The following is a 144179-nucleotide window of genomic DNA, read 5'->3' as shown; positions in this document are numbered from 1 at the left end:
TTGCTGTGAAGAGACACCATGACCAAGGCAATACTTATTAAAGAAGATTTAATTCAGGGTTTGCTTACAATGTGTCTCTGAGGATTAGTTCATTATAATGGCAGGAGCATGGCCACATTTAGCATTGGAGCAGTAGATGAGAGCTACATCCCGATTGGCAGGCAAAGAGAGGCTGGGCCTGGAACTGGCTTTTAAAACGTCAAATCCCAGCCCCTAGGGATACACTTCTTCCAACAAGGAATCACTTCCTACTCCTTCTCAAATAATGCCACTCCCTGGTGACTAATACTTCAAATGTATGAGCCTATGGGGGCCAATCTTGTTCAAACCACCACAGCTTTAAAGAAAACAGATGGTATCTGAGCAAGGATAGAACTACTGATAGTGAACTATGCAGATTCTCAGAGAAAGAACATTATAAAACAGAGGGGAAAGTAAGTATAAAGGTTCTGAAACACTTTCTCATGATACAAACAACAAAAATAAAAAAGAGGAGCTGGAGGATGGTTCAGTGGGTAAAGGCACATGCTGGTCTGTTCCCAGCACACATATGGTAGATTACAATCACCCCTAATCCAGTTCCAGGAGATCGAAAGCCCTCTTCTGACCTCAACAAATATCAAGACGTGTACATAGTACATATAAATATATGCAGGCAAAACACTCACATACATAATAATTAGACCTAAAAGAGAAAAACAGGTAACAGGTTCCATTGTGTCCTGGGTATTCTGAGCAGAGGTAACAGCAAGCACAAAAGCACTAAGGCAGAACTGTGGCTGGATATTTGAAGTAGAATAATGAACAAAGCATGGTTGGAGGACAGCGAACAAGGGAAAGACAGGATGTCAAAGAAGTAATGGAGGACATCACATTTTGAACAGAGATGTGCTGTGACCTTTAACTTAGTAGTTAAAGGAATATATGCATGCATACAGATGCATGCGTGTCTGGTTAAGACAAGACCTTACTATGTATCCCAGGCTGGCCTCAACCCCTCAATCCTCCTGTCTCAGCCACCCGAGTGCTGAGATTTTAAGCATGCACCACTATACCCAGACACGTATGATGGAAGAACCAAGAGGATTTTGCTATAATATCAGAAGTATAATTATGGAAAGAAATAAGAAATTACTTTTGCATCTAAGCAGCTGGAAGAATAAAATTACCATTAACTAATAAAACAAGGCTGCTATTTTAAAAACCTGTTTTGGGATTGGGAAGATGACTCAGTTGGTAAAGTGCCAGTCACGCAGGCATGATGTAAGCTGAGCTCAGATCCCCAGCATCCATGTAAAACACTAGGCACAACAGTATATGCCTGTACCTCAGCATAGGGGAGATGAAGACAGCAGGATGATCACTTGGGATCTCTGGCCAGCCAGTCTAGCCAAAGAGGTTAAGTAAGCTCCAGGTTCAGTGAGACCCTGCCTCAAAAAATAATGTGGAGTGGGCAAGGGCACTTTATCAAATGAGCCATGCACCCAGATTGCTAAAATCTGTACTTCTATGTTAACTCCTTAGCCTGCAACTGAAGTAGCAAAACTGAAGATATAAGCTCTGTGTGCATTTATAATTCAGAAAGGGCTTTATCATTCTGAAATCACTGAGTTAGTGCCCAATGGGAGTATTAATACAAGTCTCCAAAAAAAAAAAAAAAGCTCTATTCTGACTGGTTTATAAAGATGGATAAAGTAGAAAAATGCCATTGAAATATCCCTAAAATTCCAAGAAAGTAAAAAAGTTAACTTCTTATAAAGATGAATAAAGTAGAAAAATGTCATTGAAATATCCCTAAAATTCCAAGAAAGTAAAAAAGTTAACTTCTTATAAAGATGAATAAAGTAGAAAAATGTCATTGAAATATCCCTAAAATTCCAAGAAAGTAAAAAAGTTAACTTCCTAACACTTTTCAGGTAAGTTGTGAACATTTTGAGCTAAGTTTTCATAATTAAGTGAAATCTTTCATGAGAATGATTTATTTATTTTGGTTTTTAAAAGTACTGTATTTTTCCTCTTAAACAAGGTTAATATTATATAAACATGTATCAAATAAGATAAAATATTCCTTCATGATTAAGTTATGAACATGTAACTCTTCATTAAGCTACACTGAGTCATTATTGAACAATATTTATAAGTATACTATAATGAAAATCATTCTAAAAAACTTCAAGTAACCTAAAACAGTAGACAGTGCTAGGGAGCATACTATCTCTCAGGGACTACAGGACAGCTCAGTCAAGGTGTTTGGCACTGATTCTGAGAGCTTGAGTCTGATCTGGAATACTGTGGAAGAAGAGAACCAATTCCTACAAGAAGTTTTCTGATCCTCATACATTCTCCATTGCATGTTGTGTAAACACATGTACACACACATATGTAAATAACTATTTAAAAAACATTGCTCATTATTACAACTGACTTCTCATCCCGCTGTCTCAAAACTGACATTCCAGCTGAACAAGAATCATTAAACTAGGAGAATAAGTGTGGAGGGAAAGTGTAGTACATAAACACACTACAAGATGATCATGCCAGTTATTTTCAGTCTCATAACAAAGCTACTTCAAGCAAACACAAAACAAAATTTAAGAACAAAAATAATTTGGAGGAAGACAGAGAAATTATTTTCATGGGTTAAATTATGAAGGACAGAATTTGATTCTCAAGTCCCCTCCAGCCCTGAAACACTTTTAACTTCATGAATATGAGAAGACTCTTTAATGGGCAAGAAATGAGGAACCAGAAACACAAAATCAGCAAGAGTTCACATTGTTTTTTCTTTGAAAACTGGGTCTTGCTATTAGGCCATGGTGGTCTTGAACTCACATACCACCTGCCTGACCTTCATGAAAGCTGGGGTCCCAGAGCTGTTTACATGTACAGACTGAAGAATTAGCTTTCAACATAGTAACAGTGCTAAAAACATGTGTTATGTTACCTTTAAACCTTTCTAGTTTTCTAAAATACACACACACACACACACACACACACTTCTGTTGAAATACTTTTTAGCCAAGTACTGGTAAACTAAGTCTCAAATACCTTCTATATTCAACTTATATGACATAAAGGAATACTTTTATACAATTTATAATACAAACTAAGTCATAGTCATCTATAAAGTATTCACAGAAAAATATTTATTAAAATTATTATACAAAATGGTGATTTTAAAAAATATTTTAAAATTCAAAATCGCAACAAAATAATTATATTAAAATAAGGTACCTATGTTTCGTAGGATCTCAACAAGTTTTTCTCTTTTTGAATACTGGCCAATTTGAAGAATGGTCTGCTGAACATCTCTGCAAGCTCCTCCCACTTGTCCAACAGCAACAAACAAATAATTTGACTTTAAAAACTCCCCAGCCAACCTTAAAAGAGAAAATATTACTCCTTAGCTTATCCTTGTCCATTTGTGCTCATGGTGTTTCAGTCCTGTGAATGTAACTCACAGCAACACAAAGACTGGTAAGATGGTTACTTATGCTACCCAAGTATTATTCTCAAAGACCAGGATAAAATGTTAAGACTTTTAAAATATACAATTACTAACAAAAACATCTGTGCCAAACTATGAACTCAGGAAGTTTCAGTGAACTGTAGAGGACGGGGGATGGATCTCAACTGGTAGAGGGCTCCTTAGCATGTCCAAAGCCCTGGGTTTGATTAGCAGCACCACATATACACCAGGTTGTGGTGGTGCATGCCTGCAATCTCAGCACTCAGGAGGTAGAGGCAACATCATCTCTAGCTACACAGCGAGCTTAAGGCCAGTCTGGGCTATATGAGACCCTGTCTCATGAGACGGAAGCAGGGAGGAAGGAGGAGGGATTGAAACATAAACCTAAAGCACAAATTCGATTCTAATCTCATTTTTTATGAATACTTGCTATTGCTCAGATTTATTTTCTGAAATATTACTTGTTAAGTTACTCTTCTTTAAATAAATGGTTTTAAGTAAACCAGATTACAGGTCAATGTTTTTCATGTCACAATACATATAGAAAAATGAGACCTAAGGGCCATGCAAAACTAGGCTATAAGGTCGCCTCAAAAGTTGACACACAGTAATTTACTATGTGAATGCAGCTGAAAGTCATGCTTTATATCACCCACAAACACAACCCTGTGGAGACACTGCCAATTAAGGCAGCTGAGCTTTTAGGGTTAAGAAGGGAGAGTACAAGTCTTTAGTAAATGCTACCCTTTTGTGTAGGTAAGGTAGCAGTCCAATGTTTTCTAGTTGTTTCCTTGAATGTAACAAAATAGCTCAGACTCAGCATACCCAAAATCTAGAGAAGTTATTGTTTCTTCTTGCTCCTTATTTATTCTCTTGCCATAAAAACACAACTTTTTTTTCTTAGTTTCCAGTTTCTTCCAATTATGTTTTTAAATTTTTTTTGGAATTATAATTACATCATTTCCCCTTTCCTTTTCCTCCCTCAAATCCTCCCATGTACTACCCCCACATTGCTCCCTTTCAAATTTATGGCCTCTTTTTAATCATTGTTACATAATGCATATTCATTCTTTTCTTTTTGGGTTTTTTTTTTTTTTTTTTTGGTTTTTCGAGACAGGGTTTCTCTGTGGTTTTGGAGCCTGTCCTGGAACTAGCTCTTGTAGACCAGGCTGGCTCGAACTCACAGAGATCCGCCTGCCTCTGCCTCCTGAGTGCTGGGATTAAAGGCGTGTGCCACCACCGCCCGGCTTGCATATTCATTCTTAATACAACCTAATCAGTCCGTGTGATGGTACTTGTATACATATGTTTTCAGAAGTTTTTTTTTTTTTATTTTTTTGAGACAGGGTTGCTCTGTAGCTTTGGAGCCTGTGCTGGAACTAACTCTTGTAGACCAGGCTGCCTCTGCCTCCCAAGTGCTGGGATTAAAGGTGTGTGCCACCACTGCCCAGCAGAAGGTTATTTTTTAATATACCTTCTTCAAGAGTTAATTCCCTCTTCTCCCAGGCAATTGAAAATTTTAGTATCTGTTACCCCTTCACTTGCTTAAGCATTCATGACACATGGTATTGGGAACACAAAGATGAATACATTGGTATCAACCTCAAATAGGACAAAGTTCTATCAAATTTTTTTAATTCAGGATTAGAATATTAACATTTACTGCACAGAATATTAAACTCCAAGAAAAGTACAATGCTTTCTATAGTTTCTTCCACAAAAGAAAAGATATGAAATTAAATTCATGTATTAGAGCCTTTAAAACTTTTAGACTTGCTGGGCGGTGGTGGCGCACAGGCAGGTGGATCTCTGGGAGTTCAAGGCCAGCCTGGTCTACAAGAGCTAGTTCCGGGACAGGCACCAAAGCTACAGAGAAACCCTGTCTCGAAACCCCCTCCCCCCCAAAAAAAAACCTTTTAGGCTTGATCCATACGAACAGCAAGTAGGGAAAGTTATATTTGAATAATTTTTAAACAACTGGCAATCCGAATATTTTTCAAAGACTGAAAATTAAAGGAATGTAAAGGAGGTATTACCATGATTCAAAGTAGTTTGGCTTCAAAAGACTAAGGTACATAAGCCCAAATAAGAAAAGACAGACATAAAGGGGAAAAGTAGGTTCAACTTTGGACCTCAACAAGAGTCGCTACTAACTTGTTTCTAAGAAAAAAATACCTCACCAAAATTAAGTATGAAACTCTGTGGTTACATAAAAAATCATGTGTACAAGAATAACTTGAGTTACAGGTAGAAGTGGAAGCCAACGGCTGCTGTTAGGACTAAAGACATATGCCACCATATGCACCTTTAATTGTTTTAAATAAGGAAAATATTTACCTTTGGATTTCTTCTGGAAAAGTTGCACTGAATAAAAGGGTTTGGCGCTGTTCTTTTGATGGCATTCCAGGACAAGAAATTAACTTCTTCATTTCTGGTCCAAAACCCATATCCAACATTCGGTCAGCTTCATCCAATACTAAGTACTTGACTTGTTTGAGACCAATCTTTAAGGATATTTTCAAAGACAAGAACAGAAAATGCATACTAGTTTATATTGAGCTAAAATACACTCCACAATTTCAACTGTTAAAAGTATTCTTAAGGGCTATACTGGCTAGTTTTATCAATTTGACACAAGCTAGAATCATTTGGGAAGGGAACCTCAGTTGACAAAACGCCTGTGAGGCACTTTCTGAATTAATAATGTAAGTGGGAGGGCCCAACTCAGTGTATGGGGCCATCTCTGGTCTGATGGTCCTGGGTTGCTATAAGGAAGCAGGCTGAGTCATGAGGAGCAAGCCAGTAAACAGCATTCCTCTATGGCCTCTGCTTCAGCTTCCTGCCATGCCTTCAGTCGCTGCCCTGACTTCCTTCAATAATAACTATGATGTTGAAACCTTTCCTACCCAGTTTGGTGTGAACACAGTGTTTTATCACAGAAACAGAAACCTTATCTAGTACAGGGAAAATCAAGGCATATAATGATAACTGTTAGGCTCATCATAGATATTAGATAATACTAATATATCTGATATAAACTTTTTTTTTTTCAAGACAGGGTTTTTTGTGTAGCCCTGGCTACCCTGGAACTCATTCTGTAGACAACGCTACACCCAAACTCAGAGAAAAAGACCTGCCTGCTTCTACCTCCCAAGTGCTGGGATTAATGGCACGCACAACCACTGCCCAGTCTGATATAAACTTTTACTACTGATGTATAAAAATATTCCATAAATTAAGTTTAAAAGAATCTAAAGTATCTACAGCAATATTTTACCCTACAACTTCTGCAATTAACTGAATATTCTATTATCTCCAATTTCTAACCTATTAGGCACTATCTATATGTAGTTTGAAATACAAATAATTGTGAAATAATTTTATTATTTTAAAACATAAGTTGCAACATATAGCTAACAGTTACTTATATTGGACATCATGGATCCATATTGTATTATATGGAAAAATCAAAATATTTAATGTAAAAAATAAAATCTAACAACATGAAATACTGAAAATATATTAACTTGAGACAGGGTCTCACTGTGTAGCTCTGGCTGTCCGTGAACTACAAGAGACTTTGATACTACCACAAAGATGGTTTAAGATATGGGTTTTTCTAGTTATCTTTTTTAAAAGTGCCTTTACCAAAAAAGAACATGTTTTAAGTACCCCCTTTAGAGAACACAAAATAATCGATTACAGTTCATTAACATGAACTTAAAGTATTAAGTGATGTAATAACTGGGTATGAGATTCTCAAATGAGTATCTAGCCCTAAAATCTCTTCTTAAAAGACCTGAAAATAAACAGCTCACACTACTACCATTCACATGCTTTAACAGAACACACTACTACCATTCACATGCTTTAACAGAGAACAAACTATTGATGCCCCAAAGAATGTGTCTTAGGAAAAAACTATTTCACCAAAACATGTATGGACTTTGTAAAAATATTCATTGTATTTTCTTCCATATAACAAAATATTGCTGGAAACAGATACAGGATCTGACCCTAATGCTATTGTTTACTAGAGATAACTAAGGGATTTTAAGTAATTAATCTCACTGTTTGTTTTCCCAAGTATAAAATAGAAAATACTATGCCCTGTTGGAATTATCCTGACAATTATGAAAATGAATTCACAGGACCTGATACAAGCAGAAACATAAACAGTGCTCTGGGAAATACACCTTTCATATAACACACCCATCACTGTAACATGTTGTTACCTTCCTGAAGCTTACCTTTTCTTTACCTATGATATCCATCAGCCTCCCTGGTGTAGCACATAGTATGTTACAGCCTTGTACTATCTGTCGGATTGAATGCCCAAACTGGGTTCCCCCATATATGACAACAGCTCTTACACAAGTCCTACAGATAAGAGAAATGCCATTTTCCAGTTATTTGGAAATTATACATTTGTTTCTAACACTTTATGAAATAAGACCAATAAAGGAAAAAACATTCAACTATCTAAAATATATTAAATTTCATTGAGAAAGGAAAGTTTATAATGTCAAAAGGCAAATAAAACAAATCAGGAAGGACTATTTTGCAATCTGTCTGATTAAATGGCTGTTAACAATGAAAAATACCAGCATTCTCCTTCCTCTTCAATCACCCACTCACAAAACAACACAAACAGCCATGGTGAGCTCTCCCTTAGCACCTGTACAGCAGCACTCTCAAGTACTATGTAAGCTGCCAGCAGAGAGGAAGCTTCCTAGCCAGTACCTACTTGATTCCTCTATGGCCTAAGACCATAGTCTGTGGTGTTTTCAGCAATTATCATACATTTTACTGCAATGTAACCAAACCTCTACTGCAGGACATTTAGGTATTTTTCAGTATTTTACTACAGCGATAATAAACATCCAAATAGAAATATTCATCTTTGGGTACAGACATTATCTAAATTTATCAAGTTTATTTTTTGTTTTTGAAAAATGTTTCTTGGGCTGGAGAGATGGCTCAGAGGTTAAGAGCATTGCCTCCTATTCCAAAGGTCCTGAGTTCAATTCCCAGCAACCACATGGTGGCTCACAACCATCTGTAATGGGGTCTGGTGCCCTCTTCTGGCCTGCAGGCATACACACAGACAGAATATTGTACACATAATAAATAAATAAATAGAGTTTCTCTTCTTTTATTCAATTTAAAATCAGATACCAATATAATACACTAAGGATTAGCAAGAAACAAACACTAATCTAGCAATTTACACCTAACTTTTGCAAATGGGCTATGAAGTTTGACATTTAAAGAGATTTTAAAAATCATTTTAAATTTATGAAAATGAAAGGCTAGTGGTTACATAAAAGAAGCACTAAAAAACACTAAATTTCAGTGGATAAACTATAGCTAACAAAAGGATAATTCATGAAAAAGCAAGCGCTCAAAAAGTAGTTCTATTTGATGATATGAACATGTGAAACAGAAGATACCTATGTTAAACACTGGCAAACTTTTCAACGTTCCGTTTTTTCCCCAGCATATTATTTTTATTAATTATTTGGGAATTTAATACACCCCATCACACTTGCTTCCCATTCTTCCCAGGTCCACCCTTCCACCTTTGTATTCTACTTCACCCCTTAAAAAACACACCAAGTCCAACTTATGTTGCCATACCCACTGGAGCATGGTCAAACTCCCAGTGACTCGCCCCTTAAAGATAATGAAGTCCTCCCCCTGCTCCCACCCACCAGAAGCAATCAACTGAGGAGAGCTACATTTTAGCATCTTTATCAGTTTTTAAGGACTCTCTTTATAGCTTCAAGTCTGGATGGTGGTTATCAGAGAAACCTTCAGTGTCTGTCATTCTTTTGTTATGACTCTGCGGTCATCGATACCTCAGCATAAGAAGCTTCCTGGCCCACAGTAGCCAGCAGCATGGGTCATCGACTTCCACGTGGTTTCAAGTGGCAGCATGGATGGTGGACTTCAATAAGGTCTCTGCAGCAGCAAGATCATAGATGCAGGCCACAGAAATCTTTTGAGGAGGTTTAATTCAGAAAACGAACCATTCTTATCTCATACATCTTCTTGTTGTTTAGGGTCAGTATAGTTGGGCAGTATGATCAAGGGCAGGACCTTCTTGAGCTCCAGACTGTTATAGCCTAATTATATAATCAGTTCTGATAATGGACTAGTTAATGATATACTTGCTACAATGTAATAGACTACAGTGTGTGATTTCTGAGACTGCTATTTTATAAAACTACTGCAGCCTCCTATATGCTCTTTCACTGAGAACTTAATCTAGAGTAAATCGCCTGCCATTTCCTAATGAGAAATAAGCATCTCTATGGGCAGCAGCACAACCAGCTCACTGAACCACTACAAACTCAGCTGGTATCCCCTAAGAGACAACACACTAGAAACACACAATGAAACTGCATGACATTATTTTTTATTTTTTTATTCATTTTATTGAGCTTTTCTCTGCTCCCCTCCCCTTCTCTCTCTCTCCTCCCCTTCTACCCTCTCCCACGGTCCCATGCTCCCAATTTACTCAGGAGATCTTTTCTTTTTCTACTTCCCGTGTAGATTAGATCCATCTATGTCTCTTCTTAAGGTCCTTTATGCTATCTAGGTTCTCTGGGATTGTGAATGGTAGGTTGGTTTTTCTTTGCTTTATGTCTAAAAGCCACTTAGGAGTTAGTACATATGAAGTACATATGATATTTGTCTTTCTGGGCTTGGGTTACCTCACTCAATATGATGCTTTCTAGATCCAACTATTTGCCTGCAAATATCAAGATGTCATCATTTTTTTCTGCTGTGTAGTACTCCATTGTATAAATGTACCACATTTTCCTTATCCATTCTTCAGTCAAGGGGCATTTAGGCTGTTTCCAGGTTTTGGCTATGACAAACAATGTTGCTATGAACATAGTTGAACACGTTCTTGTGGTACGATCGAGCATCCTTTGGGTATATACCCAAAGGTGGTATTGCTGGGTCGTGAGGTATGTTGTTTCCTAATTTTCTTGAGTAATCCAAAGGAGCTGTACTAGCTTGCACTCCCACCAGCAATGGAGGAGTGTTCCCTTTACCCCACATCCTCTCCAGCATAAGCTGTTATCAGTGTTTTTGATCTTGGCCATTCTTACAGGTGTAAGATGGAATCTCAGACAGTTGTTTTGATTTGCATTTCTCTGATGGCTAAGGGTGTTGAGAATTTCCTTAAGTCCTTTGGCCATTTTAGATTCATCTATTGAGAGTTCTGTTTAGATCTGTACCCTATTTTTTATTGGATTATTTCTTTTTTTGATGACCAATTTCTTGAGTTCTTTGTATATTTTGGCGATCAGCCCTCTGTCTGATGCAGGGTTGGTGAAAATCTTTTCCTATTCTATAGGCTGCCATTTTGTCTTGTTGACCGTGTCCTTGGCTTTACAGAAGCTTTTCAGTTTCAAGAGGTCTCATTTATTAATTGTTTCTCTCAATGTCTGTGCTACTGGTGTTATATTTAGGAAGTGGTTTCCTGTGCCAATGCGTTCAAGTGTACTTCCCACTTTCTCTTCAATAGGTTCAGTGTGGCTGGCTTTATGTTGAGGTCTTTGATCCATTTGGACTTGAGTTTTGTGCATGGCGATAGATATAGGTCTATTTTCATTCTTCTACATGTTGATATCCGGTTATGCCAGCACCAATTGTTGAACATGCTTTCTTTTTTCCATTTTATATTTTTTGCTTCGTCAAAAATCAGGTGTTCGTTGGTGTGTGGATTGATACCTGGGTCTTTGATTCAGTTCCATTGGTCTTCCTGTCTGTTTTAATGTCAATGCCAAGCTATTTTCAGTACAGTAGCTCTGTAGTAGGTGGCATGACACTTATTAACTATCTAGGCCTTATAGGCATCAAGAGATAACAGAACACCAAATGTCTATAAGAGTAAAGTGAAACTGAACTCATATATGACTGATAAAAACGTATGTTTGTGTGAGCTTTAAAATAAATTCTTGTTAAAATTAAAATTGATAAGTCACTCCACAGATGCTTTAAAGAGAATAAATAACCTGAATAGAGAGGTACACATCCATAGTCCCAGTTACTCAGAAGGTTGAGGGCTGAGGGAGGATGATCATTTCAGCTAGGAATTCAAAGCCAGCTTGAGCAAAAAGCAAACCTTTGTATCACTTGATAAAAATTAAAAACCATTAAAATTACCCCCTCTGCCCCTCCATGTGTATGTGTACGCGCACACATGCACAAGCATGCGTGTGTGTGTGTGTATTCAGAAGCCAGGGGTCAAAGTCAGGTATTTCCCTTAGTCAGAGACTCCTTGTACCTTATTTTTTGAGACTGGATCTCTCACTGATCCCAAAGTTTACCAGTTCAGCTAGACTGGCTGCCAACAAGGCCGTGGGAGTCAGCTGTCTCAAGCCCACCCTCCAGCATTGGCACTAACAGATGCACACTGCTGCACCCACCTTTAACATGAGAGCTAGGAATTTGAACTAAGATCCTCATGCTCACATAAGAAGCACTTTCACCAACTATGTCATATTTCTCCAGTCCCCATAAAATCTTTATACAGCAAGACATTCATTATGCTTTTACTTACAACAATCCAAAGATTGCATATATATACAAACCAACCTAAAGTCATTAAAATATAATTTGATTGTACAAAAGAAATCTTCCACACTGTAAATCTAAAAGTAGGTAATTACCAGGGACATTCAAAGTTCCTTTTGTAAGCCTCTTTAAAGTTTTTAAAAGAGTATATATTTCTATGCATGTGTATTTGCTTATGTATGGACTGCATGGGTGTAGTGCCAGCAGAGGTCAGAAGAAAGATCCCCTAGAGCCGGAATTACAGGTAGTTGTGAGCCACCCTGTGGGTGCTGAGAGCCAAATGTCTTCTGCAAGAGTAATCAGTGCTCTTACCCTCTGAATCATCTCTCCAGCCCCACCCAAATTTATTTTTAAACATACACTATAAACTACCTGAAGGGCCAGTGAGATGGCTCAGTAGGAAAAAGCCTTTGCTCTCAAGCTGAAAGATCTGAATTGATCCCTGGAATCCACGTGGTAAAAAGGGAAGAGAATAGACATTTCCAAGCTGCCCTCTAACCTCCACAACATACACAATAAATATTCATAAATAAATGCAGAAATAACATATTAAAATCTTAACTACCAAAAAAGCCAGGTGTGGTGGCAGATACCTATAATCTGACTACCTGGGAAACAGGGAAAATTTCAATTTAGACTAAGCTTGGTAACTTAGTAAGCTCCCATTTCAAAATTTAAAAAAAGATGTAGCTTAGTGACAGAGTAGTTGCCTAGCATGTGCTAGGTGCTTGATTCAATCCTTAAAATCAGAAAAGACAAGCTACTGAATATCAGTATTTATATTTTCTTATTTTTACATGTTATCTAATTTTACTTCTAAAAATAAAAAGGATTCTATAAACAAGAATTATAAGAAAATATGCTTCACTTAATTATACTAAAAATTACATGAGTATATTATTACTGAGTTCACAAATAATTGAGAAACTTTCTAAGAACTATTTTAAGAGTAGCATTCCAGATGTACTTACCCAAAAGAAAATTTTCTGGCTTCCAAATAAATTTGGTTAATCAGTTCTCGAGTTGGGGCTACAATAATACACTCTGGTTCCTGTAGTTCTTTAAAGCGACTAGCAGTTATTCCATCCCGCATCATATGAGCCAAAATAGGCAAAAGAAAAGCTGCCTAGAAGTTAAATTGATTAATTTACAATATATCATTTTTATCCTGGCCAAAGTTACTCCTATTTTATAGCCTTTAGGGATGTCCTTCCCTCATGCTTGTAGAGTTATGATGAGAGCTTAGCATAACTCTTATTTCAAGGAGTTAACCAGGTCTTCATAGTCATGTTACACAGCATAGCGTGCTTGATAAAATTCATCTAGCTCAACAAAATGTTAGTCGTTTAAGAAAATAAACGTATTAGTCTATCCTAAATAGAGTGATGGTGTGGGAGAAAGGTCTGTATTCTGTCAATTATATTTTAAATAAATGTTGATTAGCCAGTAGCCAGGTAGAAAGTATAGCTGGTATAGGTGGGATAACCAGATAGGAAGTAGAGGCGGGTCAATGAGAACAAGAGGATTCTGGGAAGGAGGAAACCCATTCCTCTGGAGTCACGGCCCAGACACAGAAGAAGCAAGATGTGACTGCCTCACAGAAAAAGGTACCTAGCCATGTGGCTAACATATACTAGAATAATGAGCTAATATAAGTTATAAGAGTTAATAAAAAGCCTGAGCTAATGGGCCAATCAGTTTATATCTAATGTAGACCTCTGTGTGATTTATTTGGGACTTAACAATTGCAGGAACTGGGCAGGACAGGAAAACCCCAACAACAGAGTGACATTAATTATACAGAGGAATGTAGGCATAATCTCATAAATTGCTACATTTAAAAGTTATTCTACATGAGTCTTTGAGAGGGTAGTAATAAATAGTAGTAATAGAGGGTAGGAAACAGTAGTAATATCACAGGTTCTTCAAGCATTGGGTTATATAGACCCATTTTCCTCAGGAGCATACAAACAAATTCTTAATGAGATATTTTCAACTCTAGTTCAAGAATACCTTAAGAGGACACACCATGACCAAGTTCATTTCACTACAAAGGATATAATGTTGGTTCAACATAGAAAATTTGTAAATATCTAAGACCTCTACAATGAAAGCTTTAATATACAGACAACTGTCAAGAGAGTGGCAGAACATTTACAAAATGGCTGTGATTCTAAAGTACCTACAGAGGAAACACAATTCTCATCAAAATTTCAATGACATCTTCAATGACTTAGACAAATAACTTCCTAAAATTTATACTGAAATGTAGCAATATTAAGTAGACAGAACAATGCTTGTGGCAACATAACACATGTTCTCACAGAACCACTGTAACAAAATCCATAAAGTACTGATACAAAAAGCAGACAAGTAGTCATAGTACCAAAATCCATATAGTACTGACACAAAAGCAGACACGTAAACCATGTAGAACAGAAAACACAGAAAAAAATCCACATGACTATAGCTACCTAACGTCCTACAAAGCTATCAAAACATACATTAGAAGACAAGATTATTGAACAAGCAATGTTAGAGAAACTGAATATCCACATGTAGAATATAGGCCCATTATATCTCACACTGCACAAAAATGAGTTAGAAAATGAGTCAAGTCTCTAGTGTAAAACCTGAAACTTTGCAACTGCCTTAAGATCTGATAATATAGAAAACCACTCCAAGAATTCACAACTACATGAAGTTACAAGGTAGTGTGGGAAGTCCTTCTGTATATGTGTTGCTTTTATTAGATAATGAATAAAGAAACTGCTTTGGGCCCTATAGCAGGGCAGAACAGAGATAGGCAGGGAAAACTAAACTGAATGCTGGGAGAAAGAAGGCAGAGTAAGGAGACATCATGTAATCACCGCTGGAGACAGACAAGCTGGAACCTTGCTGGTAAGCCACAGCCACATGGTGATACACAGATTAATAGAAATGGGTTAAATTAAGATGTAAGAGCTAGTCAATTAGAAGTTAAAGCTAATAGGCCAAGCAGTGATTTAATTAATACAGTTTCTGCATGGTTATTTCAGGAGTCTGGGCGACCAGGAAATGAACAAGTGGCCTCCTACAACAACAATGCTTTTGAACAGCCTACAGAATGAAGAAAAAATAAAGAGTCTGACAGATATATACCAATTGAGGGATTATTATCTAGACGATAAAATTTTCAAATGTTAACCCCTACAAGCTTCAAATCAATAAATGGGTAATGAACTGAACAGATCATCCCCCAAAGAATAAAAAATGGCTAAGAAACTTAAAAAGTGTTCAATATCCTTTGCTATCAGATAAATGCAAATTAAAATTACTTTCAAATTTTATCTCATCCAAGTGGAAATGACTATCAAGAGAACAAACGACCCTTACATATTAACTGGTGACAATGTGAGCTGGTGGCACCACTACGGAAATCGGTATAGGTATTTCTCAAAAAAGAAACAAAGGAAAATAGCACAACAATTTAAGCTCTATTACTACTGGGTACATCCTAAGGACTCTAACAAAAGTACTTAAAACATCTATGTTTAATGCTACACTATTCAGAACAGCTAAGAAACAGGACCAGCCTAAATATCCATCAACAGATAAGTGAATCAAGAAAATGTGTTAATATAAGAAATGGTATTTCATTCAATCATAAATAAAATCATGACATTTGTCGAAAGAGAGATTCAATTAGAAATAATTATGTGAGCCGGGCGGTGGTGGCGCACGCTTTTAATCCCAGCACTCGGGAGGCAGAGGCAGGCGGATCTCTGTGAGTTCGAGACCAGCCTGGTCTACAAGAGCTAGTTCCAGGACAGGCTCCAAAACCACAGAGAAACCCTGTCTCGAAAAACCAAAAAAAAAAAAAAAATTATGTGAAATACTCCAGAGTCAGAAAGACAAATAGAACATTTTATCTCAAAACTTAATACAGATCTTGCATGTGAGTATAACATGGAAACTATAACCATTAGAAGGAAGAATGAGATCTTAATGAGAACAAGCAGGAGGTTTGGAAAGGGTAAATGAATATATGACATGAAGGCTTATGTAAGAGAGGACTGAAGGGAAGAAGCGGACCAGCAAGGGGGGAAGAGGGAAGTATGGTGGGCAATCCAGGAAAGCAGTAACAGCAGAGTATAACATATGTATACACACTATAATAAAACACATTACTTTACATGCTAATTTCAATTTTAAAAATCACTTCTTCAAGGCAGCTGTAATTACAAGTATCTGTTCAAGTAGAAGCGGCCCTTTCTGTCCCATGGCCTTGCCTTTCTGCTTTAACGGGATGACTTTTGCCTCTCTGGCTTGCTATGAAGCCTATTGTAAGCATGTATAACTGTAACTGAACATTTAGAACTAGATGATCCTCAATGAGTTATATAGACCCAAGAGCATGATAAAAACAAACCTACATAGACAATATTCAAGCTATATAAAAAAAGGAAGCAAAGTAAACAGAAGTGCATAAACACTAAGAAAATTCCAAATCAGAAGACCATGAATAATCTTCCAGCCAACTGAAGAGATTCGAGCTACTTAGGAAACATCAAATATTTATTTTTCTTTTGTGTGTGTGTGTGTGTGTGTGTGTGTGAGAGAGAGAGAGAGAGAGAGAGAGAGACAGAGAGAGAGAGACAGAGAGAGAGAGACAGAGAGAGAGAGAGACAGAGACACGGGGGGGGGCACGAACACAAAAATTCAATAGAGGGCTGGTTGTATTTGGAAAGATGACTTACAGTCTTCCCAGACCCTGTTTGAGCACAAGCCATCAGATCTCTTCCTGCTAACACAATAGGGATGCTGTATTTCTGCACAGGAGTGAGCTTGGTATAGCCAGCTTTAGCAATGTTGTTATTCAGTGTTTGACAAAGATTAGCTTCTTCAAAAGTCTAAACAGAAAAGACAGCAATGATTAAATGATGAATTGCACACATCATATGCTCACCATTTCGTAAACATATTTCATTTCAGTAAGCTTTAAACTTTGATTCCATTTTACATACAAACCAATATACCCTACTATAAATAATAACCTATTTTCATGACATAATAGAAGTATTTCCCATAGACTTCGCTTACAAATACCATTTTCTGCCCCCTTAAACCCTGTGAAATACAGAAACTCTGATAAGTAACAAAGGCTCATTGTGAGGATAATTATTAACAGGGAATAGAAGACATCTGCTATTCTCCATACAAAATCCACTTCCCAGGGTTGAAGAGATGACTCAGCTGTTAAGAGCACCAGTTGCTCTTTGAAAGGACATGAGTTCAATTCCCAGAATTCACATACAGGTTTACAACCATCTGTAACTCCAGTTCCAGGAGCTCTGATGCCCTCTTCTGGTCATCAGAGCCACCAGGCAGGCATGTAATGCACAGACATGTGCAGTCGAAGCAGTCATACACATAAAATCCACTTCCTCACATACTTAGGATGTGAACATTTTTCACCTCTAGAAAAAGTAGCCTTTTTAGTAAATTTAAACAAAGTTCCTAATATGGTACACAAAGTAGAGATGAATTCTCGCACTTTCTCTTGATAAAGTAATTCTACTGAAAATGATAGTCAATGACTCTAACATTCAATCAAGGGTCCTAGATACTAAAAGGTAACTTTTCTATTGACAGCAATGCAATTATACCATATATTTATATCAATATAAAAATACACTGACCAAAATTGCTGGTGGTGCATCATGTCCAGATACTTCTACAAGTATGGTATCATACTTATCAAAGTTTATTCCTGTCTGATAATGTGCGAAAATGGAGTCCTCATCCTCTGGTGGAGGAGGGGGTATATATGTCACTTTTGGACCTTAAAATAGAAATGGAAAATAAAATTTACGTACTAGAAATACAAACAAGAGAAAATGACAAAAAACAATTAGAAAATACTGTGGAAATCACTACTAAAATTTTCTTGCTCAAATGTTTTAAATTTAACCACACTACTGGCATAGTCAATAGATAACTGCAAACATTGATGTACCCTGAATGTCACTGCTCTCTCCTCCTTCAGCTTCTGACTTCCAAGAATCTTTAAGGGATAAAACCAAAAAGATAAATGTTAATGGAAGAGTAAAATAAACAGTACCCCAAAGATAAAAACTTTTTCCAAAATAAAACTTACTCTTTCCAGAGCCTGTTACTACTTCTTCATTCAAACCTTTGTAACCACCTAGTAAAGAAATTCAGATTGATCGTCAATTAAGACACAAAGCAATGAGTGTCTTTGTTCTCACTATCCTCAAAGAGGGCACATCTTAAAATAGCAAACATCTTTAAAGTGTCTTACAAATGGTGTTTGAGACAGAGACTGTAGGCATAGCTCAGTTCTAACAGTGTTCATTTAATGTGCTCAAGTCCCTGGGTTTGTTGATTCCTGACAGGAAAAGAAAGGAGGAAGAAGAGGGAAGAAATGGGGAGGGAGGTAGCAAGAAAGAATCTAACACATTTTAAGGTTGTCTGGTATTCAACATGATGGTTTTATGTAGATTATAGACTGCACCACTGTTTTTCCATAAGCCATGAGATCTTTTCCCTGGTCAGCAAGGGAATAATTTTCTAAAAGGAACTAAAATGGAAGGTTTGCTAAGAGGACTAAGATTCTAGCCATATTCATGGATATGATACACTGAAATAAGGAACGAATTTAACCAAGAAAAAAGGAACATGGGTCAAGTTTTCCAGAGTTTTCCCCTACTGGTGTTAGGGTTCTGACAGCACAAGTATTTACCAGAGTTGTTCCGAGAATTATTCCAGAATTTTCACTAGGGGGCTAGTAACTTATGTACCTTCTACATAGCAAATACCCTAACAAAATCCAAGAGCCTTACATAAAAAGGCATGTGCTCAGTATAAACCATGTTATACATATACATATTATACAAACATATTATACATATTATACAAACAATTCAGACAAAATGAATTACCTTTTTTTTTTAATTAAAACACTGTTTGGCTGATGGTTCAGGCACATTTCTACCTAGCTCTTACATCTTAAATTAACCCATTTCTATTAATCTATGTATCACCACCAGGCTATGGCCTACCAGTAACGTTCTGGTGTCTTTCTCCTACAATGAATTATTCTTATCAACAGTAAGAAAAGATATCTTTCCCAATTCCAAGTTGTCAGAAGTTAGCTACACTAGCTTAGCAATCAGCCTATCCAGACTGAGGGATGCAGTATCTTGGTTCCTTCTGTATTTATGTGACAAAGACAACTGAAGACAGAGAGGATTTACTTTGGCTCAGAATTCCTAAGTACCATCCATCATGGAAAGAAGCTAAGGCAGTGGGAGCTCGAGGAAGATGTTCACCCTGCATTAGCAATAAAGAGGTAGAGAGCAATGAACCCTAGTACTGTTTTATTGGTCTAGGATCCCAGTCTACCGAACAGTCCTGACACATTCACCCTGAGTCTTGACACTTCAGTTAACCCAGTCTAGAAAATCCTCAGACATACTATGTGTGTGACTCCCGGTAATTATAGATCTTGTCAAGATGACAATTAATATTAACAATAGTAAGTTCATCCCTTGTCAACTTAACATTTAAATGTATCACCTTTGAACAACTACCTTTTATCCTATGTCCCCATAGAGTCATGGCCAACACATAGTGCAAAATCCTTTTAGATCTACTTCAAAAGTAGGCTTCCACAACTCCTAAATATTCCTGAAGCCCCTTTAGACAAGTTATAAACAAATATCTATGGGCAATCTGACTAAACTGGATTTAAGTAAACTTCTTTCTGTATTAGAGAACTAAAAAGCCAGGGGTAGATTGCTACTTTGAATGCTTTCAGAGTATGTGGGGGTCTACAGAAGTGGGTCTGCTCCACCTTGACTGAAGGTCAGAGACCTTAAGCCTACTCTCGCTCTTTCAAAGTTATTGACAAGAAGTCTGACTTAAGAAGTGGCTACAAACAAGATATCTTTACTGAGGGTGTGGTTACCTGGTGTTCTGGATATTAAGATGGCCCACAGAGGTGGGTACACTCCACCTTGACCAGAGGTCAGTGAATTCAAGCCTATTCCTGCTACTTTAAGGACAAGACAGGAGGTGTGACCCAGGGAGTGGCTGCCTATAGGATACTTGGTCTAAGGTGTAGTTACTGCATCTCCTGCCTAAAACATCAGACTTCTTAACTCAAGAAATAGTAGCTTGATGTCTCAAGTATTGAAGCAAGTAACTGTTCTGCTTGTCCTTTGTGTCATGTTAAAGCAGTCTTTTGCCTTCTTTCCCCCTGATTTGGGTATATAAGCTTATGGAAAATAAACACAGGCATATTCAGTATTCACTAGATAGCCCTCCTGGCTCTATCCTACGTCCCTGTGTTTCTTTCATATCTCTGTTCCTCCTACCTAATTTTTCTAATCCACATGCCCCTATCCTTGAATGTACAAACCACATAGAGGCTGGAACCCGCAAGATGTCACCCCAATGTGTGGCTACAACAAGACTAATGATTACAAAAAATCAAGTAAACAATTGATCAACTGATTTGCAAAGTATTTTAAGTTTCATACAATACTTTCATATTTATGCACTAAGGATAAAACTTTTGAGAGCAAAAAAGTCACATTAACTGAACTACTGTTACTTTCCTTTATTCTTAAATCATGAAAGGAAGAGTGTATTTTAATAATTTTTACAAATATCTATCTCATTATTTAGTATCTGCATGATATCCCATTTTATGGTTATATTAAATACTGATGAATTTTAGGTGGTTTTCAGGTTTTAATTAATATAAAGAAAACTTAGTATTCTTATGCATGTGTTTACAAATACTCTTATATAAAAATCTTACAATGAAACTGCTAGATCAGAAAGAAATAGCCTAAAAAATTAAGGAACTCCAATAGGCCATTAAAAATTCATACAGAAACAATGACAATTACCTTCATCTTAAAGAAAATAAACTTAGATTACAATAAATTTAAGCTGATGGAAGCCAGTCAATTAAGAACTTACCTCGTCCACTTCCACTTCTACTTTGATAAGTGTCACCATTACCTGTAAGACATTACATTGCAATACCTTGAGAGAACATGCCTTCCCCTACTTCCCTTCCCCTCAGATACACAAGCAGTTTATTCAGTATAGAGACATTACCTAATTCCTAAACCTGTCAATTTTTTAATTTCATAGAATCCATTTAAACTTTACCCTTTTCCAGGCATTTTGTGTTGTGTATGTGTTGTGTCTTTTCCCTATTTGATCTTAAACCATACACATCATTTTTCCCTACACCTCAGAAACTTATCTTTGAAACCAATGCAAGCCTTATTTTCCTTCTTCAAATTACAAACGATTACTCACATCTCATGCTGTCAGTCAGCAACAATGTACCAATTTCCTAAGGGAGACAAAACTTCCCATGTTTTTTGCCTTCATAACTAAGATTTGGGGGAATGGTCAGTAAGCCTTAGTATACATGCCTTCTTGCTCAAAGCATAGATGAGTATTAGTCCTCAGTAACAATTTTATTTCTCACCTGAATCACTTGCTGCTGGTTTTCTAGAACTAAAAAGGCCACCACCACGCTGTGTCCCCTGATCTTGGTCATATTCACTATCTTTATTTGAAAGAAACAGAATTCTATTGTTACTTTTAATAAAGTTTTACAATCATTTAGCAAATGAGCCCAAGTCATGGTATTGTTGGCTAAAGGATGTGTAAAATAGTATAGCAAGAATTACAATGTATATCCATAGAGGCCAGGCAAATAAAAGAATTACAATGTATTTTTTTCTAAATGTCACAGAAAGGATTTCTTTACAAATTATATACTTCTATTACAAATAACTTCCTCAAAAATTAATGCTATTTATAAATGTTAGTGTCAATGATATACCCAAAAAAGCCTGCCTCCAAAAAACAGCAATTTAATTGTGCCTAGAAACCACATTGTACCATTTTACTACTTGTTCACCAAAATACCACCCCTGCTCCCACCACTGCCAAATCTAATATCAGCCCTGACCTGTACAGACCTTTCAGAGGCCTTTACTTTCCTCTGTTAAGAGACACATGCATGTCAACAGTGACTTCTGAAAACAGTACCTTAGGAATGATGTCTATAAGAATTTAAAGTAGAAAGCCAGATTGGGGAAAGAAAGTATGAAGGAGTGAGCCATATAGAAGACCACTTATTTAAAAAGTCAGCGATAGTTCCTAGGCTCCAAAACATAATGCTTTATCAAGACTTGGTAGCGCAAACTTCTGAAACATGTGTTCCAACTTACTATTTAGTTACCCAGGTTTCTAAAAATGATCCATGATATGGGTAATTAATTTGTGACAGTCATTCTGTAAAAATATTCATATAATCCTGTGGCAACTTTGTGCAATAGGGTTTTTTAAAAATAATTTCCTTCTTAACAAATGAAACACATTTTATACAATCAATCCACTACTAACTTGGTCTTCCTAGACCAAATCCTCCTCGGCAACCTCGGAAACTACCTCTTCCACCTCCTCTTCTGAAGGGTCCTGAAGCTTCTGAATCATTTCCATCTTGATAGCCTATATTAAAACACACACAAGAACAGTACAAAATAACAAAAAAGTCTTGGAGACATAGCAACTGAATTTAACCTTTGTATAATTTAAATGGCTTTAGTGAACACCTTAAGAATTAACTTTTTAAAAGTCACAATTGACTGCTTTACGAACATAGATATTTCTACAACCAGAAAAAAAAAAGAGCATTGTTTGAAGAATCAAAAATGAGCTAAAGAAGCATGTTGCTTGAACAGAGCGCCAAGTGGCAACAACTGCACCATTAGCTGGAATTTTACAATCTTATTACAGAACTAAATAAATCCAAGTTTGTGTTTGTCCCCTATAGAAAAATAATGAACTAGGTGCATGTAGTCTCATTTCCTGTTACAAATTACAACTGAACTGTGACTCCACCTAATGCAAAAGCAGATCACTTCCAAACCAAGGTCAACTACACAGAAAATAAACTAATATTTAATTTATGCATTTACAACTACTTAATAACATAATTATTGCTAAAATCCAAAGTCCTCTATATTTGATGATTGATGGTAGATCATGTATATTTTTAAAATCCTGCTTATAAGAGAATTCAAAATACATTCATGGGCCGAAGATGTGGCTCAGTGGTAGAACACTTGCCTAGCACGTGACAGAAGCTGTGTTTTATCCTCAGCACCACCAAAACCAAAAATTTTAAAAAATCTAAGAAAATTCAAATTTATACACCAGTCAACACATTCCTTAATCTATCAATAATCTTCACGTTACTAGTTAGGCCCACTTAGTACTTCTAAATTACTTGTGCCTCTTTACATTTTAAAAAGCCTATCAATTTTCTTACTTTCCATTTAAAAAGTCCTCTGGACTTCTCTTTTTCTAAGTAGAAATTATTTTCATAAAGGTCATCAAATAAGACATAAAACATGTATCTAGACTTAAAACCTAATTTAAGACTAAGGATTTGCCATCTATCTTAAGACTAAAATGCTAGTACAGCTGCAGCCACGGGTGTCTTCTGTCTTGTCTCCCCCTCACTGACCCAACCAACATCTTGTATTGTTACCCATCTCCCAGCACTTGTATTATCACCTATGGACATACAGCTAAGCAGCATGCTTAACTCTGCTCTACATCTCTTTTACCCAGCTCTCTTCCTGTCTACTGAGAAACAGCACTCTATCATCCATGCTCTACTGTATCTCTATTATCTTCTTTCCACTGAATTGTCTTCCTTAAGGAACTCAGCTTACTAGTTTCCCACAAAATAAACTAGCCGTATCACACACATTATGCTCTATTTTATATTGTTATTAGGCAATAAATACTTCACATTTCCATTTAGACTATCCATAAACTGAGAAAATCAGTTTTCAAACCATAAAGGTTAGACATCCAGTGCTAATTTCTGTTTTTGCAGCTGGGTCGTGGTGGCACACGCCTTTAATCATAGCACTAGGGAGGCAGAGGTAGATGGATCTCTGTGAGTTTAAGGCCAGCCTGGTCTACAAGAGCTAGTTCCAGAACAGGCTCCAAAGACACAGAGAATCACTGTCTCAAAAAATAAAACAAAATCATGGTCTCTTCTTAATTATAATATATACCTGTGTCTAAATATATAAATACAACTTGTAGAGTCTGCTTATTTTACTTTTATGTATATGAAATCCAGTTAGTACTGGATTACCAACTGGGGCATCATCCTTGGAGAAAACTATTTCTCCCTCTCTCTGTATTAGCTCAGGAATATTTAAACTATTTTTAACACAGTCTTATCCCTATTGATTTCTGCCCTCCTACTGATTTTCTCTATTACTAAAGCAGACACTTTATTTTGTCCTTTCTCTGATCATCCTTCACTTTTACTTAAAAGCAACTTTTCGTTTCCTTTCAAGCTGGCAACCATTTTCAATTTTTCCCTTGCTAGTATTTCAGTTCTTTAGTGTTTATCACAGCCCTAATCATTATTGCTACACAGTAATAACTTAAGTTCACCAATCTATTCACCAGTTTCATACTTGTGACTCATCACTGCTTTCTTATTATGCTTTATGTTGTGTGTATGTCACACGTACATGTACATCACAGCACGTGTGCAGGCCTGAGAACAACTTTTCAGTTGATACTCTCTCCTCCACACTGGGTCCCAGGGATTGCTCAGGTCCCCAGCCTTGGCAGCCACCTGCCTTTACACAAGCACTCATCACTAGCACTCATTGTCAATGTCTATCTCCTCCTTCTTGTGTTCAACTGTCTTCTCGCTTCTGTTTTTGATTTTGTAGTTATTTTTGTAGTATTATCTATAATACCTTGGGAGTTTTAAATACTGTTTTTACTTGGTGTAATTTCTCACTGGCATCTAAATACCCGAATACAGTGATTTGGATTCAAAACTATCCCTCCTCAACATTCTGAATACAGTATTCTATACTGTAGCCTAGCTACTTTAATGTAAGAAAATTCTGTTGTCAAGATATTGCTCTTTTAAAAATGAATCTCATCCCCTACCCCTTCTAGTGATTTCAACCTTTGAAACACTTTAATTTCAATATATATATATATATATATATATATATATATATATATATATATATATGAGGGTATGAATTTTTTTATTTAATTTGCTCAGAACTCCATGACTAACTGCAAGCCTTATCTATTCTCTTCTTTTCAGTGTGTCTTTCTCTTGTTTTCTCTTACAAGATATTTAGGAATGTTTTTAGGAATGTGGTGGGCAAGTAGATATTCTACTGTTTCCAATCAGTTAGCTGCATTTTGTTTTCCATGTCCATTATAATTTCTCAGATCTGTTTTTGATTCATTTTTGCTGAACTTATCTGTTATGCTATATGCTCAAGTCAGTGCTGAGGCAAGCTCTACCACTGCTCAGACCTGGTGTAGGAGGTTCTTCTGTCCATGTCTTGCTTTTTTGGTTAATAAATTAACTGCTTTGGCCTAGTTGATAGGGTAGAACTTAAGTAGGTGGGGAAGACAGAACTGAATAGTGGGAGAAAGAAAGGGGGAGGGGGAGAAGAGACGCCATGGATCCGCTGAAGACAAATGCTGGGAATTTTACCTGGTAAGCCACTGCCACATGGTGATACAGATTAATAAAAATGGGTTAAATTAAGATGTAAGAGTTAGTCAGTAAGAAACTAGAGCTAATGGGCCAAACAGTGATTTAATTAATACAGTTTCTGTGTGGTTATTTCAGGACTAAGCTAGCCAGGTAACCGGGAAGAACAAGTGGCCCTCCCCTTACACAGGCCAGGCCTGTGGGTGTGCTCTACCACTGTGCTAGGCACTCAGCCCTGACAGTGACATTCTAGATAAAATGAGTTCTGAAGTCAAAGGTAGGAAGAGATATGGACTGTATTTCATAAGCAGCAATTTCTGATAATGTCTGGTAATAACCTTCAGAAAGGACTACTTGAAAATAGCCCTCCTAGCCGGGCGGTGGTGGCGCACGCCTTTAATCCCAGCACTCAGGAGGCAAAGGCAGGTGGATCTCTGTGAGTTCGAGGCCAGCCTGGTCTACAAGAGCTAGTTCCAGGACAGGAACCAAAAGCTACAGAGAAACCCTGTCTCGAAAATCAAAAAAAAAAAAAAAAAAAAGAAAGAAAGAAAAAAGAAAATAGCCCTCCTATTCAAAGGAGTATTTGAAAATCTCTCCTCCAAAAGAAATTCTGTAGTCATATTAACATGTTCCATGTTCTATAACCAGCCAAAGTTGTCCAAGAGTGAATATACTGAAAGCAACTGGTTAATTTTATAATATATGAAGTGTTAATGCAATGCAAAGTGATATGCATCACCAAATACCAAGAACTCAATGTAGAAAATGTTAAGAAATCCATAATGAAATGAGAAAATGTGACTAGAAAAACCTAGAAGTTTGTGCAGCAAATGTTGTTATCTACTGAGCTCTCTTGTCTGCCTCTGACTCCTACTTTATACACAAAAGTAAATGCAAGCAGCCGGGCGGTGGTGGCGCACGCCTTTAATCCCAGCACTTGGGAGGCAGAGGCAGGCGGATCTCTGTGAGTTCGAGGCCAGCCTGGTCTACAAGAGCTAGTTCCAGGACAGGAACCAAAAAGCTACGGAGAAACCCTGTCTCGAAAATCAAAAAAAAAAAAAAAAAAAAAAAAGAAAGAAAGAAAAAAGAAAATAGCCCTCCTATTCAAAGGAGTATTTGAAAATCTCTCCTCCAAAAGAAATTCTGTAGTCATATTAACATGTTCCATGTTCTATAACCAGCCAAAGTTGTCCAAGAGTGAATATACTGAAAGCAACTGGTTAATTTTATAATATATGAAGTGTTAATGCAATGCAAAGTGATATGCATCACCAAATACCAAGAACTCAATGTAGAAAATGTTAAGAAATCCATAATGAAATGAGAAAATGTGACTAGAAAAACCTAGAAGTTTGTGCAGCAAATGTTGTTATCTACTGAGCTCTCTTGTCTGCCTCTGACTCCTACTTTATACACAAAAGTAAATGCAAGCAGCCGGGCGGTGGTGGCGCACGCCTTTAATCCCAGCACTTGGGAGGCAGAGGCAGGCGGATCTCTGTGAGTTCGAGGCCAGCCTGGTCTACAAGAGCTAGTTCCAGGACAGGAACCAAAAAGCTACGGAGAAACCCTGTCTCGAAAATCAAAAAATAAAAAAAAAAAAAGTAAATGCAAGCTAAAAGTATAACGAGGTTCAATAACAAAAATTCAGTGAACTGTTCAGATGAAAAGGAAAGTGCAAAGCATACAGATGGGAGGATATCTTAGTACTGTAAACTGAGATGTTTCCTATCTCTTAAAGCTAAAACTATAGCCCAATAACTAGCAATTCTACACCTGAACATGCCAATGCTCAAAAATACTACACCATTCACAACACCACTTTCATAGTTGTCCCAGCTGAAAGCAGCCCCAATACCTGCAGACTATTAGAAGAAGACTATTAGCAGGGTTAATGATCTGTAAGAGTAAAATCATAAATGGCTCTCCAAGTACATTAAACAGAAGCCAAAAAACAGCACCTGCTGTATTAGTTCCTTTATATCTAGCAGAAAAACAGACAAAATTGTACATTTAGAAGTCAGAATAAAAATCTTCAGGATGCCATTGTTTATGACTGAACATGTTATGAAAAGAGGGCGTTTCTGAGGTGCTAGTGATTTCTATTTCTTGACCTAGATGTGGCGAATAAACTGAGGTGTTCAGGTTTTTTTTCAGTATTGAGTTACCTAGCAATGGTATATTAGATCATATTACAAAATAAGCACGTGCGCGCGCGCACACACACACACACACACACACACTCACTCACTTAATGGCTATGTGCTAGCTTTCTAGTCTAAAATGTGTGTGTCTACAAGAAACAGGAATCAAGACTGTTCTAGAAAATGGCTATGTCCCAGCTAATCATTCTACTGTTGCTTTAAGTCAGAAATAAGAACAGTCTGCTCCAAATGACTTCTAGTTTCTTCATTTAAACATGAATTAATCTGACTTAAAGGTAACACAGACATCATCATTCTCCAGAAAACAAATGGGGAAGAGAAGCAGGGTTGAGGATGCAGCTCAGTGGTGGAAAACTTAGGGAGCACAAGGCGCCCCGGGTTTGATGACTAGCACTACTATTTTTTCGTTTTGCTTTTTCAATGAGAAATGCTAAAAGATGTACTAAATTTTGCTTTTTCCTTCACTATCACATCTTTGAAAAATTATCATAAGGCTTAATTTAGGAGATCGCCTTTTTTCAATCTGAAACTTACTGATAGCTTCTCTGGCAAGGAGGAGAGCACTAACTATCTTAAGGTAAAATGAAAGATGCTCCCAAGTCATACCATCATGGAGTTCTGTATTATCACAGACACGCATAGGTGAGTACTTGAATGAGTACTCTATTAGAAGCTCACTCCAGTTTTCTGAAGGTACTGCTGCTGCTATTTTAACATGTCTCCCATATATTCAAAACATATAAAAGATAACTGTTATACCATCTCCCCTCCAATTCATTAGAGGCAGAATTAACAAAGAATGATGGACTATCTTGAGATCTGAACAAAAATTAATCTGCAATTTCTTCCCTCTCCCAAATTTCTAATGACATTTTTCAGAAACAAATATATTCTTGGTTCATCTAAATTGTGATTGATCAAGACACTAAAAATTCCTCTTTTGTAAATTATAGCATACTCTTGAGGGCCTAAGGAAAAAAACAAGTATGAAATGGCAGAGAGGAAGAGGTGGACTTACAAAGAACTGATCAAATACTAGGGGCAGGGAGCGTACATCAGCGTATTTTTCTTAAAGGCTTTCATTTCTTTCAGACTTTCTAAAGTTAGTTCTGTCAGTTTAGTTTTGTCTTACAGACAAATTGTTCAAAGCATTGTCCTTACCACCTCTCTTGGAAAACCCCCTGTTCCGAGTTTGATTGTCTTCACAGTCATTACTGGACTCTTGAATAGAAATACAACATGTGAATAACATCTAGGTAACTTTAAAGGCATAACTGCTAAAGAACAGAATAGAACTTAATAGGAATATTTTTTCAAGTTGAAATTGAACATTATGATACTTAAAATATTTCACTAGAAACAAAGACATTGCTTAAATTCCCTATACAGAACATCTATGTATGTCAGTATTTAATGTTAAGTCTACGATTGAGCACCAACTATTTGGTCCCTGTTATGCTAGACAAAAAGAAAAACTTACACAAGTAATCAAATGGTTCTGAAAAGCAATTCATAGGCTATAGAGACATATGACTGTTCCATTTAAAATATTATCATTTCTTTCTCTGTAATTATCATTCTTAACAATGCTAGATAGTGGTGCTTTCTTAAATCCATGCAAACGTTTCCTCATTTTTCCTAATTAAGTATTCAATTACTCAATGGATTTTCTGTTTTAGTGACAACATAAGTACACTTCCAGAGTTTTTCTGGACAGTGGTATAAGAATCAATCACAACACTGAAGAACACCCAAGTGAACAGGGTGAAAACAGATGCTTAAGCTCCACTCTCACAGTTTATTCTCCAAGTACAGAGTGATAAGGAATGAACAATTGTTCAAATTTTAAAAGTTTTATGTTTATTAATATAACTCTAAGATCTTCAAATTCTAGCAAAAGCATATTTGGAAATACACAGAGAATTTCAAGGTATTTTTCCCATGTCATTGACGCCCAGTATTCAAGAACTTTAAACAAATGGCAAAGATGTCAAGCAACCAAACAGTTTACAGGCTATCATCTAAACTCATGCACAAAATTACTCATCTAGTTACTGCTTTGTTTTATACTTTCTAAACATGATTCTGACACCTAGCTGAAGGCCTTTCTTTGACTATTTGGAGCATATGTATGTGTTTGAAGACAAGATTTTTCTGTATTACAACCCTGGCTGTCCTGGGACTCAATTTTTAGACCAGGTTGGCCTTGAACTCACTGAGATCCACCTGCCTCTGCCTCCCAAGTGCTAGGAGTAAAGGCATGTACCACTACACCCAGCAAGCTTATATTCTTTTAAATAGTCACCTGGGACAACTTTCTTGAAAAGAAGATTTAAGAAAAATAAGTGGAAAAGGGCTTTTAAGAATGAAAACTGACTGAGATAATAAGGTGAGAGCTAACATATCTGCCTTGACAAAAATAATCCTATAGATCACTTTAGGACCTGGCAAAGAGAATGGGGTCTTACATTTTCTTTCATCAATTATTCCCTTAAAATCAACCTGCATTTACTTTGATCATTTTAAGAAGTAAAATAGAAGCTAGGTGGTGGTGCATGCCTAGGACTCAGGAGGCAGAGGCAGACAAATCTCTATTAGCTCAAGGGCCAGCTTGGTCTACAAGAGGTACTTCCAGGACAGGTTCCTAAGTTACATAGAAAAACCCTGTCTCAGGGGAAAAAAGAAGTAAATTAAAATAATGGCATTAGAAGAACCTGGATAAAAATGAATTCTATACTATTTTTTCTAATTTCTTGTAAATCTAGCCATTTAGAAATAAGTTTAAAATAAGAAGTGATCTTTGTAGATATAGGAGATAAAGCAAAGCACAAATGAAAATTGAATAAAATTAAACAGTTGTAACCTAATAATTGCATGGTATAAAAATGATGTCATAAACAACTTATGCACCTGGCACTGAATCTCTCTAGCCTGTTTCTGACATTATAGTTTTTAAAGTTTCCAGAAAAACACAACTTACCTTTCCAGAAACCAGAGCTATCTCCTTCTTCAAACTTGTTATTTAAAAAACCTATAAATTAATAAAAGGAAACTTCAAATTTCTGAAAGAATTTCTTTTACCTTTACAGCTTAAAAATGTTTTTCAGGACTGGAGAGAGATGGCTCAGCAGCTAAGAGCGCCTACAGTTGTATTGTAAGAGCAGGGATTCGGACCAAGCACTCACATCAGGTGACTCACAGATGCCTATAATTTCAGCTCCAAGAGATCTAACACCCACTCCATGGCATGTGTACAGAAACACATAAAATCTGTTTAAAAATCTTTCAGGGACAACTAATTATGATAACCCCTCCAAATGAGATAAACTATAATACAGCTACATATATAGCTGCAGTGTAGTGAAATTTCATTTGTATTTTAATAAAGCTTGTCTGAAGATCAGAACACAAAACAGCCACACTAGTCAGCCATACAGGCCCTGCAGTGGTGGCACACACCGTTACTCCCAGCAGCCACACTAGATAGCCATAGTGGTCGGGTGGTGGTGGTGCATGCCTGCAATACCAGCACTAGAGAGGAATATAAGGCAGGATGACACTGGAACTCACTCTCTTTCAGCTGGAGATTTCACAGTGCTAAGAGCTCTCTAGTAGCTTGGCTGCTTTGCTTTTCTGATCCTTAAGTTGAACCCCAGTATCTGTCCCTGGGATTTTATTATTCATGCTACAATTGGCACCCAATGTTCAAGGTATGGATTCACAAAAAAAGCCATTTGTGGCTCGTTAGCCACTGGCACAGGCTGGAGCCGCACACAGGGTTTGAGCCCCACTGGGCTAGGCTTTCTTTTTTCCCCTCAAACCTTTGAGTGAGTTTGGGATTTTTCCTGTTTAACCTCTCTGAAACAGTCCCCAGCTGCCAGCCAAACTCCAGAAGTACCTGGGCTCCAAATGCCACAGGACTCACCCACTCTAGACTGGCTGGTTCTGCCTTCAGGCAGCAACCTTCACACGTGCTTTTTCCCAACAATAATACCCTGGTGTGTTTTTTTTTTTCTTCAGAAAGCCCGAGCTCCTCCCTCCTTCCATCCATCCATCTCTCCCATCTCTCCCCTCTCACTCTCTCTCCCTCCACTATGGGTTGCAGGCTCTCTCTCCCTGAACCCCCTTTTCAGACTGCTGCCAAATTAGGCAGCTGCCTTGAAATCCACTCAGGCCTTTACTGTTCTACGCAGCAGCAATCAGCCTCACATCTTCATCAATATCAGTAGATCTCTTAAGAAAATTGGGAATTCTTAAAGGGAGAAATTAGTTAAAAGAGAGTTTTCCCCCACATTAAAAATATGGGGTTTGCTTTTGTTTACACAGGAGAAGAAAAGCTATGGATACCACCAAAATTGATAAAGATTTGATTTGAACAATACACATCTTAATTAGAAGAGATGACAGTTCATCAAAGAGCATAGCTGTTTAAACTAAACTAACCTATATAACTAACAAATGCTTTCAATATGATCAGATATAACTGGCCAAAGGATAATATCCCCCAAATTAGGGTTGGGGAAGGGTTTTGGTTCTATCTTTTCAAGAGAATAAAGGTATCCAGCTAAGGAATCTGAAGACCACTGACAAATGAGACATCTGAGAAGAAAGGACAAATCATCCAGGAAAAAAAATGTCTCAAGAAAAAGAGTAAATTGGCCTATTGGTATATCACATTTCCAACAGGATAAAATTTTATTTATCTTCCCAAATGTTTCTGCTGTTCTCTAAAGACATATAATGCAAATAGTCTTTTTGTAGTTCCAGTATAATTAAAAAATCAAAGCTGGCTTTGGAGTTGGAATGTGGCTCTCTCTTTCTCTAAATGCAAGCATGTGTATTAAAAGCGAAACCTAAAATCTCTGTTTCATGTAAGAGGAGCCACCTAATATGGGACAGAAGAAAAACAAAAATTTAAGGACTATTATTGCCACTAATCTCACAATCCTTTGGTTTTAAATTGAATCCTTAACTAAGGTATAAATTATATAAATATATATATATATATAATTTATACCTTAGTTAAGGTATTATATATATAGTTTTTGTCATGATATTAATGGTCATATAGAGTATTAACTAATTCTAGAAAAAGGTTTAATTTATCTTCTTGTACATCATTTCGGGTTTGAATATCAGTTTTCTGCAGTGAACCATGACCTTTGAAGTTTCCACAAGGAGGATGGGGCCCTGTAATGATGATTCCTCCAGCATTATGATAACACCACTAAGCTGAAAAATACAATCTAAAGATTGACTTTGGACTACAAACTGCTCAGAACAATTTCAAGGTGGCTAGCACATAAATTGAAAATAAAAACAGTGTAAAACCACATGGTTTTTCTTGTCCTGAGGAAGCAAAAACTCAGGATCCCCAGGGCTTGTTGGCCAGGCAGTCTAGCCAAATCAGTAAGCTCTAGGTTCAGTGAGAGATCTGTCTCTTAAAAAATTGTTGACTCTCACTTAATAAAATGGTCTTTAGTGTAAAAATACTCAAGGACTTAGTTAGGGATGGTGGTGCATGCCTGTAGCCCTAGCTACTTAGAAGCTGATTATAGACTATCACTTGAGTTTATGAGTTAGATACCTAACTGGACAGCATAGTGAGACTATCTCACACACAGAAAAGATACTTGGGGATACATATCTTAAAATTAAATGTCAATATGGATACCTATCGATCATTGTCTTAACTACATTATAAAGTACTCAGTTTATAATTAGGCTTCTTTAACATAAGAAATAAGCAATTATTTAAATAGTTGTTCAATTTATACACATGATATATATGTGTTATCTCAAATCACTTAACATCCTCAGATTTAACCAAATTTAAGGGCTCTTCTAGCAATAAAATGACATGGAACTTTAATATGTAATTCTCCTCTAAAAGCAAATATCCAACAGCTTCACTGTATGATTGACCAAAAATTCTTCAGCAGGTATTTTCTTTCAAAATGTAAATGTAGTCCTTAAAAATTATTATTTCTACAAAAAAACTAAGCTTTAAATTATCAATGTCACATAAATATTTGTAATCTTCAAAGTTGCTATATTCAAAGAATATAGTCAAAGAAATTGGCTGTATTCTACCTCCCTCAGTAGCTGCTTGCTCCTGTCATTCCTGTCCCAAGGAAAAATCAATGTTGAGTTTCTGAAAAAACTGGGACGCTCTCCCACCTAAACATTATTGGTCATCCTGTGCTCAGCTACAGATGAGCACACATTCCCCTACTGAGGTATAAACAAGTCTCCACAGGGAACTTAGATCCCTGAGTAATAAAGAAGGGAAGAATCGGGGCTCATATATAGAGTGAATCAATGATATTAAAGCAAGAGGAAAAAGCAAAATGAAGTACCAAAAATATGGTGCAACAGGGATAAGAGTGCTTGCTGTAAAGCCTGCTGGTCTGAGTTCAATCCCTGGAGTCCACATGGTGGATGGAGAGAAACAATACCTGGAAGTTGTTCTTTGTCCTCCATACATAAACATACAAATAATAATAATAAATGTTTTTAAAAAGACAGAACACTGTATATACCCAAAGCAGCATAAACTGTTGCTTTTATATCTCTAAATGAAAATACTTTCTTGAGAGGCTCATAATTTCTAGCATGACACATACTTTCTGGGGTTTTTTCCTAAAAAATAAACCTGGAAACCTTGGAGCCAACTACAATTGTGGTTGTAAAGTATTACAAGTAATTACCTCTGTTTCCAAAACCCTTTCCTCTCCCGAATCCTCCAGCAGCAGGTGTGTTCTCTCTTTTACTAGACTCGCCAATATCTGAAAAATTTTATAGAAAGTTAAACTTCTTAACATGCAAAATTGTGTCATTAAAAGATAGGGATGAAATGCATCTTTAGGATTAGATGACTTTGACAGATAGTAGGAAAATAGAAAAGGGACTTTAAAATAATATATTTGCAAGTATATTTAATTCTCAAGTTATATTTCCAAAATGTAAATAAATAAAATAATAAATAAATAAATCCACTAGTGGTAAACATGTAAGGTTTACTCATTCTTTTACCTTTAATCAGTAATTCACGTCATGATTTTCTATATACTGAATCCTCACTTCAATAGACTGGGCATTATATTCAGCCCACATGATAACTTCACCATTGAAAATAATAAAATATAGTTCAAAATGTTTTCAGCACCTTACTATCAATTTAGTTACAAAAAAATGAAAGCATTTTGCTCTACTACTATCTACAAACCCAAGTGTTTCTAGCTTTTTGTTTGTTTATTTGTTTTGAGACAGGATTTTAAGTGCAGTCCAGGGTGGCCTTAAACTCAAAATCCTACTGGAATTGCAGGACCCACCACACATGGGAAGTATTGATGGCTCTAAACATACAATTTTAAAATCCAACCTGGTCAGGCACAGTGACGCATGCCTCCAATTGCATCATTTGGGAGATGGAGACAGGAGTTCTAGGCCAGTCTTAGCTACACAGCAAATTCAAGGCCAGTTTGGGCTACAAGAGACCCTATCTCAAGGCCTGGAGGGATGGCTCAGCCGTTAAAGGCTAGGCTCACAACCAAAAATATAATAAGAGACCCTGTCTCAAAAATAAGGAAATAAATTCAACCTTGGTAAAAATAACTTCTTAAATTTAACACTGATAAGCTAACTAAAATATCTCCCATATTGTTTTTGTTAAGAAAACTTAACACTCAAGGAGGCCCTTTTACTCTACCCTCCAAATGTTTTACAACAATGTTCTCACATCAGTTCCTAGAAACAGAAATCTGAAATTAAGCAGCAACTGTGGACAATCTGTCTGTGAAGTCAATTTAACTGTCTTATCATCATCCCAAAGAAGTTAAGACAGCATTGAAGTACATGGGCATCACCTGGTGTGGTAGCACACGCACCTACTACTAGCACTTAGGAGGCTGTGGAAGGAGGATCACAAGTTCAATACATGTCTGTAATATAGTACACAGGAAGAGCTTAGGGCCAGTGTGGGTTTAAGACCAGCATGGATTATATTATATAATGTTTAAAGCCAGCTGGGCATGCATGCCTGTCTTTGTTTCTCTGCCCCTCTCCCACCCCCACATACCACTCACATTAAATAAAATCAACTCATTATATCAACAAAACCTACCATCCGCTCAAGTTATAACAGACTTAACTTTTCTTTAAACAGCCAAAGTCCCTATGCCTTTAGTCAACAATTCAGATTAAAGGAAGACTATACTTACCTCTGTTTCCCAAATTTCTTCCAGAGGGAAATCTCATGAAATGATCTCTTCCAGAAGGTCCATCTTCCATTTCTAAAGCAAATAACATTTCAAAGCAAATCAAATAAAAATACATATCAAATATATAAAATTTAAAGCCTTCTCAATGTGCCACATATAACAGAGGGATTTTATCTATTAACAAAAATAAATAAATAAATAAATAAATAAATAAATAAACCAAGAGCCAAGCTACCTGAGAGGCTAAGGCAGAAGGGTAACAAATTCACAGCTATCTTAACTACAACGTAAGTTCTAGGCCAGTACTAGGAACTTATGAGATACTTTCTCAAAACAAAATTAAATTACAGAGTTAAAATAGGACTGTAGATGCAATTCAATGGTGGAATACTTGTTTAGGATGCATGAGGCTTAGTCAAAGAAGAAAAATAACAAAGAGCCTAACTGAAAAATGAGTTGTCTAAGTAGCTCTTCAGAAGAGTACCCTATGCTCCACTAGCTTCTCGACAGGCCCACTCATCTACCTAGAGACAGCACCAGACACTGTGAGCTGGGGCCTCCTATATTAATTAGCAGTCAAGAAAATGTCCCCCAGACAAGCCCGCAGGCCAATATGATTGAGGCAACTCTTCAATTAAGGATCTCTTCCTAAGCAACTCCAGGCTGTGTCAAGTCACCAATAAAAACTAACCAGGGCACTATATTAAGTAAAAGCAAGAGTATAATATGATCCCATTTCTGAAAAAATGAAAAATAGCCAGATCAAGTAGAATCGTAACAAAATGAAAATAAAGTATAGAAAGCAAGGACAGAGAAGCAAAGAAAAGCAAGTCTATGTCTCAATAAAAATAAAAATGTAATAAGTATGCACCCATAAAATAAAAGTAGAATTTGATACAATTATGTCAGAATATAGACAGAGAGATCTAAAAAGAATCACAGTCACTATCAGTGGAGGCCAAAATTTGGGGCTAATATTTTGATTTAGTTTCTTCCTTTCTAACCATTTAAATTTTTGATAAAAATTATTTAGGTATCAATTTAGTTTACATTCACTAGACAAGAATATGCTGCAATGAGAAAATAAACTTTCTAGGTCCAAAAAGCTCTATTTTTAATCATAAAATAGGACTAACACAATGGATCAAAAAAGGTACTTACAGAAGACAACCTGAGTGCAAGTGCCAGCACCCACAGGGTGGAAGCAGAGACCCTGAATCCTGGAGCTGTCCTCTCATCTCTAATCCTGTGTTGCAGCATGCATATATGCCCCCTAACACAATCAATGTAATATTTTAAAGTACTTTTTTGAAAATTTGAAAACTACAAAAAGGTATTTGTTATCCAGAGAGAAACAATTATTTCTCATTTGATTTCTTTTATTTAGCCTAAGCATCCACAGATTAATGAGCTATGGCATTTAGTTGGTAGTCATTTCAATCTAACTCTTTAAAAATTCTATGACAACAGAGTACTATGTTCTCATATGATATAGGCCTGCCTATTTCATTCCTTTACTGAAACTATCTCTGAGAACCAGGTTTACACTGGGAAAATATCAGGAAGTATACATTTACACATCTGTCTTTTATACTTTTAAAAGATCTCAGCATTAATATGGAGGAAGGAAAATGAGTCTTGTTTTGTTTGTTTCAGGCAGGTAATAATCCCATATGCTTTTGAAAATTGGATTATATATTAAACCAATACATTTAAATGTTTGTTAAAGAAGTGCCTTGACAACAGCAAAGGTTTTCATAAGCTCTAGCCAACAGATTTATTTGAACATATGAACTAAATTTGCTTTAACCTCACAGACTGAGTCTCGTACTCCCCTCACTTTTCTACAAACTACCTTGGCAGTTTTGTTTTCCTTCACTGTATGCCAGGTTCCAGTGAGCAAACAGTTCTCTTGACTATAAAATGTTTTGACCTCACCCTCTAATTTTTAACAGAAGAAATTATAAACTGATTTTCCCCTAGGCCTTGCATTTGTCTGCCTTAAAATGAGCAGTAACTCAAATGCATAGACAACGACTTGGACTCACTGGAAGTACAGTAGTGTGGTTGCCAGGGGCTAGAAACAGGAGGAGTGCGAAGCTATTATTTTAATGGGAGCAGAATTTCAGTTTGCAAAGATGAAACTTATCAAGGTTGATGTAGCAATGCAAGTGTGTTTAATGCCAGTCTACTGCACACTTAAAAATGGTCAGGACAGCCGGGCGATGGTGGCGCACGCCTTTAATCCCAGCACTCGGGAGGCAGAGGCAGGCGGATCTCTGTGAGTTCGAGACCAGCCTGGTCTACAGAGCTAGTTCCAGGACAGGCTCCAAAGCCAGAGAGAAACCCCGTCTCGAAAAAAAAAAAAAAAAGGTCAGGACAAAAAAAATTCAAAATAAAACAAAACAAATCAAAACAAAAAACACTGAGTCTTGGGGTTGGCACAATGGCTCAGCAGTTAAGAGCATTTACTGCTCTTTGCAGAGAAGCCATGTTTGGTTCCTGGCACACACAAGATAGCTAACAACAATCTCTAACTCCAGTTCCAGAGAATCTATCACTTTCTTTTATCCTCTACAGGCACCAGGTATGTCCATGGTGCACTTACACATATGCTGGCAAAACACCCATGTACATAAATAATTAATCTTTTTAATGGCAAATATTAAGGCTGGCAAGATGATTCAACAACTGGAAGTTCTTGCTGTACAGGCCTAATCATCTGTGTTCAATTCCCTCAAGGTTTGAACTCCTAAAAGTGGAGGGATAATCAACTCCACAAAGTTGTCTTTTGGTCTCCACACACATGTCATAGCACATACATTATGTACACAATAATAAAAATATTAATGGTGAAGATAGTCACTGTTATGTACATGTTACCATAATAAAAAATCTTTCACTGTATATCAGCAGTCACATTTTAGCCTGTTTCAATAAAGCAAAAGACTACCGCCACGATTTAATTTCTTACCCAAGTAGTGATGTAGTAAGGGCAGCGGGGCTGCGTCCCCAGCACCCCGGCTGCCTGCTCGGCGGCTAGCTTATGCCCCGAAATAATTACACGGACACTGTATTCTTTTAAACACTGCTTGGCCCATTCTCTTCTAGGCTAATTCTCACATATTAATTTAGCCCATTTCTAATCATCTGTGTGTAGCACCCCAAGGTGCACTTACCGGGAAGATTCTAGCCTATGTCCATCCTGGGTCGGAGCTTCATAGCGTGCATCTGCCCAGGAGCCAGGAGCATGGCGTCTCTCTCAGGCGTCTGAGAGGAGAGCTGTCGAGACTGAGCTCACTTCCTCTTCCTCCCAGCGTCCTGTTCTGCCTACTCCTCCCACCTATCTTTCAACCAATAAAATGGGCCAAGGCAGTTCCTTTATTAGCCAATGACCTTCCTCCATCAAAGTAGTACTCTTTCTACCATGTTACCATACACATTAATTCTAGAGCGTATGGTAGTACACATGCAGGGAAGGTGGGCAGTTCAAATACAAATTCATACAGAGAAAGGAGTTAGGAGTCACAAAATAGGTTTCAATCCTTTTGAAACTTATCTCTCATTCTCTTGGGAACTTCGGTAAATTAGTTTTCTGATGCCAAAGAAACTCATGCTCTTGATGGCATGACAATGTCTGGCTTAAACAGTTGGTTTTTGACCAATCATCAGAATTTGAACCTACTTTAATAATCTTACCATCTATGCTGCCCTCTTATATCAGGAGACCTGACAATGCTTTAGCAACCTGAAGCCAAACATGCAACCCTCAGGCTGAAAAAGTTTTACAGCAATTCACTGAAGTAATATAGTCTCTGACACTGTATTTTCTTTAGATATAAGTTTTCCTATCTAAAATATTAAATTATAATTAATCCTCACTAAAAAATTTAAAAATATTCTATACCTATCAATCTACTACTTATCCTTAAGTATTATACAAAACCCTTAACTTAAAAATAAAAATTGTCTTGCCTTAACACATACCTGATGAAGCCGAAGTCCTGTTAAAAGTGTCTCCATTTGCACCAGAAGAGTATTTGTCCTGTAAGACAGAAAACCAAGTTTTCAATCAACTCTGAATAAGAAGAATGTGCCATCTATTTCACAAATAAAAATTAGAGTCCCTTCTTTTTTCATGAGAAATACATTCTAAGACCCTCAGTGCCTGAAATCATGAGTAGTTTCTCAATTTATTCATATACTGTCTCTTTCTCTCTTCACCTCACTCTCTTCCCCCCTCTCTCATATACACAAAGTACATGAGATACTTTTTCTTGTACATATATACCTATGATAAGGTTTTTGAATTTGGCACAGTAAGAAAATAAATTATGGCAATAGACTGTAAAAAAAATTATTGTTCAGAAGCTAGGTAACAAGGAGGCCCCTGAGAGGAATGCATGGTTCTCCCTAAAGAGGATATAGATGAGATGTCTTGGGTAAACTGGGTGGGGGGAGAGGACAGGGGATGGAGGCAATCAGGATTCTTGGGAGGCTGACAGAGAGACAGAGTAATGAAAGAGATATCTTGATAGAGTGGGCCGTTATGGGGTTAGGGAGAAACCTGGTGCCAGGAAACTCCCAGGAATCCACAAGGGTGACCCCAGCTAAGATTCCTAGCAATAGTGAAGAGGGTGCCTGAACTGGCCTTCCCCTGCAGTTGTAGATTGGTGACTACCCTAATTGTCATCATAGAGCCTTCATCCAGTACCTGATGGAAGCAGATGCAGAGATCCCCAGCCAGTACTGGGCTGAGCTTTGGGAATCCAGTTGAAGAGAGGGAGGAGGGATTATATGAGCAAGGAGGGTTCAAGATCATGAAAGGACAGCTGACCTGAGCTTGTGAGAGCTCATGGACTCTGGACGGACAGCTAGGAATCTGGCATGGGACCAACCTAGGCCCTCTGCACCTGGGTGACAGTTGTGTATCTTGGTCTTTTATGGGGTCCTAGCAGTGGGACCAGGACCTGTCCCTGATGCATGAACTGGCTCTTTGGAACCTATTCCTTGTATCAAGATGCCTTGTTCAGGTCTTGATGCAGGGGGAGGAACTTGATCCTGCCTCATCTTGATGCTCTGCTTATTCCCAAGGGAGACCTTACCCTTTCTGAATGGAGGCGGAGGAAGAGTTGATGGAGGCAGTGAATGGGGTTGGTATGATAAGAAGAAAAAAATCTTATTGCCCTCTATTCGCCACTTGTGCTGTGACATGATTTAATGAGATAGAGTGAGGTGAATGAATTATAATGTAAGATTAAGCTACTAGTGACTTTATGACAATATGTCAGGAGAACGAGCTGCTCCAAGTGATCATGGGTTATAGATCCATAATGTCAGACAGGTAGTGTATACAGCATGGATACACCAGACAAAGGGAGGACTCACTTTCTGGGCAAGACAAAGGGGGATGATGAGAGGTTTTAACATGCTACTGAGGATGACATGCAATTTGAAACACCAATTATTTACTTCTGAAATTTCCCACTTAACATTTTTACACCACAGTTATCTACTGATAACTGAAATCATGAAAAGCAAAACTACAGAAAAAGACACTACTATCAGGTGGTGGTGGCACACTCCTTTAATCCCAGCACTTGGGAGGTAGAGGGAGGTGAATCTCTGTGAGTATGAGGCCAGCCTGGTCTACAGAACGAGTTCCCAAGTTCCCGGCAGGCTCCAAAGTTACACAGAGAAATCCTGTCTCGAAAATTGAAAGGAAGGGGGGGAGGGAAGGAAGGAGGGCAGACAAGAAGACACTATTATATAACTGCATGCAAAACACTGGCTAACATATGAAATTATCACTTAAAATTATTAAATAATAAAGTACAGCCATGGCCAAATCTGATGGGCTACCCATTTCTATAAACGATTTTATTGGAGCACAGTGCTTCACTAATCTATGAATATATCAGCAGCTGCAATAGCCAAGTTGTGGCTGAGACTAAAACCTACAATGTCTAAATCATTCACTGTCTAGCTGCTGACCCACATACCTGCAAAGTATAAGCTGTTATTAAGTAAATAAACCAAAGAAAACACACAATACTGTTTGCAGAGTTCAGTATTTCACACTACACTCACCAATGCTACAGGCTAAAGTAGAACACAGGACACTATCAGAAGGCAGCTTCACAGTAAAGATACATAACTTAAAACTTTTACTGTGACTAGGCATGAATAGCACTCAGGATGCTAAGACAGGAAAATGATGAGATTGAGACCAGCTTGGGCTACATAATAAGATTCTGTCTCAAAAGGTTTTAGAAAGTACTCCATTGTAAATAATTAAACTAAAATAATATATCTACACTTAAAGAGCTGATTTTAAATAATGCTCATATATGCACTGAAAACTGTATGCAGTCTGTGGCTGCATTCCAACAAAGTTGTGAATCACCAGCTAATTGGGTCAGAAATATTCATGAGTAATTTCAGTTAAACTTGAGTAAGCAGTAATTCAAGATTATCAATGCTCTCACTTATTCACTGCTCCGGTTTCTAGTCTAAAAGTTCTGCTACAGATGCATGTACATTACTGTGGCAGTATTATACTAATCAGTGGACTTAGGAGATTCAACTTTTGTTACAAAAATCAATAACTAAATACCAAGTTAATCTTTGAAACTTCCAGTATTTCTTGAGGTTTCTCTGTGTTAATGACAATTTGAGTAACTTTTTCTCACCTCTAACACCTATAATGTCCTTTCATCATTAACCCACTCCTTTATTTCTTATGTAAGCTTCTATAAGAAAAAATTTTCAGACTAAAGCTCTGAAATGCATGTATATGAGCATCCAACATGAATAACTTAAAAATGAAGCGACCTATACTTTTAGGTAGTCAAATGGCTGCGTTAAAGTCACAATCGTCCTTTAAGTAAGTTCTTTTAAGGAAGTGCCTGCCAGTGTTGGAAAGAGAGCAACACCAAGGTGGCTACCCTCAAGTAGCACTTTTCTAAAATTTCTCTCACAAAAGACACTAAAATGACTTTCAAAACTTTTATGTGGCTCAGCAATCATCCAGATATTTTCTAAAGTTGTCATTAAGAGCAAAAGCACAACAGTGTCACTGAAATATCCTAGTAAACTGCTATAATAAAAAGCCCAAATCTATAGTTACCAAATACCAAAGCAAGAATTATCCAACCAGTCTTATCAAAGGACAAGGTGCTATTTGTCAAACAGAGGGGAAAAATACTTACTGGTCTAAAGGGTCTAACCAATAAGCACTAAAATAACTGAACAGTTTTTACAACATGATGCCTCAAGCTAAGGAATTTAATATTTATATGTGTTTAACTTACAAATTCCAATGCAAATTATGAAATAGGTACATGTGTACAGTAGGTAAAAATGACAGACGTCCTTTGTAATACTACGTAAGTTTGATTTTTCAGTTTTTTAAAAGGAAAACTCTTTTAGCTCTCTAATTAGCTTAAATTACCATCCTCATCTTCTCCAGGCAATGCCTCATTTAGGACATTTATCTGCAGCTGCTGCCTCTGCCATATCCTTTATTTCCTTCAAGTTACTCACAACCCAACTTTCACATTGACCTCTGACCTGAAAATGCTTTTTAATAAGAGAATAAGCAATAAAACTACTTTGGGCAGGTAGTGGTGGTACACGCTTTTAATCCCAGCACTTGGGAGGCAGAGGCAGGCAGATCTCTGTGAGTTTGAGGCCAGCTTGGTCTACAGGAGCTAGTTTTAGGACAAATCCCAAAGCTACAGAGAAACCCTGCCTCAAAAAACCAGAACCAAACAAACAAACAAAAAATAAAGTTACTAATTTGTATCTCTACCAAATGTGCAACATAACTTCAGAGGGCTTCTACCTCTGAATAACTTTGGTTTTTTTTAGACAGATCTACATATTATGGCATGTATTGATTATGACCTGGTAGCCCTCCTAACTCAGCTTCCCAGGTGTGTGTAAGCAAGGGCACAGTGAAACCACCAAACTGTATCACTTCCACAATACACCAGGACCAACAGAGCACTGAGGAGAGAGAGAGTCCAAGTCCTATACTCAATGGGCTGCCGAATGCTCTTGGGAACTCAGCCCTGACTGGAGCAGGAACTTGCTAGACTAGGACAGCAAGGTTTATTGTAAACATAAAACTGCTGAGTGGCTTCTCTCTCAGGTGCTAGAGAAAAAATAGCCAGAGGCATTTGGGGCAATCCAAAGTTGTCATGACTACCTCTTAGAAACAGAGAGAATAGCAAAAAGGGGTGAAAGCCTTGACAGTTATAAGGAGAAAAGCTGTAAAGTGGAACAGGCTGGGAGTTTAAGGTAGTGGGGAGGGGATTGTGGGCTCTGAGTGGCTCTGTTATGCATTACAGGTGCTGTTAATAGGTATCTAAAGAGCCAGAAGGTTAGCGTGAGTGCTCTTCCAGAGGACCCAGGTTCAATCCCCACCAACTACACGGAAGCTCATAACTGTCGGTAACTTCAGTTCTAGGTGACCCAACACCCTCACACAGGCACACATGCAGGCAAAACACCAATGTACATTTAAAAAAGTAAATTATTTAAAATAAATAAATAATATAACACACTAAGTCAGGCAGTGTGGCATTCACCTTTAATCCCATCATTTGGGAGGCAGAGGCAGACAGATCTCTGTGATTCTGAGGCTAGCATGGTCTACAGAGCAAGTTCTAGGATAGCCAAGACCTACATATAGAAATCCTATCTCAAAAACTCTCTCTCTCTCTCTGATCTATAATGTATGTACATACATATATATGTAATGTGTATATATATTTATTAAGATACTAGTGCTAAAATAAGTTTCAAGCCAAGAAATTATAAATTCAGATTATTATTTGGGATATTTGAATTCAAAGCCCACATATCAATCCCAACTAAAGCAAAACACCGAGTATTTTATTTTTGTATAAAATAAGTATTTTCACAAAGACAGCACTTCAAATCATAACTGACATACATATAGAATGGAAATGTTAGATGTGAGGGAACTTCTGCAAAGGGTTTCTATGTGTGGGGTTTTTTTTCTGGTTTTTCAAGACAGGGTTTCTCTGTGTAGACCAGGCTGGCTTTGAACTCACAGAGACCCACCTGCCTCTGCCTCCTGAGTGTTGGGATTAAAGGCATGCGCCACCACAGTCGACACCACAGTCTGGTGTCAAAAAACCCAGGATAGCCAAAACAATCCTATACAATAAAGGATCTTCTGGAGGCATTACCATCCCTGACTTCAAACTCTATTACAGAGCTACAATAATGAAAACAGTGTGGTACTGGCATAAAAACAGAGAAGTCGACCAATGGGATCGTATAGAAGACCCGGATTTTATCCCACAAACCTATTTTCGATAAAGGAGCTAAAAGTATACAATGGAAGAAAGAAAGCATCTTCAACAAATGGTGCTGGCACAACTGGATGTCAACCTGTAGAAGAATGAAAATAGACCCATATCTATCACCGTGCACAAAACTCAAGTCCAAAAGGATTAAAGACCTCAATATCAGCCGGAACACACTGAACCTGATAGAAGAGAAAGTGGGAAATACCCTATAACAGATGGGCACAGGAGATCGCTTCCTATGTATAACCCCAGAAGCACAGACATTAAGGGCAACATTGAATAAATGGGACCTACTTAAACTGAGAAGCTTCTGTAAAGCAAAGGACACTGTCACTAAGACACAAAGGCAACCTACTGACTGGGAGAAGATCTTCACCAACCCCGCAACAGAAAAAGGTCTGATCTCCAAAATATATAGAGAACTCAAGAAACTAGACTTTAAAATGCTAATTAACCCAATTAAAAAATGGGGAACTGAACTGAACAGAGAATTCTCAACAGAAGAACTTCAAATGGCCAAAAGACACTTAAGGTCGTACTCAACTTCCTTAGCAATCAGGGAAATGCAAATCAAAACAACTTTGAGATATCATCTTACACCTGTCAGAATGGCTAAAGTCAAAAACACCAAGGATAGCCTTTGCTGGAGGGGCTGTGGAGGAAGGGGTACCCTCATCCATTGCTGGTGGGAATGCAATCTTGTGCAACCACTGTGGAAGTCAGTGTTTCGGTTTCTCAGAAAATTCAGGATCAACCTATCCCTGGACCCAGCAATACCACTCTTGGGAATATACCCAAGAGATGCTCTATCATATGACAAAAGCATTTGTTCAACTATGTTCATAGCAGTATTATTTGTAATAGCCAGAACCTGGAAACAACCTAGATGTCCTTCAATGGAAGAATGGATGAAGAAAGTATGGAATATATACACACTAGAGTACTACGCTGCGGTAAAAAACAATGACTTCTCGAATTTTGCATGCAAATGGATGGAAATAGAAAACACTATCCTGAGTGAGGTGTCCCAGACCCAAAAAGATGAATATGGCATGTACTCACTCATAATTGGTTTCTAGCCATAAATAAGGACCACGGAGTCTACAATAGGTGAGCCTAAAGAAGCTAAGGAAGAAGGTGAACCCAAGGAAAAACATATAGTTGTCCTCTTGGCTAAGGGAAGTAGACCAAATTTCTGGGGAGAAAATGGGATCTTGGGGGGGGTGGGATGGGGGTAAGGGAAGATGGGGAGAGAAAAGGTAGAAGGGAAGGAGGGGGGACCTGGGAAACATGAGAATTGGGATAAAGGAAAGGTGGATAGGGGAGCACGGAACCACAATTCTTAGTTAAGGGAGTCAGTTTAGGGTGGGCAAGAGACTTGACCCTAGAGGGGCTCCCTAGTGCCCAAGATGAGGTTCCCAGTTAGTTCCTTGGGCAGCTGAGGATTGGGAACCTGAAATGACCCTATCCTAGAGCAATACTGACGAATATCTTGCATATCATCATAGAACCTTCATCTGGTGATGGATGGAGATAGAGACAGAGACCCACACTGGAGCACTGGACTGAGCTCCCAAGGTCCCAATGAGGAGCAGAAGGAGGGAGAACATGAGCAAAGAAGTCGGGACCACGAGGGGTGCACCCACCCACTGAGACAGTGGAGCTGATCTACTGGGAGCTCACCAAGGCCAGCTGGACTGTGACTGAAAAAGCATGGGATAAAACTGGACTCTCTGAACATGGCGAACAATGAGGGCTGATGAGACGCCAAGGACAATGGCACGGGGTTTTTGATCCTACTTAATGTGCTGGCTTTGTGGGAGCCTAGCCAGTTTGGATGTTCACCTTCCTAGATATGGACGGAGGGGGGAGGACCTAGGACTTACCACAGGGCAGGGAACCCTGACTGCTCTTTGGACTGGAGAGGGAGGGGGAAAGGAGTGGGGGGAGGGGGAGAAGGGTGGGAGGAGGGGGAGGGAAATGGGAGGCTGGGAGGAGGTGGAAACTTGTTTTTTTTTCTCCTTTTCGCAATAAAAAATTTTGCATGCAAATGGATGGAAATAGAAAACACTATCCTGAGTGAGGTAAGCCAGACCCAAAAAGAGGAACATGGGATGTACTCACTCATATTTGGTTTCTAGCCATAAACCAAGGACAGTGATCCTAGAGAAGCTAAATAAGGAGAACCCAAAGAAAAACATATAAGCATCCTCCTGAATACTAACCTTCAGCAAGCGATGAAAGGAGACAGAGACAGAGACCCACATTGGAGCACAGGACTGAAATCTCAAGGTCCAAATCAGGAGCAGAAGGAGGGAGAGCACGAGCAAGGAACTCAGGACCGCGAGGGGTGCACCCACACACTGAGACAATGGGGATGTTCTACTGGGAACTCACCAAGACCAGCTGGCCTGGGTCTGGAAAAGCCTGGGATAAAACCGGACTCTCTGAACATAGCGGACAATGAGGACTACTGAGAACTCAAGAACAATGGCAATGGGTTTCTGATCCTACTGCACGCACTGGCTTTGTGGGAGCCTAGGCAGTTTGGATGCTCAACTTATTAGACCTGGATGGAGGTGGGGGTTCCTTGGACTTCCCACAGGCAGGGAACCCTGATTGCTATCGGGCTGAGGGGGGAGGGACTTAATTGGGGGAGGGGGAGGGAAATGGGAGGCGGTGGCGGGGAAGAGACAGAAATCTTTAATAAATAAATTAATAAAAAAAATAAAAGACAATACTGAAAAAAATGTATCTTATAAAGTACATGCCAGTTATAATAATAATAAATTATAAATGTGAATACACACACACATAAAACTGACCCCAAAGCGTTTTTGAGTTACAATTTTAACCCCCAATGCCATTCAGAAAAAACAATCTAATATTTTAGTCTAATATATTCCTATTAAGTGCCTTACTTTCCAATCAAATCATTACTTTCAATATTTCTACACAAGTTATCTTTCAAGACTTTCCCACACATTTGTACAAGTTTGTGTTCACCTGAAAGTTCTAAAGCACTAAGATTTGAATGACACTGGCAGTATTACCATACTTTTGTTTGTCATTATCAAATTACTTTATAGATGTTATCCAATTTGAAGACTACCCTGGCTTTCTCTTTCTCCATTAAATAGTTAAGAAAGATTACATGCAGATAAATACTAAACAGACTAGAATAATTTAGAACTTCCTCACCAATTTGATTTTAAACTAATAAAAACCCACGGCATTTAATGACTCTACACTGTAAGTTTTATTACCTTTTCAAATACAGGAACATAGGAAGACACGTTAGGTTTGAGAATTTCTGCTTCCCAATCTTCATCTCCCATGGTAGCTACAGGTTCCTTTAAAAAAAAAAATTTAATGTACTTTTAGCTATGGTCACATCAGAATTGTTAATTTTCAATTATGAGGCTGTGGTTTAGGAATAAGACACAGTAAGTGAAGCACAAGGCAGTGGGGTTGGCCACCACTACTACAAAATAATACATGTAAATTATTTTTTTCTCCTACGCATCTCTTAGAACTACCTGACTAATGTGACCACCCTCCCAGAAAAGCTTTTCTTGCCTATACGTGGTATTTATAGGCAGCATTTTTATCTTTCAAAGCTAGGTGAATCACGCAATTCCCATGTCCCCAGCAATGCCTAGGTTTGGCCAAAATCTTTGTTCTCCCTCAAGGGATTCCCAAAGGGCTTGCTGTAGATGAGGTGGACGGGTAGTGTCTGAGACATTCAAGTTATTTCCCTTTGCGTCCCCTCCGAGATAACTCGGGACACTGAGGCCTTGGACACTAGAAGGGGAGAATGTCGTAAGGTGGCGGCCCGCTCTCTTCGACACAGGGCGTTGAGCTTCCCCAGGGGCGTTCAAACACCGTTTCTTCTGAAAAATGGCCGCCTGGGTACTGAGCAGAAGGTTCCTCAGGCCTCCCCGTCCTGCAGGCCCAGGTCTTCACACCCGCTAGGAGCTCTCAGCAAGGAGCCGCTGGTCCGAAGGGGAAGGCCCCAGAGGCCGGCCTCACAGCCCAGGGAGGCCCTCGTGCCGAGCCCCTGGCTCCAGCCCGGACCTCCACAGCCCCCCTGGGCCCGGCTAGGGCGGCCATGGCCGAGGGCAGAACCAGACGGAGGCCACCAGCTCACTCACCTCTCCGCTCCAGGCTTCCTGAGCTCCTCGCGGCCGCCAACGCGACTTAAACGGCTGCACGTGCGGACGCCTGGACGCCGACTGCGTCAAGTGCGTGGGCCGACAACAAATAGCACCAGGCGACGGGGCCGCCAGCCAATCAGCGCCCGCGCCGCGCGGGTTCCCGCCCCCACCGAGGGGCCCTGCACGTTCTCTGCCTTTGATGAAGCCGAGGCAGGGCTCTGCGGCCTGGTAGGCCTGGAGATGCAGGCTGCCCTAGGGCGTGTACCCCCGCTGCATCCTTCCCGACTCCATCCGCTCCATTTTTATCATAAAGAAAAAAAAACCAAAAAACTAAAAATTGTATCTCCTTGCCCTTTAGGTCTCCTCTTCCTGGCTTGGCCCTCCTGATTCTAAATGTCTGACTTACTCTCTATATTTGACAAATATACGTCCCACTCCTCTACTAAAACCGAGTGGAAGCAATGTTTTTCTTTGTCCTCCCCATTAAAAAAAAAAAAGCGCGAATGAGATTGCGTCTAGAGTTGTAAAGAAAGGCGGTCTGTAGGAAGAAAACAGCCCCTCGGGCAGAAAAGAGGAAGAAATGGCTTGTTTGCCAAAGTCTAGATTTGTGGTTCACCTGTTCACAACCATGAAGGCACTTGCCAGGGGCACTTAGTATTTAAAGCACTCATTAACTACATATTCTAATTCTGTCCATTCCTAACCTCTTTAAAAGGAAAATCTTTCCATGCTTTTCCCAATTCTCCCAGAGAGCCTAACAATGAAATGTATGTAAAACACATTTCGGGGCGGGGGGGGGGGGGTGGTTGGCGGGTGTGTGTGTGTTTTATCATTTTTCTTTCTCTGAAACTTTGAAGAAATTTCTGGATATCTGTCAGGTACAATACAAGATGGTAGATGTAAAAGAGAGGCACTCCAGCTTGAGCTGGCTTTAAAGTTTTCTAGAAACACGTTTGTGTCAGTACCAAACACGTTAGAACCATGCAGGATCCCAAAAGGGAAGTACAAGGGGTACAGCATCTTCCAGAAATCATGTCAGCAAAACATGATAAAGAGTTTGATGGGCAGGCTGTCCTTACAAGCAAGGCTCTAAAAGATAAAATTTCTAGCCATGTGTTAGAATTCCACTGCATGAGAGAGTAAGTTAGGGATTCCTCTAGGCCAAGAGTTATCTGGGCTATGTGGTGAGTTCTAGGTCATCCTGGGCTACGGAGTGTAATGTTTACTAGACTGTGGTATACACCACTAACAAATCATTAGGCAATTCATGGATACTTTTCATTTTGACAGTCATTTTTATGCTTAAACTTGCTATTTGTTGCGTATTTAAAACTATATCTAGCTTTTAGAGATGTAAATGCCTAGAATGAGGCTAAATTAATGTATCCTTTTTAAAACTTCACTCAGCTGAGGAAAAACTTAGCTATATAATAATGTGGGGGAATAGTAAAGCAACATGAAGGTGATATTCAGGTAACTGGAATGTGGGAAACACTGGCACAGATGAAGACTCAGGATCTGAGGGCTGCTCTCTAGCAGAATGTTCTCCACTGTAAAGACATTTCATCAACACCAGTTCCCATCCTGTGCTTACTTAGCAGCTTCCGGATTCCTGATTTTGCTCACCTGTATTTCACATGAACGAGACTTATTGGCACTACCTGTTCCCAGTAATGAATCAATACAGTGGTATTCTAGCTCAGAAATGAGTCTTGTTTGAATTGTGTTCCTGGGAGCTCCTATGTGTAATGGCCCAGGTCCTCCCCTGTGATATTAGTAACCCTAGTACTGTTACAAGTGTACAATGAAAGCTTTGAAGGAAAAAGAAAAGCCACATTCTAGATCAGGACCTCCTGGGCAACTTTCCTCACACGAACAGCCATTTCTGGCCCTTTACCACAAAATGGAGGTTCATCACTGAACTGTGGAATCTGGTGACACAGAACACCAGGGTGTCGGCCTTTCTGTTCCTACTGGATATCACTTGCCTCAAAGAACAAAAAAAAAAAAAAAAAAAAAAAAAACCCGGCTTCCTCTGTGTCCAAAGTAGCAATGGAAAGGGGATTTGTGAATATCACCACTATATGTAATCCTGTACTTTTTTGTTTTTAAGTATTTCACCTTAAAGCAGATTCTGTCTGTGAGCCTGGGCCAGAAATGAATCATTTTGCTGACCCTCTAAGATTGAAGAGTTGCCACTGCTAGGTTCAGTAGCGCATTCCTGTAACCATTACTTGGAAGAATCAGGAACTCAGCTGCAGGACTAGTTCAAGGCCAACCTCTGCAACTTAACAGTCAGCTTCAAAAGCCACAACTAAATACTAAAAAAGCAAAGGCCAGTGAGATGTAATTTGACAACCTGTCGACTTGAGGTTGATCCCTGGGACCCACAGAGGGAAAGGAGAGAACTGACTTCCACAAGCTGTCCTCTGAGCTGTGCCATGGACCGAACACACACACACACACACACACACACACACACACACACACCGGCCCCCATTCTCACACACCCTCCCACATAATAAACAAATGCAATAATAAAATTTTCAAATAAGATAAAGACTAAAAGATTGAAGCTTTTGATTAGAGAGGACATCACCAGCATTTGGCTGATAATGTAGCATTAAAAGAAAATTGGGGGGAAGAACAATAAGTCCCTAAAGTGTATACCATAACATTTTCCCAAATAAAGGAGAAATTAAGAATTAAGCAACGAAAAAAAATTAAGCAATTAGGAATCCTGGCAAACACTATCTTAAGCACATGACCAAAGTCCACAACACTCTTCTTGTTACCCTTTACTATAAAACAAACTACTGCAGAACATGTTGGCTTACAAAAATGCTCTCAGGGTTGTGTCAATTGAGAGGGCCCAGCATACCATCTCATCCGATTATGTTAAAATGCTGAACAGAACCTGGATCATTTTACACTTTAATATCAACTTCTTCCTTTTTGGCATTGCCAGAGTTTGAACCTAGATAATTAAGCATGCCAGGCAAACTCCCTACCACGGAGCTATACCCCCAGCCCCCAATATCAATTTGTTTAAACATCCAAGGTTTTTTTTTTTTTTTTTAGCACTAGTATCTGAGGGCTGGGATAGCCAGAACATATCTCACTACAGGTGGCTGCCCTGAGCTTTCAAGGTTTTTGGGCAATCTGTGAGACTCTATAAGGCTATTGCTCACCTCCAAAGCCAGCATTTCAGCTGGACAGATATGTCATGGACATCACTCCAAGAGACCAGGAGTGTCTTAAGATCCAGCATAAGAAGTTATACAATCATATTCACGATACTCAATTGATTGGTATGAGAAAGTCACAAGGCTGCTCCAGACTCATGGAGATGGGAGCACACAATGTCGTGAAAACTGGAGATACAGTCCTCTGGAAAACCTGGAACCTGACTGGGGTGTGTGGCTGCATCAATCTCAGGTTCCTTTCAGATCCCCAGTAACCTGACTGTTTGCCCTTTTAATGTTGTCTCAAAGTTATCATGAGTGTATTTCATCCTCTTCATTTTTACTCTTCTGTTATTTTCAAATAGCCTGCCTTGGAGTTCACCCATTTTCTCTTCTTTTGGTTTACTCTGTTATCAAGGCTTTCTTAATGCATTTTCATTTTGTTTAGTGCAACTTTAGGATCAAAGATTTCAATTTTTTAAAAATTGTCTCCACATCTTTCTCAATGTTACCTATTAAAGTATTGAATTATCTATTTTCTATTGCAATTCAGTAGGTTTCCTTAAACTTGATTCACTGGTTTGTTTGCTTTTAATTATCTGTGGCAATTTGGATGAGAAATGTTCCCCAGAGACCCAGCTATTTGAACACTTGGAGCCTAGTTAGTTGTGCTGTTTAGGGAGGTTTATGGAATGCAGCCTTACTGGAGGAAGTACGTTAGTCGGGGGTGGACTTTGAGAATGCATAGCTTCACCTGACTCCCAGTTCACACTTTCTGTTTCATGCTTTCCGTTGAGGATGTGAGCTCTCAGCCTCCTGCTCCAGCCATTACACCTGCTGCTTGCCACCATGCTTCCTTACCATGATGGACTCTTATCACTCTGAAACCATAAGCCAAACTAAACTCCTTCTTCCATAAGTCAGCTTTGGGGTCATGGTGTTTTATCGCAGCAACAGAAAAGTAATAATACATTTCTCTGGTTTATCTGGACAGACTCTGACGTTTTATTTTACTGATAGATGAGGCCCACAGTTCCTTGAACATCCTTGATATTGATTGATATATGACATAATCTGAGGAAAGGATTGGGTATTTATCCCAGTCTTCATAATTTGGCCATGTTTTACAGGTTTTGTGTGATTTCAGAAATTCAAGCCAGCATGCTTATTTTTTCAGCCTATAGTTCTATCACTAGATGGCACCAAAGTTCAAGTTGCCTTTTGCAGTACTAGAAAGCAATTCAAGTTTGGGGTTCGCCTAACCTCTCAGCTGGTGAGTTTTTTAAGACTCAGTTAGGGAGCTCTTATAAAAGTAGCTTATCCACATGAATCTCTTCCTGGGGCTTGCATAGGCCTACAATGCATCTTCCAAGGCCATCAGCCTGTGGTCATGAACTGTAGAATTCTGTGAAGCTCTAGAGAGAATCACCAGAGGGACAAGCCCTGGGTTGGTATTCCACTACTGTGCTACCAGGCACAGTACTCCAGAACTGTAGCTATAAATGCCACCATGCTGAGCCCACAATACACCAGGACCAACAGAGCACTGAGGAGAGAGAGAGACTAAGTCCTATACTCAATGGGCTGCCGAATGCTCTTGGGAACTCAGCCCTGACTGGAGCAGGAACTTGCTAGACTAGGACAGCAAGTCTTCCCTGGCGCTGGAACTCTTCAGTAAGCCTGCCTCCATGTAGGACTCGAGATGGGGACTGTTGGGTTCTGCTTGCGCAGTGTTGAGTTTCAGAAGCCCAGCATTAAGTCCTAAGACAAAAATCTGTGTTTTTACCCCACCCCACCCTGATGAATAGAGTCTGAGTACATGTGGTGATACCCAAGCTTTGGACGGTGTTGACGAGAGCAGTCCTTTGGCCATCCAAGATGACATTAACCCATGTCATATCTAGATTTCACAGGTATGGTGTACTACATAGATTCAGCGTATATCCAGGACCATGCCAGACCTGACAGTAAGGCAAGTCTGTGCCAGGAGTCAAGGTCTTGAGCTCCATCTGTGAATATTGGCCCAGGATAGTTGTGCAGCTGAAGGTTGGGATCGGTGGTGGCAACAGTCCCTTAGGGCAGTGGTTCTCAACCTTTCTAATGCTGTGACCCTTTAATACAGCTCTTTACATTGTGGTGCTCCCAACCATGAAAATATTCTCATTGCTACTTCATAATTGTAATTTTGCCATACATCATTATGAACCTGGACTTTGTTTAAAATATGGTTTTAGGGGATTAAATTCAAGTCTCTGCACTTGAAACAGTATGAACCTATCAGTGATCTCAGTGCTGGTGGAACCCTGGGCATCCTGTGATCCAGGCCTGAACCTGAAGATGCTGCTGCTGGACCTGTGATAGTCAGATTGCCAAGACTGCGGTTAGGAGTCTTTCCTCGCAACCTAGGCTTGTAGAATAGAAAACAGGACTCCGCCTATTAGGTAACATGAAAGCAAGCACTCTGCCTTGGAGCTTAGTGCCAGCCTTAATAGTCCCTAAGGCAGGGGTTCTCAATCTGTGTGTTTTGACCCCTGGGGAGGTCAAATGACCATTTCACAAGGGTCACCTAGGACCACTGGAAAACACAGATGCTTACATTACAATTCATAACAGTAGCAAAATTACAAAAATACTAAGATGTGGTTATAGATGAGATGAGACTTGGTTCTGTACTGATTGTTTTTTGGAAGAGAAACACAGAGGTTTACCATACGTCCTACTTCTGTATATAGCTAAAACTTTCTACTACAACAGATGAAAAACTAAGTGTGGTGATTCATGCTGTACCAACATTCATTCGGAAGGCGAACCAAGAGGACCGTGCCATCCTGGGTCACAGAGCAAGTTCTGGGTCAACGTGGGATACAAAGTGAGACCTTTGTAGTTGTTGTGAATTGTGAGGGAACATCGGAGGAAGAAAGACACTAAAGGATGTAACAAGCTCAGCAGCAGGGTGGATCAGCCTCTGATGGACTGACTGCCTAGCAGCTTCGCAAGAGCACTTTTATTGATTGTTACAGAACAAAAGGCCTTTTAGCAAGTCAATCCCTGCAAGCCAAAGTCTCTTCTCTGATCTAGAAGTTGTCCTTATCTAAGCAAACACAGTCATCCTAAGAATTCAGATTTGCCAGGAATGTCTTATGACTGAGGTCATGCTAAGGTTCTGAAATTTCCCAAGAAAGAGCAACCTCATAACTCTCAGGTGACAATCACTGATTATCTGCCAGAGATTACCTCAAGGTCTAAGTGGCTAGCACTCCAGAGTAAACCTTACCTAAAAGACAGATAAATTAAAAACCAAACAGTCCTGTAAAAATGTACTGCGCTCCCTCACTTTTCCTGGCTGTTCTTGTCTGCCTCTATGACCAAATCATTATCAAACTTTTCTTCAGATGTCTCCTTCTCATCCTAGTCATTAAATATTAGTGAGTGTGCTGGTATATGTGGTGAGTAGGGCCTCTTCTTTATTAGTGATTGATGGGGTAGGGCCAGTCCATTGTGGGTGGGGCCAGTCCTGGGCTGGTAGTCCTGGGTTCTATAAGAAAGTAGGTTGAGCAAGTTGGTAAGCAGCACCTCTGCATCAGCTCCTGCCTCCAGATTCCTGTTCTCACTTCTGTAGATGATGAACACAGATATGGAAGTGAAAACCAAATAGATCCTTTTCTTCCCAACTTGATTTTTGGTCATAGTGTTTTGTCACAGCACTAGACTAAGACTATTGCAATTCACGTGTGTCCATTGAAAGAAAGCTCACAGACCCTTGAGAACAAATTTAGCCTTTTGAGGCTACAGGGGTCCTCAGCCTCTATAAACTGAAGCACCTTCACTTTGCCCAGGGCATTTTTATTTTTCCATACTTACAATTATGCTAGTTGATCTTCATATGTTCAAATCACCTAAATGAAGCTTCCAAAAATCCAGTGCCAAGCACAAAGTCTTGATGGAGGGGTGTACAGTGGTTTTCAGGGGTTCCCTCCCAGCTGAGTTTTGCATAGGTTTTGTATTCTTGTGAAACTCTGAGACAATGTCCTGTCAGAGATTCACATAGGGCAATAAAAGGTATCTGTACAATAAAGGATGGATTTGGACTAGGTGCTAACACCAGGGCTAGGCCAGCAGGGGTGGGGGGTAGTGTTAGCGCTAGTTTCTAACTCTTTGGTGCCAGGCCAGGAGGAATTCTGCTACACTAAGACAGTGTGTCTTAGAATTTGTTCATGCTGGGCAGTGGTGGCACATGCCTGTCATCACAGTACTCAGGAGACAGAAGCAGGCGGATCTCTGTGGGTTTGAGGCCATCCTAGTCTACAAAGAGAGTTCCAGGGCAGCCAGGGCTGTTACTCAGAGAAAACCTGTCTCAAAAAAAAAAATTGTTTTCAGTTGCTGGCCTACCTTTATCCTTTTATCCTGAGTAAATTTAAATCTTGCTTCGACTTAGACCTTACTTCTGTAGTTATGGCTACGTGTTCAAACACTTTGGACAGGTCCTGCTCTGGAAGCCAAGATGAGGTCCATGAAGCCAAGGGAAAACTTTGGGCTGAGCCTTTAAGAATCCACTAGGCAGAACACTCAGTTACAATTTCTTCAGAGTAAGGCCTCTGTTGGTCCCTTTGGTGGTGTTAGTGAGCTGTACCAAGAGGATGGGCTGCTATCTTCAAGATCATCCCCACCTGAAAAGTGGGACATGACCAGATGCTTTCTTTTCTTTTCTTTCTTTCTTTTCTTTCTATCCTTCCTTCCTTCCTTTTCTTTTCGGGTTTTTGAAAATAAGGTTTCTCTGTGCAGCCCTGGCCATCCTGGAACTATCTCTGTAGACCAAGCTGGCCTCAAACTCAGAGGTCTGCCTATCTCTGCCTCTGGAGTACTGGGATTAAAGGTGTGTGCCAATACTGCCTGGTATGACCAGAGCTTTCTTACCAATTGCAACTTTTTTTCTGGCCATTGTAAGGTGTTTATTTACTTTTCAACCTTGCCTAAAATTGTTTTCTCATATTGGAATTCGGAGAAAGGAGAAAATGTTCCTGTCAGAGAGGCTCACAAATCAATGCATTGCTCATTTGAAAGTACAGCCAAAGAGTACCTGGTAAGCCTTTAGGAACATGAACACTATAATGAAATAGCTTGTATCCCCCTTAAAGGCAACATTCACCAAGTCACCTACTTGTAATTGTCAAGCCCCCAGCATCAGAATGGGTATTTAGGGCGTTTGAGAGCGGAGTTTGTGTTCCAGATTTTCGCCACTTTAAAGTTTTGGTCTTGCTACGTAAGTCTTGGGGTCTTGATCACATTGCAGTACATTGCTTTCTAACGCTACCTTTCTTTACAGAGCCCTGGCTTGGGGCACGCCATGTGGATTTTAGGGACTCAGCATGAGTTTGACTTCCTTACCAAAATACTTTACGCAGACTGTAGTGTTTATTTGCGTCGGTTTGGGAAAAACTGGGAAGCAGGGAGTCAATATTCTCCGAAAGCTTCTTTGAGTCTACAATCTAGCCACGCCCTCCCCGCTACTCAACCCCACCCCGGCTTCCCTCAGAATCCACAGCGCCCAAGCGCGTGACCTCAGAACATAACAGGAGGCAGGAGAGCCTGAGAAGAAAGTCACCAGGTACGTCAGTCACACCATCTTTTCCTCGCGTGGCCTGTGATGCTGTAAATCTCCTCAGGAGATCGCTTCTACTGTCTTCCTAGGTTCTTCAGGAGAAGAGGACGCAGCCTAACAGAGAAGCACGCACCTGCTCAGCGACCCCGCCTCCGAAGCAAGAGGGCGGGGTTGTGCGGGAGGCTCGCTGCTGCTGCAGAGCCCTCTGGGAGTTGTAGTTCTGGATAGCGGCGCTTTGACAGAGGCCCCGGGCTGTGTGAGCCTAGGACTCCATCCCCCGCCAGCCCCCGCGGCTTAAGTCGTTGCCTCTTCCTGTTTAGGGGACAAGTCGCCCGACGGCCGACAGCTGCGAGGTCTGTGAAGGGATCTTCGCCTCCCGATCGGGTTTTCCAAGGTAGAGGGATTGGCCTGCTGAGGTACGGCACGTTCTCGCTCCTGACAAACTCACCCTGGGACAGTCTGAGAGGGAACCCAGGCGAGGCGGGAAGGGTTGAGCTTGCGGTCAACCGGCTGTCCCTACGGAGGGGTCTTTGGGATGCGGGGAGAGCCAAGCCCTGGGTCAGAGTGACTGTCCCAGAGAGGTTCGTGTCCCTCGAGTGGGTCGAGTGCGGGGAGTCCGCGGGGCTGAGGAAGTCTGAGTCTGCCCGAGTCTCTAGAAAAAGGCAGGGAGGGTGACAGCAGATCAGCACCCGAAGCCGGGATGAGAGGACTGTTGGGATAAGAACAGAAGTGTCCTGTGAGAAAGAGCTAGAGAGAGAGGAATCGAGAGCGGAAGCCTCCTGGTGTCTCGGAATACAGCCACTGGTGTTCCTACCACACCGGTGGTATGGGTATTGCTCACTTGTGTTTGTACACGTTCTGGAGATCCATCCCAGGGCTTGGTAGGTGCAGTGAGATCACTGTTCTGCCAAGCCATTTCCCCAGCCCGTGAACGAGTGCCCTGATAGTGGATGGCATGGTGTGTTGGCTGTCTTGCAATACTGGAGCTGTGGGGCAGCTAGGCTAATGCCTACTCCTCGCCTTACAAATCAGGAAACAGATCCACCGAGTTGGTAACTCCGCTTATCGTCAATCAGTTATTAGCCAGCTTGTCCAAAACCTAACTGTGGTGATCCTTTGGCAGCGCCGTATGTATTGCTAAGTAGATCCGAGTGCCTTTTTCCTTTTCGGTGCCTTCAGATATGACAAAGAACTGGCATGCAGAACAGTAGGCAAAACGATTTTGTTTGTTCATTATTTATTTTGGGTTTTGTTGTTTGTTTTCAACAAAACTTTTCAGTAAGTCATATGACCCTTGTGAATTAAATTTATATGCCTTAGAAACAACTGCTGCCAGATAGACTTGGGGTACACCTGTAATCCCCGGACTCAGGAGAGTGAGGCAGGTGGAGGGATGGTCTCCGGTTAGATACGTAAATAGGCTTTCTCAACCCCGAAAGCCAGAGGTGGAGAGATGACTGGTCCCTAAAGTGCTGATCTTGTGAGCATGAAGACCTGAGTTCTATCTCCAACACCTTTGTAAAACACCAAAACCAGGCACTCTGCCGCAGTAGAGTTCCCAACACTGGGAAGGTAGGAACAGCAGGATCCCCAGGGGCCTTGCTGGCCAACTAGTCCAGTGAGAGACCCTGTCTCAAAAAGTAAGGTAGAGGGAAGATACCTAACTTCAACTGCTGGCCTCTGCATGCGTGTGTGCACACACATGAACATGTGCATACACATACGCTGCACAGACAAGAACAGTCAGCGACTTCCACCTTAACAAAGATGTCACATAATCTAATGCTAAGGAAATAAATTTACCTTGCATTCCCAGTTTTGCCTGCCAAAGCATTGAGAACAATCAGCTTTAAATTTCCTCTCAAAATCGTCAGTAGTGTGTACGTATTGTACACATAAAAATATCCTATTGTGGCTTTATAATACCCTAAGTATTCAACAAGGGTAAACTTTGGAGGACACTACTGCCAACTAATCCCTTGAACTTCAGGACATGGCTCTCTTTATCCAGAACTTAGGAGGAGCTAGTGTTGCTGGTGTGGGAGGAGAGGTTCTTTGGTGCCATAATGTTGCTTTGGGGATTTTTAAAGTGCAGTGTGTCCAGCACTGCCAGGTTTTAACATCCTTCGAAGAACTACTTCATCAGAATAGAAAAAGGTTCTACCAGGGACCTCAGAACTGTAGACTTACGGCTATTAGCTAAAATTATTCATAAGGAAGGAATTTAGGTGAGTGTGTCAGTAGACTCTATAGGAGATTTATAGGGAAAACAGGTGGGCATACAGTAACAGCTTCTACGAGGCCTTTGTAAAATGATGTGATTCCCTTGCTTTATGCTATAGAGGTAGATGAACTCTGACCAAATTTTCCTTGCTAATGACTATATTCTCTCTTATAAAATGTTACTAGAGTCTAGCCATGCACTCCCATTTCCATTTTCTCTATCACACTAAAAGGCGGGGTTGAGTAATTGCAGACATGCAATGGCTGAATAAGCTTAGACAATTTCTTTCTGCCCCTTTTCAGAAAAAAAGAAAGTCACTCTATGGCCTAGTAAACTGAACGTAGAGTATCTGAAATTTTATAACATATATCCATGTATTAGATAATAACTAATATCAACCTCTGAGAAAGAACATACACTCCTTGAATGCTTATGTCCAAAGTAATATTTATCTTACCACAACCCAGACTTTCCGAAAATTGATGTCAGCATCTTAGCATAGATACTACAGATTTGCTTATGGATAGTTATAAGGAGGGTGTTAGAACATCTAGGTCCTGCAGATTGGAAGCAGAGAACACTGAAGGTAAGCAGTCCCAGTCTCTTGTCCATGATGCTACCACCAAGCCCAGCAAGGCCAGCTCCTGCTGCCTGAGGTTGGAGTCAGCTTGAATTATAGTCACACATTAATCAGCCATAGTCTCCTTTCTAGTAACTCTGTGACTTTTACCATACTAAGTCACATATGCAGGTCATAGATTAACTTAAAGCCCCATCCCCTTAAGACGCCGGTAGGAGCAGGAATTTAGTAGCCAGGGCTTTATTGAAAGCCATTCTTACAATTTAGTTTGTTGCAATTAAATGCAAGAAGAGGTAAAAGGGCAACAGTGCCTTGGGTGTGTTCTCAGGGTGGTGGTGGGAGGGGGCTTGGTGGGAGCCAGGTGGAGCCTGCCAAGACCAACTCCGTTGGTTTTTTTCCAGACCCTGTCCCTCCTCTTATCTGGTCAGCTTGGCTATCTCATACCCAGCTGCAAGCCCTTTCATTTCTTATCTCTAGTGTTCCCAACCTCTGCCATTTTAATCATGACATTCATTTTAACTTATTTGTTTTTACCTCAATATCACACAAATTAGGTAAGCTGTCGCTTTCCTTTCAGGACTCATCTTGGTCTTTTCATGTCATTCTCACGAAACACCTGGCATGAGTGATTTATAAGCAGCAGATTTAGAGCTGACTTTTCCGAAGACTCAGGAGTCTGAGGTCAGGGTACAGTTAGTTTGAGTGTTTGGTAAGGGCCTGAGCTCTGCTTCCAGGTGGCTCTTTCTCGCTATGTTCCCACATAGTAAAAGAGACAGAAAGGCAAAGTGGGACTTCTGGCTCAACCCCTTCGGCCCTTTTATAAGGTACTAATCATATCTCCTAAAGGCTCTCAGTACTGTAACCCTGAGTCATCTCTCCAGCCTTGGTAATTACTTCCCACATAAACCTTGGAGGTAAAAATGGCAGTACCCCATACTAAAACTAGTTTTAAACAACCAGGAACTCTTATTGACTTAGCTTTGGGTTAAGAGTCTTGACTTCGGCCGGGCATGGTGGTGCACACCTTTGATCCCAACACTCGGGAGGCAGAGGCAGGTGGATCTCAGTGAGTTTGAGGCCAGCCTGGTCTACAAATTTGAGTTCCAGGACATCTAGGGCTGTTACACAGAGATACCCTGTCTAGAAACGCCCCCCACGCCCAAGAGAGAGTTTTGAATTTTGAATTTAGAGTTTGTTTTAAAGCCCAGAGATTAAGATACTAGAACTAGATGTCTATCTACATCACCTTGCCGGTTTAATGCCCACCAATTCTATCATTGTTAAGCCTGCAGCAAAGAGTTACTGTATGAGTGGTTAGCATTTTTGTCATCAATAGACTGCTCTGCGTTCTAACTCCCAGTTAAGAACACTTACTCCCTTTTCAACCTACTTCATCAAATAGAGTATTATAGCTTTACTCGTTGTTAAAAACCATTAAATTGCTTATGGAGCAGTGTTTCAGGGGAAGTTGAAGTTCAAACTAATTGATTAAGACAACTGGAAACCACCAAGTTCTATACTTATTTTTCTAAACGTTATTAAATATTTGATAAAAGGCAGTAAGAACTTTGGACTTCTTGTTTATGAATTTCTTTTTTTTATTTAAATCAACTTTTGGGCTTCTTTGTGGTGAATCGCCAGTTTTACTACGCCACAACATTGCGGCATTGCTTGAAATAAATATTCATATGTGGGTCAGCTAGAACCTCTCAGTTCCTGAGTGGCCGTCATGACTTCCTTAGTGTCACCCACTTCTTGGTAAGGCTGACCGATGGAAAAGAATCTTTCTCAAGATTCCGTCTCCCCACCTTAGTAGTGTTCAGTCCCTAGTTAGAATATCTCCAGGAATGACAAGGACCCACTCTTTCTGAACTCGGACACAGTCTTAGTTTAGTTTATGAATCAGTGCTGCAGAGTTGGCTTACAGATAGGAAAGGATAGCCACCTACCTCTTCCACTTTTAAGCAGGTTTGGTGTTACTCTCATTTGGCTGTTGTCCTTTCTCCTGCTGTAATGATCCTGGAAGAACTGGTGGTGACTAGGAAATAGCCTTGAGACCAAGCAGGAGGGGCGGGGGAGCTTGCATCAGGAAAGATTTGTCTAAACTAGTTACCTTAAAGAAAATAAACCCCTTGTGTTTAATATCTAATGATGGACACATAGAAAGGTAATTTCGTCATCTCAGTCCTATCTATGGTTTAAGGTGAAATCTGTTCTGGCTGCTGTTGGTCTCTTATGCACAATCTAGGTGATGAAGACCTGCTTGTTCAGATGGCTCTTGGGTCTTTCAGAGCACTTAAGCTCCTCTTAAGTGTCACAGTGTAGAGGAGATGGCATCGGGCATCGCACTGATCTGATCTCAGTCCCTGCTGGGGCTTTATTAACTAAGTGATCTAGGACAAGTTTCTTCTCTGAACTTCATTTTCTTTTTCTATTTTCCCTTATTCCTTCCTTCTCTTCTTTCCCCTTCTTTCCTTCTAATGTGAAAGTAATTGGTTTTTCCCGAAATTCAGCAGTTTAAACAGCATCATACAAAACAGAAGACAGTGGGAAGCATTCATTTAAATATAGCAATAGCTCCATCTCCAATCCCATAGCCACTCCATCCTCACCCCCTCTTTATTCCATCTCCACCCCTCTACCCCATCTCCACCCCCCTCTACTCCATCTCCCATTCCATTTCTACCCCATCTCCCACCCCCCTCTCTACCCCATTTCCCACCCCCTCTACTCCATCTCCCACCCCTCTACTCCATCTCCCACCCCCTCTACCCCATCTCCCACCCCCTCTACCCCATCTCCCACCCCGGTTCTACCGACAGATACATCCTTTCCTTTTCTCTGAGGTTCCTCCAAAATGGCATGCAGCTGTCCTCTCGAGAAATGAATTCTTTTCCTTTAGTACTATTTTGTTTGCGATTGTTCAATAATTCTATGAAGATCAACCTTTTATTTCTTTTTCCACTTTAGAACTTATGCTCTTTATACCAAATGACAACAAATTACATTGCACAGATCAATAGTGGATAGCATGATTCTAAATGCTTATACATACGAATTAATATATTTCATAGAAACACTTTTATGGGTTTGAGATTTTTTTTCAAATAAATTTTCCCAAAGTTACTCTTTTTTTCTCTTGACCCTTCACCTCATGCCATTTTTCTGATGAGAGGCTGCTGTTTTCCATGAAATCATCTTTCCAATTTCTAAAACACTTTTTTTTTAACTGAAAGAATTTCATGATTGTGTAGGCTATAGCAGAATCCTAAAAGTAACTAGCCTTCAATATGTTTATAGCTTTCACAAGCTTTTAATTCCATTCTGCTTCACCAATTAATTACAAATGTTTCTCTTCTGGGTATTGTATATGGAATGGTTTTTACTCATTACCTCAAGAAGCCATTTTAAAAATTGGTCATATTTGCACTTTGGAATATTAGGAAACAATGGAATATGAGTCCTCACCGTATAAGTAGGTTAGTGTCAGTTGTGACATAAAGGAAATAGCGCTGGGTACCAGCATGTCTGCTTTCATTCTTCTCTGTGGCTTTGCTCGCTAACTGATAAAGACAATTTTTTTTCTGTCTTCAACTTCTTTCTGTTTCTTCCATCTTTCCGTAATCTCACTCTCATTTTAGCAAGGCCAACTGACATCCAAGAATCTCCCTAAATTTCTCCTCTTTCTAAGTAGAATTCAATTCTTAGTTAAACTAATCTCTGAGTGTTAAAAAGACTCATTTTCTCTGAATTCAGACATGTCTTCAGTTTAGAAACTAAACAGAGTGGGAACTGGGTTTCTCGACTGTGCTGCAGAAAAGAATTTCAGAAAGAGTCAGTATGACGAAGATTTCAATCTATCAGGAAGAGATTTTAAACCTAGATTTAAGCATGGGTGTTATTAGAAGATAGCATAGGGAAAAGACAGTATGCCCAATATGTGAGCTTCCCTGGGAGGTGAAGGTTAAGCTCTGTGTGTGTGTGTGTGTGTGTGTGTGTGTGTGTGTGTGTGTTTTCTCTCCTTCTCTTTGGTACATAAGATCATAGAGTGATCCATGAGGTGCACTGGATGGGAATCACAGGCTGACAGGAAAAACTATAGGTCGTAACAGTTGTATAAGGGAAATAAAGGCATTCTGTAAATGAAGTTTATATGCTTGTTTGTGAAATTCCCTGAAAAAGTACAGGTTTACACCTGGAAAGGAGTAAGGCCATATTCAAGTATACTTTGGCCTTAAGCATGGTTCATTGCTATTCTCATTTGAAATATCTCTATTAAAATAATATTATCTTTATGTAGGCAATCCCTATGGTAAATTTTGTTCATTTTGCTGCAAGCTTTGACTTTTAGCAGGTGAGTTTAACTGGACTCCGGGACTCCTTCACTTCTCACATCTTCTTAACCTTTTGTCTGTCTTGCCTTAGAATCTAAGGGTTTTTTGGTGGTGGTGGTGGTGGTGGTTGGTTGGTTGGCTTTAAACTTAAGGCCAGCAAGTGAACTGACTTATTTTATTACATAAAGGAAGTAGTTGAGCCCAGTTTGATCATGCTGGGTGCAGCTTAGCAAATTTGAGACCAACAGGACTACAGAGTGAAACACTCCTCAAAATAAATAAATAAATAAATGAAAGAACAAACTTCAATTTTTTGCATTTCAACTCTTTTAAAAAATTAATGTTATCAGAGATGCTACCATAGTAATGGGATCCCAGTAACAATTACCTTTAAATAATGTGTACTTTACAGCAGTGGTTCTCCAAACAGTGTTTATATTAAAGCACTGGTTCTCCAAACAGTGTTTATATTAAAGCACTGGTTCTCCAAACAGTGTTTACATTAAAGCAGTGGTTCTCCAAACACTGTGTACTTTACATTAAAGGACCAGTTCTCCAAACAGTGTGTACTTTACATTAAAGCACTGGTTCTCCAAACAGTGTTTATATTAAAGCACTGGTTCTCCAAACAGTGTTTACATTAAAGCACTGGTTCTCCAAACACTGTGTACTTTACATTAAAGGACCAGTTCTCCAAACAGTGTGTACTTTACATTAAAGCACTGGTTCTCCAAACAGTGTTTATATTAAAGCACTGGTTCTCCAAACAGTGTTTACATTAAAGCACTGGTTCTCCAAACACTGTGTACTTTACATTAAAGGACCAGTTCTCCAAACAGTGTGTACTTTACATTAAAGCACTGGTTCTCAACCAGTGAGTTGCGACCTCTCTAGTGATCACATATCAGAGATTTACATTACAATCTGTAAAAGTAACAAAATGATCGTTATGAAGTAGCAATGAAATAATTTTCTAGTTGAGGGTCAACACAACAGGAAGAACTATATTCCAGGGTCACAGCTTTAGGAAGGTTGAGAATGTTCTTTTGCTTCACATTTGAAAGTGTACAGTGTGGTGTATGAATCTGTTCAAAGGACCAATCGATAAAGCTTTTTAACCAGGGATAAATCTTGTTTTGTTTTTGCACATTCATGGTTATTGAAGCACTGTTCTCAATAGCCAGGCGCTAACTTGGATTACATCTTTCACTGATCTCTTGCTCAGCTGGTTTGGAACTAGGGCCCCGGACTAGTATAGACTTGTGCTAAAACTGAAATAATGAACTGCACATTGGCATTGGGTTTGCATGTTACTGGGTTAGCACTTAAGAGATTTAGGGAGTATTCTCTCAGATTTATAAATTGTATTTTTAAATTTATTGATGGTAGGAAATGGGGCTTAATTTTCTATTTTTCTTAGCTCCTCTTTACATTGTAGGTTCTCAGGAAGCACTTGTTGAATGACTGACTGTGTTTGGGGTTTACGTAAACATGGTTTAAGTAAAAGTAAAATGCTGCAGTCAGTTCCCCAAGTGCTGCAGTGGGCAGCAGGTCATGAGACCATCCTGCAGGTCTCCACTGCTGGGGGGGGGGGGGAAGGGAGGCAGTGGGCAGCGGGTCCTGAGAGCAGCCAGTCCCAGGCAGGGACGGTGCAGTTCCCCAAGTGACTGCTGTGGGCCTTGAGGGACAGCGAGTCCCACGAGAAGAGACAGACGGATAGGCACACCACGAGACAATGCCACAGGTCTCCAAAGATGGCTGGTCCCAGGCAGGGAGCTACTGGGCAGGCGAGAGACAAGAGACATGGATAGGCACACCACACAGAGTGAGGTTGGATGTTTATTTAGTGAGTTATGGAGGAGAAAGGGGAGTAGCATGTGGAAGTGAAATATTTATTTTGGAATGGTATTATTTTTGCTCCTCTCTTTTTCCTCGTTTTGTGGGGATGGGGATCAAGCCCAGGGCCTCTCACATCCTGGTCAAGCACTCTGCCGCTGAGCCACTCTTGGCTTTCCCTTCCAGTCTCTGAGATGTTTCTCTGGCAAAATACTGTTTTATGTATTTCTCTAGCATGTGTTTGTCTTTAGTAGTATTAACGAGGACTTGGCTGACTTACATATTGGACAGAAAAGCAGAACCAAAGAGGGAAGTGAAAGGGGAACAAACAAACAGAAAAAAATGCACATATGTGGGGAATAGAACAAGTTACTAGCATCTGTGTCACACAGTCAATGGCCTGTTGGTGGCAATTGCCCAAATGTTTATTATTAATGAAACTTTTATTTAAAAGGGAGACGTTCAAAAGGTGACTTTTTTAAAAAAAGAAAAGAAAAAAATATTTTTATTTGTTTATTGAGAAGCATATCAATAAAACTGAACATTTCTCAAGACAGAGTTAAAATGTATGCAGCACGATTTTTAGTCCTTAGGTAGGTGGATGTTACTGTTACCATATCATGGGAGGGAAATAGTGGCACAGAGGTTAAATGGATAGTGCTAAATCACACAGGTGAATGGGAGATCCTGGATTTCCTTTCCTTCCATAAATATTACAGTTAGAAAATCAGGATACGTTTGGCCAGGGTGTGGCTCAGGGGCAGAGCACTCATCCACCACCTGTGATAGCCTGTACTCACCACTAGAGAGAAAGAGGGGGCAGGGGTGAAAGGTGAGGGAGGGAGCAGGAAAAGAATGAATGAGGAAAGCTGATGGAAGAGTCCATTAAACAAATCAGGAACACAGTACTTGCTTAGTGTCCACAATAACAGGAAACAGGAGAAGGTGAAAGATAAAGCAAAGACGACTTGACAAAGATCAGGAAAGACGCCCAGCTCCGTGGGGAAGAGTATCAGCTCTGGTTTGAACTACCTCAGCTCTGACATTCCGTGATTGTTCTTGTGCCTTTTATCTTTCGGTGTAGAATGACAATACTAACAGTAACTACAGGGCAAAGAAAAAATATGACAATTATTTTTACAGCTCACAATTTTATTTTATGTAGTTCTTTGCATTTTATAGTGAAATAGTCATACAGAAAACTGCATTAAACACACACACACACACACACACACGAAGAGAGAGAGAGAGACAGAGAGAGAGAGAGAGAGAGAGAGAGAGAGAGAGTTGTAGAGCAAATATCCCTGTAACTGGAATTAGATTGAAGAAGTTGAACACTGCCATTACAAGATGTCCTGTCTTTCCTGTATAACCTCTTCTTGCTCCTCTAGTGTGTACTCTCGGCATCAGAAGGGATACTATCTTGCCTAGATAATTTCTTGGTAGGGAGTTGTCTCGTGCATTGTTAGATGTTTGGCAGTCTCACCAATCTCTGCCCCTTATGTGCAGTACACACATCCTCCCCAAAGTCATTCCAATTAATTAGGTGATGTCAAATCTTTTTTATATTGTTTTGTTCTACATCTCTTTATATGCTCTTTGTGATAGAACAGACGGTAGGACAGGGTAGTAGCAGGGAGCTCCACTCAGCTTTTGTATTTCTTTTTCTATTTTCATTAAATATTGTTTGGGGAACCTGATTGAAGAAAGAGATGTAGCTGAAGTTCTTTAAGATCTTTTCTGATCTGGAAGTTACCTTAGATTCTATATGCTACTCCTATTGAAATACAGACTTCAATTTTAGATCATTTTAATTGTACAGGACATGATTTTTCAATGAAAATAGAATAAGCAAAACAAAACATTTGAGCAAATGAGTTATTCTAGAGTATAACATTTGGTTTATGTTATATTTTATATGACACATAATATATATTTTAATGCCTTGAGATTTCGGCAATTCTAATATAATAAAAATTTGCATCCAATAGATGAGGAAGACAGTATAGACTCTATTCTTATTCTTCCCAAAGTTCTGTTTTCAACCATTTCTGTTAAACATGGGTACCCAGGGATGAGAGTAAAATAAATTTTAAGCATTTTAAAGTAAAATTTCATATATACCAGTAATAATAAAAAGAAAACAGTTGTAACTTTTTAAGAATTGGTAATGGTCTGATTCTGGATATCTTTGAATAATGGATTAGATGCTGAGAATAAGAAAAAGCAGTCACTGATGGTTCCAAGAATTTTGACCAGAGCGATTAGAAGGACAAGATCCTACTAGTTGAAGTTAGGAAAGCAGTGTATATATGGGTTTTTGAGGAAGAAAATCAAGTTTGGAACATGCTAAATTTGAGTTATGGTTATATCCAGGTAACAGTGAGTAGCCAGTTGGATGTACAAGTGTGAGTTCAGGAGAGATGGTTGGTTATTAGTATTCCTGTAGAAGCTGTCGTGCTTAAACCTACCGAGCTTTCTAGAGCTGAAGTGTTTTACTTCATACCACCTAATATGATAGCCACTAGCCACGGTGTAGAGAAAGCTTGACTTCCTTGTAAGAGAGTAAAACCCACTTACTTCTTGTACTTGAGCTCAAATTCTGATAAAACAGCTATTTCAATGTTTCTTTTCTTTACTGTCAACTTATCAGACTCAACTCCCTGTTTTTTTAAACTTTTCAAATAATTTATAAAGTATTCTTTTCCAGTGTTGGGTCCAAATAACTGAATCTGCCATATTCCTAGAAATGAACTAAAGCTGAAAGCTAAGAAATTTCAAGTTACTAATATTTCTGATAATTATGTCAATCATAAATCTCATTTAAGTCATGATAGCTTTATACCTATATTTTCAGGCTTGCTTAAGAGTTGGAGACCAATCTAGGTAACAGAGCACCATCTTCAAAAATGATTCCTTCAGCAGATTCCCACACTTTCCTATGTCTTTTGCATGCAAATATATTAAAAATAGTAAAATGTTTTTAAGATTAAACTGAATTACCCTTTTCTGGTTTATACAGGAGTAACTTCCTCAGTGCCTAGAACCTGCGACAAATGGCAGATGCAGATAGTGACTCTAGGCATCTTATCTCTGAGGTAGATGATGAAGTAAATCCTGGACCTATGAATATCCAGTTTGATTCATCGGACCTGAGATCTAAAAGGTAAGACTTTGATGCATCTGTTTCCTAATTAGAGCTACTAACAATCAAGACTAATAAATTACAGCCAAAAAGTTGACGAGAACTGATAATGAAATACGCTTTTTCTTTCAGACTTATACTCTGACATATGTGTATATGATGATATGAATACTGTTTCCTCATTTCCATAGTCTTGTGTTTTGGAATTCAGCAGGTCTGTTTTATCAAGTAAGATGCATATGTGTAGTTGACTCAACTATGTGTTGATTACCCACTTCATGCAAAGTGATCAGATGCTAGAGATAGAAAAGGAATAGTCTTCACCTTCATTGATTTTAAATACCTGCAATAATTTAAAATAATTTTAGATTAAATAGTCTTTCAACTTATAACTGGAAACGTCAAAAGAATCTTCTGAAAAAAAAATGTAACAGTAAGTGAGCTCGGTCACTGAGTAAAAAGATGCTGCAGTAAGATGCTTGCTGTGCAGGCTGAGGACCTGAGATTGCATCCTAGCAACCACATAAGCTAGACGTAAGCCTATCCACACCTTTAAATGCAAGGATGTAGGGGTTAGAGGCAGGAGGATCGCTAGGACTTGCTGGCTGCCAGCCTAATCAAAAACGTGAGTTCCAGATTAATAAAAAGACAAGTGCCCTCTAGCCTCAGTACATGTGCGTAGTTGCAGGCACATATACCAAAGTGGTTACCTACAAAATAGGCAAAAGTAAGACCAAAAGTGATGGCACACACCTATCATCCAGCACTCAAGAGGCAGAGGCAGGAGGATTGTGAGATTAAGGCCAGCATGGGCTACCCAGTGATACCTTGTCTGTTTAAAAACAAACAAACAAAAACCCAAGGAACTAGCAAGATGGATAGCAGGAAAAGGCATTTGCCACTAAGCTTGACTACTTGAGTTAAATCCCCGGGATTCACATGGTAGAGGGAGAGAACTTACCCAGGGCTAGTTGTCCTCTGACCTCCAAATAAGCACAATAGCACTTGAGGGCACTCACTCACTCACTCACTCACTGAATGAATGAATGAATAAATAAATAAATAAATAAATAAATATCAAATGGAAGGTAAAAATAAATAGCCTGCCAGTGAGAATATTAGCTAGAAAAAAATATAAAACACACTCAAAGTAGTTTTAATAGGAATATGCAAAATCTGTGAGAAAAACTAAAATGTTTCTGAAATATGTAAAATAGGATTTTGAGTATTTCATCAAATCTGAGGTGTTATTATCAATTGCATTTAAAATATACAAAGCTGGGCATAGTAGCACATGCCTTTAATCCCAGCACGTGGGAATCGGAGGCAAACAGATCTCTGTGAGTTCAAGGCCAGCCTGGTCTACAGAGTGAGTTTCAGGACAACCGTGGCTACACAGTGAGATCCTATCTTGAATAGATTAGATAGATAGACAGACAGATACATACATACACACACACACATACATACATACATACATACATACAGTGTACATACAAATATACAAAGAGAAGCTGGAGAGAGAACTCAGTGGTTAAGAGTATTGACTATTCATCCAGAGAACATAGATTTGATCTCCAGGACCCACATGGTGGCTCACAACATCTGCAATTCCAGTCCAAGGAGATCTGATGCCCTCTCTGACCTCCTTCAACACTAGGCATTAACACAGTGCACAGACATTCTGGCAGACAAAGCACCCATACACATAAGAAGATCATTTAAAAAAGCTTAACACACCCAAACACAATGGGTCTCTGTGTAGTATATATGTAAAAAGCTGGACTTGGAATTTTGCTTTATATTTACTGAAAGAACTCTTGGCCATATTTGTTATTTTCTCATTTATTTCTTATATAATTATAAAGTTGATAATATAGACAAAGTACATTGGTTAAGATATTACTGAAATTTAGAAAACCTGATTCTTCTGGGTTCCTTTTTGATTCAGAGTAGTCAGACAGGTTTTGTGTCCCATTCCTACCCCACCCCTTGCCAACCAACATGCAGAATTGTCCTTTTCGCCTGAGGACAGTTGGTGGTTGTGATGATGCAGCATTCTCTGATTTTCTCATTTGCTGATGAGGATGCTGGCAGGTTTCCACACTTGCAGTGCTGCGGTCCTCCCAGCAGGGGTCATGGGAGGTCTTCTCACACAGGACTCCCTCTTCCCCCAGCGCCTTCAGTAGTTTGACTGCAATGGCCAGGGGTGACAGCTATTTGTCAGCACACCCCCAGAACTCACTACCACGCTACCACTGGGCCAGCAGTGATTGAGACACGTTAAAGATTATCTTCTCTTAGAAATGTTGAAGTGTGGGCTGGAGAGATGGCTCAGCGGTTAAGAGCATTGCCTGCTCTTCCAAAGGTCCTGAGTTCAATTCCCAGCAACCACATGGTGGCTCACAACCTGTAATGAGATCTGGTGCCCTCTTCTGGCCTGCAGGCATACACGTAGAAAGAATATTGTATACATAATAAATAAATATTTAAAAAAAAAGAAATGTTGAAGTGTATATGCTAAAAAGATAGATAGCAATAAAATATGACTTTCAAAAGTCATATTCTACTCCAGGTAAAAATAATAAAGATTATGCTTTTTAAATTTTAATCCAGGGGAGAGGCTCTGTTGGTAAAGTGTTTGTCACCCAAACATGAGCAGTTGAATTTGGACCCCCAGCACCCATGTAAAATTCAAGAACTGTGGTGTGTGCCTATAATCACTGCACTGGGAGGCAGAGACAGATGGCGTTGGGTAATCATCAGTGAGCTTGCTTAGCCAAATTGATGAGCTCCAGGGTCAGTGAGAGACCATCTGAGAAAAAAAAAAGTGGAAGCAGTAGAGGCCTGATGTTGACCTCTGGCTTTGCATACATGTGTTCACTATTTGTGGTCACATGTACACGCATGCACACACATGAGCATGCACACACACATACACACAAATGTGCACACGCCCACACAGACATGCATCCACAAGCAAACAAACTTTAATCCACAGATTTAGTGTGATCCTGCTCCCAAATGCCCCAGCCAACTGTGAAGTTGCTGTGTATCAGCAATCCTACGACCACACACGCTGATTCACAGGGTCAAGTGATGTATGTGCAGCGCTGTGTAAGCTGCAGAGACTGAAAGCAACAAAATGTCTTCTCTCCCAGAACTGGAAAACTAAATTATATCATATTCATACAATGGAATATTTTTCATCTAATACAAAGGAGGTGGCTTTATGATATATCCAAATGGAACAACTCGTCAACTTACTTTGTTAAAAGAAAAAAAATGCAGAGCAAAATGTATAGTATGCCACCGTTTATGTAAAAATTAATCACTGCCTTATAGATAACACAGTATGTAGAAATGAAGTCTGGGGGAAGAAGTAGATGAGAAACTGAGCAGCTGAGGTAAGACAGATTGGTAAACAGTGTTAGCAGGAGCCCGAGACCTATTTCGTTTCCACTCTCATTCCCCATTGGGGGCAGTCATCTCCAGCCTGGAGATGTGTCTTGATTGTGATGATATTGTTACCGTTTCCAGGAACTTGACTTTTCAGCCTTCCAATAGCTAAAGATGGTACTGTGAAGTTTATCACACAAGCAGTTTATCTCTGTCATTAGTAGTGGCATTAGAAGAAACAGAAGTTGAGATTGTGAGTCTCACTTGTCTATTCCAATATCAGTGAGTATAAGCACTAATAAATGCTGACTGAATTCTTAGAGCTCTCTTGAAACTTCTAAGTTCTGTGATAAACAGTTGACCACTATGACAATTGACATAGGTCATTAAAGTGCATCCATGACAATAAGTTGGCAGTTCAGGTGTTTGAAAATTTCATCTCACAGGGTAGATTAAATGGAAATACCTTTTCTATAATGAAATTTGTCAAAGAAGGAATCCACTATTTTCAATCCTGGCATGACTGGTAAGCATGTATGAAGGAAGGCAGCCACTTGTAAGAACTTAGCAGTCATTGCTTTTACTTGTGAATTAATCAACAATTAAATTAAATAGAATCAAATTAATCAAACAATTAAACAGAATCAAATTTTCTGTTTGAGAATGCAGAAACTACTACTTGATGAGGAAAAAATGTGTGCTATGATGTTTCTGATGAGATATGGATCCTCCCGCTCTCACATGTAAATAAAGCCCAGACACACTGTGTCTTCCCGTGGAAGATCCCACTTCTACAGCTGTTACCAAGCTTCAATCCTTTGAGTCACCCTACTCTGCTATCTGTGTGCCATGTGTATAGTATAATTGATGTCTCTTAACAAGCCTTTTCAAATCAGGGTTCATTTAGTCTTATCTCATAGTTGTAAAATGAGGACTTTAAAATGTCTATACGTCTCTAATTTACATTGCCACATATCCCGGCTAGTTAGCACTCCTGACTGTAGTGCCAAGAATCAATCACCTTTCCTTTGGAAAACCGTGTGGCTTTGCGACGACGGTGTTATTCTCCTCTCTCCCACTAGGTGGCAATCAAACCTTGTATTAGTTCAGATATAATTTAACTGCTATGGACTGAAGGATTGCATGCTTGTCATTTTGGTGAACTAGAGTCTAAATCAGGTAGAGGAGGGGTTTTGACATTATAAGATACATGTCATAAGCATGTTGGTCATTTAGGGAACTTTTATAAAAAGGCAAGGCTCCTTTTTCTTTAGCATGCATCCTTCCTATACCTTTTTTTAAAGCCTGTTTTGGGGTAGAATGAGCAGTACAAATGTAAATGGAAGGGCAGAAAGGTCTAGAAGTCTGTTTGGAATTAGCAGGCTTTTCTCAGACTCCAGGTTACTGTTGGAGCTGGTATTCAGGATTGCTTCCTATTTTTCCCACTGCTCTGTGTCTGTGCCCTGGGGAAGTTGAACATTCCAGACAGCCTACAAAGTTATGAAATGGTTGATTTAAAAATATTTTCCAGTGCTGGGAATTGAACACAAGGTCTTGTATATGCTTGGCAAACACTCTGCTATGAGTTGGTTTGGTTTTTAGCTGTCCCTTCTCTTTGAATCTTTCTGTTTTCTCTTCCCCTTTTCCCAGAGTTCAGGGCTTCCCTGTCGTTCTTTGTAGGTCCAGGGATCCCTAAGGCAGGAGCTCACTCAGGCTTTAACCCCTAGGCAGGCTTTGTGCACGCACTTTTCTCCTCCACCTTATCTACCAGTACACACTGTTTATTCTTGTAGGGCTCTGTTGCCCACCGGTATTAGAATAGAAAATAATCTGATCTATTGGAGATATAATCTATTATTTACATGGCTGTTTTCAGTGAATTTTAACTCCGAAAATTCTCAAGATACCAAATCCTAGCCTAAGGGTTCAAGCTTTTGCTAATTGGTAGCATCAGTAGTGCTCTGATTAGGGCCTCGGGTAGGAGTGGCTCATTCAAACACAGAGCATCCTCGTGCCCTTCGAGCACGTAAGGTACATCGTGGTGCCTTGCTTTTTAGAGTATCTACCAGTCTGTGTGTTTGTGGACCAGCCTCTTGACTTCACCTGCCACTAATGCCATCATTATAGATCAGTCTATGTTGATAGATGGATATTTGTGGCCCTAGGAGAGAGGAAGACAAAAGCAGTTTCCTAAGGCAAAGTAAAAAGTTTAGATGTTGGCAGTGACTGGAAGTGAGTACCTGATGTTTGATGATTTTATACTTTGGAATTATTAGGCAACAAAAATGAACAAAATTTAGAGAGTGGTAGACAGTGTTCTTAGCATACCCAAGGTCCTATATTTGATTTTAAACTCCCTAAAAAGAAGGGGGCAGATAAAAAGAGTATTTTTCCAAGGAGGGTTAGTTTGCTGTATTACTATAAATTATATGAAGAGCTTGCCATCAGCCAGTTTTTTTAAATAGATGGAGGGGACCTTGATTATCACTGGTAACGTTGTGCTGTGGTGAGCTAACAAATTGTATTAATACCTTCGTCAAGCCCATCTCTCCTTCCTGTTTTTCCTCTACTTCTTTCCATTCTACCTTTCTCTCCCTTCTTGGCGCAGTTACTTCTGTACTTTTTCGCCTTCTCTTGTTACTTCTTTCCCTAAAAGAACTGTAGTTTTTGCCAAATGCTTAAAGAAAGCCATCTTGGTCTTAGTGTCAGATGTACCTTAACTTTATATGTGACTGCTACTTTGTTAGATTATGATTTATTTCTAGTCTCATTGGAATCCTTCTATCCTCTCAAATTCTTGTTTCAATGTCTTCCCCGCTTCTTTCTCTCCTAGATATATTTTTTAAAATTATCCCCTTCAGAATATGCCTGCCTGAGTTGTATTTCTTTATATCTGTCAGTTCTGGTTTTGTTTTTTTCTCCTCTTTCTGCCTCTCTTGTTGACATTACTAAGAGAAACCAGAAGATCACGGGGACTTTGGGGGTTTAATTGATACTCTGCTCAAGTCAAAGATGTTTTTTGAGCAGAAAGGAAATGAAGAGCTGCAGTACAGCCTTTGTCCTATTAACTGCTCAGTATTAACTCCAGGGTAAAGTCAGAAGGGATTTGCTGAAGTGTTCAATAGTCCCACAAAAGCCGCGAAGCCGGTAGTGATAGCAAGAGATTGCTTTAAACAAATTGAAAGCCAAATGCTAATGATACACCTAAAATGGGTCTGGGAACTTGGGTCTAGCTTAGTCAGTGAAGTTCCTGCCTTACGAGCATGAGAACCCAAGTTTGATCCCCAGAAACCACACAGTGTGGTTGGTGTGGTGGTGCATACTTGTAATCCCACCACTGGGGAGGTAGAGACCACTGGGGAGGTAGAGATCTCTGGGGCACGCTGGCCAAGTGAGAGGCCCTGTTTTTAAAAGCAAGGTTGGGCCATTAAGATGGCTCAGCAAGTAAGGTGCTCACTGCCAAGCTGGACAATGGATATGAGTGCCATCCTAGAACCTATGTGGTAGGAGACAGCTGACCCCTGGGAGTTGTAAGTTGTGCACACAGACACACACACAGACATGCACACACTCAAGCATTTGCAAGATCCTCATTTTCTCGTTTGTGTTTCACTTTAGCGTTGTTTATCTTGACACGTTGTCAGTGTGCCCATTAAGGTTCTTTTTCTCTTACCGCATAGCTGACCTCTTGTTCTTCAACACTGGGGTTTTGTTTCCTAATACCAGTCTCTATTTCTGATGACCATGCTGTGCTGGTCATTTACCGCCACTTCCCATGCAGAACAGCTTATGCTCTTTTCTTAAATCCCGACTCACTCATTAAAGGGAAAGGGCATTGGACAGCTGGGTCCTCTACATGTGAAAAAGATCTTTTATTGTCACATGCTTCCATTTTATTTCCCTTTCCTATGTTAAAATAGTACAGAGCTATAAAAGTGAACAGACTTTAGCCACACACAAGAGTGTGGATGATTCTCACACACATAAGAAATAATGTTATCAAAAGAAGCTAGACAGATGCCCCGCGTGGTGGTACAAGCCTGTAATCCCAGGTCTTGGGAGCTAAGAGGCAAGAGGATTGTGAGTTCCAGACCAGCCTAGGCTACAGGAAATCCTGTCTTAAGTCATCAAATGAAGAAAAAACTAGACAAAAAATTATACTATGTCTGATTATTATTCTTATGTAAAGTGCAAAAGGAAGTAACACCAAAATTCCGATGTCCGTGCATGCTTCTCTGACATGCAAAACGTCAGCAGTGCTCATTTCCTTCATCCCTTTAGTTCTGCAGTGTTTGCATCGCCCAGAGTCTCGGTGTGCTAGGCAGATGCCGTCCTGCCGATAATTCCCCAGCACACCAGCCGCTAGTGCTTCAATAATGCTTACATTATCTGCAACATAATACTCTTCTCATGAGAACAAAATAAAAAATACAACATTCTTATGATTTAGATCCAAACAAGATCCAGAATTAAAATGATAAGGTGGCTCTCTTAAAATGTGCTTCTATAGGGTGGTACACATTTTCTTCCTTCCTCCTCGCCGTTTTCCTCCTGCCTATTTTTTTCTCCTAATTAGGAAAAGTTTGGGAGGAAGATCATAGGGTTTCTAGTTTCCCTGGAAACGTGAGGAAATACAGCCCCATCATACAGAAACAAGCATTGCTAGAACTGTCCTCTGAGCTGCTTCCTCTATGATGCGTTTAGATGAAATCCCAAGTATATACCAGTTCATTTGATCCTTGCTGAGAGTAGCATGGCTTCCATCAGTTGTTCTCTAGTTCTCTCTCTCTCTCTCTCTCTGAGAGTAGCATGGCTTCCATCAGTTGTTCTCTAGTTCTCTCTCTCTCTCTCTCTCTCTCTCTCTGTCGTTCTCTTTCTTTCTTTCTTTCTTCTATTCTCCTCTCTCATCATCATTTTACTTTCTTCTTCCTCACTTCCCCTTTCTCCAATTCTTCCTTTTGCCAGCAAATTTTAAGTTCCTACTGTGTGCTAGATGCCCTGTGCTTCCCTCTAGCAAACACTTTGAGAACATGAAGATAAAACAGCTAAAAGTATTTTTTTAAATATGTGTGTGTTTTCAAAACTATTTTCCACCAGAAAAACACTGATTAAACCCATTCTGAGCCAACATTCCCAAGAACTCTGTGGACTCATAACCCTCTGAATGCACACGCTGGTGCCCTTGCACCCCTAAAGTCTGGGATCTTGGGGTGGGAGCCACGCTATCTCTCCTACGTGCGGCTATGAGAGTTGAATCTGACCGAGGCCCAGGGACGTGTGATTATAAACATCCCCAAAGAGAAGGCCTGTGGAAATGTTCCCTGACGTAAATCTGATAATGGCGTGACCATACGTGCTTAGGGCAAGGGCTAGGTGATTATATTTCCGGCTCTGTGAGTGTACAGCCTTACCTTTGTCGTTGCAGGGTGGAAGGTAGCACAGACAGACACTCCATAATTGCAAGAGCCTTGTCGTGTTTTAATCCAGTTTTAATCCAGTTTATGGAAACAGGCAATGGACCTAATTTTTTTTTTTCTCCTGAACTACAAACAGCATCCCCTGATAATTCATTCTGCTGCCGCCCATGAGGGGAAAAAAAAACCTACTCACCTTAATTTCGTGCCACACCCTTAATTATTTCTAGTAAAAAACATTTTGGGACTGGAGATATAGTTCATTTGTAGAATCCTTGCCTCAAATACCCAGAGTCCTAGTTCAATGCCCAGTACCACACACACACGCGCGCACACACAACACACACACGCATACGCACACACACACACACCCACCACACACGCACACACACACACACGCGCACACACGCACACACGCGCACACACACACCACACACACACGCACGCACGCACACACACGCACACACACACGCACACACCACGCACGCACACACACGCACACACACATGCACACACCACACACACATGCACACACACACACGCACATACACACACACACCACACACACGCACACACACACCATTCTAATTAATACTGCTCTTTTTATCAATCTCTAGCTGCTCCCTAAAGTTCAAACCGTGGAAGCAAACCTAGAATTTGTTTGTTTTTTGTTTTTTTTTTTTTTTTTGAGTCAGGGATTCTCAGTGTAACAGTCCTGGCTGTCCTGGAACTCATTTTGTAGACTAGGCTGGCCTCAAACTCAAAGATCCACCTGCCTCTGCTTCTAAAGTGCTGAGATTGAAGGTGTGTGCCATCACTGCCCAGCTAGAATTTTTTTAAAAGAGATAATTTTTTATTTTATGAGTGTCTTTGGCTACATATGCGTCTGTATAGCCACATCCATGTCTCGTGCCCATAGAAACCAGAAGAGGTGGTCAGATCCTCTGGAACTAAAGTTACAGATGGTTGTGAGCTGCCATGTGGGTCCTGGGAATTGAACACATGTCCTCTGGAAGAGCCTGTGCTCTTAACAGATAAACCACTTCTCCAGCCCCAAACCTAGAATCTTTTAACAAGGTAGTGTACATGTTTTCACTGTTTGTCTCAGCAGTTAAGAGCACTTACTGCTCCTGCAGAGGACCCAAGTTCAGTTCCCAGTACTCACATGGTGGCTCACAGCCATCCATAACTCCAGTTCCAGGGGACCCAGCACTGTCCTGGACTCCACAAGTACCAGACACATGCGTGATGCACATGCATACATACAGGCAAAACAATAATGGCTTTAAAAATATTTTGACTTATAAACCATAGGGACAGAAACTGGGGCAAAAATTGATAGGTGAAGTGCCAGGTTTAAAAAAAAAATTAGCTAAACATATACAGCACAAATTGTCCTTAAGTCCCTGAAAGCTGGTAGATCACATGCCAAGTGTGTGTGAGATGCTGAGTTCTACCTTAGTACTGAAAAAATATTTTTGAAATCACATAAAAAAGAAATCTCTGCCAGGCGGTGGTGGCTCATGCCTTTAATCCTAGTACTTGGGAGGCAGAGGCAGGCGAATCTCTGTCAATTCAGGGCCAGCCTCGTCTACAAGAGCAAGTTCCAGGATAGGCTCCAAAGCTACACAGAGAAACCCTGTCTTAGGGGAAAAAAAGAAAGAAAAGAAAAGAAAAAAATTCACAGTAGAAATTATATCTAAATATCTTAAACTATTATTTAATATGTTTGGATATTAAATTGTTCACAACTTTAGTAATACTAACAGTTGTGTGTGTGCATGAGAACACATGCCATACTGTGTACGTGGAGGTAGAGGGCAGATGTGGGTGACGCTTCTCTCTTCCCACTGTGATGTAGGTCCTAAGGATTGAACCGGGTTATTAGGGCTTGCATAGCAAGCACTGTACCTGGCTGAGCCATTCCACTTGCCCCTGTTGGCCATTCTAATCGACTCAAATAGCGCTCTGATAAGCGGTTTCTATGTAATTTCTTTTTTTAAATTTTTTCTATGTAATTTCTACGTCATATTTTGACCTCAGAGAGTCTCAGAGTACAGTTATCAAAATAAGGCGTCTATACACAATGTAGGTTCTTAATACCACAAGGCAAAGTCACCTTCTCGATTCTACTCCTCCTACCAGGCATGTGAAACTCCCTATTTCAGTATACCTTCGTTAACATCACTGTTTTCTCTTTCCTAAACTGTACCTTGCATTTTGCTTAGACAACTTTGCTGTATATAAAAGTTCATTGGTAGCCACTCGACAAGAAGAGTTTCACCGTGGACCTTAGCTTTCACCAGTCTCCTATTCTGGGACTGGTCTGCAGGATAAGGTCCACACACATACAGTGACCTCTGAGCATGCTACAGTAATATTTCACTTCTGAGTTGAAGAGACAGACAGCCATCAGCGCCTCAATGGCCAGTTGGTGTAGAGTGTTGCTAGTGGTTGTCTAAGTTCATGGACTTTCTTGAGAATTATGATTTGTGTATGTGTTCTGTGCATGTACAGGTGTTTGCATGTGTGCAGATAGGCCAGAGGTCTAGATAAAGTGTCTTCCTCTGCCACCCTCCACCTTAGTTTTTTGAAACGGTGTCTCTGACTGAACCTGAAGCTCATCAGTTAGGTCTGACTGGCTGGCCAGTGATTTTCAGGATCTGCCTGTGCTTGAGCACTGCAGTTACAGGCTTATGCCGCCATGCACAGCTCTGTACATGGTGCTGGAAGCAAGCTCAGGCCCTCGTGCTGTGGCAGCAAGCACTTTACCTGTTAAGCCAGTTCTCCTCTCTGGGAATCATGATGATTTCTAAAGCTTAATGTGCAGAAGAAATGTCCCTTTAAGTTATCAGTCTGTTTTGTACTTCCATCACACTACGGAATTTGTAAATATATTTATTTTCTAATGGCTCTGGAGGCCGGAAGGTCCGAGACCAAGGCTTAAGCCTGAGGTCTAGTAAGGGTCTTCTTGTGTCTCACATGGCCCAAGAGTCAGACAGCAAGTGAACTAAATGCTGGTCAGAGAATCTGTTAGAACGACCTTGAGACCATTAGTGAGACAGGTGCCCATGGTTTAATTCTTCTTACAGGCACTACCTCTTAATATGTTTGCACTGGCAATACCTGCATTCTGAAGGGTAAAATTAAGGGAGCCAGGGCAGGAGAAGTGGCCCAGAGTTCTTGTTGTTCTTATAGAAGAACCAGGTTCAATTTTCAGCACCCACCAGCAGCTCACTGATGCCCTCTTCTGGCCTCCAAGTGCACCGGGCACCTATATGGTGCACAGACATACATATGGGCAAAATACCCATATGCACAAAATAAATAAATCTTTGAAAAATAAATTAAGGGAATGATTAAGAGGCTCATTTTCTTCAGTGATCTTTTGTTTTTCGAGACAGGGTTTCTCTGTGTAACAGCTCTGGCCATCCTGGAACTCGCTTTGTAGGCCAGGCTAGCCTCTAACTCATAAAGATCCACCCGCCTCTCTTCCCAAATGCTGACTAAAGGCATGTGCCGCCACCACCCAGCTTCAGTGAACTTTTTAAAGAGTGTTCATTCAGGGTTCTGGTTTTTAGTTTCCAAATGATTATACTAAAATGACAAAAACAAGCTAGGTACAGTGGCATTTATCTGAATTAGGAATTCAAGACCACTTTGGGCAGCATTTTTTAATAGATTAAAAGCAAGATATTTATATAGAATAAATATATATACATTCCTCACCTCCTTTTAATATATTCAAAATTTCTAAGGAAAAAAATTTTCGGTCAGTGCTTAAATTTAGTTAAATTTTGGTTAAAATGGTAGCCACTAGCCTATCATGTTTCTTATTCCCCACTCCCTCCTCCCCCCGTTGTGGAGTAGTTAGGTTATAAAACTGGAAATTTCACATTTTGAGAAATTTTTGGTTGATTTGTGTAAAAGAGAGAATAAAAATTCACATGACTCTGCTAGCTGAAGCCTACTTTATTTATAATTAAAACAAGTACTTTGTTTCAAAATACTACGTTGATATCCTCATAATTATTGCACTTAGTATATTGAGACTGTTTTGATTTACTTTGGCATTCTTTTATACTGGAGGAGAAACTGGTTGACATTTCCCACATTCCTCATCTCCTTTGGGAGAGTGTCACTCCCCACGTCCTATGTGATTCGCTTTCTTGAAATAGAAGCTGAGGCGTAGTGGTGGCATCAGTGTTGATATCAACCTAGATAAAAGTGAAGACACACATCATTGGTGCTTACTTTCAGTGCACCTGCCATCTGAACTTGGTTGTGACATTTCTAGTGTTTATATGACTCTCTTGCCCTTCATCCATGATGATACTGAGAAAGTAAAAACTGAATCCTTGCATTTCTGCTGTAGATCATTTTGTAGTATGAAAGAGAATATATATATATATATATATATATATATATATATCTGCCTTTAACACGGTAGAATTAAAACAACAATCTATAACATTTTTGAGAGCCAAAATTAGAAATGTGAATTGCATCAAAATCATTTTGAAATTCATTCTTAGTAGAATCTGTATTTAATTAGGATAAAATGGGCCAGAGAATTAATTTTCCACTCAGGTTCTTCACCATATGGTTTTGATGAAGATGTTTACTTGCAGCTAAGTTAACAGTTTAGAATCTAAAGGGAATTTATAGCCTTCAACCGAATGTTTTTGGCATGTGCATTTTCTAAACCTGCTCCCTCATACCGTTCTTATCAGTTAAAAAGTGGCACTAAGGGGAGATTATGGTAGTTAAGAACACTAGCTGCTCTTCCAGAGGACACAGTTTCAGTTCCCAGCACCGCATGCTCTCCCACAACTGTCCAAAATTCCAGTCCCAGGGGAACCAACACCCTTTGCTGGTCTCTGGGGGCACCAGGCACTTCTTTGGTACACAGACATGCATACAGGCAACCCCCTCATACGTATAAAATAAATACATAACTTAAGAAAAATAACACCAACAATTTTAAAAATTGGACTGAGTGCAAATGTGCATATGCACACATTCATTTGCAAATTACATATATTTACCTACTTGTAATTTATTTTATATACCCTATACACTAATATGAATGAATGAAATTTATGCCCTGGCAGTGCTGACGCATGCATAGGCAACCCGTACATGATGGTTCTGTTGAACTTGTCCATATTGGTTTTCATGGTCTAAGAATGACTGACAAGGTCCCTTCCTCAAGAGGGCACCATATTACAGATGGTTGTGAGCCACCATGCGGTTGCTGGGAATTGAACTCAGGACCTTTGGAAGAGCAGGCAGTGCTCTTAACCACTGAGCTATTTGTTTTTGTTTTTTTTTTTTTGTTTTTTTTTTTTGTTTTTTTTTTTTTTTGAGACAGGGTTTCTCTTTGTAACAGCTCTGACTTCCTGAAACTCATGCTGTAGACCAGGCTGGCTTCGAACTCACAGAGATCCACCTGCCTGTACCTCCCAAGGGCTGGGATTAAAGGCATGCACCACCACCACCCAACTAAGAAACTTTTAATTATAAAAAATAAGCAATGTTGATAAAAATTAAGTTGTATATACTAACATAACAGTAAAAGTTCAATTTAAAATAATAAATAATCAGCCTTTAATATGCTTTTTAAAGTAACACTTTAATCATTTAGGCTGATTTCAAATTCATTTCAGTGTCATCTAGTAACTAGTAATTATGTGATATTGTCGAAATCTGCTGGTAACTTTTTTTTTTACATTTAGTACTTGCAAACTGTTAGTATATTCTGGTACTCATATAATTTTTGTTATCCTTGTTTAGTCTTTTGAGGCAGGTTTCTGTCTGCAGCACCAGCTGGCCTGGAACTCATTATATAACTCAGGCTAGCCTCAAACTCCCAGCCTTCTCTCTGCCACGCCCTCCTGAGTACTAGGTTTGCAGACATGCACCACCATGCCCAGGGTTCCATGCAATTGTTAAGGCTTGAAATACTGATATTGTTGGCATAATACTTTGAATTCAATCAGTATGTAGTCCCCCAGACTATCCTTTTTACTCACCTGTGTTCTCCTTCATTCCTATCTCCCTTTGTTCATTTTAATCTCTAAATTCAAGCATTTCTCTGTGCTCTAAACATAGAAACATTCCCACCCCACCCCTCCCCCCCCCACACACGCATTGATATGGAGAGAGCCCTCAAAAGATGGCATATCTTTCTGTGAAGGAAGAGTTAGTGGCCTAAATGGCCCTCCTCCACATCCGCCCAGCTGGAAGATCTCGACACCCTACAGGAAGAGCCTTTCTGGGCCCATTACATCACAGATTTCAGTACGAAGGTTAGGAAACGAGAAAGCATTGGGTGCATTCATGGTCAGTAGGTTAGGTTTACAACTGTTTAGTGTTTGTTCTTACAGGTTGCTGCTTAGTTTGTGCCGTTTGACACTTTGATTCAGTTTCCCCCAGGTTTTTACTGTCATTTCTCCCTAAGGTTTTATTGAAAATAATAATAATAAGCCTATGGAAAAGTTGAAAGCATCATCTCATATTTTTCATTAGCTTATCTTCTGATTATCGAAGATGCCACCATTAGGGGAACCTAGGTTTCTGGAAACCCAACTCTCTATACTGTTTCTCCAATTTCTGTGTAACAATCTAAAGTCATTTCAAAATGATTTTCTTCTTGGATCTGGGAGATGGCTCCTTACATCACAGTGCTTGCACACAGCATGAAACCCTGAGTTTGGATCCAAAGCATAAAAGCTGGGGTAGCGGCAGACCAGGAGTGTGATCCCAGCACTGGGGTAGCGGCAGGATAGGAGTGTGATCCCAGCACTGGGGTAGCGGCAGGGCAGGAGTGTGATCCCAGCACTGGGGTTTATTGGCCAGTCAGCCTAGCCAGACTAGCTCCAGGTTCATCGTCTCAAAAACTAACATGGAAACTGACTGAGGAAGACCCCCGTGTTACCTTAGCCTCCATGCATGCATACATGACATGTCTACACACACAATGTGAGCTCACACATTTTTCTTAAAGTACTAGTTTTTCTGTGTTCCTTTACCACATTTTCTTTCCTCCTGAACTGAGGACTAAAGCCAGGGCCTTGTGCTTGCTAGGCAAACACCGAGATAAACTCCTACTTAGCACATTTTGTAGAGCTCCTATGTCCTGTCAGATACAGTTATTGGCTCTAAGAATATGCTAGTGACCAAACTGACCAAAATATCCTGCTCCCATGGACCTTGCATTTCACCAGAGGGGACCAGAAAGTTAGTATTTGTCTGTCATATTAGGTAGTGTAGCTGTGAGGGAGAGCATGCAGAGGTGAATAGCAAGAATGTAGAGAGGTATTGAGATTTGCATGTGATGACCATGATAAGCCAATGCTTTAATGAAAAAGGGACAGTTTAGGAATGAGTTGAAGGAAATGAAGATTAAACTATGCAGGCATCTAGATACAAGGCCTTCATAGACTTTGCTTTTTCCTGAAATTAATAACAAAGGACCTGAAGAAGCTGTGGGCTTGCAGTGTTTCAGGAATGGCGATGAGGCTTGTGTGGTGGGTGGTGACGGCCAGCAGGTGGGATATGGGAGGCGCACTGGGGAACTGTCTGAATTGTGAGCCAGGCCTTCAGTCTGGACGTCATATTTTTATGGACAGCATATGGATGAACTCAAGTTATGTGGTGAAGCCATCAGTGGAGTGAGAATAGAGAAATGCCTGTGCACCTGGAGTACCTTACATTTCAAACTGGGAGATCTGACAATCAGTTGGAGAAACAGAAATGAAAGCTTCCTTCTTTGAGGATTAAGTCCTGTGTTAGCGTGTGAAATTCTCCATATACTGACTCATATGTGTTTTTAAATATATCTTCATACTTTTTTCCTTTTGGTTCTGCTCTCTTTCTCTCTCTTTTTTTTTCCTCTATGTCTCCCTCTCTCTATGTCTCTTTTGCTGAGTGTGTGTGTGCGCAGGGAATAAACCCAAGGCCTTACAGATGCTGGGCACATGCGTTCCATTCCTCATCCTCCATTCCTGGAAGCACTTTTCTCCTATTGCACATGTCTGACTTACTTCTTTATTTCAAACTTTAAGATTCAGCTCACCTATAACTTCCTCCGATGTCTACCAGATGACTTAGTTCCCTCTGCTGTGTCCCTTACCCCATTCCCCACATAGAGCAAGTGTCATGCAGTCCACCTCATTGCCTTGTTCCTGTCGTTGCATGTGAACTTGGGCTCATCATCTGGGTCTAAATCGCTTATTTATATATCTCTGCAGCTGGTTACTGTACAGCACTTGGGGATCTGTGTTTCACTCATGGCTTAATGTCTCACACAAAATACTTAATACTTGGTTGGAACTTAAATAATATTTAGTCAATAAATTTGAAAACTAAAACCAATAAGCTAGCCAAAATAGAGAAGAAGCTTCTATAAGAGGATCAGCCTTTGTGACTGTGTTTAAAGCTGATTGTAGAGCAGGGTTTTGTGAGAGATGACGTCTGGGCTTCAGAGGAAGTGAGAAGCGTGCCGGGAGGCCAGTGCTCACCATCAGTCCTAGGAACAGAGGACTCTCTAGATGCAGTGGCTGGAGTCGTTTCTTTTCCTGTACTTTTTATTGAAAAACTGTCTTGTAAACATAGATTGTTTCACCAGGCAGGTAGAAGCAAATAGAGTGGATTCATTATTTGAAAATTTATTTGTATAACATTTTTGGAATATTTGATTGCCTTGTCTTTTTTAAAAAAAAAAAAATTACCCCAACCTGTCTGTCAGGTGTTGGAATTCCTCAGCTTCATAGGGATGTGAATACGCAGACAGTTTCAAAATCAAGATTTCCATACTGGGTTCTCACCTTCCCATGAGTCACAGAGCTGTTGCTTAACCTCCCAGAAGCACGGCTGGGCAGTAGAAGGGTGGAGGCTGACTGAAAACCCAAAAGATTTGAAGGAATTTAAGGAGTAGAATCTAAAAAAGGTGTTAGTAGGAGTGAGGTTTCTTGGTTTATAAGCATACTAAATGAACGCATGAGAATTGAGTCACACTTTTAAATATTTTGTAAATTTTGCTCAGTATTAAAACATTTTTTCTTTGGCATAACCATGTATATTTTCAAGGAGGCACAAATACGCCCTCTTTGTTTTCAGTGGGTCCAGATGAACTCCGTGTCAAATGCAAGCGACACTTGGCCACTCAGAGGAAAGTGTTGAAAGGAGAGAGCTCTAGTCCTCTTCTGCTGGGCATTGGCCTCTATGTAGTAGTCTTTATTTTCAAAGTGTGCTAAGATCCGACTAAAGTTCACGTTAGAAATATATTTTCACTTTCTCAAATGAAGCTTTAGACATGTGTTTCTAATAATTCACTGAAAATATGCTGAATTGTATATTTTTAAAGAGAATCTGTTTTGAAAAAAATTCCAAAATATTTGTTTGAACAGGCACTCAACATCTCGATGAAAACGGTCGGAAAAGAAAAACTTTCAAAGTCATTCTGTTCTCAGAGTACCCGAGCCAACTAAACTGGTACAGTTAACGCTTCAGTCAGAGGCAGGAGCCAAGAAATCTAGCACATTCCAGACTGCTTTTCAGCAGGCCTTCAATCCAACTCCGTGGCTGATATTAATGCCATTGAATTTCAGAGTAAAAAAGCTACAAGAATAATATCTATAGCTATTTTTACCAATGTTAGACCTTTTTAGTAGCCTAAGTATCTGCCTTAAGTTAGCATTCTTGAATTTTATTAGCACTTATTCTGCAGGACTGTCCTGTGGAGTATGAGCTTCCCAATGTAGCATCACCCAGGTGTGTGTGTGTGTCTGAGAGAGGGGGGGGGGTGGGGGGGGAGAGAGAGAGTTAAAGAAGTCGATGCTGAACGTCTTTCTCCGTTGCGCTCTGCCTTATCTTTGGAGACAAGGTTTCTCATTGAACCTGGAGCTCATCAGTTTTCCTAGATTGACTAGCCAATGAGCTCCAGTGATTCACCTGTTTCTACCTCAACCCCCACCCCCAGAACTGGGCTTAAATATGTGTGCCTCTGTGCTTGTCTGTGCGCTGGAGATCTAAATTCAGTTCCTCATGCTTACTCAGCAAGCGCTTTATTCACTGAACCATTGCCCTAGCCCCAGATATCTATAGTTTTATTTTACATTGCCCTTTAAGTATCACTGAAGGTCACAGTGGAAAGAGAAATAATATATATCACATCATAACACTTTTGAGAGAGTGGTGGTTATATTGGGCTATAGTAGGCAAATGTATAAGTAGGGATTGTTTGTTTAGCCTCTTACCTGTTTATTCTCACTATATCCCCTTAAAATTTATTGATAGCACTTAATGCCTTTGCCAGTATGTTTGATATATAATATGTCATGTTGATCTGTCTGCCCATGTATTTGCTTTTATAAATGCTCTAGTTACTATCCATTAAATTGACTAGTTGATACCTTTATTTGGATGTTGTTATGGAGAATAAATAACAAGTGACTCAAAGGTTCTGCATGTCAGTTAGAAACAGAAAACTAAACGCAACACCTACCATATCACAGGGTTTGTTAGAAAAATAGCAGAAATAAAAGTTTCATTCACTGGATTTTCAGTCGCACCCCACAAGGTTACATCAGCAGTTTCCCAAGTCGCTCACCAACCCCAGTGTCATAAGCTTCTCTCAGAACTGGGAGTTCAAAGGAGCCTGTGAGACCAGGGTTGCCTCTTGGCAACTTGGGGTTCGGTTTTCATTATTCTTGCCAGTGTGTCATGTGAAAGAGCAGCAGCCACAGTTCAGGACATGGTGTTACTTCCACCGCGGAGGGTCTGAGAATTGGCGGGGGAACGCAGCGCTCCATGCAGTTCTGCCTTGTCTTGCCATGGACTGTTTATTACTGAAAACCTAGAAGGCAAGTGAGGGAGTTTCAGAAAGACACGATGGGGCTGACTGGAGATGCTGACTGAAAGCCAGAAACTGCAGTTCATCGGGACATAGTCGGGGAGGATACAAACACGTACAAAATAGGTATCAGAGTATGTTAGCAAGATCCAGGAAAAGGAGGTGAGGCAGACTCTGGTGCTGTGATGCGCCTTTGAGCCACTTTGGAAGGTCACACAGAGAGAGGTTGGCTAGGACAGGAGCTGAGAAGCAGGAATTTTGTTTGTCAAAGGAAGTAACTTTGGCTTATAGAGGGAGCAGAGACTCTTCAGTAAAGGGGCATTTTTGTCTGCAATTTCTCTGATTGAGTGCCAGAAGTATTTTAAAAAGACAAATCAAAGCTGTTTCTATCTAAGTTACACTGTGGGAGACCAACAGCTGATACGTTTTGTTTTTCTTTGCTATATTTCTCCTTAATGATTCTTAAGTTTTTTTCTGTTCTCTCGACTCTGTTGCTAAATCCCTTAAGAATCAAGAGTGTTTAAAGTAAAAGCATTATGAGACAAACGCTGTATTCTGTGGGTAGGATAATACTTCTTTTGTGACATTCTCTTTTTCCCACCAAAAGTGAGAACTGAATGCCTTGCCTTTGTGCATCCCATTTCAAATGGAGGACAAGAAGTTATTCTCTGCAATGGCTGACTTCCAGAATTTTTGCCTGAATGTTTTTTGTCAAGTATATATTCCCTTCTTTAGGCCTTTCTATATAGAGCCTACAAACATCGTCAATGTGAATGATGTCATTCAGAGGGTTAGTGACCATGCCTCTGCTATGAACAAGCGGATACATTACTACAGCCGGCTCACCACTCCTGCAGACAAGGCACTGGTAAGAGGCAAAGCTCTGCTGCTTGTCCAAAGTTGAGTTGAAGTGAACAGTAAACACCAAAGCCCAGGGCAACTCCCAGGGGTTGAACTTTTCGCTGGGGGTATTCCAAAGATAGCATCGTGCAAAGTCTAAGTAGTAGTTAATCTGTGTTTCAGGCTCCTTCGTGCTGCTTATCTACCCTGGCATAGACGTGTTTGAAACTCTCTGTTGATAATAGCTAGGAGCGTTTTTTCTTTGTTTTTAATTTCTGCTTATATCAGATGCCAAGAGCTCTGAGGAAGATAAATTTCTTTTGAAACAGCTGCTTATATCATTGACTAAAAACATGAGATTTGGCTAGTCTGTTTGGTTTCTAAGTTTGAAGCTACAAGGAAAAATATTTACATACATTTTCTATAGGAGTTAGAAACAAATCTGCTCATATATATACCCGATAGTTTTCTGGTTAGCATCTTTTTTCACAAATAAAAACTTAGCCTATGCAGACCACATGCTATTACAGGTCATTGTTTTGTCTTATAAACATTGAAAACAATTCTTAGGAAAGGGCTGTAAGTACAATAATGGTAATTTGCATTAGGGGCCATAGCTTATAGAGTCATGGTTGTCGGAAGTCTGTCTTATTATTTTAGAATTTAAAAATATGTAATTAATCTGTTGCTTATAACAGTGATCAGATGTGAGATACTGAGAAATTTAAAAGCTTAAAAAATATGGTAAAAGTCAATCATATCAAAAATGAAGAAAACAATTGGCCTCTAGCCTTCACTAAATGTCTACCAAGGGCAAGGAGTGGGTACCACCTGACCATGGCCTTTGATTTAACCCCCACAATGGCTATGTGAAGTCAGCATTAAGATCTTGTCTTTTGTTTGTTTGGCTAGCATCTCACCAAGTCCAGGCTGACCTCCAACTCTACATATCTGAGAGTGACCTTGAACTCCTTTCCTTCTCTCTTTGTTTTCCAGCCATGAACTACCACACCTGGCTCTAAAATCTCAAAAAGACTTCTGAAATGTTATGTGCAGAATAATTTTTTACAATTTTTATTTTTTTATTCCCCCTCTGCCCGCCCAGGACTTTACAGTGGCGTCCATTATAGAATTACCTAAATCTGTATGGGATTTGAGGTTATGGTCTGACAGTCTCTCCAAATGCTTTTCTCTTCGACTCAGACTTCAGAGATATCATCTAGGGCTGAGTGAATATCACTTGCCTGGAAATTAAGTCAATGCTACGCTTCGTAACCCTTTGTTAACTGACACTGAGGTGACTTTAGTACATCTAAATGGTCACCAAAGTTAATGTGATCGATCCATTTCTAATGAATTTGTATAAATAAGCATTCATTTTCTGAAAATCCCAAAGTCATTTTCCCTAAAAGTATTTTTTGGAGAAGAACAATAAATCATTGTTACCAAATGTTCATAGAGTAAAACCTTTTCATTTATGAAAAAAAAATCCCATTATTGTTACTCTAAACTGGAGAGGGGAGAAAGTTTTCTGCCAGCCTCTCCTAGATCCTTGCTAATAAACACACACACACACACACACACATACATACATACATACACAGATCAGCATCCTCAGTGTCACTGAGAGCTTACTAAAAAGATATCCATTGTGTGGGGCTTAGTCAGAGCCAGTGAAGCATAGTCCGTATGTCAGCAAGATCCTTGTGTGTGTCCTAGGAACATTCAGATGACAATACCATCCTAGACCACTGCCACAGTGAGATCCAGCCCTCCGTTTTCCCATGCCTCCTAAGAACACTCTATCTTACACGTCTTCCCATGCATAACCCAGACCCAGAGACTAAGCCCAGGGCACAGGTTTAGGTGAGGTGGACATGGAGTAGGTTTTTCCTTCCCTTTTGTGTACATCAGTGTGAGCACACAACCAGAACTTTCTACCTATTGTTGAACCGTGCTCCTTATAAGTTTTGGGTTTACTTGTTTTTCCCACCCATTTGCTTTGTGAGCTCTAGCGTTTTTCCTTCTTGATATGGCATAGTATTGCGCTTTATTTTCCTTTTTACTCATAGCAGAAGACAAGCTAATCTAGATCTTAGAGGAATGTAGGTGAGGAGAAGGAAAAGAGCAGTTTTCACATGTACGTCTGCCTGTGTCTCTAGGAACTAGTTGTTTCTGAAGCCACCCCATGCATAGCATTCAGGATATTCTTTCCTACAGAGACAGCCCTATCTCGCTGCATTGAAAGAGAAGGATATGACATTGTGTGCTGATAATCTGTGTATGCCCTTTCTTCCTACTAAGGCTGATACTCCATCTCTTCCTTGAAGTCTTCCCCCGCTATTTCAGTTGTCATAGTTTATCCAGTGAGATAGTACAGCACAGAGTTGAACACTTCATTTTGTCATGCCTTCCAGTCTTGTCCAGTTGCTTCACATTTTAGACATATTTCTAAGTATCATGGGTATTGAACACTCGGCATCCTTGATTAAGGAATTAAAAGTTATTTTTTTCAAATATAGTGGTAGATCTAAAGGAGCAAGAATGTATATCATCAAAGTACTTTTCACATTCACAAGAAAGAAGGAAGCAAAGAACAAAATGAAAGAAATCTCCACAGAGGAACCCATCCTTCAGTGAGGAGCTTTTTAAGTAGTGTTACTTAACTCTGAGGTGAAGGTGGTTTTAGAAGAAACAGACAGGAATCTCAGACTAAGGAATTAAGGAGCCAATGGAGAGTAAGTAAAGAAATAGTACAGAGACTAATTTTTAAATGCTTTGAGTAAAAGAAACAGGTAAAAAAGTAACTTAATGAATGGCAAAACAAGGCTTTTAGGAGCTGAGGACACTGAAGTGTGCAAGCAAAAGGGAAGGAGGCGACAGAGAAGCAGCAGGTGTAGCAAGGAAGCCCGAAGGGATGCACCTACACACTTACTTTTCCCACTACTCCCACCTTCCTGTTCTGGAGGGGAAACCCACCCTGTTTTCTGATGAAATGGGAGGGTTTTTATAATCCCAACACTCACGTATCAAAAACAGGAGAGGAGGATCACACATTTTAGACAGGGAGCGAGGGCAAAGGCCCAGATGTGCAATAGCCAAGCATCTCCCTGGCATCTGCCTAAGAGCAGCCCATCAGCCAGAGCCTCCCAGCTGTTTCAGTTAAGCATAAATCCTAGAAGTGTGTCTAGTCCATTTCTTTGATCAGTAGAATGCATCCTTTTTATACATTTACTGATTCTGATGTTTCTCTTTTCTTTTCCCCAAGATTGCTCCAGACCACGTAGTCCCAGCTCCAGAGGAATACTATGTGTACAGTCCATTGGGCTCTGCCTATAAACTCCAGAGTTACACTGAAGGCTATGGTAAAAACACCAGCTTAGTAACGATGTGAGTACAACTACTTCTTGGAGCATGAATTAACTTGTATATGAATGAAAATAACTGGTTAATTAGTTCTGACTTAATTAAAATGTTTGAGAAGCCCACCTTCATGTTTTATTGCTATTATTCTTTCAGTTTTATGATCTGGAATACCATGATGGGAACATCTATACTAAGTATTCCTTGGGGCATAAAACAGGTAATATGATTTTACATTTTAATCTGAAAATTTTTTAAGATTTATTATTTTTTTATTGTGTATATGTGTGAGTCTGTGTGTGGGTATGTGCATATAACTGTCTGTGTCAATGGAGGTCAGTGGTGTTGGATCCCCCTATAGCTGGAGTTACAGACAGTTGTAAGCCACTCAGCGTGGGTGCTGGGAACCAGGCTCCAGTGCCCTGAAAGGCTGGTTTGCATCCTTAACTGCTGAGCCATCTCTCCAACCCCTGAAATTTTTTCTATATATGTAATCCAGACACTTAGACCAAGGCAACAGGATCATGAGTTTAAGACCAGTTTGGGCTACATAGCAAATTTTAAGCCATCCTATTTTTATTCCATATTGTTTCCAAAATAGATAAATAACTTAATTAAATAATAACTTAGACATTTTTTACTTTATATTTTGTTTGGAACTGGGAATATAGCTCAGTGATAACGTGCTTTCCTAGCGTACATGAGGTGCTGTGTTCAAATACTAACACTATAAAAAAAATGACCACTATATTTGAAGTTTCATTATTTATATAAAATTTTCTATGAAAAGCAGATGTTCTTTTCATTTCTCCATTATCATAACTGTTTAGGGTAACAATGTAATTGCATATGAAGTTTTCTTACATAATGAAAGGAACCTAACTTTTCCCAAAGGCTGGATTTACTACTGGAATGTGTGTCATCGTGCTGATGGGCCTTCTGACACTTTATTGCTGCTATAGAGTGGTGAAATCACGGAGTATGATATGTAAGTAACAGTACGTTGCCCCATGAATCAACAAGCTTTCCTGTCGAGGCAGGTCCCACTGTGTATATTCTGTGTGTGTAGCTGTCTCCTTTCACTTTCTATCTCTGTGTGTGTACATGTGCCACAATGCCCACATGGAGCTTAAAGGACAGCTTGAAGGTGTCAGTTTTCTTCTCCCACCATGAATTCTCTGGGATTGAACTCAGAGTTTGGTTGGCGGCAGCTCCCTAACCTCCGGAGCCATCTTGCTGGCCCCAGCTGTCTTTACTCTTGTGATTCATAGTTTTCTGCTGACCAGTCTGTTCATGAATCTCTGGCTCCCTCTGAAATTCAGAACTGGGAGTTCTTTGGAGAATAAACTAATGCTGATGTCCTTGTAAGAATAATGAAGACGTTGCTTACAAAAATGATTACATGTTTGTGTTCTTGAGTGCGTATGGGCATCGGGAAAGTACTTGGTGGAGGCAGTTTTCTCTCCTTCCACCATGGGGTCCTGAAGATGAAACTCAGGTTCTCAAGCTTGGTGCTCGTGCCTCTCCCTCTTCTTGGCCCCAAAATGTTATGTACACACACACACACACACACACACACACATTTGTTTTTGTTTTTCAAGACAGGGTTTCTCTGTAGCTTTGGAGCCTGTCCTGGAACTAGCTCTTGTAGACCAGGCTGGCCTCGAACTCACAGAGATCCGCCTGCCTCTGCCTCCCGAGTGTTGGGATTAAAGGTGTGTGCCACCAACGCCCAGCCAAAAAAAATGTTATATTTTTAAAATAAAGCATTTGTCAGAATTATTAAGAACTCTATGGCTCTTACAAATTATTGTTTACTTGTTTTGACCTATTCATAGCAGACTGAAGTATCAGCAGAAAAATATGAAAGTATAAACAATTCTTAATACTCATCTGTATAAATTCTGGATCAGAGAATTAGGAGGATAATCTTTTTGTTGTTTTTAAGCTTGAAGCGGGGTCTGGTTGGATTGCTAGGACTGGGTGCAGTCTTGAGGACAAATGATCTGTCATCCAGTCCGCCCTCCTTCATTCTCCTGAGCTGCCAGGACAGTACATGCTGCTACACAGAAACACCTTTTTAATCGTTTTCACAGACTTTAAACTGAGTATGGTGCATGCCTATAATCTCAGAATCTGGGAGTCAGTGGCAGGAGAATCAGAAGTCCCAGGTTATCCTCAGCTACGTTAGGAGTTCAAGGCCAGACTAGACTACGTGAGACTCTGCCTCAAAAAAAAAAAAAAAAGGCAAAACATAAACACTTTTAGGGCTTGGCAGACATGTATTTTTCATTCAGTCTCATTAGCATGTTCAAACCAACCTCTGGTTTGCCTTAGTCACTTGAGGAGTATTGTTTAAAATCTTGTTTAAAAGCCATTCAAGTTCCAAGTTGAGTTTGTTTAGCCTTGGTTTCTGCGGTTTCGGGTCTGACTGAAATGGGAAGAGCTCTTTATACACATGCAGTAAGTATGGATCTTACATCAGCCTGTCTGTGCAGAGGGACATGGCCTCCCCTGCGCTCCTGCTGACTGTCGTGGGGAAGGCCTGTCTGGGTAAGGCCTGTGTTTCTTCAATGCTCTCATTTAAAAGGGTGACCTTGGATCAATTCATTTTACAAAGTCAGCCAAACCCTAAAGCAAAGCCTAACAGGACGAAAGAAAGAAAGAAAAGAAAGGAAGAAAGAAAGGAAGGAAGGAAGGAAGGAAGGAGAGAGAGAGAGAGAGAGAGAGAAAGAAAGGAAACAGTTATAACCATTATTTGACAGAATCAGTGATGTACAAAAATCTGTGTTTAAAATAGGGTTTGTTCCAATGAGACAAGATGGATAGTCTATTAAGAAACCCGACACTATTCACTACACTAACAAGATCAAATCCATGGTTGCATCAATAGATACACCCCCAAAAGGCATTTAATGGAGTTCAGCATCTTTTTCTTAGTAAAGCTCTAAGGAAAATACTACTTTTAAAAAATTAAAGACTGTTTATCCCCAAGCCAGAACCAACAGCATTCTATAGTGATAAAATCTGTAAAGCTGTAAACTCTAACGGTCTTAGATAAAATTTAGCAGAACACAATTGATGGGAGAAAAATACAAACGACCTGAACACAAGAACTAAATCTGCACAAGTTAAAAAAAAAAAATGTCGTGAGGTTTCAAAGATTCACGATTGTAAACCATAAAAAATCAACTCTATAAATTCAATCCCATTTCAAACAGAGTCAAGAAAATTAGAAAAAAAAACAGTGGTATGGAAGAATCAGACTTACCAGGTATTAAAACAAACTATAAAGCCATTATTATAAAGCAGAAAGCTACTGTCTTAGAATTAGGAAGAAAATAGAGCAGAAGGGCCGCAGAAACGACTAAGTGACTCAAATCACTGGTTCCCTGCACCTATATGGCATCTCATAACTGTCTGTAACTCTAGTTCTTGGGGAATCAAATGCCCTCTTCTAGCCTCAGGCACCCGGTACACACATGTAACACAGACAAAAAAAAATTTATCTTCATAAAAACTAGACTGGAAAAGGAAACGTAAATTTCAGGTTTATGAGCTTAGTATATCCTGTTTGGTATCTGTTAAACTAAGCATCAATTGGGAGGGAACCCTTGTATAAAAATATATTCCAGATGATATTCAGACTAAAATGTGGGAAAAAAAATCAAGCCTTAAGAGGTCCTGCACATAAACTAGTGATTGAGATTTTCCTGATCAATATGGAAGATGAACATGGCGAACAATGAGGGCTGATGAGATGCAAAGGACAATGGCATGGGGTTTTGATCCTGCTGAATGTGCTGGCTTTGTGGGAGCATAGCCAGTTTGGATGTTCACCTTCCTAGATAAGGACGGAAGGGGGAGGACCTAGGACTTATCACAGGGCAGAAAACCCTGAGGGCTCTTTGGACTGGAGAGGGAGGGGGAAAGGAGTGGGGGGAGGGGGAGGAGGGTGGGAGGAGGGGGAGGGAAAAGGGAGGCTGGGAGGAGGTGGAAACTTGTTTTTTTTTTTCTCCTTTTCTCAATAAAATAAAAATAAAAAAAAAACTTTAAAAGGAATATATCACAAAGTTCTAGGGCATTACCAGAAATCATCCTGGTAGGTAGTCAAGAGGACATTTGAAAAAGCCACATGCTCCAAGGTGGAGTCCACCCCGAAGTAATCCATAGAGAAACAAATCCATGAATATCACATATAAAAGTTACAGCGACACTCTCCCCCCCACACATTAGTGATGTGATTGCTAATCAAGGAGATGGCTACCACCCATCATTCATGAAGAACTTCTCTGTGCTGGGGCTATAAATAAGCTTGTTATCTATCCTTCAAAGTTCATTCTTAATTGGACGTTCATAGACTAGAATGTCTTTCCTTTCTTTGTAGTTGTTTCTTTTTATTCTAGCACCCCAATGTCTGTACAAATGCTATTAGACTAGAAAATACACATTGGACAAGATTTGAGGGCCATAATACACACAGCAAGACAGACAGACAATCACACTGTATACCCCCTCAGGAAACTAGTTGCGTATTTGGCACAATGGCCAATTTTTGTTTGTCTTTTTAAGAGCGCTCTTACTCTGTTGCCCAGGCTGTTTTCAAACCGGTAGGTTCCATTGCTCCCTCCACCTCACACTCACAGACTCACGGGTTCCCCACCTCCGACTCCAGAGAAGCAGGGAGTAGGCGCACCTACTGCTACCACAGCTGAAGTGGCTTTTCATGAGCTCTCGTTGTTTCTAAAATTCTCTTTCCACTTACATTAATTTATGTGTGTGGGCATATGAGTGCCTCAGCGTGTGGAGATCAGAGAAGAGCTTTGGGAGCTGGTTCTTGGCTTCCATCTTGTGGATCCGAGGATTGACTCAGCAGCAACACCTTCACTTAGCTGAGCCATCTGCTCATCCCAATCAGTGGTGGTTGGTTATTTAGTTGCAAACCACCATGCTCAGTGTGGGCTTCACTGCTGCTTTCTGCCCTGTACTGGCTGCTGTATTTTACTTGATGCTTATAGAACTTGCTCCTGCTTGGTCACCAGACAGCAATTAACTTAAAGCAGTACAGACCATGGAGTCGTAGAGAAAGGGACTATAATTTGATGGCAGTTAAAATAATCTTACATTGTATCTATCTCTATTCTTATTCTGTACCAAAATATTGAGACAAATTACTATTACAATAACTCAACCATAGAAAAGCAAATTATTTTTGTGTTCTTTTTATACAAATGTCTTTGTGTTTTTATATAAATTCTTTTTTTTTATTGCGAAAAGAAGAAAAAAAAACATAAACAAAAAACAAGTTTCCACCTCCTCCCAGCCTCCCATTTCCCTTCCCCTCCTCCCAGAATTCTCCCCCTCCTCCCACCCTTCTCCCCCTCCTCCCACCCTTCTCCCCCTCTCCCCACTCCTCTCCCCCTCCCTCTCCAGTCCACAGAGCAGTCCTGGTTCCCTGCCCTGTGTTAAGTCCTAGGTCCTCCCCCCTCCGTCCATATCTAGGAAGGTGAACATCCAAACTGGCTAGGCTCCCACAAAGCCAGCACATTAAGTAGGATCAAAACCCCCTGCCATTGTCCTTGGTGTCTCATCAGCCCACATTGTTCGCCATGTTCAGAGAGTCCGGTTTTATCCCATGCTTTTTTGGTCACAGTCCAGCTGGCCTTGGTGAGCTCCCCGTAGATCCGCTCCACTGTCTCAGTGGGTGGATGCACGCCTCGTGGTCCCGAATTCTTTGCTCATGTTCTCCCTCCTTCTGCTCCTCCTTGGGACCTTGGGAGCTCAGTCCAGTGCTCCTGTGTGGGTCTCTGTCTCTATCTCTATCCATCACCAGATGAAGATTCTATGATGATATGCAAGATATTCGTCAGTATTGCTCTAGGATAGGGTCATTTCAGGTTCCCAATCCTCAGCTGCCCAAGGAACTAACTGGGAACCTCATCTTGGGCACTAGGGAGCCCCTCTAGGGTCAAGTCTCTTGCCCACCCTAAAGTGGCTCCCTTAACTAAGAATTGTGGTTCCGTGCTCCCCTATCCACCTTTCCTTTATCCCAATTCTCATGTTTCCCAGGTCCCCCCTCCTTCCCTTCTACCTTTTCTCTCCCCATCTCCCCTTACCCCCATCCCCCCCCCCCCCCGATCCCATTTTCTCCCCAGAAATTTGGTCTACTTCCCTTAGCCAAGAGGACAACTATATGTTTTTCTTTGGGTTCACCTTCTTCCTTTGCTTCTTTAGGTTCACCTATTGTTTATATAAATTCTTATCATTTAGTATGTTTTATTAGAATCTTGTCTCCCACTTCATCCCTTTTTTAAAGGGAACTTTATCGGTGCAGTCACCATTATTATCTTTGGTGTTTGTTTGTTTGGTTGGTTGGTTGGTTGAATGACTGTGCATTGTGCGTTGTGGCTCTATTGTATTTGATTAATGATTGTGTACTGTAACACATTTATGACCTCCTCTGTTGTTTGCTATTCTAATACTCTTCTAAATATAATTTGTACGTATTTTGTTGATTTTTAAAAATTCTTTAAATTTTGGCTCCTAAGGGGAAAAAAAGTGTGGGCTGGAGATGCAGCTCAGTTGCAGAGCACAGACTTGACATGTGTAGAGCTACATGGGTTGAAGTCCCAGTTCAAAAAGACAAAAGGAAGAAAAGGCAACTGTTAAGTTAAAGTTTGTTTCTAAGAGCTGAGCTAATTCCCAGCAGCAACAGCTGTCCGTTAGTGGTAGGCTTTGAAGCCTGCCGCTATTTCCTGTGTTCCCTGTTCTATTGTGTCTCTTACGCTCACAAAGCAGTGTGATTTTCTTTAGCTGTATCATGTTTGTACTCTTTTTTCCATCCAAGTTCCTTAGTGCTTTTACAGTTCTGCTAAGTATGTTATATGATATCGCAGTTGGTTTTATCTGTAATTTCTCGTGAATTTCTTTCTCAGTATTTGGCTTTCATAAGCCTATCTATCTTCCCTACTGCACTTCTGTTTCTTGTTGAGTTCATAGAAGGATAACCTTTCATATTAGATTTCTGTATTATCTTCTTACTTTAACTTGTTAGTCTCTTGTTGTTCCATCTTGCTCTGTGTGTGTTGTTCAGGCTGGTCACAAACTCACTGTGTAGCCCAGGCTGGCCTTGAGTTCACATACCCCTGACTTAAGATCTGGAATCACAGGGACATTCTTCTATGCCTAGCTATGCTTAGCTTTACTTTTAAATTCTTAACTTGGTTACCTAAAGTTTAAATTGACTTGTAGCATAAACTGTGACTCAAGACAACTTCCTTCATGTTGTTAAGTGGTGTTTTAAATGCATTAACAGAATGACTTATGCCTACAATCCCAGAAATCTGAGGATTGCTGTAAATTTAGGTTAACCTGGGCTGTGCAGCAAGACAGCATCTCAAAAAAATTAAAGAGAGTATTCTGTTTTTTATTAATTGGTTTTCCTACTCCTGGTTACCACATGTTTTTTTTTTTAGTTATAAAAGTTATGATGCTATCTATACTTCTCAGATTATATTATCTCATTGATCAGATTTGTTTTGTTTTATAACATTTTAATTGCTAGTTTTTCCATAATCTGTTCTTGTATTTGTTGGTAAAGTAGCCATAATCTTTTGCTAAATATTTTGAATTAGTTGGGGGAATACAAATTATAAATGTAGCGTATGCTACATTTAGTCTTATTCTTTCTCTTCTGTTTTTATTCAGGTACATCGGACACAACTACCTGGGAATATCCAGATGTCTGCAAACATTATTTTGGCTCCTTTGGGCAATGGTCAAGTCTCCTTTTTTCCTTAGTCTCTCTCATTGGAGCAATGATAGTTTATTGGGTACTTATGTCTAATTTTCTTTTTAATACTGGAAAGTTTATTTTCAGTAAGTATCGATATATTCTTTAACAAAGTTACCCTCAAATATCATTGTAATATTTTAGTTCTAGCCTTGCATTTTTATATGTAAAGTATATATAATCCCGGGTAATGCGCTTGATTCAGCTTTTCTATACTTTAAGATGTCAAATATCATATGTATAAGCATTAATTTTTTTACATTACATTAGAATAAGACTATATATATATATATATTGTTTGTTTTTGTTTTGTTTTTCTTTGCTTTGAATCAAGGTCCTTGAGTCTTTTATATACATTTTAGAATCAACTAACTTGTCAAATTCTAGAGCAATATAATTAGATTTTGAATGAAGTTGCATTGAATTTTTCAGTCAACATACCATAATTATTACTATTAGGCTATTGGCTTAGGATTAATAAGAATTGCATTAGACTTATTGTTGTGGAAAAAAAAACTGTACCAGGATATTGAGCTTTTCTATCCACGATCATAGCATAGTTTAAGTTTCTGTTTAATGTCTCTTAAATTTTTCTTGGTAAAAGTATTATCTACTTGTGAACACTTTTCTTGATACCTTAATTTGGTTTTGTAAATGTATTTTCAATTTAATATACAATACATACTTTTTGTTATTTAAAAATTTAAACATGTAGAAAATAAACAGAACAACATAAGGAATCCATGTTGGGTGGTGGTGGCGCACACCTTAAATCCCAGCATTCAGAACGCAGAGACAGAGATCTCTGAGTTTGAGGCCCGCCTGGTCTACAGAGTGAGTTCCAAGAGAGCCAGGACTGTTACACAGAGATACCCTGTCTTGAAAAAACAGCAACAAAAAACAAAACAAAAAAAAAACCAACTAAGGAAACAGAATCCACATGTTCCTGTCACTTAGCCTTATCAGCTGTCAACATTGTACTGGTCTAGAATAGTCTATAACAGGATTTTCTAACTCTCCCACTTTAAGAAAAATTAATACTCCTTGGGAACACTTTTTAGTCATTTTATTCTAACTGTCCCTCCAATGAAGTTTTAATACCACAGAAATCCCTTTTACAAAGTGTTTATCTACCTGTACATGTTTTTAAAAAGTTTTTTTCTCCCCTCAGGAATGAATTTTTCTTCTTAGTAATATCACATTCATTGAGAAACCACGGGCTATGCTGTGTCCCTCACTACTCTAATTCAAATATTGTTATAGCTATAATTTTTTTTTGTATAAAGCATGACCCTGTCTCAAAACAAACAGACCGACCACACTGTTTACCCATCCTCATACTCACATGCATACTGAGGCACTGACGGCACACGCCTTCATCTTTTGTACTTCCTTCCATCTAACTCAGCAGTTCTGGGAGTGATGACTACTATACAGCTGTAGCTTTGTAAGAGTATGTACTGTTCCTTATGAAAATGTTAAGTGATTTTCCAAATAGGCTTGGCCATGTACAGCTGTTGAGAACTTTACATAAAATATAGCTGTGCTGCTATAAATTAATTTAAATATAGGGGAAAATTCTATCTATCTTCTTTGCAGACTTTTTAAGTACCATTAATTCTATCTTTCAAGTAGCTTCCTTTTTAAGCCCTGGATTTTGTAAATGCTTCCATATGGGCCTATGAAGTAAATAACATTATCATTCCAGTAGGCAAAGAAAACTAAAAATGAAACTATGTAACTAAGAAATAGTTTGGGGTCAGTATACTCAACAATATTATATACAGTAAATAACCGTTTTTATGAACAGAAGACCTTAGGTGGTGATGGGACCTGACATGGTTCATTCATTGTGTAACTATCTTTGTCTTTTAGATTTCATTCATCACATTAATGACACTGACACTATACTGAGAACCAATGACAGCAACCCTGGTAAGTAGTGTGGAATTCAGTTTGTTTCCTTGTCCCCAATCCTGCTCCCAAAACTATTTGAAAATAGAATGCATAACTCCAAGTTAGGTAAATGATTGGGGAAAAATTGTTGCTATACAATTATTGGTGGTAGGTTTCAAAATAGATTTATTTTTAAAATAAATGCTTGAGTGTGATTTGGCGGTAGTGCATCTGCATGGCATGTGGGAAGCTCTGGGTTCGAGCCTTGGCACCATAAAGGAATAAGACTAAAAAGAGCATGGAAATACGCCCGTGAGATGCTCAGAGGGTGACAGGCCAACAGCCTGAGCTTGACCCCCGGACCCCAGGGCTGAAGGAGGAATTGCTCGACTGTGGCCTGTAAATGCATAACAGACAAGTTACAAATAAACAAATGCTAAAAGAGAAGAAGAGGCGAAGACAGAGAGAGGACAATCTCTTTCTCCAGACTCCCAGTTCTCAGAGGTTAACAGACTCTTAGGCTGCCTGAAGTGGGGTAACTGAATCATTTTGGATTGTTAAACTCAAAATTCTTCAGTTTTTCACTGGTGATCGGGGATTTCTGCTTTGAATTCCCTAACACATAGATTTTTTTTTCTTATTAAAAAAGAAAAAAAGGGGGTCAGTGAAATGGCTCAATAAGCAAAGGCGTTTTACCAGCACACCTGATGACCTGGGTTCAGTCCCAAGACCTACATGGTAGAAGGAGCGAACGGACTCTGACATGCTGTCCTCTGACCTCTGCACATGTGCCATGATGAACACACACACACAAATAATAAAGCTAATCAAATTTTTAAGAGAAAAAGCCTGTTATTTGGCCTTTGTATGGTCATTACTACCATACAAAGATATGATATGGTAGTGACTATACCTGCATGGAACGTCTCATATTACTGAGGTGACCATAAGCCCAATATTTCCTGTCCAACCATCGGGCCAAGGAACATTTTATGGGACTTTATGGGATCTTTCTCTTGTTCCTAATACAAGGGTATGCTACCTCAAAAGTGTTTTTTTCTTATTCCCTTTCACTGTTTATATTCAGGTGAAAGATTCCTAAGGCTCCTCTATAACCCTTTCCAGAAGTTGGTGTAACAGCTGAGCAGGCGCAGCCTTGGACACAGTGACTCTCTGGCCTGGGTCGTCCGATCTCTGACGTGGCGTTTGTTTGCCTTTGCAGTGATTTGTCCAAGCGCTGGGAGCAGTGGCCATCCTGACAACAGCTCCATGGCTTTCTACAATGACACACAAGTCCAGCAGTTTGAGAAGTGGTGGAATAAGTCCAAGACAGTGCCGTTCTACCTCATAGGGCTCCTCCTGCCACTGCTCAATTTCAAGTCTCCTTCGTTTTTTTCCAAATTTAACATCCTAGGTAAGATACTACTTTGTGGGACTTCAGCAGTGTGAATGGGGAGAGAGTCGCCTCCCCAGCTATTCAGATCTACTTAGTTTGTTCATTCATGTGATACTTTGATTTTGCTTTTCTATAAAGTTTGGGCACAGAAAAATGGACACGACCGTTTCAGGTGCCTTTTGCCATTTCAGGGTTGGTTTTCTTGATATGAATTACTCGGTTTCCCATTCTAACCTTCTTGAATAACTCACTTCCCGTGCAAGTACAGCTAGAGGAAATAGACTGAGGAGGAGACATCAAAATGGCTACTATAGGAATCCTTAGTTTTAAAGTGTGAAAACATAGGAACTTCCTGTGTTCTATTTATGAGTGTTACATAGCGAGGCCTGGTAACACAACCACTAATCGTAAGCACCTGGAAGACAAAGGCAGGAACTGGAGTTCAAGGTCATCCCTGGCTACTGAGATTAAGGGGGTAGAGGGTAACTGCACAGAATTGTCATCTAACTTTAAACCTAAGATATCATTTTACCACTGCTTTCTGGGCAGCCTGCTCTACTGCTGAGCCCCACTCCAGCCCTAGGTTGGCTTCTTATTCTGCGTTTGTGCCCTTCCTGAGTTTTTGTTTCCTAGCACAGTGGCCTCCAAAAGGAATAGACCTCTGTGCATGTCTCCTGTCTTGCAGAAATCTCCAAAGGAATATTTTGACCCTACTTAATGACGAAAAGACCTTCAGTGGAAGCCCAGATCTGGTTAACTAAAGGAAATCTGGAGATAGCACTTACAGAGACTTGTTGGACTCAGTCTGTAGGATTTTACCTCCCCTCTGAAGCTCTCCAGTAGGCAGCTGCAGTGCACAATAATCAGATTCTCCATCATATCAAGGAACTAGGAGGAACAACATCAAAATGTAGCCAGGTTCCCAAGAGATGAAAGGAAGGGGTAAAGATAGGTCTCTCCAGCCTGTTTCCCTCAGAGCAGGACACTGTACGGCAGCATGAACACGGAGAGAACGAGCTGTTACATAAGCTTGGCGTCCTGTCTTCATCTTTCTGAATCAGCTAATCTCTAAACCCACAGTCCGGTTTATAGAGCTCTTTGTGGTTTCCTGACTTGCTGCAGACTTTCCAGTGGAACAAGTCTTTCACAAGCATGTGAACTTACAGGAGGTTTGCTCAGTGAGACCTCGTGGTCCTCAGACTTCCAACCAGGCTTCAGGACATTCTGCTGTTGTCCTTTCTCAGAGCAGTAGCCTAGGGGCCTTCAGGAGCAGGTCTGATTGACCTCCACAAAGACTGCATCTCCTTCCTCAGGAGGAGGGGTCTGGGTTAGAGATGTAGCTGACCAAGTGAGCACTTGCCTAGTAGTGTACAAACAAGGCTCTGAGTTTTATCCCCAATGCTACAAAAATACTACAAAAAAAACCCCCATTTTTTAATTAAAAGATAACAGTCCTCTGCCGGGCGGTGGTGGCGCAGGCCCTTAAGCCCAGCACTCGGGAGGCAGAGGCAGGCGGATCTCTGTGAGTTCGAGGCCAGCCTGGTCTACAGAGCTAGTTCCAGGACAGGAACCAAAAAGCTACGGAGAAACCTTGTCTCGAAAAATCAAAAAAAAAAAAAAAAAAAAAAAGATAACAGTCCTCTAATGTCTACACCGCTCACAGTTCTGTGTGGCAGAGCCTCCCGGAGATGCTAGCTCATTTGTTCACCTTTTTCGGATGTTTGCTATTTTTATCTCTTTACTTCAAATTAACTTGGCAGACTTTTCCAGTGTGTTGGGCATCTCCCAATACCTAAAACAAAATAAGTTGGTTTCATGTTTTCTTCTCTTGTAAAACTGACTTTTATAATAGATTCTGCTTGTTGCTGTCACTGAATTCCTAAGTTAACTAAACAGTTCCCAGTCAGTGAGCATGCGTGAGGTTCCTTAGGCTTACTACCTAATATTTTGATTTACTTTCTGATAACTCACAAGGCTTAATTTATTAATTTATTATTATTTAGAATATAGCTGGGTTTTTTTTAAATAAGATTAACAAAGATAATTTCTCCAGTCCTGATTTTTAAAGCAGTCTGTAGGATATACAAAGATGCTCAGTAGTTTCTGGTTTGTTTGTCTGTCCCTTACAGGCACAGTATCCGTCCTCTATTTGATTGTCCTTGTTACCTTGAAGGCTATTCACTTAGGATTCCATCTGGAATTTCACTGGCTTGTGCCAACAGAATTCTTTGTACCAGGTGAGTTTGTCAAAATAAGAAATAATTGAATAACAATAATGTGTTCTTTAAGTTAATCCCTATGAAACATTAGTCTAAAACAGGTAATACAAGGTGATTGATTGCCCTCACCTGCCAATTCCAGCATTTGGGAGGCTGAAACAGAGGACTTACCTTGAGTTCTAGGCAAGCCTGGGTCATAGAGTGAGACACTACCTCAGAAAAACAAGAATGAGTAAATAAAACAAAACAGGATTATGTTTGGTATTTCTGGCAGTGAGGGATAACCAGGGCTCTATCATTTTTTAATTGACATTTGAAGTCCATTTAATTTATAATGCACTTGAAAAATGAAAAACTTCTTCTCTAGACTTTTCTAAGGAACATTTGCTTAGACGATCAGAGATGTGGAGCATTGTTATGCATGTTGGTAATACTGCTCATTAGAACCACTGTTCCTGGCTGGGCATGGGGCAGACACTTTCTGTTCTCAGGAGGCAGAGGCAGGTAGGATTGCTGTGAGTTCCAGGCCAGACCCTGTATCAGAGAGAGAGAGAGAGAGAGAGAGAGAGAGAGAGAGAGAGAGTGTGTGAGAGAGAGAGAGAGAGAGAGAGAGAGAGAGAGAGAGAGAGAGAGGTGTCATTGTTCCCCTTATGGGCTTTTCTGTAATTTTATTGTTTTTCAGGTTAAGATTATGGTTATTAAATGGATTTCCGCACCTGTCTCATATCTCCTCCTGATTATAATGTGGCAATTTAGTTAATTTAGTTTCCCCCAAATTTAAAATCTATAGGAATTTTTAAAAAGCACCAATAAAACAATGAGTAAATGACTGAATTTTACTAAAAAGAAGATAGATTAAAAAGTGACCATTACTGTGTTGGCCTCGGAAATCTGGGGAATGCATGTTTCCTGAACGCCGTGCTACAGTGTTTGAGCTGCAGAAGGCCTCTGTGGTACTTTAGTCTTCAGAGGGACTTCCGGCAAGAGATGCCCAGAGAAGGCCGAGCCCAGGAGCTCACAGAAGCCTTTGTAGACATAGATGCCGTGTGGTACCCTGACTCCTGTGAAACTATGATTCCTATTCCATTCCGGAGTCTTCCATAAATACATTGCCTCCTTCTCTGGATACAGCCAGCAGGATGCCCAAGAGTTCTGGAAGCTCCCCATGCAGCGGTTGACCCTTGAAACCAGCCGATGAGGCCGCTGAGCACCACCAATCCCAGCCAGTGGTCCAGTTCCCTCTCCACCTCTCTGGGGAGGGTTCTGAGTGAAGAACCTGAATTAAGTGATAATGACTTGAATGTGGAAGTACTCCCTGGAGCGAGCAGACAGCAAGATTGCGGGCCTATTTGTGGGATAGTTGAAAAGTTGCCTCAAGTGCCCGGCCTGTGGGTATCACACCTTCAAGGTTTTCTGTGAACTGTCTCTGTTCATCCCCAAGAAAGGATTTGCTGGGGCAAAATGTCGCTGAGGGAGTTTCAGCGTTTTCACCAAGGAAGAAAAGCTAGAGGCAGGACTAGTTCTGATCAATGCCGCAGAAACACAAAGTACTAAAGAGTTGACAGTACGAAGATTCCCCGGGGGGAAGTGACTGTTACAAAAATATCTTGAAACTAATCATTGAGAAATAGTACTCGATTCTATTGTTGGTTTAGAAAGACTGCTTTCCTTCTATTCTTCAATCATTAAGAAGCCTAAAATTTCAAGTCACCATTGAGTGTCTGGTCTTCCTGATTCTCGTAGTTGGAGCTATTTAGCACCTATTTCTTTGTTATAACCTTCCTAGATTTTCTTTTTTTTTTCTTTTTTTTTTTAGATTTTCAAGATGTATTGAGTAGGTAGTCACTGAAAATTGTTGATTATGTTACCATGGCTACTTTTTTCAGAACACTTGACTTTATTAGCTTTGATTTTCCAAAGCCCTGAGCCTTGAAAGGGCATTTTTCCTTCCAAGATTATGTGGTGGTGCACACCTTGAATCCCAGTACTAGGGAGACTGAGGCAGCTGGATCTCTTTGAGTTTCAGAACAGCCAGAATAGAAGAGACCCTGTCTCTAAAAAAGGCAAAAAAAAAAAAGAAAAGAAAAAAAACTGATGAAAAGGACAGTATTGAATTTTCCCAATGATTGGTAAAAATAGTCCTGGATATTGTTTTTTTAATATTATGTCTATTGTGATTTATTAAGCATTAGTGAGGAAAGTTTCTACTAATGATAATAAACTAAAAATAGATACCTGATGGGGCAAAGGACTCAAATTTGATTTCAGCACCTTCACAGAGTCAACAAGCACCGACCTGTAACTCCAGCTTCAAGGGACCAGTCAGTGTTCTGTGGGTGCCTGTACTCAAATGCACACACTGACACACAGGCACAATGACACATAATTAAACAGAAAATAAATATATTTTTAAAAATGTATAATCAGGGTGAATAGTTATCTGGGAAACAGAAAAGAAGAAATTCTTAAGTAGGTGGTAAATCATTCATTTTCCATTATCCAATTTTATATGGAATGAAGGGGAAATAATGAAGATTAAACAAGGCACATTTTCCATTAGGAGTCTAAAATTAATACATTGTGATTAAAGACTGTGTGAAGAATGAAATATTTCCTAAGTGCTTTCTGAGAGGCTATTAAAAAACTCGGAGAACATTGGAGAGGATAAGCCTTTACTGTCCTCATGAAAAGTCACACCATTTTACAAATCCGATTGATCTTTATGTGTTCTTGTTTCTTCTACAATTACGTATTACATTTGTTTCCTTATACACCTAGCACAGCATGTGTGTGGAGGAGATCCCAGGACAGCATTTGAAAGTCAATTCTCTCCTTCAGCCTGTGGACTACTGGTTGTCTTAGGGTTTTTACTGCTGCAGTGAACATCATGACCAAAAAAGCAGTTCGGGGAGGAAAGAGTTTATTCACATACATTTCCACATCACTCTCCACCATCAAAGGAGGTCAGGAAAGGAACCTGGAGGCAGGAGCTGATGCAGAAGCCATGGAGGAGTGCTGCTTACTGGCTTGTTTCCCCTGGCTTGCTCAGCCTGCTTTCTTAGAGAACCTAGGACCACCAGTCCAGAGATGGCACCAACCTCCATGTACTGGGGCCTCCCCCATCAATCACTAAGAAAATGCCTTACAGTTGGATCTTATGGAGACATTTTCTCAACTGAGCCTCCTTCCTCTCTGATGACTCTAGCTTGTGTCAAGTTGACATAAAACCAGCCCGTGCATTGGGTGTGGAACTCAGGTTGTCAGTCTTAGCAAGAGTCTTTCTTCACCTGATGACCATCTCTCTTGCCCAGTATTTTTATTTCAAACTTTTGCTTTTTAATACATCTGTCATCAACTTTTCTCTCAGGTAGTAGTTGGGGAAAGAAGTATTTATTCTGCTCTCTTACAAATGCAAAGACTTTTATCCCCTAAGTAATGTCATGCAACCAACTGGCTTTCTGTATTGTCTGTACAGTGACCAATGCTAATTTTATATTTCCAGCTGAGATCCCTCATGAAGTCCATTCTCATGTCCAACTCACACCTTCTCTTTCTCTACTTCGATGTCTATGGATGTGTCAAGCTCAGATGGGCAAAGACCAAATACTTGTTATATTCATTTCAGTGTCCATCCCTATCCACCAACATGCTTGACTTGCTCTTCTCTGAGCCTCCTTCACCTTAAAAGAAAGGCTGTAGTTTCGGGTGCTCTGGTCAACACTGTATAGTTTTTGACCATTCTCCATCCACACCCAATCCAGCTGCAGAGTGCGTCTGTTTTATTTTTTAAATCAGTTAAGAATCTAACTTCTTATCATCTCCACTGAAAAGAACTTTGTCAAGCTATTAATCTCTTGCCTGGATTATTATAGTGCCCCCTAGTTAATTTTGTCTCCCCCACCCTAAGCTATTCTACACCCAGCAGCTAGAGTTATACTTGTAAAACAACCCAAGCTAGTGTGGTGGTGCATGCTTGTGGTGCTGGCCCTTAAGGGATCTGGAGTTTAAGGCCAGCCTGAACTACATAGTAAGACCTGTCTTAATGCAAAAACAAAACAAAGCTCAAACCAGAACCCACAGAACTCTTTAACGATTTCCCATCTCATTAAGAATGATGGCTTATTTATCATAGTCCTTGGATCCAGTCTGACCTGACTCATAATCCCCACCGCTTTCCCTCTTACTCACCAACTCCAAGCGCACTGGCCTCCTTGCTGTTGTATGACAATGCTGAGCATTCACTGTTCCCTGTGTATGAGGTGCCCTGTTCTCTCGGATGCACAGTCTTCTCTGACAACCTACCCACTTCCAGGCTGCTTGAGACTTTTCCTTAAAGCTCTTATCAGTACTAGCCTTATAGCAAGCATCTGTGATGTCTGTTAGTAATTCCTGATTCTAATGCGTTAGAGTCTTGGGGGCCCCAAATTATTCTAATCCATTTGGCTCCTGAGCTCCCCAAAGTAGCAATAAAAAGGGATTTATCCAGAAATGTTTCTAAATGTTTTGGATTCTTGAATATAGATATCAAAAATTCATTTTTTGTTTATGTATCTACCTCGTTTAACTGGAACATTACTCTCTAAGAAAAGGAGTATTACTTATGTTCTTTAGACTTCTGTATTACTGCTGTATCCCCAAATTTTATAATACTTCCTGCCGCACACTGAGGGCTAATAAGGAATAAGTGTTGAGGGTCAGTGAAATAGCTCAACAGGTAAAGCCACCTGCTGTGTTCAGTCCCCAAGACCCACACCATACAAGGAAAGAACCAGCTCCATCAAGTTGTCTTCTGACCACCACACACACACACATACACACACACACATACACACACATGCTCGTGCACACTAACAAAAAGTAAAAATGTAAAGAAATAATTATTGAATAAGTAAGTGTGTTTGACTTCCTCCTAGTCCCATTCAAATGAGAGTGAATAGAGACACCATGAAGGGTGAACTAGGAAAAGTAGGGACAGGCCAAATGGGAAGCAAGAACAGACTGCTAGAGTTAGACAGCGGTCTTAGGTCTTTTCTTTTCCTTTTATTTATTTATTTTTTTTTTAAAGAAAATAATCTTTTTTCATTTTACGTAACAATCCCACTTCCCACTCCCATTTCCTCTACCTACCCCCCCCACCTCCCCGAGGACTCCTCAGAGAGGGTAAGGCACATTGCTTTGGAGAAGGTCCAAGGCCCCCCCTACTATATCTAGGCTGAGCAAGGTATCCATCCAAAGAGAATAGGTTCCAAAAAAGCCAGTACATGCAGTAGGAATAAATCCTGGTGCCACTGCCGGTGGCCCCTCAGTCTACTTCAGCCATGCAACTGTCAACCACATTGGCACAAGAGACCACTTCCTAAATATAACCCCAGTAGCACAGACACTGAGAGCAACAATAAATAAATGGGACCTCATGAAACTGAGAAGCTTCTCTAAAGAAAAGGACACAGTCAATAAGACAAAAAGGCAGCCTACTGAAAGGGAACCCCACATCAGACAGAAGACTAATCTCCAAAATATACCTGTCTCGAAAAACCAAAAAAAAAAAAAAAGGCCGAAAGGAGATTGCTAAGTGAGAAGTTGGAGAATTCTTAGAGGTATGCCATGCACAGTTAAGGCCTGAAGTAACATGACTCACTTAGGAAATTATGAGAATTTGAATGGCTCGATTGAAAGAATACTTGTTGAAAAAAATGGTAGGAAGTACTAAAAAACAAGAACTGGACTGAAAAGCCTTCTCTTTTAAGCTAAATATAACTCTAAAGGCCAGTTATGACTCTCCCCTCCTCCTCCCACACTTGCAAGATAGGCTTTTATGTCCTTAGAAGGCCAGTGGGGAGAAGGAAGAATAGTCCTACAGTGCTCTGCTTCGAAACAGAATTTGTAGGGAGGCTGCCATGATGAAATGCTGCCCACAAAAGGATGATGTCAGGAGTGCCTTCCCTCCTCCCAGTCACTCTCAGTCAACAGAGGAACACTGTCAGAACCTTTTGGGCTGGGGTCCCGCTGCTCATCCAGGGCTTGCTTGCAAGAGGCCTTGGATTTGGTCCTCAACACTGCATAAAACTGAATATGGTGGCACAAGCCTCTAACTGCAGAGAGGTAGATGCAGGAGGATCATGAAGTTCAAGGTCATTCTCAAGTACATCGTGAGGTTTGAGGCTAGCCTGGGCTACATGAGATCCCATCTCAAAACAAAAAGAACCTTAGGATGTAGCATAAACAGCACAGATAACTGCAAACTTGATAGTAAGTGATCCAGGGCTCAAATCCCTTCTACTGCAGTCAAATCCTGTTTTCTCATACACTTCCAACACCAACTGGATTGATTTCAGTTCCCCAGTAAGCAAGTACCAGAATAGGGTCAGAAGAGCAGGACATGTATAAGAGCAACACTTCTGCAAAATTAAAGGATTGGGAGCAGGATTAAGCCTGGTTGGGATATGTACGAAGGAAGAGAAGAGAAAGAAATGAATTCAACAGAAGTAAATTCAGAACATCCTGGCCAGCCACTATGGCCCTCAATGCAAATATTGCCTCTAGAATAGGGTTACACAAATGTGCCCAAACACTAATACACTGCAAGCTCAGGGTTGGCTACTCGCTGTCCAGTGGGAATATGACTGGTATAGGATCAGGGCAGTGGACATCGGACGGCTGCAGCCAGAAGCCATCAGCTAACAACCTTGCTTATTTTCTCGCTTAAAGGGAGACGGCATGTTGTCCTTCCACGGTGTATGTCAGAGTACTTTAATATACACAGAAATGAAAGTAATCCTAGGCCAAACTAATGTCGGTTTTGCTAATGTGGGTAGGATCATTTAATTTGTTTTCTTACAGCTTCTAACCCGTTATTATATACAGAGATGTTGATGGGGCAAGGCAGCCTTTGAGACAGGATCTCCCTTTGGCCCAGGCCAATCTGGAATTTGCTAAACAGCCCAGCCTGGCCCCAGACTCAGCCTCCCAAGTGCTAAGATTACAGACATGAACCACTATGATTGGTGATTTCTCTTTCCTACTTGGCTGCTTTACTTTGGATCCCAGCTAAAGAGTTATTTCTCTGTTAAAAATATCAGCAAGTAAATCCATCTGCACATGATTTTGTCATCATTGTCAAAAATAGTGCTTTTGTCATCGTGATGTGTAATGCTGTTGTTAACTAGCCATGATCTCAGTTTATTGGGTGTATTAGAAAGATTACTATAACAAAATATTTTCAAAAACTAACAGGAAGAATTTGCCTATATTGTGAGTGGCATTCACAGATAAAAAAATATATGGATGAAAGCTGACAGACAGGAAACATCATAGCAAACAGAATAAGCCAGACATAGTGATTCATGCCTGTGACCTGAGTATTGAACTCAGGAGGCTAGACAGTGAGAAAAAGCAAGCAGAAAGGAAGCAAAACCATATACTTTTATTGGCCTTGCCTTCTGATTTTCTTTAGAGCTGGTGGTTGATTCTTAGTGGCCACACTTCCTTTCCTGAAAGAGCGCGGCCAAGAGCCAGTAGACCTTTGCTGCCGTTCTGCTCTTTACCCCCAGCTGTCCCTGAGATGGCTCTCTACTTGGCCACTTGCTTTGCCTACCAATACTGCTAAGTAGATTATAGCCTGGTTCCACATTAGCTAATCGTTTCATTTCCTTATTACCTGCCTCCAAACAGTGGTTCTAGATAGAATACTATTTTTTAAATAACTGTATTTATTATAGATAATTAAATGGCTATATTTAAAATAAATCCTGTCAACCAGAGATAGCCATTCTTATCAACGTCTTTTCTTGAGCACATAATTACAGCTGTTTATGTGTATTTTAAAAAACAAAAGCAAATTAGACTTGACATGCTGCTTGACTCCAACATTTGTCCTGGTGTTAAATCTCAACAGCATACTTTTTAAATACTGTATCCCACTGCAAACTGTATCTCAGTTTAACCAGGAATATTTTTATGTTATGCATTTTAGACTTGTCACCCAAGACTCTTAAGTAGCTATTTCTCTCCTCTGTGATTTCTTTTCCAGAAGAACTTTCCCAGCAAGCTCAGGTATTAGGAGACTGGAAGATTTTTTTAGTCCTAGACAGACCCTGAATTTAAATCTAGTTGTGGGACCTCAGCTAGGGATAACTGAGAGGAAGTCACAGAATGTACATCCCTTAATTCCATTTCTTCCTCTTCCAAGTGCTTTGACTAAGTGTAACGCTCACCTTGAGGGACTTTATAAATGCTTGAATATTCTTATTCCCTGGGGCAATGATGATGATGATGATGGTAGTGATGATATAAGAGAAAACTGATGATTAGTGAATGCTAATACTCATTTTATGCTTGTCATTTTTGTTTCTTTTTCTCCTAGAGATAAGATTTGAGTTTCCACAGCTGACCGGAGTGCTCACTCTTGCTTTCTTTATCCACAATTGTATTATCACACTCATGAAAAACAACAAGAACCAAGAAAATAATGTGAGTAGTTAACTGAGAAACTGGCCTTGATATTTCCTAAGGGTAAACTCCAACCAATGTTTGATGCACTTTTATTTTATTTGCGATTTGTTTTTGTATCTTAATTTTTAAGATTAAATTATAGATCAGTGGTCAAGCATATGAAACTTTTAGATGGTAACTCTTTTAGACTTTGCAGGCTATATGTTCTTGTCACAGCTACCCAGTCCTGCTGTTGTGGCATGAAAACAGCCACAGATAATAGATAAACAAATGGGTGGTGTAGATTTGACCCACAGACCCAGACTGCTGTCCTCTCTCTCTCTCTCTCTCTCTCTCTCTCTCTCTCAAAAGAGGTATAGCTAATAACTCTCCAATAATAATAATAAATGAGGACATTAAAGAAGACAAGCAAAGGGGAACAAAAAATACGTGTGGAAAAGAAACTAAATAGCAAGCTAGTAGATTTAAACCCAGTTACATTGATAATTACACTAAATATAAATGGCCCAAGTACTACAATGAAAAATTGTCATTTCTGCTTTAAAAAATGAAGATATGGCATCATTGAGAAACTTTAAATATAAAGATATAGCTTTTGAATACTATAAGAAACTAGAGCACCTGTGTTACTTGCAGCACAAATGATAATGCCAGAGGCAATGAGGAATGATTATATTGTGGTCCTTTGGACTAATTCGCTTGGAAGTACCAAGGTGGCATATATAAAAATCTGCATTTGAGTAAGTGCCCTAATGGGAATAAGTGCACCCTGTGTATGAATTAGATCTGGCCATTTACTAAAACTATAGAAATATTAGTTAGCAGTACATTTATTCTTAGTTACTCATAATGTAACATTATAAATACAGTACTAATTATTGATACTGTTAGATCATAATGTTCTTATTTGCTTGTGTTTTCTGTTTACTTCGCTTTAATATCAGGCTATACAGAAATTGTGCATTGAAATACAATTGTTCTCTCTTGTAAAAAGAGAAAAAAAGAGAATATAATAATTCTGACTCTATAGTCACCCAGTGCTAGAACTTTAAATTACGTGAAGTGGACCTGCAGGATGGCAGTAGGTAAATGTGCTTGCTGCCAAGCCTGACAACCTGAGTTTAGCCCATGGGATCCACATGGTGAAAGAGAGAACTGACCTTGGAGAGTTGTCTTCTGACTGTCACACACTGTGGCATGTGTGTGCTCATACACACAAACAGAAACACACACACACACACACACACCGCTAAATAAAATGTAATTAAAATAAATGAAGTAACAACAAACTGAAAGTAAACAAATCCACAATTGTAACTGGAAATATTCTTCCTTCCTTCTCAACAACTGGTAGAACAAATGACAAAAAAATTACAAGTGTAAGAAGCATGAAAAATACCATGAACCTACTTGATCTAATTGGCATTTATAAACGTCCTTTTGGTATGAGAATGTAAGTTCCTTTCAAATAGACAGGAACGCCTACTAAGATATGGTACATGCGTGGTCACAAAACAAGTATTAATAAGTGCAAAAGAAAATTATGCCAAGTATGTTCTCTAGCCATAAAGGAGTAAAAATACAGACAAACAGCTGACATTTGGGAATTTACAAATAAATGAGTTAACCAACATCTTCCTACATAACCAGTGAATCAAGGAAGAAGTCACAAAAAAATTGAAGGTTACTGAAAAAATGAAAATTCAGAATATCAAATTTATGGAATTGTCCCTAGAACTATTCTTAGAGGGACATTTACAGCTATAAATACCTACATAAAAAGTAAAAATGTGAAATCAAAGCCTAACCTTCCTTCATGTCCCAAGTGCTGGACAGAAAGACCAGGATTCAGGGTCATCTGCTACTATGTAATGAGTTCGAGGCCAGCCTGGACTGTGTGAGACCAAGGTTTGTTTAAAAAAAAAAAAAAGTTTACTAGCAAAGTCATTTGTTTTTTAGACAAGATCTCATTATGTAGCTTGACTGACCTGAAACTCACTTAGACCAGGTTAGCTGGAACTCTCAGTGTTCTGCCTCCTGAATCCTAGGATTAATAGGGAATTAAGTTGCAGGCATGGTTCACATTGCATGGTCCCTACACGCACAAATTTAATTACTGTGGTTCACATTACAAGCCCTGATAATGGTTCACATTTCAGTTAGCCCAGGATTTGAATTATGAGCCTTGCGTAGAAGAATAGTCACTGTCCTTGGCTCACATATTGTGTAAATAGCAAATGTGCTCATGATTAGTGACAGATCACATCACTGCTTTCAAATTCAGCCAGCGTTTGGTCACTCGCATGCCATTCACAGTCTACAGGCAGATAATTGTGTCAACAAACATGATACTTGTTTGTAAAATTGATAACTGAAAAGGGTGAGATGTGATCATCAAAAACGGCAATGGTGAAATGAAATTTCATGCAGACATACATAGAGTTCTAAAAGAAATAGCTTCTTATAGAAATGTTGAGGCCGCTTCCATCTGAGACTCCAGATACACAGCAAAGGAGTTTAGGGAAAGGACATTTGGAAACCGGTTTTCAAGACAAGAAGAAAGATGGCGCACAGCAGAAGTGACAGTCAGAAAACTTCACATTTGGAGAATTCTTGGAGACATCTCACAGTATTGAAAGCACAAGGGTTTTTACCCTTGTGAAGCCATTGCAAGTTAGAAGCCATACAAAGTTAGAGTATGACCTCACTGAGGTCCTGGAAAGATGCTTGCTACATATCATGAATCATTCACTGATGGAGGAAGGTCATTGGTTAAATAAAAAGAAACTGCTTGGCCCTCATTGGTTAGAAGATAGGTGGGAGGAGTAAACAAAACAGAACGCTGGGAGGAAGAGGAAGTGAGCTCAGACCCCACAGCTCTCCTCTCAGGAGCAGACGCCTCAGAGAGACGCCATGCTCCCCGCTCCCGGGAAGATGCACACGATGAAGCTCCGACCCAGGATGGACTTAGGCTAGAATCTTCCCAGTAAGACCGGTGCTACACAGATGATTAGAAATGGGCTAGTCCAGGTGCGAGAATTAGCCTAGAAGAGGCTAGATAGAAATGGGCCAAGCAGTGATTAAATGAATACAGTTTGTGTGTTGTTATTTCGGGCATAAGCTAGCCAGGCAGCCGGGGTGCTGGGGACGCAGCCCCGCCGCTCCTCTTACAACAATTCACTAAAAAGAGGCAAGTGTTAGTCCAGCCTTGCTCCTCACATCTGCAGTCCAACACTAGGGAGGTGGAGGCAGAAGGGTCAGGAATTCAAGCTACATAGTGAGTCTCAGGCCAGCCTGGGCCCAAGAGATCTTATACCTAAAATCCAGGTCAGGGAGAGGGAAGTGTAGTTCAAACTAGGCTTACGTTTAAAAAAAAAAAAACAAAACATTTGGCCAGGCAGTGGTGGCACAGACAAATCTCTGTGAAGTCAAGGCCAGCCTGGTCTACAAGAGCTAGTTAAAAAAAAAACTACAGAGAAACCCTGTCTCAAAAAACAAAACAAAAAACCAGAAAGACATTCTAATGTTCAATACTTCTGATTCATTCATTTATTTATTTGTTCATTTATGGCAATGCTAGGTATTGAACCTAGGGCTCTATGCATGTAGGCAAGTGCTATACCATTAAGCTACATTCCCAGGCCCTTTGTTGCTAATTTTTTAAATTACAATGCTAAATAAGCACTTTAATATTTTTCATTTCCTTCTCCATTTGTAGCAAGTGTGGTTTAATGTTTTGGCAAAATTTGTCAAAGCTTACACAACCGTCATAATTTCTGTCTCCTTCCCCGCTTTGGGTTGCACGCTACCCTGTGCCATATTGCACTGCATATGGAGACGGCCAGTGCTTAACTTCTGCTCCCAAAAGTCTCAAGTAGAACTGATTTTCTAGAAAGTCAGGCCTGTTTATTTAGAAGGGTGCATGCCTCTTTGTGGGAAGCTGAGAACTGGAAAGAGAATTGGGTGCCTTGGTTCCGTGCCCCAGGGCTGCGGAGGTCTCTGTCTTCCTGGAACAGTCAGGAGCCCACTGATGTAGGTCATTGTACTGCACCTGCTTAGCACGCGTGAGGCGTGAGTATTGGAGCCAGCAGCCCTTGAACAGGTAGAATGCTGGACACCGTGAGTTTCTCCTGCTGAGCTGGTCAGCCAGGGCTTTGTAAAACTAGTACAAATATTAGGTGTACAAATAAAATCTTTCGTCAGCTTTGGTCACTTATGGAAAATATTTTTTTAAAAGAAAGACTTAAAAAGTGTTTAAATGGATTTTTTATTTTTATTGCCTTAATTAAAACATTAGTATGAAGTGATGGTCTAAATTTTAAAGTTTTTTTTTCTTTTAGTTTTCTACAACTGTTTATTGTGTGTGTACAAATGTCCCATGTACGCTTAGAGGTTAGAAATCAACTTTGGGCAGTGAGTTAGCTCTTCCATCATGTGGGTCCTGGGGACCGAGCGGAAGTCATGAGGCTTCACAGCAAGTGCCTTTACTGCTGGCCCTGCTCTAACTTTTTTTTTGTAAAAAGCAGTCGTACTTTATTTTTAAGTGTTAATTACTATGAAGAAAATGAACATTTCTGAAGTGCTATGTGCCAGCAGCATCCTAACCACTCTAGATTTATGTAAATATATAGTCTTGCTTATACTGAAATTGGCTTTTATATTGGCATATATTAAGCTAAACAGACACTGTATTATTTGAGTTATCTAATAATTACACCTTTTAAGGACTTTCACTAAATAATTTAACTTAAAATGTCTAGTTAATAGTGAGATACAAAATTTGGAGGGGATTAAAGTCAGAAAATCTGAGAGTTGTGAAGACATTTGAAAGTAGAAGGCTGGGTCTTTCTCACCAGTGTTCCCGAAGCTGGACCTGACCCTTCCCTCCCAGGTACTTGTGAAGGGCCATGAAGCCCTCACCAGCTGCACTGCACTGGCCAGATGGTCCAGCTTCCCAAGTTTGACGTCCCTTTCTGAACTTTTGTCACTAAATGTAACATTGTTTATGTAGCTCTAAACCTACCATTTCTATTCCTTAAAGCACCCTTGACCAGGAAAACATTAGGGGGTTGACAATGAGCTTATCATCAAAATCCATAGTCTATGTGGGTGTGTGGACTGCACGCGTCCTGACAGTTCTGGTTGGGTCAGGCCTTCGCAGAGCTTTCTGTACAGCTTTGTTGTTGATTTAGTTACCCAGCTCTGATCTTTAAAGTGATTCAGCATGTCTTCTGTCCCATTTGCTGTTACTTTTTTCTTCTTGTCTGAGTCTGTAGATGCTTGGGTACAAGTCAGAAGCTTTTATGGAAAAGTTTGGGTAGATCTGTATGGCTGTTGTCTGTCCTTTTTCTTATGGAATGCTCCACAGGGTAGTATTTTCACTGTGAACAGTTCATGGAACAAGTAAACTGTGTTTGACAAACAGACGTGTTCTCGGGGTTACTTTTGACCTTATTGTAAATCTAAGTCCTTGTTCGGAGTTGACGTTCTACCTGTTCTTAGTTCTTCATCTTCCAGACGTTGCTTATTTATGAGGCAGAGTAGGGTGAAGGCTTCTTGACACAGACGTATTAGCACCTCATACTGTGCTTTTATCTCTTTTTAAACATACTCTTTGCTTAGAGCCTTTCTCCCCAACCCCCACCTTTAGGACAGGGTCTCAGTGTAGCCCAGGGTGACCTCAAAGTCACTACGTAGCTGAGGATAACTTTGAACTCCTGATTCTCCTTTATCTCCCCATTGTTGGGATTACAGATAGCTAGCTACTATCATAGTCATTATACCGAATTTCCCAGAAGATCCTTTCTCCTACCCTTTTCTTTGAGTTGGGGTTTTAGGAAGCTGCATGTTGGGTCCAGTGCAGAGATGACACGGGCTTCAAAGAATAGCAAGCCCCCAGTATGAGCATGATCCTACTGGGCGGCATGGTTCCCAGATCCTGCTGGGCCTCTGCTGCTTGAAAGCAAAAGCATCGTTTTTGTTCATCAGTGCTTCTGTAGGAAAACAGACCCCCGGCTCCTGTCATCATTGTAGCTAAGTGCACACAATTTGGCACCAGAAAGACCTTGTTTGGAAGCTGGATATTGGCTTCACCAAACTCCTCACCATGTAAGTTTTGTGACTTATGCTCATCTGTGAGGAAATGGACTGCAGCTACATTAGAAGGTTTCTGAGGCCCAGATGAGATGGCAGGCAGCGCTTAGCACAGATGCCAGCATCTAGGAGTAGTTAACAGATGTGTGTATTTATCTGTATTGAGTCCCTGCCATCATTACCAGGGTGTTGCCCGACAAAGCACACAATGCCCAGGTGGGTAAAGGGCATGGAGAAGAACCACTCGAGACAGTTTCAGGGAACAGCAGGTGCTTTTTTGCATGTGAGTGACTACTTACACTGTGGAAGCCTATGGACTGTGATTGGTTAGCATATTACCTCGGATTGGATAGTGAGTGCTCAGAATACCAGGGTCTCTATGGGGAGAGACATGGAGAGTGCAGGCATGTCCACGGCCAACTACTTCAGAGTTCAGTGTGCCAACGTCTGGGGCATGGTGTGCCATGCTTCTTGTTCAGAAACACAGTGTACTAGGTGGGCTGGCTGCCAGGTCATGCCTGCATCTTATCTTACAAGTTCCTGCTATATCCAGTGTTGTCCTAGGCATTGGGAATATAAGACAAAAAAGACACAGTCATTGTCTCCAGCACCTCATAGCCCAGTGGTATAAATCTATCTAGAGAAAAAATTATGATAAAGTAACTATTAAACTTGACTATTTTTTTATCTTTTTTAATGTCAAGGGACATCTTTCCACTCAAGAACTTCTTTCAAAAAATTGATTATTTTGGGAACTGGAACAATGACTCAACCTTTAAGTGTGTGAATTATTCTTGCAGAGAGCCCAAATTCAGTTCCCAGCACCCACATTGGGCAGCTGACAACTACTTGTAAGTCTAGCTCCAAGGAATCCAAGCCCCCTTTCTTACCTCTGTGGACACCTGGGCTCCTATGTGCGTGCTCGCGCGCGTGCACACACACACACACAATTTAAAAAATAAATAATAGTAATAAGTCTCTTAAGTGGATTGTTTGGATAGTAAAAGTTAATGGCTATTAGAACATTCGCATTACTGCATTTGGCTAATGCTCTGAGAAGGAGGAAGCAGGGAGGAACTGCTTTGCTGGGAGGCCCTGGCGCCTTAGCCTTGGAATCATCTCCTGAAATTTCACATAGGTACGTGATTTTCAGGAAGCTGGACTAGAGTAATACAGTCAGATGGTACGTGAGTTACAGACTGTCAGTGAAATCCTTCCCTTCTCGCTTTCTCTCTTTATCTTCTGTTTTTTCCATTGTGTGTGTGTGTGTGTGTGTGTGTGTGTGTGTGTGTGTGTGTTTTATGCAAATGTATGGGCATGTGGAGCCCAAGGTTGAAGTTGGGAATCATCTCAATTGTTCTTACTGCCTCACTGAGACAGACTCTCTCAGTCAAACCCAGAGCCCACGGATCTGACAGGTCCTGCCAGTCACATTGCTCTGGGGATCCCATCTCTCCCTTCCAAGGCTGGAATTACAGGCCACTTGTTACTGCCATGGGCTTATGGAGAGCTGAACTCCAGGCCTCATTTCCCTGGCCCCCCCCCAAGATTTTCTTTCCTTAAGGGGGCTATTTTGGGCTGGCCAAATGGTTATCAATTAAGAGCGTATACTGCTTTCTCAGAAGATCAGGGTTCTACTCCCACCACCCACATTAGGTAGCCCACAACCACCTGTAACTCCATCTCCAGGGGTATCCTTGGGCATCAGCACTCACGTGCACCCACAAACACACACACACACATACACACACACACACACACATACACACACATATACACACACACACACACACACACACAAGATAATAAATCACTTTTTGAATGAGGTTGTCTTAATTCTCGAGCCAGCTCGAGTAGGTGGAGACTGGAATGCCTTTGAAATGTTCTAATTGAGGCCAACTGCTTTGTGATATGAAAATCGGCCTTTCTTGATTTGTTTTTGCGCATCCCACACAAGAGTGAGACACAACCGCAGGGGAAACCGAATGCTAGCCGGAACCGAGTCGTGGAGCTTCAGGAACTAAGAGAAAAGATCTCAAAGTCCCTTAAACTCTCAGGGAGATCTGAAAGAGCTGGTACTGATTTGCATAAACCTCTAGCTCAGAGGCCTGCCCACTGTCTCATCTCTGATACTGAATCCCTGGCTTGTTTTCTAACTGAATGTCAGTTTTGACCTGACCTTAAGATCTCCCATGGGTTCTTGTTTACTCTTGAGCCAAATTTATGAATCTCAAGTTTATAAAGCACTGCTGTTGCTTCAGCCCATTTTAGGAGTCATCCAGAAAAATCCAAAATGGTCCCTAATTCCAAGTGTCTGAACACTCTTACTATGTTATCAAACTTAAAAACTGCATATAATTTGTTTCTAATCTGTTTTCCTAGCTTTCGCGTCATTTCTATCTCAAATGAATAGGCCTGTGGCTTCAATTTAGTTGTGTTGAATTGTTTGGCTGTAACTTAAGTGGTAATGGCGACCATTTGCCAACTGTGGAATCTGCTGTGTTTGGATCTAACAGCTGGCTGCTCTCAGTCTCTTGGAGCTTTTTATTTTGCAGGACTGGGAGGGTGGGAACAGCAGAGGAAGAAAGTAGGCCGCTTTATTTAATAATGTGTTTGTTTGCTGACTCCGGTAATGGCTTTGGACAGCTATTTGAACAGCTGCTTTTTAAATGTCCTTTTGTTTACTGTTTAAGTTTTCAAAGCTTGTCTTTAAAGTGTACTTGTTCCTTCTTTATTAAACATATTTTAATATGCTCTACTCCCATGGCCTACGCATACTTTGATGATATAAGCTAATTTACTAAAAAAGAATTTTTAAAATTTCATAGGTCAAACCAAAAGTGGCTTATACTTTCTTGGTGTCTTTTTTATTATAATTAAGGTTTTTTTTTAATTTGGCAAGCGTTACCTTTTGAAATTAAATTAGAACCACAGTTTATATTAACTGCCAAAGTCTTCTAACAAGTAGCTTAGTCTACATACTCCAGACAAGTTATAAAGAAAAACTAACAAGAGTAATATATGCATATATAGATATATGTGTATCTACATATAATTGCATTCTGTGAAAATTAGGTAGGAAGTATACAAACACATACAAAATAAGAATATAAATTTAGATTTATTTATTTGTCAGACTCCTTACTTAGTATGTTTAAGTAGACTTACTGTAGATGTCTTCGTGCTGAGTGAGCATTTTATTCTGTGTTTATTTATAGGTGAGAGACCTGTGCATTGCTTATATGCTGGTGACGTTGACTTATCTCTATATTGGTTTCCTGGTTTTTGCCTCATTTCCTTCACCTCCATTATCCAAAGATTGTATTGAGCAGGTAAGGCACTGTGTATGCCTGTGTGACTGTGTGTGCGTAGCAGGGAGATCAGTCAGGCCTGGACTTGAATGCCACCTCCACCTTCCCCATCCTTTCCACGTTTCTAATTTCTCTTGCATCCAGTAAAATCACATGCAGGCTCCATTTGATAACTTCTGGAGTAAGCTTTGCATACTCTGCAGCTTGTGTGCCCAGGTGACCACTCTCACGTACACACACTTCTCTTTGTGTACTCCAGTTACCAGTGTTCACATGGGTTTCTAAAGCCTCCGCCTGGAATCCACTGAAGTCCCTGATTTTCCACAGCTTACTTGTGGAAACATCCTGGATGAACCGGCTTTGATTCACCTATAGGACTCTAGTGTAGAGACTGAGTGAAAAGGAGCAAAACAAGGCAGACTATTTAGCTATTAAAGTGTGAGAGCTGGGGAGCAGTAAGAGAGAAATCCTCTCAGCAGTTGCAGTGAACCTTACACATAGTAACATCTTGGGTACTAAAGAGTTTCTCATGAAGAACAGCATTTCACAGGTGATTTCCTAGCCAGAGTTCAGTGATCATGTTTTAAGCCGGTTAAAAGGTGTGTTTCAGCAGTGCTGATAGTAGTGTTCTCTGTTGTGTGATAGCTGAAAATGTTTTCCTCTTCATTGTGTTGTTTGGGGAAGTTCTTTGGCAGCCAAGTGTTTGCTGCAATTTTCCCTGGTATGAATAACCCCACATAAAGCTGACTCCCCTGGGAATAGGAATATGTGTGGTATTCATAGTTGGAAGGGAAAAAGTAATTCTGAGTTAATTAACTTTTCAGATACCAAACTGAAATGAAGAAAACGAGCCAACGTGTAAAAGTAAATCCTTTCTACTTAGCGCTAGCCTGCAAGCCTTGGTGGCACCAGGTGACAATGCGCTCTCACCATGCACACTCTTTGAAGTGCTGGTGTCAGTGGAGGCCAAGCAGGAGAACGATAGTAAAGATCCAATGCCGTTTAAATAAATCAGGAGCAAATTTACTTATTGCATATGAATTGTTTAGAGCTCATGTTTCTTGGTCTGTCTGTTGTGAAGAACAAGGTCTTCTTTATTGTTTAAACGTTGTCGTTTTCAGACCAGAATTTTTATAAAAAAGAATATGCCAGTTCCAATGTTTTATCAGTTTCTAAATATGTAATTTCGGTTTCTGTACTCACCTCCTGACAAATAGTTAGCAAGCAGTTTGGCATCAGTTCCTAAACCGCTCTTTGGATATTGCCTGTGTTCACAGTAAGCAGAAAATGTTGTGGATTTGAATGTGCTGCATTGAGTGTTGACATGACTCCGTTGTCTTTCTTGGACTAGAACTTCTTAGACAACTTCCCTAGCGGTGACATCCTGTCCTTCATTGCAAGGATATTCCTGCTGTTCCAGATGATGACCGTCTACCCACTCTTAGGCTACTTGGCCCGCGTTCAGCTCTTGGGCCATATCTTCGGTGACGTTTATCCTAGGTAAGGGTTCTTCTCTTGGCCAGCAAGATGTGCCAAGCAACAAATGACTGTGCAAACAGGTCAGTTTAAAGTTTGACTGATCCTTTTGCTATAAAAAACAATTTTGCCTAATGAAAGTGGTTACTAAGGATAGATCACAGGGTCCTTTTCCCAGAAGAGCTTTAAATAGAGATGCCACTCCCTTGACCGGGACAATCTGGTGTCCATCCCTTCCAGGAGAGTCAGTTAGCTCTGCTGTCTATTATTATCTATGTAAGGATTTAACTGCTACTAAGGACACCTTGCTGAGAAGTGCATAGCACTTAGAACCTATGTTGCTGGGTTGCTCAAGAGAGCCAATATTTTTACTTATTGATTTCAATACACATATGTTTATTAATAGCTGTACATTTCTACAGAAATGCTCAGTTGTGTAGAATTGAAGGTGAGGCGGAGAATGAGTTCAAGTTCTTATTTCATACATAGCAAGTTTGAATTGCTATGGCAATTCTTGCCTCTTGATGGGCCTAAAGGAATTGTGCATCCTTTTGAATAAGATCTGTTCAGGTAGTTACCCTGACCCAAGAGAAATTTCCACAGAACATCATTGTGTTTTCAGGATTCCCTGAAGATGTCTCAAAATCCCCTGGTTAACCCTTGCAGTAAATGTTACAAAAACTACCCAGCCATATTTTATTGGGAATATATTAGCTTTGGGAGTGGAGGTGTTGGGTGAGGGTATCACTATGTGGCCAGAGCTAGCCTGGAACTCATTATCCCACCTCAACCTTTCAAATGGTGGGATTGTAGGTGTGAGTGGAATATTTTAAAGGAAGAAAATTTATGAATATAATATAGGAAAACATTATATTTATGCTAACATACTAAAAAAGGGTAACAGTTCCTGTTTGCATACTGTCCCCTCATGAAACAATTCTAGTCAAGAGGTACCAGGAATTCTTGCTACATTGACACAGTGTCCTCTTGGACATTGATGAGTAGCAAGCCACAGTTGTAACACTTCTATCCTAGAACTTTGGCATTCAGAAAATACAGAGTTTCTGTTTGTTACTCCATTAACTCTACTGTATTTGTTTCACCAAAATAAAATAAACCCAGTGAGAGATGAAATATTTCTGGGCTAATGCAGCCCTCTTGTCTTTGACCATTTTTTGCTTTGTTTTGTTTGTTTGTTTGAGACAGGGTTTCCCTGTGTAACAACCCTGGCTGCCCCGAAACTCACTACTTAGACCAGGTTGGCCTTGAACTCAGAGAGCCACCTGCCTCTGCCTCCCTAAGTGCTGGGATTAAAGACCACCACCCAGCTTTCTTTCTTTTTCATTTTTTTTCCTTTGGGGGGGGGAGATTCGCTGTTTTAATCGTGGCTATTAGTGTGGTTTTTCTTCTTGTAAAAAAGTCTGAGAATTCCCTTTCGTGCTCAAGTTATGTTTCTTCCCTCTGACAAGAACACAGTGTCATTTCCCCTGTAGTTGCATATTCTACAGACAGTGCATGATGGCCTTGAACTCAAGACTTCTTTATACTCTTCAGCTTTATTGAGTATTACCAGTAGCTTTCATTTTGAAAGGTACATTATCAATATTTAATGTAAACTGTTGTAGAAGTGGGGAGGGCCTGCTTTTCATCCCAGCCACCCCGCTAGCTTACACCCAAAATAATCGCACAGAAACTGTATTTATTTAAACACTGCCTGGCCATTAGCTGTGGCCTCCTATTGGCTAACTCCCACATCTTGATTTAACCCATTTCTAATATTCTATGTTCACCACGCGAGAGTCTGACCAGCCTTCGTCTCAGGCAGGAGAGCCATGAGTCTGCCTGACTCTGCTCTTCTTCCCATAGATTCCTACCCTCTAATTTTTTCTTTAGATTTTCTTGTTTAGTGAAAATAGAACTAGCTTTTTTCCAAATTGTTTACATAATTCTTGTTTATCTACATAAAAAATGATGTTATTTTTAATAATTTTTACTATATTCTTTCAGGTCAACTATTGATTTTCTTAATCTATAATTTTCTTACTTTTTATAAGTACCTTAATAGACTTCTTCATACTTTTGCTTTCCCAAGATATCACAAGTAAAATTATAGATACAATATGCACTCTACTGCACACTGCTAGTTTGTACCTGTGAAATTTGCCTTTTTATAGAGCTGGATAAAAAGGCCGGCTTCACTGTCTCATCACCAGCACTGAGCAGTGTATTTCAGTGTTGTTGGCAAATCAAAGACAACCATTTGAAAGGTGAAAAAAATGAATTTTAATTGTCCTAAAAAATTATTATAACTTACCTATTTTATGTCTTTTCTTTCACATAAACTCTCTTTTACCTTCTAGCATTTTCCATGTGCTGATTCTTAATTTAATTATTGTGGGAGCTGGAGTGACCATGGCCTGTTTCTACCCAAACATAGGCGGGATCATAAGGTACAGCCATACACACATGCTCTGTTGCCATTGTTGCTGCTGATGCTCTAACTGAATGAATCTCTGAGTGTTGAATACTGGTGGTGCTCCCGTGTACGTCCTGCAGTTTGCGGGTGCTCGGTAAACTGCACTTTTGCTGATCTTTGGTAGAGAAGCAGCTCTGGGAGCCCCACCGTCCCTCAGCTACCTTTTCCTTCTTCTTACCTTTCTCATTTTCCATTGTGTTCCTTTTATCTGAAATAAAAAGTTATTTTCAATATACATGACTTCTTAGGTGTGCCTAGGAAGTCCTTATAGGTCAATAACATGTCCAACTCTAAGTACGTTTCTACTTAAAAAGCGAGATTAGATCAAAACTAGGGGAAATGTTGTGGCAGATTGAAGGCGGTAGGGATAAAGTTAATTCAGACTGTCACTAAAAATTCGCTCAGAATAATCTGAGGCCTTCCTTGATATGAACAACAGACAGAGTGAAATGCCTTCAAAATAATCTGATGTCTTCCTCAATATAGACATCAGATTGAGTCACTTGTGAAGAACCTTTCCTAAGAAGGTAGCAGGCAATAAAAGAAGAAAGTGCTCTGTGGTGCCAACTTAGTCTGTAAAACAGATCAAGATGAAAGCCTGTCTCCAGATGTGTCTGAGATATAAGTAATGGATAAAAACTGTTTGCCATGCAGATATAAAAGCAAGTAGGAAATAATATTTTTATTAAATTCAAATGTAGTAAGTTTTAAACTCAAATGTCAGTCAGTAACAATGACAAATTTTGTTTCAAAATGAGACTGAATACAATTTAATTTATTTAAATTATTCTGTATTCACCTTAATTATAGGTCATCCACAATGCAACAAGAGCATTAACGCAGCAAGTTTTCATTTTGCAGGTACTCGGGATCAGCATGCGGCCTGGCTTTCGTGTTCATATACCCTTCTCTCATCTACATAATTTCCCTCTGCCAAGAAGAGCGTCTGACATGGCCTAAATTAGTCTTTCACATTTTCATCATCATTTTGGGCCTGGCGAACCTGTTTGCTCAGTTTTTCATGTGAAAACTGTTTTCCCGCCATTTCTCGTGGTATTCTGAACCTTGGCAACAGTTCTGCATAAAACAACTTGAAAATGCTGTCATTGCTGTAATTCTAAGTGTTTGTCTCAGATAGCTGAAAGCGAGGGAAACGCTGGTCTGCTGATAACTATTTTTGTACTGGAGCAGGGAGGGATGATGCGGATGGTCTGAACCCTTTGCCTTTCTCGGGGACCCCATCCCAGGCATCCAAGTAGAAATATAGAAGGAATCACACTGGTTTTTTGTTGATAAGTATAAGGTAGGTGGATGTGTTTTGCCTACAGCTAGGAATCTCAGGGGTTGGGTCCAGGCGGCATGTTGCCAGATCCTGTTTCTGTTGCAGGGTCCTCTCGTCCACTTTCTCACTTGCTGGACCATTTCTTCAGTTTACCCAAACTGCTGCTGTTTCCAACAGTAAAACAAATACCTCATTTTAAAAGAAGTTTCCATGGCATCATTATTAATTGAATGAATTCCTAACTAAATACTTCATCTGAAGAACAAAAAAAAATGTCAATGATATCAGTCCCAGAAAACGCCTGTAAAATAAGCACAGTGGGTAGCTGGTGGGGGCAAGAGGACCAGGGTTTGTGCCACCCTCAGTTTCATGGCCAGTGTGAAACCAGCCTAACCATGTAAAACCATGTCTCAAGACACCGAGAGAAAACAAAAGAAAACGTGTGTCAGATAAACTTGTGCAGAGGTGGTTGCTGTCTGACTCGTAATTCTAATCCAGTTCCAGTGACCTAGATTGAGGTTGCAGTTCCCAAGCCAGATCTTACACATGAACAGAAGCTCTTGTCCTCACAGACCCAGGGTCCTTGATCATTGCATGGACTGCCGTGAAGCCTAATGAAGAAAGTGTGATGGACAGCATGTGAGGCCCTTCAGAAGAACAAGGGAATCGCTAGAAAGGGTGGGACTCCGCCCAGGGTATCCCGAGTCATTCTGGTCCAGGTGTGACCTCCAGGGGCCGACACCATCTACCATTCCTCTAGTGGGAGGGGAAGAATGTTGTCTGCACAAGAAAAACTTCTGTCTGACAAGAAGATTGAGAAAGAAACCCAGGTCCTAGAGTTAACACTTTTCCCGTTTCCATTCTGACCTGAAAGCTGAACGAGAATCCAGATGTCTGTCTTCCGTGTAACACGGTGTGTGCTCCACTCAAAACTACTGACATTTAGAGCGCTCTAATTTGGGGCTAAATTGTTAAAAATGTATCATAATTCCACTTCCGAGGAGTGTGAAGATTGTGTCGTGTCCGTCCTTGGGGAAAAGCAGGTGAAATGGTTTCTGTAAACCTAGTTAGGAGCTCCAGAGTTAAGATCAGCTTTGATTTCTTTCAGCATGGCTTATGTCCTGTTGGAGTTACAGATCTGTGTTTATAAGAAGCTGTCATTCCTAACACTTTTTAAAGTCTCTTTATGAGAACTGTCAAGCACATACACAAATAGGATAATATGGAAAACTCCGCCCACCCATCCCCTGGTCTAGTAATTGTAGACTTAGCTGAATTTCCTTCACCTGCTCCTTCCCGCTTTTTTCTTTTCTGACATATTTAAAAACCAATCTCAGACATTATGTCATTTCATTTCTGCAAACCTTAATATTCAGCTAATAACCCAAACTTTGAGCCTAGTCCCATTTACCATGGAGCCAGTCCCCAAAGCGCTGGCTAGCAGAAGGGCTGCAGAAGCCCTTTGGACCGTCTGACTGCAGACTTGCTTTCTTCAGAGGCATTTGCGTCAAAGCTGGGTGCTTTGAGAGATGTTCCGACTTAATCTCTGTATGTTCGTGGTAGTTTCTTTTCTCTTTGAGAACTTTAGAAACAACCGTCATTGCTTTTTCCACAAAGGCATTCCTGAGTGCTTTAACACATCAAAGATGTGCTATGCTTTAGTAATCAGGGTGATTGGATGTGTTTTGCCTATTTCATAGATAAAGGGAATATGGCAGGGGATGCTACTCTCTGGACAAAAAAGAATGTGGATTTATGCTTTTGTTTTCTAAAAGAGATTTGATCATTTAGACTTCCTAATTCCCTGTTAGAGGAGCCAGATGGCTTTGTCTCCTCAGTCTCTTTCGGAGACTCCTTTGGCCTGTCACTTAGCCGAGTCAAGACTCATGAGTGTGTGTGTCCTGGCTCCTGCCGAGAACGACGCTATAGGAACTCACACGCAGTTAATCTGACTTGCTCTCTCTCCTCTCCTCTCTTAAACTGTCTAATTAAACTGCTTTCGCTTTTTGCTCTGATGTAGCCAGCCTTTGGATTTAGCTTCTTTAACACACAGCTGAGGACACTAAGATTTAGAAGGAATTGTTTCGAAGGGTCTTCCTGAGAAATCCTATGCGGGAAGGAGAAAAAAATGGGGATAAGATTTATACCTGTGGATGCTGGTGCAGTCATTGCCGTCAGCTCACTCCAAAAATGTGTTTGGAATAAGGAGTAAGTGCGCCCGCTGGAAGCTGCTGTCTCAAAGGGAAATGCTCCGTTCACATCAGATGTTCCCTAAGCCCTGCGCAGCTGTTGACTGCCATCGTGGGCTTTTCTGCTTCTACTTGAACTTTACCGTGAAAATGTTTGTGTGTTTTTAATTGTCATTCCCATAATTGTTCTGTGTAAATAATTGAATGGTCAATGTTCATGAATTTTGAGGAGCTAAAGCCATGTCTTAAAGCATGCATCTTCAAGGGGCTTTTAGTCTAGGGAAGTAAGAGTGCTCACCAGCTCGCGGGGATGGTGGGGACTGTTGGAGCCCGTGACATTCTGGGGAGGGACTGTCCAGCGGCAACTCCCCAAAGTTACGCTCACTCTGCTCACCAGCTAATAGAATGATATCTTCCATGTATTTGCTTTTATTGGGGCAAGTTTTCTCTAAAACTTACTTTGTGAAATTTACTTGCTTCTTTTTGCATTATTTTTTCTTCTTTATTATCACTAAAGTATTTAAGTCCTATGGCTCTTGGACAGAAAGCATAATTAATATGAAATGTAATTAGTAATACACTGGGTGCTACAGAGTCTGTAATCTTCAAATGTTTAATTTCTTTAATATGAATATTCAAAATGTCAAATGTTTACATTCATTGATATGATAGTATTTTGCTTTGTCTCTGTTACCGTGATAAAATACTATGGCCTGAAGCAAGAGTCTATTTGGCTTACATTTCCAAAGAGGGAGTCGGTGTGGTCAGGACGGCATGGGAGGAGTAACAGAGCAGGGCCGGCAAATCACATTTCCTCTGCTCGTAGAAAACCAAGAGTGTAAACACTGAGTGAGTGGGGAGAGGTGGAAACTCACAGCCCACCCCACCCCATCCCAGTGACACATTTCCTCTAGCAGAACTCCAGTTCCTAAGTTTCAGGACTTCTCCACACAGTGGGTCCCCAAACCAGTTGAGGACCAAGTGTTCAGACCCATCAGCCCATGGGGAGATTCCTCACTGAAACCCCACAGGTGATAAAGCAGAGAATACGGTGCTGCCTGTTTTCCTTACCCAGTATTGCCATGTTGCTTTTTAGAAGTCGGTAGTGATTTGGGTTTTGTGTTTAACTTGACTTCATACCAACTTGAATGTTCAAAAACAAACCCAAGTCTAGCTGGTGCCTAACCGTCGTGTGTCACCAGCCTGTGATCCAGAGTGAAATGAATCCCCGATGTCACACACACACACTGGCTCGGCTGACCCTGCTCTCACTGTCGCCGCCAACCTCACTTAAGATTGTATAAACACGAATTGTAAAGCAGCTCTGATAGGAACCTCAGAATCCAGATTGTATAAACACGTATTGTAAAACAGCTCTGATAGGAACCTCAGAATCCAAACAGTGTTCTCTGATATGTGATTTGTCTTTTTATAGAAAGAAAGGAAATTAAATCAGAATTATTTTGAAAACAAGTATCTCTGGGATTTTGTTTAGGAGACTTTGGCTAGGAAATCCTATTGCCTCCTAGCAGTGGCCACAAGCAGAAGCAGCTGGTTCTGCATTCTCAAGTGACTGTGCCTCTGGCTCATATCAGACTACACGGCGCCTTCCTTAAAGTGACGATCTTCTAGGAAAGCCTATAGCACATTAACTGAAACCTAAGGTGACATCCCATAAACCGTGGCTCTCGGTAAGTGGTGCCCAGTTTCTGGCCAAAAGCTTTGGAAAAAAATCGTAATTTCCAGAACCTTTGAAACTAACAAAGCACCCTAATTTTCTGGCTTTAGATTACTTCCCCCCCACCACCACCAAATATAATTTTTTCTTGATTTCTCCACTCTTATGGAAAGTTAAAATAAGACTTGTAAAAAGTAATAATGCCCCTCTGTTTATCTCGGACTATGCCTCATAGTCCCAGAGTAGGAATGAGGAGGTTCACTCAGACACTCCCCTCTGCCTCTCAATCCCAAGCAGGCCAGTAATGTTTAGTCATAGCAGGCCTCAGGATGTGCTTGTTCAATCAACTAGTCAGGATTCCACTGAAATGGAAATATTAGATGTTATTATCTAGGGTTTTCCTAAGACTCCTCCCCCATGGAGGGTGCTGGAGGGGCACCTTGGTGGTACAACACTTGCCTGTAAGCACGAGGTCCTGGGTCTGATCCCAGCACTACAAAAGGAAAAAAATGGGTCAGTCGGGTTCCAGATTAATCATTCAATACTTGAGTGCTTACCGAATGCCGGACCTTGTGCTAAGCACTGAGCGTGCTGTGGTGAACAGGCAAGGTGTGGTCCCAGCAGTGGCCCAGCAACTGAGTCACCCTCCTTAGATGCCACCGAAGTACCCAGCTTTTGCCCTCTCGGTGCCCTGTCTTCGTCGAGGCCTGTGGTATGTGATTGGAGGAGCTGAGTGTAGAAGGCCAATGGGATAGATAGGTGGGGCTTCCCAGAGCAAGCTATGTTTCTACATCCCAGGTCAACTCTAGCACTGAAATGATTTGTGCAAAACCAGAAGGTCCCATAGAAGAACAAATGACCTGGTGGATGACCTGCTGGAGTAATGATGGGTTTCTAGGTGAATCACTTCCCTTGTCGCTTTATTGTTTATATTGCAAATTTTTCCTTAAGCAATGTCTGAGATAAATCATGACAAAGATTTGTAGAAATATGTATACATACTGCCATGATGGAAGCCACCTGCCTTCTGTGAATCTTCAGTACAGTTAAGATAGATGCCTTTTCCTATTCTATTGTTATCATCATGATTATTATTTAGGCTCTCATAGGTCCTCCTGGTTTTGAACTCTCTGTGTAGCCAAGGATGTCCTAGAACTTTGCATCCTCTCCCTCCAGCTCCCAAATGCCAGGAGCACAGGGAGATCTTACCATGCCCGGCCGAAAAAGACCTTTGGTTCCAGGGACAGGTCCAGGCTTTACACCAGCTGACACCTACACAGTTTGGAGTTGCCTCTTTAAGGAACAACACAGAATGTGGAACCTCAGCTAGGAAGTAGCTCATACAAATGAGGAACCCTGATGTAGCTGTGTTAGCTTCTAGACGCAGGCTGTCTGGGACAGGTGGGAAATGTGAGGAACTAGGGTAGTAATGGGCACCATACATGAGTTTCCCTGCAACCTGGAGAGCTATTTTTTTTTTCTGAGACAGGGTTTCTCTGTATAGCCCTGGCTGTCCTGGAACTTGCTCTGTAGAGCAGAGATCCATCTACCTCTGTGGCGTGCACCACCACCACCTGGCTGAGAACTTTTACCAAGCCTGAGTTTTTATTTCTGGAAGGACAAGCTTAGATGCCAATCTAGAAATAGTTAATTTGGGATGTAGATAGGACATTTTCCTTCTTCAGGTTGGAGAGTTTGTGCCATGGTGTGAGTTCTACAAGCTTCTTTTTTTTTTTAAACTATGTGTTTTGTTTTACTGTTCTGAGACAGAGTCGGGTTGTGTAGCCCTGCCTAGCCTCACACTGTGGCACACTCCTGCCTGTCTCCAGAGTGCGAGGATTCCAGGTGGACGCTACCACACCTAGCTTTTCTTTCCTTTTCCTTTCTTTTCTCTGAGTACTAATATGCAAACAGTGATTCGTCTGTGGAGGAGGGACTTACTGGGCTCTTGGCACAGGAAGCCAGCTTCCAAGGTGACATTGAAGTAAGGTCACATTTATTTCTTTGTGTTCTGCCTCCTTCAGTAAAGAATGCTTCTATTAAAGTTAGGATCAGCTTTAGAGGATTAACTGTTTTGGGAAACTAATTGGAAATTCACGTCATTCTTGGAAGAGAGGAAACTAAAACTTGATCCAAATAAATAATCTTTATTACTCATCAGTGCCGTACATGCCCAGAGCCCAGGCCAGAGCCAGAGATGTGTACTGATGGTCCTCGGTTTGGAAGCTAAAGACAGTGCCATTGTTCCCGGTGCCACTAGAACCCTGCTTAGTCTGAGAAAGACTGGGCCTCTCCCGGCGAAATCCTCCCCACCACAGTGGAAAAGTGGGCACGGGCTTTGAAACAGAGAACTACAAATTAACAGAAGAGAAGAGGGCTCAAGAACAAACAAGTGGCCACGACCCAGATCAGCCTCGGAAACAAGCTCGGCGCAATCAGGTGTACGAAACAAAACCACCGCGTGCGTCTCTTCACGTGACCTGGCGAGAAAGGCACGTTCATAAAGGCAGGCCAACATAAAGCAGGCATGGGGCAACGTTTACCCGAAAATAGCCGTGGGAGACTTTCTAGAGACACAGAAGCTGTAAACGTGGGCTGTGATGCTGGTTACACAGGCAACTCTAACCAACGCCCAGTGAACTAGCTGCAATGTGGACACACGAAAGCCCACCTCCGTACACCTTAATGGGGAAAATGAGAGGCATCAATTTCTGACAGGAATACTGTGTAGTTTTTTAACTTCACAAGTGTATAACAAATGCCAGGAAAGATATTTGTAAAGTCCAAGGTAAACGTGTGAAATTAAAAACCTTTGTTTGAACATTTACATGGGAAAAGAGCTTGATGCTTAACAAATATGAACTCGGTTACCTCTGGGTGTACTTTATTTCTTGTCTTTTGTTTACCCATATTGTCTAATGTTGAAATGCATTGTGTTATATGAGGTAAAAGTAATAAATGCCTTTTCTTTTTTAAAAAAATCCATGGGCTCGTTATCACTTAAAACAGTAGATACCTTTTTTTGATATTAATAGCAAAATTTCTGCCATAGTAGTACATGCTTTCAATCAAATTTCAGGCCAGCCATGCCTTCATAGTGAGACCTTGTCCCAAAATCAAATTCCAGGCCAGTGAAATGGCTCAGCACTTAAAGGTGCTGGCCGCCAAGCCTAATAACCTAAGTTAGATTCCTGGGACCCACGTGATGGAAGGAAAGAACTAACTCTTGAAAGTGGTCCTGTAACCTCCACCTGCACACTGTGGCATCTGTGTGGGAAAATAAATATTGAAATTTTTTCAAAAAATTTAAAATTACATAATTGTGTTTTTAGTTTTTAATGGCTTTTGGGAGGGGGTTTTGGTTTTGGATTTGAGGCAGGGGTCTCACTATATAACCAGGTTGCCTGTGAAATCAGTGTTTATTAATTGATAAAAAATAACGATAATAAAATTTGCATGGTCATTCCACCACTGTAATCCCACCATTTGGAAGACTGGGCCAGACAAATTGCTATGTGTGGAGGATAGCCTGGGCTATAGAAAGAGACCCTGACTCCAAATAGCACTGAGAGTGACAGTCACATTCTATGCCACCTTGAATATATATATCGAACATAACACACGTTTCTGGATTCTCCAGTCTGCACTACAAAACCCTTTCAGAGAGCTCCGTGGTCCACAAGGCCTCATGGACTCGTTATGGGCAGGTGCGTGGCTAATATTATTATTAGTCCCAGAAAAAAATATGAGCGAATGCACAGAGGACATGGGCATGGCTTTGAGTGGTTGATTGGAAACTGCTTCCCAGAGTAAGGTCCCTTTGAATTAAGGTTTAGAGAAACTGAGAAAGAGAGAGAGAAGCTCTGAGTCCATTGTATAGAAAATTAGGAGGAGTCCCCACTGTTCCCAACCCTCAGACTTGCCAGTTATCCTTCCCACCTAGACTTCCCTTTCTTCTCGTTGGTCTGCCTCCGTTTTGCGAATAGTGTGGGATTATAGGTATGAATGACCGTGACCAATTCGTCACTGTCTTTTATCAGTCAAAAAACCAAAACACCCCACTGGCGATAAACGTCCTTGTTCAGATGCTGGATTGGCACTCCAGTCCCCTGGTAGAGCAGGCTCACTGGGACATGTCTAGATACCGAGAAAACAGCATCAGAGAAGGCTCGGTGTCTGTCCTGGCTTTCTCGGGGGCTAGCTGAAGAGGGTGAGTATATGTCACATGACCTCTTGATTCTGTTTGGTCTTCTGCACACTGGAAGTGGTTGTAATGCATCCCTTCCTAACTCAGGGCTTAGAAGGTTCTAGAACATGCTTACAGCCTTGTTAAACCAATACACTGCACCATTACTGTTTCAGGACTAGTTCTATCATTCCATCTTTGGAACGTCCAGACCACTCCTGAGGCGCTTCACAACCCAGAGACATGACACTGAGTTGGAAGAATCCTGTCCCCTTTGTGCTGATAGTTCAGCCATTCTCGGGTAAGTAGGCAGTGTGACATGGCAAAGTCAGGACACAAAGCACTGATATAACTACATCACACCAATAGGACTATGTAGTTCTAACTCTGTTGGAGAAAGCATTGCTCTTATGCAAAAAAGGATAGGAATATACTACTGCCTCCATCTGAATCCAAAGAAGAAACGAGTACCCGGAATGTACTGGAGAAACGGAGATATGCATAGATGTAGGGCTGTGGGGTTATTTCATGGTCATAGGGCCAATGAGACCAAAGCCTGTAGTGTAAGTTTCTCTGAGAAAAGAACAGGCAGGGCCCCTGACTGCAGGGGTATTTTGCAGACAGGATTCTATGGGGCACCTCGGTCTTCTTCAGCTGATTGGATGAAGTTCACCCAATTATGGAAGGTAGTCAGCTTTACTTAATCCTACTGAGTAGAGGTAGGGGTAAGCTCAGTTGTCTAGCACGCACAGGGTCTAACTCCCTGCCCTGATTTAAGTGCTAATTGTGTATCAAAGCAATACAGAAGCTTCCAAGAACTAGTCAGATGTGTTCAAGTGAATATCTGGGTAGCATTCCCAGATGAAAGAATTAATAAGCACACTCAAAACTTAACAAACCACACCGGCAGGAAGCAATATTTCACTTGTTAGTTATCTAGGAATTTTCCAAGGCATGTGGCTGCCCAGGGCCAATGCTGGTGGGACTCAGCACGTTCTGTGGTGGCAGATCAGTGACAGCATGTTTGAAATGCTGCTGGCTGGAGTACCACCTAGATTCTTATGTACACAGCACTGGGATCAGAATGGGATGCCTGTTTGGATAATCAGCCATGGCTCAGGCACAGCAGGAAACAACACCCTTACAAAACATTTGTCAGCGGGGCCAACCACCTTCCAGGACCTGGAGCCACCCCCCAAGAGGTAGTGTCACGTCAGGCTTGGCGACAATGGGTTTCTCTTGGAATGCTCTGAGCCTCTCCTTCCTTTCTCCTCCAGGAGACTGTTTTGAGATCACCCCCCCCACACACACACACACACACACAAAAACAGGGCAGATGTCATTAAAAAAGAAAGAAAAAACTAGAAAATTCAATAGAGAAATTAAAGAAAACCCCAATTCAACTCTCAGGTTAGCATCTTGGCTTTCAGGAAAAGGCATTCCAGCATGGTTCCTCGTGACATGTTGGTTTTTATGTGTATGGGTGTTTTGCTGCACGTGTGCCTATGCACCATGTGTGTGTCTAGTATCTGTGGAGGCCAGAAGAGGACCCAGAACTGGAGTTACAGGCAGTTGTAAGATGCCATGTGGATGCTGGGAATTGAACCCTAGTCTTCTGGAAGATCAGCCAGGGCTCTTAACCGCTGAGCCATCCCTCTCTCCTACCCTATTTTGTTATTTTAAATTATTGTTGTTGTTGTTGTTATTAGTTTTTTGAGACAGGGTTTCTCTTTGTAGCTTTGAATCCTGTTCTGGAACTAGCTCTGTAGACCTGGCTGGCCTCGACCCCACAGAGATCCGCCTGCGTCTGCCTCCTAAATCCTGGGATTAAAGACGTGTGCCACCACCGCCTGTACTTTATTATTTTCCATGTATTTGGTATTTGAAATGTTTGATTATGTGCCACTTTATCATTTAATCAGTCCCCTGTTGTTGGACATTTCCCCCAGCTTTGAGATTTTTGTTATCAGAAACCATCACATACATATCTCCTTTTACATGAAATAAATTCTAGAAAAAAAAATCAATGAGTCAAAGACTGTAGATATTTATTAAGGTTTTAGATAAATATACCCAAATAGTCTTCGTGACAATTATACCTATTTAGGAACTGACGATGTAGCTCAGTTGGTAGCAAGCTTGCCTAGCACACATGAAGCCCTACGATTGGATGGACTAGATATGACGGCGCGCACCGTGAATGCCAGCACTCGGGTGAATGCAGAAAAATCACAGATCCAAAGTCATCCTCGACTTCATAGCAAATTCTCAAGGTCAGTCGAAGACACAAGATCTCGTCCCAGAAAGAAAGAACAAAGGAAGGGGAAAAATAATACTGATTTACTAATTTATACTCGTAACATTAGTATAGAAATACCCAAGTGAATTGTCTGAATCCTATGTTTAAAACATGTTATCTTCCTGTTTCCGTTTATACATTGATTATAAGTGAGATTGTTTTTGTTTTTTCACTTTTGCTAATCTCTAAGGTTTCCTTTAATTGTTGTACAAAAGCCAATTCCACATTATCTCAGCCGGCCTTGTTCCTCTGAATCCTGACTTGAAATCTTGCTGAAGGAATATTGCATTGTTTTTCTAAGTATTTTAAGCATAATTCTCTTTCTTCCTGTGTTGCTGGTGACTTTTTGCCTATTAGTAGAGCATGAAAAATGCTCCATGAATAATCAGATTTTGCCTGTAGCAGAAATTGTGTTTATCGAGTTAGCTCAAGGGAATTAATGCTCTAAGAGCAAGGCTAAAGTTTGGAGAGCTGTCAGCGGCTCTCAACCCTGACCGACTGGGCTCAGCCTGCACCAGAGCCATTGAGCCACCTTCACCACAGCCCCTAACTGCACGGCCGTGGCCTGCCGGCCACTCATCTCTCCCACGCTAAACATTGCAGGTTGTTATTTTACCCCTAGCATCTCCATTTTGCCAAGCATAAAGGGTCACTCAAGATATTTACTGATCAAATGGATGAAACTTCTGATTAGAATTAAACAAGAATGTTGACAGGACCAAGGGGACGCTTCCGTCTGTGCTGAGCTGGCTGTGGAAGCATGAAGGACTGAGCTCGGATCCCCAGCACCCACAGAAGGAGCCACAAGGTGGTAGGCACCTTTAGTCTCAGTACTGAAAGGCAGAGAAAGGCAGATGCCAGGGCCTTATTGCCCAGATGTGGCCTCCAGGGTCAGCAAGTCATCTCATTCAAAACTAATAATAATAATAAAATTGTTTTTAAAATGATAGATTGGATGTTGACCTGCCTCCACACACACTTAAAAAAAATGTTTGCCCTAAAAAATCAAATTGCAAACAAAATAGAAGAAATTGCGAATAGATGTCTCTCTGTCTCTGAGTACGACTTATCTTAGCTTTTCGGTGGGGGGAGGGGAATCCTATCCATTTGATTACATGAAATATTAAGCCCTATGGGTTAAAAAAATAGAAACTCGAGTTGGGAGTGCAGCTTAGAGATAGAGCGCTTCCTAGCAGGCACAAGCACCAGGCTTACTCCCAAGCAGACACACGTGCGCGCACATACACACACACACAATCAGAAGCTAAATTACTTGCAAAAGAAGTATTAGACAAAATATTTTCTCATATATATATACATATATATATATATATGGATGTGGAAATAAATAGGGAGTGAGCTAAGATTTTCTAGTTCATAAATGAGAAAAGAATATGAAACAGACAATTCACCAGTGAGCAAGTACAAATGACTAACAGCTATACAATAACAAAGAGAACCCATTTTCTAACAGCCGTTATTAAGAAAGAATACAATTACAGTGCTCACTGCTGACTCGGCGGGCACAGTGAGCCCGGCGCACAATCCTTATTTGGCCCTAGTCCTTCAAAGCCAAGATTATAAAACTCAGAGCGAGGCGTATAAACTTGGTTTCCTTCTCTGCATGTCAGCTGCTTCAGGCTCTCCCTTAGAGCAGTACATAACGAAAGCCCCCAGTTCCACTGAAACCGCAGGGCAGGTGTACAGAGACCCGAAAATGCAACAAATGAAATAGTATTCTATTACAAGAAGTACAAATCTAATTCATCATACCGGGGGTGATGGCTCCCACAAGTAATCACAGAACTGGAAAGGCTAAAGACTGGGAAATGATACAAATTTGGGGCCAGCCTGGACTACATGGTGTGTTTGGGGCCAACTTGGGCTGCATAGTGAGACTCTGTCTCAAAAGGAAATTAAGGGGCCAACTTGGGCTGCATAGTGAGACTCTGTCTCAAAAGGAAATTATTAACTAAGGTTATTCCGCTACATATAGTTCATTAAAATTCAGCCACCCTTGCTTTTGGTAACAGAGTTTCCAGTGGTCACAGATGAGGAAGTGATTTGTATGATTTAATTTGTGTTGTTGGTACTGCCTGATGGGTTTTGCATGCATGCATAGACACGTGACACACATAAATTTCTTCCCAAATCTTTTTGTCTTTCACACAACAATCGGTTTGTTCTCTCTGCTTTTCCTTTCCTTTTTCTTACTAATCACAAGCCACAATGTGAATGTCAACAAACAGTGCCACATCACCCAGCGTTAGTTAGCCTGGCCTCCTGTCTCTGAGTGCAAGACAGATATTTTTGTTGAATCGGAACCATAATTTGCATCTGGTGGGACAACGGGCCATATTCTTCTGTCCACACACTGACAAGAGCAAGAACTGCCCAAGGGTAGAGAAAGGCTTTGGCTCGGTCAGTTTGCAATTCAGCCTGGACTGAAGTTAAGTAACCAAGTAATCATCTGATGGAGAGCTAGCAGATTTGGAAGTTTCCTTTGAAATTTCCTGAGATTTTTTTTTTTTCCTTTAAAATTTCCAGGCCAGTGGATGAAGTAATTCCAGACTCACATGAGCGTCAGAGGCCTCCCTGGCTACAAACACACACAGAGGAGCATGCAGCTGAGCTCCAGGTCTTGGCTTGGCAATGGATTGTGTCCTTGCTCTCCTGTGTGATCAGAAGGGTCTTCTGATTGGGCCCTGTCTTCAGAGTGACCCTGAACGCTGAGTCAGACATTCCTACCTGCTTCCCGCATGGGGAAACTGGGAGCCCAGAAAGCCAAAACCCGTCTCCGACTCCCACAACACGGAACTGCACCTTCTCAAGTGCTTGTGCTTTGGAACGTCAGTCAAAACGAAGTGAAACTTCCTCTTCCTTTGCTTATCTTTTCTATTTAAAAACTAAATCCTTTCTATTTCAGCTGCTCCCAGGAGACCAATCAGGCTGTTAGTTTGTTTAATCTTTGGACTAGTGGAAACTTGGAAGCCTCTCTAATTGGAGCCACTTTGGAGCAAAACTCTCCAGTGACTGATGAGGAGGGACCTCGAAGGCCCCTGCACCTGCTTTGAGCTCAGTCTGTCTAAGTGGAGGGAATATTTGT

General features: G+C 40.2%; 2 protein-coding genes across 6 annotated transcripts in view; one reads left to right on the top strand and one right to left on the bottom strand.

Moving 5' to 3' along the window:
- Ddx4 (DEAD-box helicase 4) overlaps window positions 1–48733 on the bottom strand; it is a 51758-nt gene extending 3025 nt beyond the window's left edge. For 2 of the 5 annotated variants that reach the window (XM_041663567.1, XM_041663568.1), the window contains exons 1-17: window positions 48662–48733; window positions 40039–40096; window positions 36052–36123; window positions 34540–34617; window positions 30810–30860; window positions 28991–29050; window positions 22508–22612; window positions 21582–21662; window positions 21059–21100; window positions 18204–18251; window positions 18063–18110; window positions 17746–17888; window positions 16804–16956; window positions 13036–13190; window positions 7720–7849; window positions 5807–5973; window positions 3235–3380 (exon numbers count right to left, since the gene is read on the bottom strand). In XM_041663567.1, coding sequence (XP_041519501.1) covers window positions 3235–3380; window positions 5807–5973; window positions 7720–7849; window positions 13036–13190; window positions 16804–16956; window positions 17746–17888; window positions 18063–18110; window positions 18204–18251; window positions 21059–21100; window positions 21582–21662; window positions 22508–22612; window positions 28991–29050; window positions 30810–30860; window positions 34540–34617; window positions 36052–36123; window positions 40039–40096; window positions 48662–48733 — 1609 coding nt within the window. The remainder of the gene's footprint in view (window positions 1–3234; window positions 3381–5806; window positions 5974–7719; window positions 7850–13035; window positions 13191–16803; window positions 16957–17745; window positions 17889–18062; window positions 18111–18203; window positions 18252–21058; window positions 21101–21581; window positions 21663–22507; window positions 22613–28990; window positions 29051–30809; window positions 30861–34539; window positions 34618–36051; window positions 36124–40038; window positions 40097–48661) is intronic. The other 3 variants (XM_041663571.1, XM_041663570.1, XM_041663569.1) reach the window with 3 other exon arrangements.
- Window positions 48734–58684: 9951 nt separating this feature from the next.
- On the top strand, window positions 58685–137589 carry Slc38a9 (solute carrier family 38 member 9). The gene is made up of 15 exons (XM_041663432.1): window positions 58685–58752; window positions 70333–70476; window positions 90862–90994; window positions 94235–94356; window positions 94486–94549; window positions 95224–95317; window positions 102037–102207; window positions 103997–104056; window positions 105240–105431; window positions 107543–107650; window positions 115995–116101; window positions 125395–125508; window positions 126839–126987; window positions 129324–129413; window positions 130301–137589. The coding sequence occupies exons 2-15, from the start codon at window positions 70367–70369 to the stop codon at window positions 130464–130466; spliced, it is 1680 nt and encodes a 559-aa protein (XP_041519366.1). The 5' UTR covers window positions 58685–58752; window positions 70333–70366; the 3' UTR covers window positions 130467–137589.
- Window positions 137590–144179: the final 6590 nt, after the last annotated feature.

The sequence above is a fragment of the Microtus oregoni genome, unplaced genomic scaffold, assembly GCF_018167655.1.
Source record: "Microtus oregoni isolate MIOR12 unplaced genomic scaffold, Mior012 000014F_ref0000157, whole genome shotgun sequence".
In the NCBI taxonomy this organism is placed as follows: Eukaryota; Metazoa; Chordata; class Mammalia; order Rodentia; family Cricetidae; genus Microtus; species Microtus oregoni.
The sequence above is the reverse complement of the archived record's forward strand: the minus strand, read 5'-3'. Positions and strand labels throughout refer to the sequence as shown.

Coding starts and splice junctions, on each gene's coding strand:
- Slc38a9 (XM_041663432.1), top strand. CDS start 70,367: ATGGCAGATGCAGATAGTGACTCTAGGCATCTTATCTCTGAGGTAGAT. Junction 125,509..126,838: donor CCAAAGATTGTATTGAGCAG/GTAAGGCACTGT, acceptor TTCTTGGACTAG/AACTTCTTAGACAACTTCCC. Junction 126,988..129,323: donor TTCGGTGACGTTTATCCTAG/GTAAGGGTTCTT, acceptor TTTACCTTCTAG/CATTTTCCATGTGCTGATTC.